This window comes from Mytilus edulis, chromosome 12, assembly GCF_963676685.1.
Source record: "Mytilus edulis chromosome 12, xbMytEdul2.2, whole genome shotgun sequence".
Lineage (NCBI taxonomy): Eukaryota > Metazoa > Mollusca > Bivalvia > Mytilida > Mytilidae > Mytilus > Mytilus edulis.
In genome coordinates this window covers 41,544,229-41,649,868 of record NC_092355.1, presented here as the reverse complement: position 1 = coordinate 41,649,868, position 105,640 = coordinate 41,544,229, and the positions used below count along the sequence as shown (strand labels likewise).

At 31.4% G+C, this 105,640-nt stretch overlaps 3 protein-coding genes across 9 annotated transcripts; 2 read left to right on the top strand and 1 right to left on the bottom strand.

Moving 5' to 3' along the window:
* Window positions 1-7,562: 7,562 nt before the first annotated feature.
* LOC139498489 (oxidation resistance protein 1-like) lies at window positions 7,563-64,343 on the bottom strand. 7 transcript variants are annotated; one of them, XM_071286888.1, is made up of 18 exons: window positions 64,230-64,343; window positions 60,821-60,928; window positions 49,887-49,942; window positions 49,141-49,254; window positions 47,170-47,342; window positions 45,865-45,972; window positions 27,488-27,589; window positions 26,033-26,236; window positions 24,862-25,040; window positions 22,162-23,261; window positions 17,337-17,499; window positions 16,510-16,687; window positions 15,731-15,748; window positions 12,492-12,605; window positions 11,167-11,319; window positions 10,444-10,539; window positions 9,847-9,920; window positions 7,563-7,704 (listed from the first exon to the last, which is right to left on the bottom strand). In XM_071286888.1, exons 2-18 carry the CDS (start codon window positions 60,877-60,879, stop codon window positions 7,566-7,568), a joined length of 3,030 nt encoding a protein of 1,009 aa, XP_071142989.1. In that variant the 5' UTR covers window positions 60,880-60,928; window positions 64,230-64,343; the 3' UTR covers window positions 7,563-7,565. The 7 variants fall into 7 exon arrangements, with proteins under 7 accessions (XP_071142989.1, XP_071142987.1, XP_071142990.1 ...); XM_071286886.1 differs by lacking the exon at window positions 15,731-15,748 and adding an exon at window positions 14,657-14,674; XM_071286889.1 differs by lacking the exon at window positions 15,731-15,748.
* Window positions 64,344-71,671: 7,328 nt separating this feature from the next.
* LOC139498499 (E3 ubiquitin-protein ligase TRIM71-like) lies at window positions 71,672-76,667 on the top strand. The gene is made up of 3 exons (XM_071286907.1): window positions 71,672-72,481; window positions 73,804-73,872; window positions 76,372-76,667. Exons 1-3 carry the CDS (start codon window positions 71,715-71,717, stop codon window positions 76,403-76,405), a joined length of 870 nt encoding a protein of 289 aa, XP_071143008.1. The 5' UTR covers window positions 71,672-71,714; the 3' UTR covers window positions 76,406-76,667.
* A 19,960-nt stretch (window positions 76,668-96,627) lies between these two features.
* LOC139498497 (E3 ubiquitin-protein ligase TRIM71-like) lies at window positions 96,628-105,165 on the top strand. The gene is made up of 4 exons (XM_071286906.1): window positions 96,628-97,426; window positions 98,504-98,572; window positions 101,074-102,650; window positions 103,079-105,165. Exons 1-3 carry the CDS (start codon window positions 96,660-96,662, stop codon window positions 101,114-101,116), a joined length of 879 nt encoding a protein of 292 aa, XP_071143007.1. The 5' UTR covers window positions 96,628-96,659; the 3' UTR covers window positions 101,117-102,650; window positions 103,079-105,165.
* The last annotated feature ends 475 nt before the right edge of the window (window positions 105,166-105,640 follow it).

Sequence of the window (105,640 nt, the reverse complement as noted above, 5' to 3'; positions counted from 1 at the left end):
CATGATGCAGGATCAGTATTTTAGACAGATGCTGTGTTATTAGCCTGCCCAGAAAGCTGCAAATAGCTATTTTGAAGTTGTTGGTTTGACCTTGCCTGGGTTTGAACCTATGACCTTGTGAACTCCAGGCAAACATGAGACTAATGAGGTCTTGGTTTACAGTTGCATTTGAGTACAAATACACTGGCAATATCATAGTATATTTTAAGGACGATTATGCATCATGTCAACTATATATAGTGTTTGGAATGATTGCAAGCTGTACATGACTGTCTGGCAGGTATCATCTGACCTTGACCTCATTTTCAGAGGTAATAATGATTAGATTTTCTGTTTAGGTCTGTTTCTCAAGTACTATAAGCAATAGGTAAACTATATATTATGTATGGAATGACTAATGGGTACATTTCAATATGGTAGGTTTCATCTGACCTTGACCTCATTTTCATGGTTCATTGTTCAATGTTAAGTTTTTGTGGTTTGGTCATTTTTTCAAGTACTATAAGCAATAGGTAACCTATATTTGTTGTATGGAATGATTGCATTCAAGTTGTATATGTCTGTCTGGCAGATGTCATCTGAATTAAACCTCATGTTCGTGGTTCATTGGTCAACGTTTATTTTTTGTGTTTCAGTCTGTTTTTCAAGTACTATAAGCAATAGCTAGCCTACAGCTGGTGTAAGGAATGATTGAAATGTGTAAGTCTGTCTGCAGGTATCATCTGAACTTAACCTCATTGTTATGGTTGATAGGTTAATGTCTTTTTATTTTTGGTCCGTTTTACAAATATAAGCAAAAAGACAAATATATTTTGTGTATAAAAAAATGTAAGATGTATATGTCTAAGCATTTATTTGACCTGAGTTTCTGTGAGGTTTCTAGTTAAACCATAACCTTTAACATAAAACCAATGGTCAATAAAGCAGGCAAGACATTTCAGCATGTGAACTCTGCTTTTATATTAAAGAGCTAAAACAATTTGTAAACCTGTGTATTAAAAGGGATGATTCAATTGAAAATTGAAGTTTTTGATAGTGATTTTTACTGTATACCTTCCTTGTCTACAACACACATTCTTAAAGTCTTGAAAAATTGTATCAAGTTAAATCACTGAACTCTCAAGAGTTTCACATTTAGAGAGCAGACATGATTTGCAATGCACTGATGCAAATGTTGATTGCATGATTACTCCATGAAGCCCTTGTGAACCAACACCTGAAGTGGTCATCTTTTAACAGGCTAAATATTGGTTGGATATTTTTAAGGTATTTAGTTGTCTTACACCTAGCTTATATAAAATAAGACTATTAATACATCAACAGCAGTCATTGCTGCAAAATAATTATCACCTCCATTTTTTATGTGGTTCTTGTTGCTCAGTCTTTGCTCTTTTATGTGATGTTTCATGTACTGTTGTTTGTGTTTTGGTCATTTTTGTCTTTTGCTATGGTGTTGTAAGTTTGTTTCCAACTTATCAGTTTGTCCTTTGGTATCTTTCACCTCTCTTTTACGTATGTATAAAAAAGATGTGGTATGATTGGCAATGAGACAACTGTCTAGCCAAGATTCACTAACAAAGCATGGCATCCTCAGATATATGGTGATAAGACAATAAATAAGAAAGAGTTTAAATATTAACATTTATTGACCTTTCATCACAGAATTAATTATAAGTAGCATTGTCAACTCTGTCTAGAATCATTCAACTGGAAATCAGTTTTAAAAGAAATTTGTTAGCATGTACATTTGCAATCTGCTTTAAGTTTGTAATCTCTTCATTTCATGCTTCTAAAATATAGCATGGAAAATGGACTCTTCTGCTTTTATTTCATGTAGTTTATTTGTAAACATTAGCAACAAGTGCAAATATATTTTAAATATAAATACATTTATTGAAATAAACGAATGTGTAAAAATCATGTTAATTGTTCAATGGTTTATAAATATTGAATTTGAAACAAAAAATGAAGCAAGGCCTTGCTAATAATAAAGTCTACCGTTACATACAAATAATATGCAATACAATTTTGTTTTCTGAGTCACAGTGACATAATTAACAGATATACCCAGAATGTGACCATTACTTTAATATACCTAATTTACCACAACAATCTCTAGCCACAACAATGTTTTAAAACTAAGTCGCAATGACCTTATTCATAAATTACCTCTCTCTAGCAACAACAATGTTATAAATCTAGGTCACAATGACCTTATTCATATTTTACCTCTCTAGGAACAACAATGTTTATAAGGACGTGCTTCAACACACATATATATCCCATTTACATGTACATGCATATTAATTGAAGGGTATCCATATAAAATACATTAAAAATACTTTAACTTGATATAACTGTACAAAACATCATCTTCTGTTATTAAATAACAAAAAAGAAACGCAAAAAAATTAACAATGAATACATAATTACAACATAATAGCTTTCTAGTTTACACTCAAACTCATTCGAGTGTTGCTTATTTACTTCTCAAACTGTCAATTCTGTGAATAAAAATCTATGTGTAAATATATGCCAATGAGTCATATCAAACAAATTAAAACCTAAAGACATTTGGAGGTCAACATACTGATTTCAATATTTGACAAATATAACAAACATGCTAAGCTGTTTAACAAATTGAGTTTAGAAAATTGGTGAATAAATTGAGATGATTTGAAGTTCTAAAAATTTATAAATAAATTGAGTCTGATTTTTATGCTCCAGCCCATTTTGTGAGTTTGGACCCCAAAAAGCTAATCGATTAGTCCACAGAAAATGCATTTTCAGTGTGCCATTTATCATTTATAGTCAGGATCTTTGAGATCAATTACAAAGGGAGACGAAGTCCATGCAATATTTCAATATTCAATATTTTCATGGTAAAATGTTCAATGTTTTTACAAAGACTGGCAGTACATGCTTTACTTTAGAATTAATCATAGCATACTTAGCTCACAAATAATGACATGGGTATACTTAATTTAATACTGCAATTATAGAACATTTCACAAAAATATAAAATTTCACTTGTAGCAAAAATAAGCTTTTAAAATACCAATCACAGTATAACTAACTTAAATACCAGGAAGCTTTATATAGGAATGCAGTTTCATTTTTGGAATGTGCAAAAGCATGATTGTAGGTATTTTTCAAAAAAATGAGTATTGAAAGAATAGAAAAAAATCCCTAAAATAAAGAGTGCAAATTCAAGAAATTACTTTATGAGTATTTGATAAACAAGATATTCACAACTAGGTCTCAAAATAAAACAAAACTTTAAGCATATCATTAAATATCTGTAGGCTAAACAAATCATTGCAATTGAAGTATTTTTTTTCTAAGGGTCTATCTATGTTCATCAGGCAACAAACCAGCTAAACAAAACAATGAGTCAAAATGGATTATTGCATGTTACTGTGACCATGCTTTTAACAGTACTAACAAAGAACTTGGATTATGTCAACTATTGTAAAGTGGTTTATTTTGCAGAGGTCAAATTTCATAATTTCAAGTCAAACCCTATTATTTTGCATGATTTATTTGTTTCTGAATCTAATCTTCTTTGAAGCAAAACTTTAGGATTTAAGTAGTGCATAAGTAAAGTGATTTCTTGATTTCAATTATATTTCAAAATTAACAATAACAAAAAATAAAACCCTCACAAAAATATCCAACTTTAATAAAATAAAGTTTGACACAAAATAACATTGAAAATGCAAATTTGGTTTCTATCAATAGACACAATTAAGCAACATAAGTAGCACTATTGCGTATCAAACCTATAAATTTGCACGAGCCAAGACTTTTTCCTATTACAGACTTTTGTTTATATTTTCGACAGGTAACCTATCAAAAATTATGAAATCAAGGGTTAAAAGTTGATAGTATGAAAATGGTCTATTGAGAGATCTTATAAATATTATAATATTAACACAGTGATGGTAGATACACATGACAGTAGAATATCACATCTAATAAAATAATGACTAGCATCTTCAACTACAATATTGCAAATAAAAATTTAAAGAATAACAAAAGTGTATTTGATACAATTCATAATTTTTTCTCCCTTAAATAATTGATAATAAATTTACATCTTGATTACATATTGTAATAACGATAATTAGACATTAAAAAGAAAACAAGAGGCTCTCAAGAGCCTGAATCGCTCACCTGAATTTTTTTGGTTTAATCTCTCATCAATGATTATTTGAGCTTTTCAATTTATTTAAATGTTCTTTGAATCGTCCTATTTTCTTCAAAAGCAAAAAAAAATCATTTTCTCCTATGTTCTATTTTAGCCATAGGAGCTATGTTTCTTGACATACAAGGAAATGAAATATAAAATTTATACTAGATACTCTGAAACTCTGAAACTCTGAAACTCATTTAGCCTAAGTTTGGCTGAAATTGATACAGCAGTTTCATAAGAGAAGATTTTTTAAAGTAAGTCAACATGATGAACAAATTGTGAAAAAAGTCTTTAAAGGGCAATAACTCCTAAAGAGGTCAATTGACAATTTTGGTCAAATTGACTTATTTGTAGATCTTACTTTGCTGATCATATTTGCTGTTTACAGTTTATCTTTATCTATAATAATATTCAAGATAATGACCAAAAACTGCAAAATTTCCTTAAAATTACCAATTAAGTGGCAGCAACCCAACAATTGGATGTTTGATTCATCTGAAAATTTCAGGGCTGATAGATATTGACCTAATGAACATTTTTACTCCATGTCAGATTTGCTCTTAATGCTTTCGTTTTTGAGATATAAGCCAAAAACTGCATTTGACCCCTATGTTCTATTTTAAGTAACTGCGGCCATGTTTTTTGACGGATCAAAAATCAAAGCACACACTTTGTGCAGGATAATCTAAGAAACAACCATGCTAAGTTTTAACCAAATCCATTCAGTAGTTTCAGAGGAGAAGATTTTTTAAAGTTAGCAAATATGATGAACAAATTGTGAAAAATTGTCATTAAAGGACAATAACCCCTTAAGGGGTCAATTGACAATTTTGGTCATATTAACTTATTTGTAGATCTTACTTTGCTGATCTTTTTTGCTGTTTACAGTTTATCTTTATCTATAATAATATTCAAGATAATGACCAAAAACTGCAAAATTTCCTTAAAATTACCAATTAAGTGGCAGCAACCCAACAATTGGATGTTTGATTCATCTGAAATTTTCAGGGCTGATAGATATTGATCTAATGAACATTTTTACTCCATGTCAGATTTGCTCTTAATGCTTTCGTTTTTGAGATATAAGCCAAAAACTGCATTTGACCCCTATGTTCTATTTTAAGTAACGGCGGCCATGTTTTTTGACGGATCAAAAATCAAAGCACACACTTTGTGCAGGATAATCTAAGAAACAACCATGCTAAGTTTTAACCAAATCCATTCAGTAGTTTCAGAGGAGAAGATTTTTTAAAGTTAGCAAATATGATGAACAAATTGTGAAAAATTGTCATTAAAGGACAATAACCCCTTAAGGGGTCAATTGACAATTTTGGTCATATTAACTTATTTGTAGATCTTACTTTGCTGATCTTTTTTGCTGTTTACAGTTTATCTTTATCTATAATAATATTCAAGATAATGACCAAAAACTGCAAAATTTCCTTAAAATTACCAATTAAGTGGCAGCAACCCAACAATGGTTTGTTTGATTCATCTGAAAATTTCAGGGCTGATAGATCTTGACCTAATGAACATTTTTACCTCATGTCAGATTTGCTCTAAATGCTTTCGTTTTTGAGATATAAGCCAAAAACTGCATTTGACCCCTATGTTCTATTTTAAGTAACGGCGGCCATGTTTTTTGACGGATCAAAAATCGAAGCGCACATTTTGTGCAGGATATACTAAGGAACAATCATGTTAAGTTTCATTCAAATCCATTCAGTAGTTTCAGAGGAGAAGATGTTTGAAAAATTGTTAACGACGACGACGACGTCGACGACGACGACGGACGCCAAGTGATGAGAAAAGCTCACATGGCCTTTTAGGCCAGGTGAGCTAAAAATTAATACTTTGAACAAAAATGAAACAAATTTTCAACATCATCAGATAAATACACTTTACTTGTGATATTATTGGGTAAACTTGTCAAGAACATATTTTCTAAATAAGAAAGAAATATTTTCAGATTTTTTCATAATGATTATTCGGAACTGCAAAACCAATTTCAAGGGAGGACTAGGACAGGATCCTTTATTGGTTTAAAAGATTTGTATAACTATTTCTGTACCATGTTTATTGCGTAGAAATATTTTATACACAAAATATGACTATCTGTTTAATATTTTTCTATAGAGCACTTTCACTTAAAACAAGGACGGAACATTTAACAAAAAAATTCTGTGAATTTTCATAATGCTGACCTATTTGTGACCAATCAAAAACAAGCAGAACTATAGCAAAACACTCAATAATTAATGTTTGTAAGACATGTATGAAGTCCATACATTATGACAGTAAATTTGGATTAACAGGAAAAGGAAACAGTGAACTTGTATAATTTAACTCTTTTCATTCTTTTCCCCCTTTTTTTCTGAAAATGCAAATTACTGGTAATACATTATTAAGGAAAAGGGGTCACACTATACCAAAATCACAAAATTTGATTGTGAACATAATACATAAATTATGAATTTCTACACTATATCAGATGACAGAAAGTGATGATCTATTGTGTAATGTACATAAATACACATATTTACCCACAATTCTTCTACAATGTACATGTGCACTTTTAAATACAAGTACAAATAATACTCTAATACACTGTTTTACTTGACTACATAAAATTATTTACAAAATCTTTATTTATAGTGCACGATGTATAATACAAGTGAAAGACTGGATTATTTAGCTAACTTACAACAAAAATCATTTGACCGTTAACATGTTATCATCAACTGTTCTATGACAGCAAAAAACTTATGTTGTAGCTTAACTGCAATTCATTTTTTCCAAAGCTGATGCCAAAATCAGGACGGTTGACAATTTTGGGTTGAAATTGAATCTTGTATCTATTTATTTCACAAGCCAGTGGGTGATTAAAGAGCATGACACTAATTTTTTGATAAATACTATGCTGACCGCGAAAGTATTTTACAGTTGGGTTGCTATCTAATTCCATTGGTACCACAGGGAAAGAGGCCCAGAAGATTGTTTCTATAAACATAAATTTCAGATATATCATGGCAGTTAATTCTTATTGGTTTGAGGAAGCCAGAGTGCCTGTAGAGACCACACTGACCTTCACCAGAAAAACTGACAATTCTAGTTCATGTCCATTAAGACTGGAATTGAATGCACCTGCAAGTTGTCGAGTTTCCAACTCACAACCTCAGTGATGGCAGGCTAGTGATACATTGTCACCTTGAGCATTTGACATGTTAACAGTTGAACCATTTTTGCTGTAAATATTTACAAAATAAAAAAGATCCTGACATATTGATATAATGCTAAATTTCTTCCTTGCTGTTTTGGCGAAATCTTCTCATGAATATTCATAACAATCAGATGTGTTTTTCTGACCTTTTCAATCTGTAAATCCCCATGCTTCAAAACAACTAACAACAAAGTCTTCTGAGATTGTTAAAATGTCATTATCATAGGTCTCACAACGATTGGTCCTACCATGGTAAATATCTCCATCAAACCAAAGTCCAAACTGACCTCTGAAAAAGAACAAATACAGTACAGATAAGTATATATTGAGGGGTTGAGAATGGGTGTGTAATATACATAACTGCATACTATACTCAGCTAAATACGGCATACAAATCTATCAACAAGACAAAATATTTGATCTTGTTAAAAGAGTATGTACATTTATTTTGGTTGTTTTAACCTGTTATATAGCTTTAAGAAGCTATATCAAGGTAACTAATACATAACAAGAATGTGTCCATAGTACACGGATGCCCCACTCGCACAATCATTTTCTATGTTCAGTGGACCGTGAAATTGGGGTCAAAACATAAATTTGGAATTAAAATTAGAAAGATCATATCATAGGGAACATGTGTACAAAGTTTCAAGTTGATGTAACTTTAACTTCATCAAAAGCTACCTTGACCAAAAACTTTAACCTGAACTTCGCACTATCATTTTCTTTGTTCAGTGGACCATGAAATTGGGGTCAAAACTATATTTTGGCATTAAAATTGGAAAGATCATATCATGGGGAACATGTGTACTAAGTTTCAAATTGATTGAACTTCAACTTCTTCAAAAACTACCTTGACCAAAAACTTTAACCTGAGGCGAACGGACACACAGACGGACGAAAGAACGAACGAACGGAGGCACAGACCAGAAAACATAATGCCCCTCTACTATCGTAGGTGGGGCATAAAAAGGATAAAGGCAATCCTCAAATTATTGTATTTGAATGAATAACCAAATTTTATTTTCAGTGATTTTATTGATGATAGATTATTGGTATTAAACACATCTTTCAGCACTCTTGATTACAGCAGTGGCGGATCCAGGGGGGGTTCCGGGGGTTGGAACCCCCCTTTTTTTGGCCGATCAATGCATTTGAATGGGAGCATATAGTTGGAACCCCCCTTTACTCTGGGTTGGGAACCCCCTCTTTTTAAAATGGCTGGATCCGCCACTGTATTATATCAGAGTGGCCATTTTTTATTGGTGAGAGTCCTCTGAGACTACTACTGACTTTTTGTTGTGAGAAAAAGAAAACAGAAATATTTTATTTATAGTAACTTATTAACTGTGGATACATTTATTTGTGTGCGTATCAATTTCTGTGAATTGAATAAATTGCATTTTTAGGCCAAATAAAAATGTATGTGTGGTTCCAGTTACATCTGAAAAAAAGTTAGGGTAGGTAGGTAGGTATTTTTTTTTTATTTTATGTTTTTTTTTTACATTGAGTCTATGGGAGAATCCTTCTGACTATAACAGTGCTTAATGAAAAATGACAATAAAATCTTAAGGGTAGGCTATTTTCAAGACGAAAAAGTAGGGAAGGTAGGGTCACTGGAACCACACATATATTTTTATTTGGCCTTAGGGATATTTCATTTCCTGGTTTATATCAAAGTTTGCATATAAGCCATTTTCAAAATTTGCATGTGTTGAAAATTCAAATTCACTGTTTGAACATACCGCTGAAAATATTAATGAATCAACCACAATATTTAATCAATGGTAAAAATTGCTTCAATTTATCAATGGGAACTAAAATTAAATATTGCATTGGTTGTATATGATTTAAGGTGGTACCTAACACTACAGGGAGATAACTCTGTAAAGTTAGCTAATTTTTACCATTGATTACGTTGTGTTGTATAAGGAATATTAAGCTTCTTAATGATCAAAATTGGTGTTTGTCAAACTGCTATATAACCAGTGTATTTTTTCTGACAAAACGGTTGGTTCAAAATTTTTGAAATTTTTATATTTTTGTTAAAGGGTCAAAGTAAATACTTTGTCAAAATTTAATTAAAATTAAACGAGTCAAATTAATTTTAGTGAAAGTGTTAGGTACCACCACAACAGCAATTTTAGCACAGGAAGAAAAACCCATTTTTTTTTTAAAGATGACTTTAACAATGACATTATTTATATTTTTAGCACAGATATTAGATTCCTACACCTTGCAAAAGTTATATAATTTTCATAACAAGTGTAACATTATTTTGTGCCTTGAATATCTGAGCATATATTACATTGTTACAATTCTGGAAATGTTCATAATCAAGGCACTATCTTTTGTGTATCTCAAAAGTGATTAATCTTGGGAGATTTAAATTTTATGCAATCTTTACCCAAAAACTAATTTACAAACTTACTGTCCAGCACCAATAGATAAACTCTCCTGGTTTCCTTTCATGAAAAAGTTATTTTCTCCTGTCCATCTGAACACCTACAGAAAAACAAAGGAAAGATGGAAATTTGGAGTTATTGTTGTAATCTGACAGCTTTATACTTTAATTTGGAAGAACAATTTCTATAAAGTTCACCTAGTACTTATTACAAAAAAACCCTCAATTTGTTAAACTGTTAAAGTGGGAAACTTAGCAAGGGGAATTATTTCTGAAAATTTGTAGAATAATATAAAATCAAGAAAATGTTCACATGTTTAAATTTTATCTTTAAGAGTAAGGAATAAGACAAACCTGAATGTAAAGCCTTACAAACATGTTTGGACCTTAAAATTGTGAAATTGTGAAAATAAACCAATTTTTCTGTAGTATTTTAAAATCTACTTTATTTGTCTCATCAACTTCTGTTAACGTAAAAATATATCCTGCTTAAGTGACCTAATCATTTTTGACACTGCCAATATAAGACAGAGGATACCTCAGTCTTATTCTTGTGATCTCCACACAGGCAAAAGAAAAAAAATCCCAATCAATTATAATCAAAAAGCAATGTTTCTTTCTCACCTTGAATTCAGGATAAAATGAATAAAGGAAAGATTCTCCTGTTCCATAGAAATGATCACTGACTTTCATCTCACATGATGTCATGGCACCAAACACCTAAAATATTACACAGAAATATTGTGGAATTTTAACTGAAAAGATTTTCTTTAACACCAAACAACTTTGGTTATAACAAATAAACATACCCATTGTTGCTAATGGTAATGGACAAATTGACAATTTTTGGAATTTTGGATCCTCAATGCTCTTCAACTTTGAACATGTTTGACTTTATAAATATTTTGATATGAGCGTCACTGATGAGTCTTATGTAGACGAAACGTGCGTCTGGCATACTAAATTATAATCCTGGTACCTTTGATAAATATTGGTTACAAATCGCATTTAGTGACAGAGGATTAACATCTAAAATTTTCCTTAAAGTTCTTGACAACCAATTACGAAGGACTTAATCTATATTGTTCATGTGTTTTTTTCATAGCCATGTTCTGACAGTTCCAAGTCAGGAATATAACAGTTGTTATACTTTTTTTATGTGTTTGAGCTTTTGATTTTGCCATTTGATTAGGGTCTTCCCATTTGGAATTTTCCTCAAGAGTTCAGTATTTTTGTGATTCTACTTTTTTCATGTTTTCAATTATTCTTGACAACCAGTAATATAGGACCAAATCCAATATGTCCATGTTTTTTAAAATGGTCATGAATCTATAAACAAGTACTTACATTTTCTGCAGTATCCTTGACGACCAGTAATATAGGAGTATCTATATCATGCATATGTCTGTACATGGTCTTCAGACTGAATCCATGTTTCTCTGTGCTGTATATCAGGGACCAAGGATATCCAACAGTTCGGGGAGGCATCACAGAGTTCAACTGTACAGATGTAGAAAATAAATACTTTTTTAACTCAGGGAATTCCAAAATAAAATTCTTAAGTATTCCAACCAACTTGCATGTAACACCCGACTTGTTTGTTTTAGTTTTCTAATTATGGAGATTTTTTCCGAAATGCTTTTTGTTTTTTGACCAAGTCAAAATCAATTTAACTCTTTTATTCATTATCATTTCATCATCATTTGTGCAGTATTAGTTTTCTTGAATTTCTGGATGTAGGTGAACCATAATTCAAATCCATATTGACTTTTCAAGAATTTTCAAAAAAGAAATCAAGTATTCACGACAAAACAATTTTTTCTGATTGCAAGAAAATAAACAAATCAACAGTACACATAATAGCAAACTGGAACCTTTTACAATATGCTCAGCGGAATTGGTTTTGCTCATTGTAGAAGGCTGCACAGTAACTTATAGTTACTACAATCAACATAATTTGAACTCTGGTGGATAGTTGTCTCATTTGCAATCATACCACATCTCCTTTTTTTATATTGAAGGTCATGAAGGTGAAATGGTACAAAATACTGAACATTTAGAACTAGATTCTTGCATTCAATATTGTTAATTTTTGACAGATATTAGATTTACAAAATCCAATACAGTACATAGTGTAATAAGTCTTACTCAAAGATTAAAATGTGACTTTCTATCATAGTGGTTATAATCTTGTCAATTTTTTTAACAAAAAAAGATCACATTAATTTCTGAACTAGCAATTTTATTCTTCCTAATTAAATATAGTTGTCAATGATAGAAAAATAACCATGAAGAGGGCTCAAGTAGGGTACCACCTTAAGGGACAAAGACAAGTTTAATCTAGAAAGGTAAAAGTAATGTCACCAAAATTCAAACTTGATCTGTGTTTTGTGGTAATATGTATTGTGTATAGGTAAAAGTGATGTCACCAAAATTTAAAACTTGATCTGTGTTTTGTGGTAATATGTATTGTGTATAAGTTTCATAACCTTTGGTTAAGGCAAGTTTATGTTAGAGAACAGAAACCAGTTTTGAGACATAATAGTATGCGTACAGACAGACAAGGAAAAACTTGATGCCTCCTTCACTATGGCGGTGGCATAAAAATTTCAAGGTTACTTTTAGGCTAATTTAACTGGCTTATTGGCAGTAGGCAGACATTTAAAACCTACCATTTCTAAGTGGAAGTCTTCTAAGATATTAGATTTAGCCAGTAATTCTGGCATCAAGATTATATCATCTGTATCTATAGATTTCCTCTTCATCATCTCTTCAGCACTGATTATCTGAAAAAAAAATATAAAACTATAATTTAATTTTGGATGTAACGCGTCTTCTGATTGGCTGACGTTATTTTGTTATCAGCCCATAGACATAATTTAGTCATGTGACTGTGACGTCATCAACGTTTTTCATGGTTTTCTACGGTTTAAAATGGAATTTAGAATTAAATTATAAGAAATGACTGTAATATTTTTTCGGTCTACTCGAAATAGCATAAAAAATATGGTGAACACTGTTAAATAACCCGCTACCCACGTTATTCAGTGTGCACCAAATTTTTTATGTTATTTCTTCATAGACAGAAAAAATATTACAGTCATTTCTTAAATAAATAAGGCATATTGAGATTGTATCAGAATGTTTGTTAACTGTAAAGTATTATGGAACAAATACAAGAATTTTATTAGCATTTTGGAGAAGCCCAACAATTTAGACAATATCCCAAAGATAAACCTTATTGGAAATTGGAATTAGCAAAGTGGTTCAATTTTCAAACTAAAATTTATCTATTCTGTAAGAAGTAGCACATGAGGGTAGCTTTATATTTTGATTACTAAAATAATCCTCATTTCTTATTCAAAAGTATTGTGGTAACATAAAGATTGAAAGTATGTAAATCATAAAAATATTTAAAAGAATACTTTGAAATTTTAAAGACATAATCTTCAGCTGATAATCTTGTTTCCTTAATGAAGGTGAAGGTAAAGGAAAGACAACCCAAATCACATTAATACCCAAGCTCACAATCTCTGACATTTTTAGTAGAATTCCTCTCAAGAGCATGCATTTATTTCTTTTCTCAGCAATGCATGCATAAAACACTTAAAAGACTATCATTCAAACAATGTTACTAATTTTTGTAATCTGTTAGTTTGTACATGTACATCAATTATAAAAGCATGTCTTTGTGACAAAGCTTGTGCAAATTCAATCCAATTAACAAAAGAAAAGACACATATACTTGTAAATATACGTCAAATTATTCAGCAAAAATTGGCAACAACAAAATTCAAACTTTTCTGTATTTGGTAATAATATTAATAAGCATTTTTTATAAGTTTCATAACTTTGGGTTAAGGAAAAGTAAAGTTACAGGACAGAAAACAATTTCTTAATTTTTAAAGGGACATAACTTGACAATTTTGAGTCAGAGTGTGGAAATGGCAAATTCAACACTTTTTTCAATTAATAAAGGGACATAAGAACTTTGAAAGTCACTCAACCAAAATTCGAACTTGATCTGGGTTTGGTGGTAATAAGCTATAGTCACACCACCCAAATTTGAACTTGATCTGTGTTTGGTGGTAATTAGCATTGTAAATAAGTTTCATAACATTTCAAGAATGAAAACCAATTTTAGGAATGTATGTACAAGGGTATGGGCATAAAAAAGAATTTAAAAAATTTAAACATCTAATTCTATTTTAATACTTTGATTTCAACTGTATGAAATTTTAATACCCAGAAATGTTTGCCAACATTTAATAATTGCTATTGATAATTGTAAACAATGGACAACATAGCTAGATTAATTTTGCAATTTCGGTAACTTATTAGCAGCAATCATTAAACTTAGCTTTAGTCTTTATAGTGTTAAACTGTCATCTATCAATCATTTCATTTTTAAAGCAAACTATTGTAGATTCATTATTATTTGTTGGATACCAATACACCTTATTGCTATTTGTCCGCCATTACTGGATATCACACAGGTTCCCGTAAATTTTTGACGCCACAAAACAAAATATCTGACGCCACAATGGAAAAGTGATTGTTGTATGCGTCAAAAGTTCAAGCGACAGGGTCAGCCGGGATTAGCAATGAGGTGTATTGTCCTGGCTTTCGTGGGTTCAGGTGAACCACGAAATTACATGTTCATCGAATAAATAATTTCTATATGCTTGTCTGCAGTCTTCTGCAAAACCACGAAATCAAATATCCACGAACATGCAAGTTTTCTTTTATCCACGAAAATAAATGAATTGACAGTATTTCCACCACCTTAAAGTTTATATTAATAAATATTTCAAGCCATAAACTGAGTTATTCAAACCTTTTTATCTGCAATAAACTGTAATTCAGAATAAGTTATTATATCTTCATATACTCTTAATCTATACTAAGTCTAATATCCAGCCAATTTATATAGTAATTTACATAGCTTTGTAGCTAAAGTTATAGGTTGTGTCAATTTCCTCACAACAAATACTGTTTGACTGGACAATACCGTATACCAGGCTATTTTCACGGGATGTAAATTTTCGCAGATAGAACAAAATTGCCATAATAAATTCAACCAATTCCAAAGTGCACAAGAAAAGGTATTGATAAAAGTTTTGAATTTGCCAAAATAATAACTGCCAAAATATTTCGTATACCTTATTCAACAAAACTTGTGACATTTTACACCTGTGAAAATAACCTGCTATATGGTATTAGATGATATGTCCAAAATGGATAATAAAATTTTATTTTATCCCATTTTGTGAAGATGTGGAAGGATATATAAAATTTTTATTGATAGCAGCTCATGATCAGTAAATCAAATGATGTAAACTGAGAGACTGATTTATATACAGAAGTTGATTCTAAATGTTCTTAATAGTTATCAAAGGTACCAGGATTATAATTTAGTACGCCAGACACACGTTTCGTCTACATAAGACTCATCAGTGACGCTAATATCAAAATATTTATAAAGCCAAACAAGTACAAAGTTGAAGAGCATTAGGATTCAAAATTCTAAAAAGTCTTAAATTGCCAAATTACAATGGCTACTATGAACCTGAATTTCTCACTTGGCAAATACATGTATATTTCTTAAGAAAAAATGAACTCGTAAAAAATTTAGCTAGGAATGACTTTGTTTACATCTTAATCCCCATAAGGTTCCAAAATGTTTCGTATTCAAGTTTGAAATCTAAAGATGCTAGCTTAAGTTAACCATAGAGCCTGATGAGCTATAAGAATTAACAAAAGGGGGTTCAAATATAGTTTATCAACCAAATAGGGACCAAAGTATTATAAGGTATTTCCATTAAAACATTCCATTACTATTTAATCTACCCAATGATATGCGTTATATATAGTTATATACATACAGATGTCTGGCAAACACAATACTTACTCTGCAAACTTTTTTCAACTGCAGAAACAAAACACATCTCAAAAACTTACCTTTAACTTAAAACTGTCATTTTGAGGCCTTTTATAGCTGACTCTGGGGTATGAGCTTTGCTCATTGTTGAAGGCTGTACAGTGACCTATAGTTGTTAATTTCTTTGTCATTTGGTCTCTCTTGGAGAGTTGTCTAATTGGCAATCATACCACATCTTCTTTTTTATAGAAGTCCCAAACTGGATTTGAGCAATAATTGATTGATCTTCCATTTTTACACTTGATAGGTATTTTTTTTCCTTTTGGAATTTTGTTAATGATGAAAAGATAATCTACCAAACCCATGATTTTAGTTAGCTCATAAAAGACAAATAGCATTGATTTAGTACCTAAAGTTAGAATAGATTTTAATAGAGACTACAATTGTGAAAATTAAGTGCAGTTTTAAAATGTTATTTTAAAAAGTTCAGTTATTTCAGGGCTATCCCATTAAAATGTATGTGGGAGAGTAGGAAAAGACTTCCAAAATATCCCTACAACCAAGAACCACTTTTTAGACAATTTTGCACAATGGTAATTGCTTATACTAAAAATAGACCCATGATCAACATTCAAAAACTAAACTTCCCCAGATACATTTTAATGTATAGCCCTCATCTAGCATTTGCTACCAGAAGTGCCATTTTAGTTACAATTAACCATAGAAAAAAATAGTTTTGAATTGTTAGACATGTCACACAAATAACATCTTCCATTTAACAACATCTCAAAATTTCGGTATATTTTTACCTCCCAATCTTTTTGTAAACTACCTCCGCCAAAATATTCATCTAAAATTTCAATGTCTCCTGACTCTTCGGCATCCTCAGACAAGACAACAAATCCTCGTTTTTCCGCCATCATGTCATCGTCATCTCCGTATATCTCAGGTTTCCACTGGACGAAAAAAGCATACAAAGGATCTACTCTGAAATACGAAATAATATATATATATATAAATGTTTCTCTGAACAAAGAAAACATTACGATCCAACAATTTTAATGTTCATCTTAATACAGACTGTTTTCATCTGTAGCTTGAATAATTATTTCACGGTAATATATGCACGGTCTATTTTCAGGGGGACATGTCAACAGTAAATCATAGAAAACAGTCCCAAAATGTTACTACTAAATGACCATTCATTGCTTTGTTTATTGTGTCCTATGGACTTTTTGTAATTGTGATATACATTAAGTATATTATAAATCATATATGAGAGTTCAATTTTTAAATTTGTTGCATGTATGTTGAACATTTAGAACCTCCAGCCTATGATGGTCTTTTTTTTAAATTTTGGTTTATACGTTTGTTTCAGAATTAAGTGTGCTAAACTAGTGTATATTCTTGTTTAGAGGCCAGTTGAAGACCCTTCGGCTGTTTTTTGCTCTTTGGTCGGGTAGTTGACTCTGACATATTCTCCATTTTTACTCTCAATTCTGTTTTAGTTTTGCTACACCTATCCTGTCACAATTTTGGAATGATAAAACCTTTGCAAATATTTCTTTTTTCACAGTTCTACAATTTTATCTTGGTACTGACAACCAGTTGTCTATAAACAACTGGTACCACTTACTTTTCTCTTGGTATTGAGAACCAGTATTCTGGTTTCTTTTTCTGTTTACTGTAAGCAGCAATAGGACAGGTCTGTGATATCTCTCCTCTGATTGGTTTACCTAGTCGTATGCAGAGGTACAATGGGGGATCTTCATAACTTACTGCTGGTTTTGGTATTAATTCTGGAAATAAAAGATACACAATTCTAGTATAAGTTCATAAAATTACATAAATACAGCAATTTCAAATCATCTTTTGAACACCTTTTTCTTCTCCAGTTTTAACATTAATTGTGTCTCAAGTACTATAACAACATGAACAAATTTCATCAAAATGGTATATTCTAATGCAACAACGTTTGTAACGTTCATTTTGATTGGATAACGTCACTTTCTTACATGAGGGGGGATAGGACCTTTATCGGGACTCCGGGATCGGGTGTTTTTAAGCTCGGGATTTCGGGATTTACCCCTTCGGGATCCGGGAATTCTTTTTTTCGAATTTTGGGATCCGGGATTTTTATTTATTTAAATTCGGGACCTCGGGATTTCGTGTTTTTAAGCCCGGGATTTCGGGATCATGACCCCTCCTATCCCCCCTCTTACATGGCATCAATTGACAATTGATGCTATGGGACGTACGCGCAAGCGCAGACGGCTTATGACAGATTTTAAATACATGTTTTAACGTTGTTTTCTGTCAGTTTCATTAGAATGGAGATAACATTATTGTATTTTAAGCTCCGACGGCTAACGCGTCACCAGTAAACTTAATTTGCGACCATCAAATCCCCAATTGATGCCGTCGGAGCTTAAAATACAATACAGTTATCTCCTAAGTATAATGTTACGTTTATTGTTTGATTGATTTTTGGTGTTTAATGCCATTTTCAGCATGAATGCCTATTTCAACATTTCAAGGGTGTCAGTTTTTACTGGTGGAAGAAGCCTTAGAGACCCACCAACCGGTAACAGGAAAACTGGCAATCCTAGTCAAATACAAAATGTAAGATTGCAGTCGAACGCAACTGCCACGTTGGAGATCCTATTTATGGCAAATTAAAAATTGGAATGAAAGCCTTCGTACAGGCTTTGGATGAAAATGCAGATAATCCAATCATTTTAGAGTTCTTTAAAAAATAAACCGCTCATCTATTACCCTTATCATTTTTTTCTCAATTTGCAACAGTAAAATAGATGACTTACCTCCTAAAGTTTTTGAATTATTATAAATTCTGTTTAAAACCCTACCTTCAAATACTAGACATTTGTTATGAAATTTCATTGAATTACTGTCAACAACATTTATTCATGATAAAATAAAAGCAAATCTGCCATAAAATCTAGGTTGTTCAATAAAAATATAGAAAAACTCAATTTCCCTGGCAACAGCTGATATTGATTGTAAACACTTTAATCTAAATATAGACGAATGTTTACATTTTTATGTTAAAACGTCAGATGATTTTTTTGTATTGTCTATTGCCTAATGTACAGTAAAAAAAAGATTTGTTGAGATTGATCATAATATAGTTTTAAAAGTTTAATCAGATAAATTGATTGGTTATTGTTTGCATGAGGCCCAGGAGGACTATCTATTGGTCAATTCCAACACTGAGAGAGAAAATTAGTGTGAAAATAAAATGAAACTGAAATATTTCTTCGAAAAAGTATGCAATTTCATGAATTATTTGATATTTTCTATATTTCCTGTATCTTTAAACCCCAAAATTTTAAAGTCATCTTTCAGGAATCATTCAATGATTAATTGACTTTGTGAGAATTAAAGAGGAAAATTGAAACCTAAAGAGTACATGTAGGACGTAATTGGAATAAGAATGGTGCAAAAGAAAATATGCTACTAAGTGCTAGAAATTTGCAGTAAAAATTGACAAAAGAGCACTACACAACAACTATAGATTTTATAGTAAAAAAATCTTGACATCAGAATCATGTCAATAGAAAAATCACAACATTTTTGACACACTACAAAAATTTACATGTCTAAACAAACATGGTTGAGCATTTAATTTTTTAACCCTGGCCTGGTCTATCAAAAGACTTGAAAATTGGTATTGATGCTTCACTCAGCTAAGCACACAGCATTTAATAAGGGTAAGAGCAAAGACTAGTCAGGTGTCCAGGTCGAGTGACACGTCTACCAGTGGACTGTTACCTAGCTATATATATAGTGAACTTAAGCACATTGTAATATTGCTGAGGGCTTTGGGTTAGCACAAATCAGGGTTTATTTTCATATCAAGGTCATAGAAGTTCATTGGAAATAAGAAGCAGAATCAGTCTGTAAATTACAATCATGACCACTATACATACTTTCAAACTCCCTCAGGAAAAGTTGATCTCAGGCTATTTTGGCTGTTCTATCTGACCCTTTTTGGATCACAGCTCATAAACATTAAATGTGTTTGTCTTTCCAATCATTTGGTTGATTTTAGAATTACTGTCATAGGTACACTATGTGCACCTTTCACAATTTAAATAATGGAAGCATTTTTGCAATATCATAATAAGGTTAGTTCTCATGCCATGTTATCAGTTTATTAGATAATTTTAATTATGAATGAAATCACATAGCCAATGAAATTTTTCAAAACTCAAAAATAGAAATGCGGGAAAGTATATGGTTAGTGTTTCAGCAAAATGGAAAAAAATGCATTGAATCAGTACTGTCAATACAATTTTAGTTCATCAGGAAGGAGTCTTTTTTTAAATATTAAATACTGGAGGTTTGCCACCTCTGTCACACTTTCATGCATACAACCATTAAAAGCAAATGTTCAAAAAGGATATTATATACAAAATCCACTACCTATCAAGGGCAAGGTATAGAGTTAAAAATTTCATATTACATAGAGGGGCATAAAGGGGGGTATCTGCACGGTAGAGCGTGAAATAAAATTGCCATTTCACTATGAACGAACATTTAAAAATGTCTTGCACGTTGTTCTTTTTACCAACATCACAAAACACAGTGAATAACGAACCTTTTTCACAGCTACACGTGAAATAAAAATATAAAAACACATTGCACGAAAATAACCCTTTACCACCCTCAACATACATATGAGGACAAGAACAAATGAGTGCTATAAGTATTTACAACAACTCATAATGAAAAATAATCCTTTCTAAATGATGTTTTAAGATCAATCGATCATATAATTAAAAGGAATAGGTTGAAGAAAGGCTATGCTTACTACAACAATAATAACAGACATGTATATAATATTGTGAGATTATCTCCCTTGTAAACATGGTATTATAAGGTTATCTCCCTTGGCGATATTTATAAGAAACTCTGTTTTCATTCTTGGCATGGTTGGTAACCACCTTATAACATGAATATAGAGATACATGTACATGTATTTGGATACTGTAAACCAACTTATTTTCGCGAGCGATTTATTTTCGCGACTTTCGCGAGGAGAAAAATAATGCGAATATAAATCGTCGCGAATAAGTAAATCGTTAATAATCTACATCAAGGAAATAAGAAAATCGTGAATTTTAAAAGGCGCGAAATGGACTAGAATTGGTAAAACGCGAAATAAAGTATCCGCGAAAATAAGTTGGTTTACAGTATATATAAATATGGCAGTAACCTAACAACATAAAAACAACCAGGAGACATCTCAAGATCTGATCTTATTCTTAGTTTAAATTAAAACAGGAAAATCATGGGTTTTAGTGCAAGACAGAAGAAGTAAAGATGATCCCCTTTCTCAATCATTTACAGGTCACAGGGTCATTTAAATGAGACATCTGGTTCAAAGGTCATCTGCAAAACCCCCAATCATTTACAGGTCACAGGGTCATTTAAATGAGACATCTGGTTCAAAGGTCATCTTTAAAACCCCCAAAGGTCACAAGTCAAATTTGCCAATGTTAGAACTTTCATTCACGTCATATAAGATCTTAAATGTCCCTTGGCCTTCCTGTATCAGCAGGATAGTCAGACTAACTCAACAAAATAATGCAATTCTTCATTACAAATCCAGGAAATTGTCTTTTGACCAGAGGAATCTTGATTCTTTTTAACTCCAAAAATATTTTGAAGCAAAGGTTGTGACTTAAAGACAACGTTTAACAACCAGACATGCAGATACTTACCCATAACTAAGCAGTCAAAGAAATAAATAGTATTTATGAATAAACCAGCTGTTAACTTACAATTTATTGTAAAAATCTTGCTTCTATAGCAGAATATTTTGGCTGTATCTTTAATTACAGCTAATGTGGATTTTTTTCTGCCTACTGTGGCGTGTGGACAGCTTGTTCCTTTCCACACAATAATACATGATATAAATTTAACTCAAAAATTTTTGTTAAAATATTGAATACAAAAGCTAAAGTCATATTTTGTCAACTGCGCAGTACTGCAGAATGCTTAATTTTCATGAAAACTTTAATTTGTTGTTTACTAGCTTCAAACCTTTTCTCAAATGTTTTTGATTCTGATCATAGTCAAAGATTTTTATTAGAGATTTTTATCATAATCATGAATTCAGCAAACAGACAATTAATGATTTTTCCTTTTTTTTTTTTATGAAATTGAGTAAACAAATTATATTTGTAATTTTTGTTGTTGATTTGTACACATTTTTTTTAACACTGCATCTATTAGACCGTTGATTTCTGGAAATGTTCATGGATATAATGTTTAGAATGTTTTGATCAATGCACTTTATTAAGTGTATCTTAAAAGAAGCGATACACCTTGTAAGTTTTAAAAATCAACTCAGTACCATAGAGTTTTGATAGCATTGTATGCAATCTTTACCCAAAAACATTCAGATATTGAGTTATATTTTCACCAATACTTACTATCAAATGACTGAAATAATTCTGGTTTATCAGCAAGTTTTACAGCACTTTCAACAGCCACAGCAAAATCTTGTTCGGTCATGTTAATACTTAAATTAGTACCAGATGAGGAAAAGTTCCGTGGAGTTTCCTTCCGGACTTCACTATTCCGTGGGTTTTCCTTTGGGATTTCACTTACATCTTTAATATCAGCCCTACTGTCTGGTTTGAATAATCCTGTTGCATAATTTACGAAAGTGTTAATGTGAGGCGAAATAGAGGTTAGTGATCCGCTGAATGATCCCAGAGATTTTGGTTGACTCGAAGATTCTTTTTCTTTTCTACTTGTCATACTAACGATCGGTACATCAACAGGAGCAGAGGATGTTCGATCCCTGCTTTCAAAATCTGTCATACTTAATCTAGACAAAGTAGATTTGACATCCTGTATATCTTTTTCTGAAACTTCACCTTTGCTGTTTTCAGAGACAGGCATGTAAACAATATTACCAATTCTCATCTCACCCGGAGATTGATTTCCATTTTTATCATCACTTCCAGAATTGTTTTCAGAAACAAGTTGATTTTCAATAATAACATCTTTATTATCATTCTTGTCTGAATTTTGATTGGTTAAATCATTTTCATTATCCTCTAGATAGAATTTTTCTGTCTTATTTTCTGGCACACTTAAATCTATTAAATCCACGATACCTTTATCATTAGTTTTTTCTTCGACCAAAGTATTTTCATTTTCCGATGCTTCATTGTCAAACAATGTTTTACGAACATCACTACTTTCATGTTCTTTTGTTGTCTCCCCGCCAAAAGACGACTGACTTATAATTTCAAAGTTTGAAGACACAGGTGAATAGCTCTGAGTAAGTACTCTATTGCTACTCGGACTTTTTTGCGGTGAAAGTTTTTGATCAGCTACACCACATGAACAAATACTTGTTGTTTCTGAATGTTCGCTGGTTCCTGATGGACTTGACTTTTCTTGTATGACCTTTGAACCTATTTTGAAGGTTGTGACACTATGACCTCTGACCCATGACTGATAATGAGCACAAGTTCTATCATGGTATACCTCTGGTTTTGGAGTATCTTCTGATTCATCCCTATCAATAACAAATGTAATAATAAAAACAAATGTAATAATAAAAACAAATGTAATAATAAAACAAATGTAATAATAAAAACAAATGTAATAATAAAACAAATGTAATAATAAAAACAAATGTAATAATAAAACAAATGTAATAATAAAAACAAATGTAATAATAAAACAAATGTAATAATAAAACAAATGTAATAATAAAAACAAATGTAATAATAAAACAAATGTAATAATAAAACAAATGTAATAATAAAAACAAATGTAATAATAAAACAAATGTAATAATAAAAACAAATGTAATAATAAAACAAATGTAATAATAAAAACAAATGTAATAATAAAACAAATGTAATAATAAAAACAAATGTAATAATAAAACAAATGTAATAATAAAACAAATGTAATAATAAAAACAAATGTAATAATAAAACAAATGTAATAATAAAAACAAATGTAATAATAAAACAAATGTAATAATAAAACAAATGTAATAATAAAAACAAATGTAATAATAAAACAAATGTAATAATAAAACAAATGTAATAATAAAAACAAATGTAATAATAAAACAAATGTAATAATAAAAACAAATGTAATAATAAAACAAATATAATAATCATCCAGATATAATTTAAATGATGCAGGGTAACAATTAAAGGCAGAGTTCCAGTTGAGGGAATTACACCTTTGTGAATTCTGCAGTCACAAGCATACAATCACTGTTATACTTGTAGTACTGGTAGTAGAGATTTATACTGCAACTAGTTGTGTATGTTTAAATTTGTTTTACAATTTAAATAGCTATCAATGTATTAATTCAAGTTGCAGCATATATTTTTTTTTTAGGTCAATGTCATAGAAATATAAACATTTTTGTATTTAGCATAAAGCTGTGGAAGGGCTCGGTAGAACCTCTCCCTTTTCCAGTTTCTCAGCCTCATACAAAAAAGTTTATTATTTTTCTGACATTGACCTAATATTATATATGTATTTGTCTTGGTTCTAAAAGTGTTTAGATTACATTTTTATGAGCACTCGAGGTCACCTTGTTCTTGTTATAGATTGACTTTTTGAATTTAGGGAACAAACTGCACGTTTACTGAAATTACTAAGCTCTGATTACTTGCACAAGTTTTTGCTATACATTTGGTTACATGTGCTCTTCAACTTTTGTAGATAGATAGATTCTTTATTCTCTAAGTACTAAATACAAGTTTTCATAGAAAGTACAATATCAATACAAATTATACAATAGTTGAGGGTAAACCAAAGCAGTACAATAATGTAAAATGAAGTAAAACTTTTTGATGACATACATGTATAATACACATTTTGGACTTCCATAAATCTTGGTATCAAGCATTGCTGAAGATACATGCTTTCAAGTGTTTAGTGTTGTGGGATTGTGATGAAGATAAATCCAGAAAAGCTTTTTGGAAGCACAAAATTTATAAAGTTTTATTTTCATTTAATATTATTATGCTATTTTTATGAAAGGAAATAAGTCTGTGGATTAATTTAAAACATATGAGTTGTCTCCACAAAGTAGTTTCCCCCCACCCCTTTTTCTGTCACTAATTACAATAAAAGGCAATACATACTTGTTTTTCTTTCTATTCATAGCAACTATATCGTGGTACATGGCACAGCTGATGATCATATCCATAGGGGCAATAACTCCGTATGTGTCTGCTCCATGCTCTATGACTAAAGGGTCTGACACATTTGGATCAAACATAACAGCGTTAGGGGTAACCAGTAAAACACCAGAGACCACACCCTGAAATTAAAACAGAAAAAGCATTTTAAGATGTGAATTAAGCATCTAGGTAAACAGTTTCTAGAATTACTGTGGATTAATTCATTTTCATAGTTACCAAATTTTCAAAACTGTTTCAAGTTTGTATATAAAGTTTAAAAAGGGGCAATTTCATCTTCTTAATTCTTTTTGTTTTCAAGATAGATAATAGCAAGGATAAAACAAATTTTGTTCATTTTACTTCTATCATTTCTCACACTATGTTCTTTTAATGTATTTAAATTGAATGCAGCACATAGGCAAAAAATTAGATCCTTACTTGAAAAGATTTTAAAATTCAATTATACATCTTGTTTTAAAATATAGCATTCAGTGTAATGTTATTGCTCAAACTTATATGTAATAATTAGAAGAGCACAGGATAATTCATGGCCCAACATAAAAATTTAAGGAAATTCTGGAGCATCATTAAACGGTAAAACCTGCTGCATTTTTGTGCACCTGTCCTGGGTCAGAAATCTGATTTTCAGTGGTTGTCTTTACTTTGACTATGGTTAATTTTTAAAAATTGAGACTTGGCGAGTTGTCTCATTGGCACTCATATACCACATCTTCTTACATCTATTAAACTTGTTTTAATATAAAACATTCATGGCTATCAAAGCTAAACAAAAGTGTATCAATTTAATTAGATGGGAAACAAAGGTACATAGGTAAAGATATGTAAAAAAAAGAATGTGTCCATAGTTCACAGATGCCCCATTCACTCTATTATTTTTTATGTTCAGTGGACCGTTGTATTGGGGCCAAAACTCTTATTTGGCAATAAAATTAGAAATATCATATCATAGGGAACACATGTACCAAGTTTAAAGTTGATTGCACATCAACTTCATCAAAAACTACCTTTACCAAAAATTTAACCTAAAGCAGGACAGACTGACAAACAGACGGACACACAGACCGAAAAACATAATGCCCCTAAGTGGGGCATAAAATATAAAATCACAAACCTGGCCATCAGTTATATGTTTACAGTTGACTTTAATAAATCTCTCATAACAATCCTGGTCCAGCTGTTGTATTTCATCCTCATCTAATACATGTGGTATGACAAACTCAGCATCATCTTTAGGGGAGGTAACTGGTGTCTGTCTTTGAGCATGACCTGGTACCCTTGATGGTGGCTTGTCGGCCATCTTGACAATTGGTATGTCCTAGAAAAGTTCACGTTAATATCAATTATTTAAGAAATCACTAAGAATATCATTATTTTCAGGTTAACATATTCTTTTTAATTTACTAAGTATTTATTCAATTGATATCTATACATTTGGTAGTTGATAAACATCTAATACCCCTACCTTATCACAGTATTGTTAACATTGGTAAATATAATATACATGTATGTGCAGATGTATGTATGTGCCTGTCCCAAGTCAGGAGCCCAAAAACTCAGTGGTTGTGGTTTGTTGATGTGAAACATATTTTGTTTTTTTTTATAATTTTTTTGTACATAAATTAGGCGGTTAGTTTTCTCATTTGAATTGTTTTACATTTGTCATTTTGGGGACCTTTTATAGCTATGCAGTATGGGCTTTGCTCATTGTTGAAGGCCATAGTCTTTCTGTGTCATTTGGTCTCTTGTGGAGAGTTGTCTCATTGGCAATCATACCACATCTTCTTTTTTTATAGACGTTATTATTTGTAAGTAATAATCACAAATCTAAATGTCATATGTATTCAACACAAGGGATGTTTATAGAAAATTGTGTTATCATTTTTGGTCAAAATACAAAATAGTTAATTATTGACAAACAGACTGCTTTCAAATTTATATGTTCAATAATCTGTTTGTCTGTTTGTCCAATGTCATCACATACCATCTTAAAAATGTCCCATCTGGTTTCAATGTCAAAATTTAAAGTAACTATGTACTTTCATGGCACAAGGATACAAATTTTTCTTAGTTGCAAATAAAGTATTTTCTCAATTGATTTTTTTTCTTTAATTTGAAGGGTCTGTAGTTGAAGCATTGCAAAATAAAAGCCTGTTCCTACTCAAAAAGCAGTTTTTTCCCAGCAGAACTTCAAATTTCACCTTTACCTTCACATATCATTGCCAATTCACTTTGCAGAATCTACCAAAATCCTTTTGTTTTTGTTATTTTTTTTTGTCCGAAATAAGCGTAAAATGTTTGTCAACGGAAGTTAAGCAAACAAGAATCACTCAAATCTTATTATTGAAGGATAATTTTGTTTTATTCATATTGCGTCCATTCATGAAACTTATATTTTATATTTGATCATATTCAACATTTGTTGAAGGCCATGTGCTGATCATGACATTTAACTATTTGTTTTATTTTTAATTTTTTTCTTGTATTTGATTGGTGTTCAAGCTAAAACAATGAGAATTAAGAGTTTCTTGAAATTTTGCATGTAACTTTTTTTCTTTCCCTGTCTTACCATCCTAGGTCTGTCATCCTTTGGTGGACTTCCAACTACCATCTCTACTTCTTTCTTCTTCTCTGCTTTCTTCTTTCTTTCTTCTGATGGAATGTATAAAACCTGGAAAACACAATGACAGACATTTGATTTAAGATGACAGTAGTTTACAGATGTACACACTTCCTCCCTTGCTTCAAGTATGATGTTACTTTTTCAGGTATTCGACTTCCCCTTAAAATGTTTTATTCCCTTTTGCTTTTTGTGTGCTATTAGCATTACAAATCAATAGCCAGTAACCAGGCTGTTACTTTCTTTCATTATCTTCAAACTTACATTTTCAAATAAAGTGTTTGGAAAAAATAATTGTGTAATTGCTATTACACTTCTTTATATAATACAGTCATTTCATAATAAAATTTTAGAGGAATCTCTTTTCATAGCTTTTTTCTTCATCAAATATTGCAAGGAAAGAAACGTCTTTTCTCTTCATTAATTAAAGATGTACACAGTTTTTATAATGATTGATTAAGATGTTCATTTTATTAATGTTATTCCATTTTATGGACAACCTGCAATAGTGCTTTACAGGCTCTTGTCCAAACAGCTGTTAAGTGCCGACACAAACAATAGTCAATAAGCATACAATAAATCATTATTTAACACTTATGGACCAAAAAAATCAGGAAAAATCGAAAAAAAAAGAAGTAAAGCTCCATCTCTCTCCAAAGTTACAATATATATGTATTAAACTGTGGCAAACAAAACTGGTATAGGCAGCTTTTTTTTATTACTTATTTTCATATATAAATTAAGATATTAGAAATATTTTCAAAAATCGTATTTAGAAATTGGAATCTATGAAAGATTTTTAATTACCAAACATAAAATGAATCAAACATTTTGGTTAATTGAATTTTTTGTAAGCATGTAAACCAACATTTGTCTTCCTTATAAAATTGCACATTAAGCTTTGTGTCATTATGATTTGAATATCTATGGTTATATTACCTCTTTAATTTTGTAGACTTTAGAAATACTCCAATGTTTTCTAATTTTGTGAATCTTTTTAAATTTTGATTTCAGCATTTTTTTAACATCTGCCATCCTTAAATTTTATTATAAAATTGACTAAAAACCAACTTTTTCTGGTTTTGAATTATTTGTACAATATCATAGATCACATGTCTTTAATCATGATTACAAATAATCACCCTCACACCTGAGATAACCAATGTTTACTTATAAAACTATGTGACCGTTTAATCATTGTCAAGAGGTCAACAATTCTGATGCAAATGACCTTTACATTGAATCAACCAAAAAATAACAAAATTTCAAAATCACTAAGAAAGTAAAAAACAACACCTTTGAAAAATTTATAAGTAAATAAATATTTATTTGTTTGTCAAAATCTGGACAACCTTGTCTTACATTTAAGAAAGCAGTTCAAGGTTTCCTTTTTTATCTTTTAAATTCCTAATTCGATATCAGACATAATATTCTTTCTCAGGTCATTATGTCCAATATCTACTGTAAGTTTTTAAATAACAAGATTTCTAGTTTTATTTTGAAAATCTGTATAAATCTATCAATAATTAAATTATGATTACTAAATCATTACATAATATTTTGAAACAATCAATACATTACTTATTTTGCAATAGCAGAAGCTGTCTTTGGTTTATCAAAAATGTAACAAGTCCCCCATACTCATTTTTAATAAGGGCCAGATCTTGGTTCAGAGGGGGAGGGGTGGTTCAACAATATGTCCTCATCCGAAAATCATATTTATTGTCAAAAAAAGGGAGAGTACATATTACTTTATGATTTCAATATGATTCTACCTCATTTTCAAAATGGGGGAGGGTTCAAACATAAGTCCCTAAAATCAAAAGCATTGATTGTAAAAAATGGAGGGTATATTAGTTCAATATGCTAAGAAAACAATTCTTCCCCTGCAGGTTCTGGTAACTCCAAAAATTTGGGGAAAACTCTAAATAGTTGTTGAAAATACATTCTTAAGACTGCCATACCCAGATACAATCGGAAGTTTCACTCAAATGTAGGCAAACTTTTTGGTAACATGCTTACTGGGGTCCACTCTATATAAACAGACTACAGTGAAATTCATCTATCTGCATCCCTGTGTCTTCCATATCAAGTAAAAGGGGATAAAATCGGCCAGTCCTTATTTGCACCAGATGACCAACTTCAAGGCAGCAAGCATCCTGCACACCCATTTAAGTATAAAAACAAGATAGCTGGCATGAAAAACAAACATTCTAAACAAGATTCTTAATTGCTGATTGTTTGACATCACATGCGGTCTAACTTTACAAAAATTTACGATTTTTTATTTGTAAATTGATGCTGGCTAAGAACTTTACAAACAGTCAGAAGTTTTTTGGGGTGTTACATAATAATTTCAAGTAGTTCCTTTTATGAACCAACTTATTTGAAGTCCATGTACTGTATTACCTTTATGCAATCCCTCTTCCCCCTTCCAATGTATCCAAGTATTTACATCCAAACTGTCATGTCAACCATTTTTGAGTCACTTGACAATACAACAAATGAGATCTCCAATTTTTTTATCTCGAAAAATGTACAAATATTGAACAAGCTGTCAAATATTATAAATATTTCTAACATACATCTACAATCTTTTTCAAATTTCTGTTTTGCATTTATAAGTACATTTATTGTTAACAACATGTAACAGATGGGAATCAGTGTCTCTCTTTGTGGTAAAATTCAAACAAATTGTACAAGGTTAAAAATAAGTGCGTTATACATTGAAAGCAATCAGTAAAAAAATAAATTCAAGGCATTCTTTCAATTACATTACAATGTACTTGTAACAAATTTATACACGAATTAAATAGTTAATAGTTTAGATTTAACATGGGTAAATTTATAGTCATGCAGCTGGTCAACAAAACTGCCATTTACAAACAATCTGAAACTTAAACACTATGAAGACTTTAACATGGTTCATAGTGACAAAGACACTGCTTTACATCTGCTGTGAAAGCTGAAGAATATATGACAGAATTTTTTCTTTGTCTACAATGTTTCTTATAAATGGTGGAAAAATAAGTCAATATAAATTTATGACAATTGCAGAAGTCATCATCACTTACTTTTTACAAATTATATATTACAGAGGCGAATTAAGGAAGGAGGGGAGGGAACTTGACCCCCTTTCTTGAAAAAAATGATTGATTATATAGGGAATCAATGAAGCATGACTGGAGCAGGTCTCTAGGCAGTCAGTATGCCCCCTCTCATAAAAATGTCTGATCATCTGCCACTTTATCAGATGAAAACTTTCATTATCTTAGTCTATGGACAATTAGGTCAAAAGTAGGTCAACTAATTCAAAACTCTAATACAATTTTTTAAAGAATTCAAGTGGTCCCTGACTGTAACTCCATCTCATAAAATCATCGCTGATTATGATGACCAGAATTAAAATTTGGTAAGCCAGACGTGTGTTCCGTCTTAACAAGACACGGAGCCTTGATATAGTTTGTTTATAACTACGGCCAGCAACAAATGAAATAAAATATTTTAGTCTAATCATACAATAACACATTTACTATTAGATGTGAATATCGGTTTGTTGATCATGACCAACTTTTAAAGCAAGGTCAGGATCAAATAAATTGGAAAATAACATACAAATATATGAGGACTATTAGTTTAACCTAGCAAGATATCATTATTTAGGATAACTTTCAATAATGCAACAACAAAAAAAGATATTGAGCAGGTTTATTACATCAAAATAAAATTATCAGGGGTGGGTGATCTACGAATCATTGCTCAGCCCATTTGGAGATAAGGCAAATTTTAAAGTTTTTATTCCTCTATGTAAATTGAAAAAAAATATTGAATTAAAGGTGCATGAAGTTTTGTGAAAGTTTCATTAAAAAGTAAAATCACAAAAATACTGAACTAAGAGGAAAATTCTAAACAGAATGTCCCTAATCATATGGCAAAATCAAATGATAAAACACATCAAACTAAAGGACAACAACTGTCAAGACACTAACTAGCTCAAGAGTTGTCTTGTAAAGTCCATGTTCTGCAAAGTGCAACCCCAAAATAAAACAGGATGTTTAGCAGAATGCCATTAGTTGTTTACTTGTCTTAGTTTTCATATAAACTAGAACACACCCGTGATATCGCGGGTCTGTGACTGAATTAAAGAATATAACTATGTGTAAGCCTTGTTTTAGTATTGGTATTGTCATCTGATAAAGTCATGCCGATTATAAGATGCACAGTTTTCTCTACTTTCAACATCTTTCTGTTTGAACCCGTCGACCTGGAACTTATTAATTATTGGTACTATTATTTATTTGGAAAACAAAATGGCCTGGAAAGGAGTATTTTTTAATCAACAGCGTTGTCCTTTATGAGTTATAAATAAAGTTGAATTCTTTGATTCGCTGTTTGACGCCATTCCGGCTAACAAATTGAAAACTGTACATGCTGTACCTATACGCCTTATTTTAAGTCCAGATTTTTATTATTCGTATTGTCATCTTAGAAAGTCATACTGATTAAAATACTACAATCAGGAACAATGTGACAATGATTGAATTTAGTTGTGTCAACCCTGTGATTACGACCCGTGTATGTAGCAAAATCTTAAATACAGCGTTTGGTGGTGCGCCTGTCAGATGCGGAACGTACAGATAAGTTAATAGGTAACAGGTGAATATACTATTGGTATCGGTATCGGATTCGACCCGGAACTTCTTAATTATTGGCAAAATTAATTATGTGGAAAACAAAAGGGTCTGGAGTGGTGTAATTTTTAATCAACAGCATTGTACTATATTAGTTATATATAAAGTTGAATTATTTGATTCATCATTTTTACGTGATGACGGCTGACAAATTGGACCTCATGATTTTAGTATTATAGATTGTGGATATACTAATAAAAGTATGATAAAAATTGAATTTGTCTGATTTAAAGTTTTGCAGGTTTAATGTGGTCACATATGCTATAACTATTGCCAACTGAAAAATAAGGAAGAATGTTTATATATTTTATTAAATGACGAACAATTTCATTATAAAATGAAGCTGAGGCAATAATATGATTGTTGTGTGCCTTAATATCTTTTTTTTCATTCTTTAATTAGCATGATTTAGTGTATCCAATTTATTTCATCTTGACCATGTGATCCTTAATCTTGCAGATTATACAGATGTCTAGTGACCACATAGCCTGTGGGTCAAGTGACCACATAGCCTCTGGATCAAGTGACCACATATAGACTCTGGATCAAGTGACCACATAGCCACTGGGTCAAGTGAGCAGCAAGGCACAATTTTACCACTGTTGTGTGCACTTACATTACAAGAAAAAAATTTGTATTGCGATTTTTTAGAAAGCTATAAATAGACCCACAACTCAGACAAAAGCAATACTGATAACATGCACCTGTATTAACTTTTTATACCTGACCTAAATAGAAACAATATACATCAGTGGTATGAAATGTCATTTAATAAAAAAAATGCACAACAAAACCGACAAGAATTGCTTTTAAAAAAAAATCATAATGAAATCAAGTCAAATGTCACAAACCTGTAATATTTCATATTTTCTTTCTCCAGTTATGAATTTTATCATGTTTAAGGCGATGCAACATGTGTTATTCTATATTTAGGCATTATTTCCTCTGTAATTTCCGGCAATCCTATCAAGGCTATCCATTGGTAAAATCTAAGTTATGTGTTGGGTGTTATGTAAAACATTTACATTTCAATGCATTCTTTATTATGGCTTTATTTTAAAATCTACAAATTTCCAGCAGTTATCCATGGAAATAAATCCTTTTTGAAAATATTTAACATACATCAGTTTTTAAAGCTGTACAAATACTTGGTGTACAGAATTTATAATACAAACCAATGGAGTAAATGCTTAAATTTTATAAATAATCATGATTTCCTTTTTTATCACACATTTGTACCATAATACCATAAAATGTACCCTTATATGCAGTAAGTAATTATTTAGAATTAGGTAAATCAAATGGTCCGAGAACACAATTATTTCGTAGTGCATTTCTTTTAGAACATAAATGAAAATAAAAAAAATCCCACCTGCGCTTTCTCAAAGAAATTTTTACAGTGTGTTGTACTACTTTTGGGACAAATTATATCAAAATTATAGAAAACTTCATCGTCTCTAACTCAAAATATGGACAATTCTATGTTAAGGGCGTCTTGAAATCTTTTGACAGCTTCCGAAGTGCTAATTTTTAACCTTTTTCAGCTGGACCAAATCACTACTTTCCTTTAAAATTCTGGACCCAAATTTTTTTACAGTGTAATTTCACCCCCCTACTTGCAATTTGAGGCATTAAACATGGAGAAATAAATTTGGAAGGGGTAAAAAAATTAATGGCAAGTAACCCACTGTCAACACTAGGGACTATATTCGTGAACAACGAAAATCAAGGCACTACAATTGTGGTCTCGGACCAAATGTGTACTGTAAATATAAAGGTTACTAAGTGACTTAACATATTTTATCAATGAGCATTTCCTTATACTGTGAAATCTGTCTTTAGTGAAACTTAAAATCAAATCATAAACAAATATCAAATTTTAACTAGGGTTTGTAAGTAAAAAGATTTGTTGTTTATTTCCACAATCTGTTTTCAAAGAGACACCTGTTCAAAATCAATACAACATGTTTAGATCAATATGATTTTTTTCTTAGTACAGGGAATTTTGCATTAACTATAAAGCCAGAATACAATAATTAACCAAATAAGTCTGAGCTGATTTACATTTGAGTCCAGTGACAAATATTTCATGCATATTAAGACTAGAACAAATGATCAATTTATACAATAGCTATAGTATAGGCTGGGAGAAGCATATCATTTCATTCTGTTTTACCTTCAGTACAAAAAGGTTTTAAAAAAATTTATGACAGGTTTTTTTTTTTATTAAAAATCTTTAAAATTAAAAATCCTGCATAAACACTTTCTATTTATAACCGGAATTGAATTTTCAACAGTTGTTTTTTCAAGGTTCAGTTAAAAAAAAATCACTGTAAAATAGTATAGTATTTTTTCTAATTCAACACCATCCAGGAAGTGACACATGAGTGACTACAAATGGTACATCCAATTACCCAATCTTCACCTGGTTTAATAACTTATCCTTGATCATTACCTGGATATGTTAAGGAATTATGTAGCCTTTAATCATTGACAAGAGGTCAACAATTCTGATGTAAACGACCTTTACATTGAATCAACCAAAAAATAACAAAATTTTAAAATCACTACGAAAGTAAAAAAAAATACCATAGAAAAATTGATAAGTAAATAAATAATATTTGTTTGTAAACATCTGGACTACACACAACCAGGGATGGGGTAATTGAAAATGTAATGGTAATTAAGTGTAATGCATTACAATTTTCCATGTAATTGAATGTAATGTGTAATTGAGCATTTTTTTAATTACTTGTACATGTAATGGTAATTTAATTAATTACAATGAAAAAAGCATGTAATGCTCAATTACTTTTGAATTACATTTCAATTACATGTACTTTTATGGTGTTAATGATAAGGATTAATGTTTAATAATATAAATTGTAAAATATATTTATTTTTCAAATATTGATATCAAATACTTTCTGTAATTTATTCTAAAAATTTTATATTACTTTTTAAAGTTATTTGACCAACATAATAATTTAAAACAATCAATACAATACTCATTTTGCAATAGCAGTTACTGTCTATGGTTTATTCAAAATGAAGCAAGCAGGGGCGATTCCAGTCATTTTTAAAAGGTGGCGTGTTCCAACCATATGTCCCCATTTAAAAGCATTGATTGTCAAAAAAATGAAGGTTATATTATTTCAATATGCTAACAACTTTTTCCTTGCAGGTTCAGATGACTCCAAAAATTAGGAAAATCCTGTAAATTTTAGTTGAAAACACATTCCCAGATACAAATAAGAGTTTCACTCATACATAGGCACATTTTTTGGTGACATGTTCACCGTAGCCTATATATGTATATAAACAGACAACAGTGAAATACATCTACCAGCAGTCCTGTGTTATCCTGATCAAGTAAAAGGTAATCAAATAAGCAAGACTCCTTTTGCACCAGATGACCAATTTAGAGGCAGCATAAAAACAAGATGGTCGGCATCAGATAAACAAACATTCTTAACAAGATTCTTAATTACTGCTGTTTTTTCTAAACTGCTCAATGTTTGACTTCGCATTCAGTCTAACTTTACAAAAAGTATGATCACTTTTAGTTGTAAATTTATGCTGGCTACAAACTTTACAAACAGTCAGAAGTTTTTTGGGGTGTTACATAATAACGTCAAGTAGTTCCTTATATGAACCAACATATTTGAAGTACATGCACTGTATTACCTTTAAGCCATCTCTCTTCCCCCTTCCAATGTATCCTAGTATTTACATCCAAACTTGCATGTCAACCGTGTTTAAGTCACATAACAATACCACAAATAAGATTTCCAATATTTTTTAATCTCGAAAAAAGTTCAAATATTGAACAAACTGTCAAATATCTCTAACACCAATCTATAATCTTTTTTCAAATTTCTGTTTTGCATGTATAAGTACATTTATTGTTAACAACATGTAACAGATTGGAATCAGTGTCTCTCTTTGTGGTAAAACTCAAACAATGTACAAGGTTAAAAATAAGTGAGTTATACATTGAAAGTAATCAGTAAAAAAAATTCAAGGCATTCTTTCAATTTTATTTCTTGTAACACATTGATATACTATTTTAAAAGTTAACAGTTTATATCTAACATGGGTTAATTTAAACATCCTCAGATTTTAAATGTTTGGCTTTGAGCGTTCCTGATGAAGGTAAATCCAGAAAAGTGCTTCGGACCCATGAAATTATTAAACGTGTTGTTTCAATTTTTTTATAGTCATGCAGCTGGTCAATAGCAGGTCAACTAAATGCTTTTTACAAAGAATCTGAAACTTAAACACTATGAAGACTTTAACATTGTTCATAGTGACAAAGACAGCTTTACATCTGCTGTGAAAGCTGAAGAATATACGGCAGAATTTTTGGGCGCACTACGTTTGCGCGCATTTGGGGATTAAAATGTTTTACGTTTGCGCGCAGCTTTTGATTACATTTGCGCGCATTCATTTTACAGGTAATCTCAGGTAAAAATATAAATAACAAGAATGTGTCCACAGTACACGGATGCCCCACTCACACTATCATTTTCTATGTTTAAAGGACTGTGAAATTGGAATAAATTCTCTAATTTGGCATTAAAATTAGAATGATCTTATCAAAGGGAACATGTATACTAAGTTTCAAGTTGATTGGACTTCTACTTTATCAAAAACTACCTTGACCAAAAACTTTAACCTGAAGCCAAAAACTTTAACCTGAAATTTGCACTATCATTTTCTATGTTCAGTGAACTGTAAAATTGGGGTCAAAACTCTAATTTGGCATTTAAATTAGAAAGATCATATCATAGGGCACATGTATACTAAGTTTCAAGTTGATTGGACTTCAACTTCATCAAAAACTACCTTGACCAAAAACTTTAACCTGAAGCCAAAAACTTTAACCTGAAATTTGCACTATCATTTTCTATGTTCAGTGAACCGTAAAATTGGGGTCAAAACTCTAATTTGGCATTTAAATTAGAAAGATCATATCATAGGGCACATGTATACTAAGTTTCAAGTTGATTGGACTTCAACTTCATCAAAAACTACCTTGACCAAAAACTTTAACCTGAAATTTGCACTATCATTTTCTATGTTCAGTGAACCGTAAAATTGGGGTCAAAACTCTAATTTGGCATTTAAATTAGAAAGATCATATCATAGGGCACATGTATACTAAGTTTCAAGTTGATTGGACTTCAACTTCATCAAAAACTACCTTGACCAAAAACTTTAACCTGAAGCCAAAAACTTTAACCTGAAATTTGCACTATCATTTTCTATCAGTGAACCGTAAAATTGGGGTCAAAACTCTAATTTGGCATTTAAATTAGAAAGATCATATCATAAGGAACATGTGTACTAAGTTTCAAGTTGATTGGACTTCAACTTCATCAAAAACTACCTTGACCAAAAACTTTAACCTGAAGCGGGACAGACGGACGAACTAACAGACGAACGAACGAACGAACGAACAGACGGACGAACGGACGCACAGACCAGAAAACATAATGCCCCTCTACTATCGTAGGTGGGGCATAAAAATATATTAAATTAAAAATGTCTATATTTTTTGGTATTTTCATAATAGATATTATTAACCCCGCCACAAACCTGCCACATATTGTTCATATTGAATCAAAAAATCAAAAAATATGCGGTTTTATCTCATTTTTCCCTACCTCAGGAGACTTAGACTAACGGAATGGATACTGATACTTGTAAACAATTGAATAAATATATGAATAAATAATTATTATTAATCGTGTTTTCCCTAAAATATTACTGATTGAATTCTTTCAAAATAGGTGCCTTAGCAGACTTACACAGACAGAAGCGGTACCGATACTTGCAAATAATTGCTCAAATTAATAAATGAATTAGTATTATTACCTGTATTTTACCTGTCAAAAATAATGCGCGCAAATGTAATCAAAAGCTGCGCGCAAACGTAATGATTTTTGCGCGCAAATGTACTGGTAATGCGCGCAAACGTAATGCACCGGAATTTTTTCTTTGTCTACAAAGTTTCTTATAAATGGTGAAAAAATAAGTCAATATAAATTTATGACAATTGCAGAAGTCATCATCACTTACTTTTTACAAATGATATATTACAGAGGTGGATTTAGGGGGGAGAGGGACCTGACCCCCCTTTCTTGAAAAAATTGGTTGATTATATAATTACATAGGGAATCAATAAAGCATGACTGGGACAGCTCTCATAAAAATATCTTGGATCTGCCACTTTATCAGATGAAAACTTTCATTATCTTAGTCTATTGACAATGCATTGATAATGAGGTCAAAAGTACCGGTAGGTAAAAACTGTAATATGACATTAGCAAGAATTTTAGAAGTCCCCAAATATAACTAGATCTAAAAAAAACTCATCATAGATACCAGGATTAAAGTTGGTACAGCAGACGTCAGTTTTGTCTACACAAAACTCACCAGTGACTTGGGAAAAAAAAGGCCTCAGGTGAGCAACCAGAACAATAATCATTTGTAATTTCAAACTTAGGCACCATTGTATAAGTTTAATTTCCAAAGGATGGCTAGACATTTGCAAAGAAACGTTCATTTTTATGAAATTGTCTTTACACCCAAGTTATAAATTGTGTACAACTCAGCAACAAATAAATAAAATAAGTTAGTCTTATTATACCATACCAATATACTATTGGATGTAAAATTCGGTTTGTTGATCATGACTATCTTTTTTAAGGCAAGATTAATAACCGAAAGGTCAGGATCAAATAAATTGGAAAATAACATTGATATATATGAAGACTAAGGTTAACTTAACAAGATAACATTGTTTAGGATAACTTTCAATAATGCCAAAAAATAAGATATTCCACCGGTTTATTACCTCAGAAGAGAATGAGGGGTGCATGATCTACAAATCATTGCTCAGCCCAACTGTAGATAAGGCAAATTTTAAAGTTTATATTCCTCTATGGGAAATAAAAAAATATTTGAATCAAAGGTGCATGAAGTTTTGTGAAAGTTTCATTAAAAGAAACTTAACCTGATTCTAAGCACAAGAGCTAGACTTATGATTATAAAATGTCTTGCAAAGTCCATGTTTTGCAATGGGAAACCCCAAAACAAAACAGAATGTTTAATCACAATGCCATTAGGTATTATTTTCTTAAATCATGGACATATACTCATGAAAGAATGAAAAAAATATTTGAAGATTCAAGATTTAATAGTGACTAATCCGAAGTTTTGCAGGCTTATATATGTGTAGAAAAATGTTTATATAGTTCGATTAACGGCACAGTGCATAATTTCACAACCAGTTTATATTTATTATAGTAATGAAGCAGGCATTAATGTGGTTGTTGTGTCCCTTTATATTATTTTTTTCATACTTTTGTTAGTATGTCCAATTTATTTGACCATGTGATCCATAATCTTGCAGATTAAACAGGTGTCAAGTGACCACATAGATTCTGGATCAAGTGACCACATAGCCTGTGGGTCAATTGACCACATAATCTCTGGGTCAAGTGACCACATAGCCTCTAATTCAAGCCACCACACTACCTCTTGGACAAGTGACCTTACAAGGCAAACTTTTACATCCGTTAGGGTGCACTTGCATTACAATAAAAACAAATTTGTAACTTAAAAAAAAAAGCACAGACGAGGAAATACTGACATCACGTATGCCATGTGTATAAACTTTTTATACCTGACTTTGTATAAAAGTGACAAAGAAGCAGTATACATCACTTGTTTTAAAGGTCATTTAATAAAAATAATATACAACAATTAAAACTGACAAGAATGCATTTTTTTTTACAAATCAAAATGAAATCAAGTCAAATGTACACAAACCTGTAAAATTTCATAATTTCTTTCTCTAGTTATGAATTTTATCATGTTTAAGGCAATGCAACATGTGTGATTCTATATTTAGGCATTATTTCCTTTGTAAATTCCGGCAATCCTATCAAGGCTATCCAAACGTAAAAGGTAAGTTATGTGTTGAGAATTATGTAAAACATGTTCATTTCAATGCATTCTTTATTATGGCTTTATTTAAAAATCTACAAATTTCCAGCAGTTATTCATGGAAATAGTTCCTTTTTGAAAATGTTTAACATACATCAGTTTTTTTTTAACAGTACAAAGACTTAATTGGTGTATAGAATTTATAATACAAACCAATGCAGAAAATAGCCTGCTTAAATTTTAAACAAATAATCATGATTACCTTTTTCATAATACATTTGTACCATAATACCATAAGATGTACCCTTATATGCAGTTAGTAATTATTTTAAAAACTCAGGTAAAACAATTGTGTACTGTAATATCAGCAGTCAAAAAAAATCCTTGATTTGCCTTAAATATAAAGGTTACTAAGTTACTTAACATATTTTATCACTGGGCATTTCCTTATACAGTAAAATCTGTTTTTAGTGAAACTTTAAAATCAAATCATAAACAAATATCAAATGATAACAAAGGTTTTGTAAGAATTTTCATTTTTGATTTTATTTACAAAATTCATTTTCAAGGAAACACATATTCAAAATCAATACAACAGGTTTAGATCAAGATACTTATTTTTTCTCAGTACAGTATTACTTCAAAGGGAATAATGCATTAAGGGCATACGATACAGTTACAGGGAAGGTAATGACGTTGCTAACGTTAAAATGTTATTTTCGCGACGTCAAACTATGACATATCGGGAAAAGATGCATTTTTCGACTGATTTTTATCATTCAAACTGATTTAATTTGAAAACGAGTGCATGGACCCCTATTTTTTAAAACAGCAATTTGTTTCATTTTGCAAGGAGATTATGTGACCCAAATTTTATAAAACTGTAAATAGCTCAATTTTTTTAATTTTGATAAACATGCAGCAAAAAATGACGTTTTTTCCTCTATTCATGAACATTTGATAAATATAGAGTTATTTCGGAATAAAAATTGCATAATTTTCAACGATACTTATAAAATACAGAAATTACCGATTATTTAACAAAAAACAATTTGTGTTTATCTTTTAAAGCAAAAAAGTTACGTCGTTCTTTCGAAAAAGAAAATACGGACACAAATCTGAATTTTGAGCAAATATACAAAATTTCGATCTCATTTTACTCAAAAAGTAGCACATGAAGGTATATTTTTTATGACATATTTGATTTTATCAGGTAAAATATAGCCTATATGCAAATTTTCATCAACTTGTAAATACAGTTTCAAAACTGTATCATATGCCCTTAATTAAAGCCAGAATACATTAATTAACCAAATTAGTATTAGTTGATTTGTATTTAAATTCAGTGGCAAATATTTCATGCATATTGAAGACTAGAAAAAAAATATCGATTTCTACAACAGGCTGAGAGAATGGAAATTAATGAATCATTTAAAAAATTCTGTCAAGCATTTCAGTTCATTTTGTTATAAGTTCAGTTCATAAAGGTTAAACAACATTCTTTTTATGTTTTATGACAGGTGATTTACTGAAATCAATATATTTAAAATAAAAATCTGGCATAAAAACTTTTAATAACAGGAATTAAATTTCAAAAGTTGTTTAAATGTTTTTTTCAAGGTTCAGTTAAAAATAATTCACTATAAAATATAGTAGTAATTATTTTTAACACCATCCAGGAAGTGACACATGAGTGACTACAAATGGTATATACAATTACCCAACCTTCACCTGGTTTAATAGCTTCCTTGATCATTACCTGGATATGTTAAGGAATTCATTGAAGTACATCTTTTATCATTAAAAGGGATTGTATATATACAGTACAGACCTGTGCTCATAACACACAAAAAATCTTATAACTTAAATTTATCATCAATTAATATACTGAAATGTTCATAATTTTTCTTAGTATTTTTCTCCAAAAGGTTTTAGGTGAAAAGCCAGAAAATGAAGATACTTAATAAAACATTACTAAACTTTAGTCTTGGTCTAATATTGAAGTATAAAAGGTCATTTGTGGAATATTTTTTTTGACATATAATCAACATTTTTCCCCTTTTATAAACTCAAACACATTTAAAAAAAACAACTGTTTTGCCAGAACTTTTAAAACTTTAAAATTTCATACCTGGCTGCAAACAAAGTATTTTTAACAACAGAAAATAAAACAAGTTGTTTTAATCAAGTAAGCTTATGGTCGAGAAATTTCTCAAGTCAATTATGGTTAACGGTTTAAATAATAATTTTGTATATTTCATGATCACTTAAAAATGGTCAAAATTTTCCCAACCCTAACAGTTCAGATAAATTTATATGAAAGACATACATTTAAACTCCTATGTGAAATGTCGTCACAAAAAGGTCCATGTTGAAAGTAGCACAAAACTTGTTATTGTTGATGCTTAAAAATGTTTTTCAAGGTTTGTGACTTCTGAATGTTACAGTGAGAAACACAACCCTCACTTCCCGACCTTGCTAGGGCTGTATAGCCAGTCAAGTTCATTAAAACTTCCATCATCATCACATGTTTTCAAAATTACCAATAAACAGCTGCGCCATGAGCGCATGATACGCCGGACGTCTTGTGTGGAAGTTTTATGCAATAATCATAAATAGTTTCTGATAAAGTTTTAGGCAATAACCATTGATTGTTTTTGAGACATGGCAGGACATGTGAAACCCCCCCCCCCCCCACCCTGTTTTTTTTACAAATATCACTAAAATAAAATTTTGAATCAAACCAAAAAGTATACAGATCTTTAGATTAATATAAAAAAGAAGTGTGTACAGTTTCAAGCAATAATCATAAATTGTTTTTGAGATACGACGCGACATGTAAAAAAACCCTCCCCTTTTTTACAAAATACTCAATAACTCAAAAATGAAATTTTGAATAATCACCAAAAAGTAAACAGATCTTTAGATTAATATAACAAAGAAGTGTGTAAAGTTTTAAGCAATAATCATACATCGTTTTTGAGATACGGCGCGACATGTAAAAAAAACCTCCCCCTTTTTTACAAAATACTCAATAACTTAAAAATGAAATTTTGAATCATCAACAAAAATTATACAGATATTAAGATTAATATAACTAAGAAGTGTGTAAAGTTTTAAGCAATAATCAAGAATCGTTTTTGAGATACGGTGCGACATGTGAAAAAAAACACCCCCCTGTTTTAGTTACAAAGTGCTGTAACTCAAAAAGTTTAAATCTTATTTTCACCAAAAAGTATACAGATCATTTGACCATCATAAAAAACAACTATATTAAGTTTCATGAAATTTAGATAAGTCGTTCTCAAGTTACAGTGCGACATGTTTACGCCGGACGGACGGACAGACAGACGGACGGACAGACACCGGACATTTGTATACCATAATACGTCCCGTCAAAATTTTGACGGGCGTATAAAAATGGTGAGAAACAACTCTGGCAGCTAAAAACAGGAAAAGACTTTGACTTTAACAGAATGGCTGAATAGATGTCATCCTTGACTATAAAGAGCAGCTAGACCTGATATTGGAATATTGTTACAAATGAAAACTAATGAAAATATTGATTATTCTTCAATGAAATATTAATATAATAAACAATATATCAGTCTATTGACTATTCCTTACAATCAAATGGAGGAATGAAAGATTTTTAATCATGAACAGCAGATATAATACTGCCCTTGTGATATTTCCTTTAAGGTTAAATTTTCATCCATGGATATCTCTTTAGGATATCTTTCAATCTTGAAGCCTCTTTTCTAAAAAAAATCTTTAAATAGCAAACAAGAATGTGTCCATAGTACACGGATACCCCACCACACTGTCATTTCTATGTTTAGTAGACCCTAAGATTGAGGTCAAAACTTTCAATTTGGCATTAAAATAAGAAAGATCATATCATAGGAACATGCGTGCTAAGTTTCAAGTTGATTGGACTTCAACTTCATCAAAAATTATCTAGACCAAAAACTCTAAGCTGAAGCGGAACAGAAGAACGGATGAACGAAAACACAGACCAAAAAACATAATGCCTGAGTTGTGCATAAAAATTTGGATTGAAAAAAATAACTGTTAATTTTAATATAAAGCTTGAAGGAACCACTTTACACATATCTACGGTATATATTACAATTGGTCATGAAAATGATCTGTATCTTATTCCCTACCTGTCCTAAAAGGTGTTGTTTTCTTAATCAGTTTTTCAGATAAGAACTATTAAACACCCAGATTATGATCATTCCTATGTTTTCAAGGTTAATAAAATCAGATAAACTATTATCCTAACCACTTTTCTGCATTCTGTAATATGTATATATAGGACCTCGTATATATTTGTTTTTTTTTATTTGCAAGCACTATTAGAGGAGGCCTATCAATGACATTAAAGGCTCAATAATTTTTTTAATCTGGTCATTTGGTCTAAACAAGGTATCATTTGTCTAGCACTGAAAATTGCTATAACAATAACAATTTGAGAAAAACAATCCAATATATAGAAATTAAGCTAATCAGAAAGACAAAAAGTTGTAAGATATTTCTCTATCTACATGCTGTGGAAATATGTATTGACTTGGGTGTTCTTACATTTATTTTTAATTTGCAAGCAATAAGAGGAGGCCTATAAGCCAAGGCTCTGTGTTGAAGGCCGTACCTTGACCTAAAATGGTTTACTTTTATAAATTGTGACTTGGATGGAGAGTTGTCTCTCATTGGCACTCATACCTCATCTTCTTATAATCTATATATAACCTTTTTAATAAGAAAGCATTTAGAGAAGGCATTTCCTTAAAAGGACTCAAATATTATTTTTTCTTTTATAAGGCCTTTACAATGTACCATTTGTCTAGCATTGAAAATTGCTGTTTGATGAAAATGCCCTAATACATAGGAATTAAACTTATCAGAAAGACAAAGAGCTGTTAGACAATTTTCTCCTACCTGTTGAGGAAAAATATATCAATTTTGATGTTCTTAAACTATTTTATGCCCCACCTACGATAGTAGAGGGGCATTATGTTTTCTGGTCTGTGCATCCGTTCGTTAGTCCGTTCGTTCGGTTGTCCGTCTGTCCCGCTTCAGGTTAAAGTTTTTGGTCAAGGTAGTTATTGATGAAGTTGAAGTCCAATCGACTTCAAACTTAGTATACATGTTCCCTATGATATGATCTTTTTAATTTTAATGCCAAATTAGAGGGTTTACCCCAATTTCACGGTCCACTGAACATAGAAAATGATAGTGCGAGTGGGGCATTCGTGTACTGGGGACACACTCTTGTTTAAATTTGAAAGCGATTCGAGGAGACATATAACCTGAAAGACTCAATACCTTTTTTTCACTTGGTCATTTGGTCTTTACATAGTATCATTTGTCTTTAACATGGAAAAATAGCAATTTAAGGAAAAAAACACTTCATTTACATAGGAATTAAGTTAATCATCATGACAAAGATCTGTTAGACAGTTTAGTACCTACCATTTTAGGGTATATATATATATATATATATATCAATTTCTGAAAGACTCAATAACTTTTTTTCTCACTTGGTCATTTAATTTGGTCTTTACATAATAACATTTGCCTACATGGAAAATTGCAATTTTACGGAAAAACACTTAATTTACATAGGAATTAAGCTAATATACATGACAAAGAGCTGTTAGACAATTTACTACCTACCTGCTGAGGGAATATATATTGACTTGTCAGTTTGTTAAGCTTCTTTAATTCCGATGGCGTTACATCGTAATGAGCTGCAATACTGGAAAGTGTGTCTGTGGCCTTCACCTACAAAATAATCGTGTAATGAATTTTTATAACAAAAAACTTTTATTCAGAAGACCATTTATGTGAATAAAATAGACTTTGGTCTAAATTCAATAACATACACAAATGTATATGTTTGAGCATATATATATAATTATTATATATATATAGCTAAATCATTAGAAGTAAACTTACCTGATAGCATTAAAATTCACATATTTTAGACAGGGACCTTTATAAATAATTCCAGTACACTGACAAGTTTTAGTTTAACAACATTCATGCATTTTTGTTTGATATTGTTCATGCAACTTATAAACTTGTACCTATGCCCTTTTTTGGCATAACTACATGTATTTCAAATACATTTATGCAAACAGATTACCATACTATTACATAATAAATAAATGTATCAGAATTTTTAATCTGGAACTGTAAATTTGTCAATAACAGTTCATATAATGAGGAGATTATAATACATTCAAACTGTCTGAGAATTATTATATCATAATACTTAACTTTCCCATATTTAAATCAACCACATATTTCATGCAGGGGCAGATCCATCCATTTTTAAAAGAGGGGGCTCCCAACCTATTAGAAAGGGGGCGGTTTCAAATATATGTTCCCTTTCAAATGCATTGATCATCCAAAAAGGAGTTCTAACCCTCGGAACCCTTCCACTGGATCTGCTACTGCTTTATGTGCCTGTCTCAAAGTGAGTTGAATATGTTAAGTATGAAATACTATCTTTTCAGCAATAAATTAGATTAATAACTCTTTGTTTAAATAACTGTTTGATAATGTGCCTCAGGTGGAAGGTAACCACAGCAATTAAACAGAAATGGGACAAACTTTCAGTTTTTGCTTATCCGACATCAATCTCTGATGCAAAAAAAGTTTGCATATGAAAAAAATTGTAGTCCATATACTGTATCCCAAGCCTATCAACACCAAGGGTGTGAGTTCAAATCCTGCATGTGACATTAATGTTTGACTCTAAGATTTTAGATTTTCTATCGAAGTTTGTGGTTCTCTACAGGCACTCTGGTTTCCTCCACCAATAAAAACTGACCACTGTGAATTAGCCAATTATGATGAAAGTGGTTTCAAACACCAATTTATCAATTAATCAATCCATCAAACATGTAATGATGAAAATATACAACCATAAGGATCAGTTTTTTCTTACATCGTACACATACAGTTTTTACTTACATCATACACAAACGTTCCATCTGGCTGGACTTTCTTCTTAGAGCCAACACTGCCAGCTCTTTCTAACTTAACAGGGGCATATGATTGGTCAGGGGGTGATTCCTTCTTACTGGTATCCGCCTGCAAATTGGATTCATCTTGAAGGAACCAGTTGCTAGAAATTTTTCCAGGAACTAGATAAAAAAAAATTAACATATTTATGATTGCCAAGTTGTGAAATTAAAAGCAAGAAGGGAACTGTTCATGTCTTATTATCTTTTCATTTTTGAGTTGTTTCCTGTATTTCCCCAAAGATATATTTGTCTATTTGGTTTAAAGTAAAATTTGACTGTGGATTCATTATTAAATGTATCTTACCTCCTATACATTTCTAGGAATGTGATTGGTTAAAAGCGCCCTCGTGGAGACCCTGTATATTGGATATTAGGTTAGTAGGGAGTCGGGGCTTATCTCATACACGGTAAGTAGTGGTGTTACGTCCCTTTATATTAAATATAAGGAAGTAGGGAGGCGGGGCTTATTTCATACACGGTTAGTAGGGGTGTTACGTCCCTTTATAAAAACAGAACAGTACTGAGAAAAAATCGTAAAGGTTTCAACAGTTGAAGAAATTGATGATTAAGATTGAAATCAATTCATAAAACCCATTTAAACCTAACAAGTTGTTATTGTTGGTATCTGTTTTTGTAGGATCAATGGTAGTAGTTTCTTAATGCTAACAGTATTGAAGACTTGCTAATTTTGATAGGTCTAAATTTCACACGTTAAGGTAGTCGGTAAGATAAATTCGTTACATAGTGTGCTAGTGACCTAATACGGTATTAGGTCACTAGCACACTATGTAACTAATATTATCAGTTGGGGTACCAATTTCATGTGTTACAAATGTACATGGATACAGTTGAATCACGAAATTCAAATGTTCAACAAATTACAAAGTTTTCTAAATAAATGTTCTTACTTCAATTCCTTATATTGTGACATCATTTTATAAAAGCAACTATGCACAGAGGCATCTAAGAATCTAAGAGGGTACAGTTAATTGAAATTAAAGTTATAGCCAATACAATTGCAGATCCAGAAATTTTCATAAGAGGGGCCCACAAACTGCTTAAGAGGGGGCCCACTCTGGTCAAGCTTATATATATAATCGACTGAATTTTTCCCAAAACAAGTCCCCCTGGCGCCCTGGGCCACCCTTTAAATCAGCCTCTGCAATATGATTCAAATAACTTACCTAAATGACATATATGAGTTTACTTAAGAAAATATCATGTACAGAAAGGACTGTTAAATCTTATCATATGAATATAATACTTTTTATGCAAACAAGTTCTTTACTATTGTACACATGTATGTCTATACATGTATCATATCTATTACAAATGCATTTATGTAATTTTTGTTGTTAAAAAAAAGGAAATGAGTGGAAGGAGGGTGTCCTAGGGAAATGGTAAAATGGTAAGAAAAAATCTGAGTCACTTAAACTGCATGCGTAATTTTCCCATATTAATATATATACAATTTTACATGTTCATATGTTGTACATATCTATTACAATAAAAAACTGATCATCTGACCTTGATAATAATTTAATTGAAATTGTATTACATATAATTCTGAAATTCTACTGGCACTATTTTTTTCCAGAACCAGCAGTTGTGATACCTATGGTACACACTGATGGAGTAGTGATATGTTGACCATCATCTTACATTTTTAAAATGATTTAACTTTAAACATTAAACACACACATACACACACATGTTGTGTCTTACTATAAATTCTCACTGCAAATTAAATTAAATGTTAAAGTAAAATCAAACTTTGATTCCCAAAATGATAAAGCAAGGATAAGTAAGGGTTAAATTTAACAGCACTATGTTGGGTTATTTTATCAACTTAAAAAAGCTTTACAGCTCAAATTCACAGTGTGCCAAAGGTTAAAGGTTAAGCCAAACTCAAATCTACCCGTCTTTGTTGTTTTCTTTATTTTATTAGATAATGATCCTTTCTCTGCTGTGTCTATCAGCGGTTCAATTTCTGATTCACCATCATGGACATACCATGTAGTTGAAGACTTTCCTGAGGTCAAACATAATAAATATCAATATGGTTATCTCCCCTTAATACCATGTGACCTGAAAGACTTTCCTGAGGTCAAACCTAATAAATATCAAATTGATTATCTCCCCTTATGTATCATGTGACCTGAAAGATTTTACTGAGGTCAAACATAATAAATATCAAATTTTTTATCTCCCCTTTTATACCATGTGACCTGAAAGATTTTCCTGAAGTCAAACTTTAAAAATATCAAATTAGTTATCTCCCCTTAATTCAAATTCAAATTTAAACTTTTTTCAACTCAATCATCTAAGATGAGTTTGCTTGACTAATATATTTCTTGTGTCTTAAAAAGTATTTGGTACACAAGCTTTTCGCAATAACAAGACTATGTATTTTCTCCTCTGCTCTTCGTAAGTCAGGAACCAGTTCAAACACTTTAATTTCAATTTTTTGTCAATTTTTATTTACACTTTCAAGGGATGAATTTGTCGTGAAACTTTATTAACAATTAAGTGATGTATTATGGTTTTATAAGATTTATTTACTATCGCAGAAAATTATATATCAACCCCTAAAAAAACTGAAATCAAAAGACATATTTATGTTTTATTAATTTCAAGATACTCATAGAACCCAGACAAACTAACCTGCATTGTTAGGGTTAACTGGTAAATTCTCATCACTGTGTGAACTCTTTGTAAACCTGAAACAAAAATGTGAACCTTTGATTACATGTTAAAACTTCCCTACAAACCACCATATTTACCACAAGAACCTGTTGATTATGTTTACTCTGTTTTGCATTAGAGGTTACAAGAGCGCAATTATTCGTAATGCATTTTCCATAGGGTACCACTAGTGTTCCATATTTTTTTTCTCAAAGACTATATATATACACAAACTAGGGAAAAATGGGTAGCAGTTCCTGTTACTAGAAATGCCAGTGTTGCATTATAACTAAAAAAATATATAGGGTCATGCGGCTCAAATTGACTTAAAATGCAGTCGAAAAAAATCGCCTACTTTTTTCGCTTAATGAAAAAGGCATATTTTTAAGTGGTCCGACATTCAGAATTGGAAGATATTTTCTATACTTCATAAAATGTGAATATGATTTTCGGCAATTTTTAAACCTTATTGGATAAGCTTTCGATTAAATATAATTCCAATCATGTACCAACCAATCAGAAGCCGTATAGGATTCTATTCTGAGTACCATCTTGGGGTAAAAAACTTGCCGGTAAAATGTAACCTAGAGAGCAGATCAGACAATATAAGTTAGATCCAAAATATTCACTTGCCAGTTCATTTAATAATTGCTCTTGTTGGTGTTGGTAAGTGGGGAAAAAAAACTAAGATAGTGCTATAACAGGGGTGTTAAAGGCCTTGCCTTACCCATGAAGGTATTCCATGGTTTCTTACTCTACCTGATTGTAGTTTAACACTTTTTAGAAGAGCTTATCTAGTTTTCTCAGATTAACAAAGATTTGAAATGGATTTGAACTTTTGCATTGAAAATAAATTGTTGCACAAAATACCTCAAATACAATTCTTTTAAGGAATGACTGTAATATTTTTTCTGTCTATGAAGAAATAACATAAAAAATGTGGTGCACATTGAGTAGCGGGTTATTTATAATGTGCACAACATTTTTTCTGTTATTTCGAATAGGCAGAAAAAATATTACAGTAATTTCTTATAATTCAATTCTTAATTACATTTTGAATTCCAGGCTAGTTTAAGAATCTTAAAAATGTTTTAAAAACTTAAACTAATGTTAACTGGAAGAAAAACTAAGTCCATTTATAAGAAAATAAGGGAAAAATGGAATTTTATTTAAAAAAAAATTTACTTGATTATAAACAAGCTTCTGGCCAAGTTTGGTAGACATCCAGGATATTTCAAGAAAGATATTAAAATTTCAAAAACTTTAACCACAGAGTAAATATTTGTGGACGCCACCGCCGCCGACGAAATGTAGGATCGCTATGTCTCGATTTTTCGACTAAAGTTGAAGGCTTGACAAAAAACATTGATGATGTCACAGTCACATGACAAAATTATGTCTATAAGCTAATAAACAAATGAAGTGGCCATTTAGAAGACGTGGAAGTAGCCAATCAGAAGACGTGTCACATCCAAAATCAAAATATTGTTTAATATAAAAATAAGGAGTATAATGATATTATTACCAATTAGACAAATATCCACCAAAGTTAAAATGAAGTGGATGTAAGCAATTATAAGCAACAAAAATAGGACATTGCAAAAAATAAATGATTAATCACGCAATAAGGTTTCTGGAAAAATAAATTGGTTAACAAATCACAATGGTACTACAAATTTTTAAAACTGAATGTCTGCCTGTTTTGCTTAAAGTCAGTTGTCTCCCTTTGTCAAATTTTTTAAAATAATAAGGTCAATATAACTGTTTAAAAAACACAACAGTATTAGAAGAATATATTGTACATGCAGTACCAACAAGGTTATAAAGGTCCTGCATTAATGATGTAGAAGTCTTATAGTTTTCATGTGTCTGTCCATTCCTTCGTCTGTAGATCTGTTTTACATTTTTTTTACATTCAAAATTTTCAAAAAGTATAGAAAACATGGTAGAAAAACATTCGTCTTCTCCATGTAAGTCTTCACTAGTACTCTAGTTAAACTTTTAATGATGCTTCTTTTGAAAAAGTCGAAAAATTTAACTTTTTTGACTGAGTTGCAACAATTGCATCATTAACTCTTTGATGCCCTAATTATATAAACAAAATATAACCTAATAAAATTTTAGGTTAAAACCTAAATAGGTTACTTAGGTCAATACAACTTGTGAATTCTGGTTTTCTGTTTTAAAAAAACAATATTTAAATAAGAACTGTACCTGCTACAGAAAATATTCATTGTGTCAAAGTTTCAGTCCTCATACAAATATGATAATAACATGCATATGTGACATTTTGTATAAGAAAATAAATATGATCATTTCTCAATGCAATCTTATGTAGCCAGATGTTACCACTGTTAACATCCAATTATGCAAGCTGTAGACATAGTTTAATTGTTTTACATATTTATAACACAAACACAAAAAATCTATTTTAGAGCTTTTTAATATTGAATTTCCTCTATTTTCCTGCATGAAGTTTAAAGGAGACTTTCACCTATAATATACCTTGCTGACACTTACCATTTGCTACTGGTACATACATGTACACATGTACCTTTGTATATTAATGCAGAACTGTAAACTCATTACTATATTTGTGGCATGCCAAATTTTGTGAATTTTGTTGGTACAGATGAAGCAAAAATAATATGTAAATATTCAAAAAGAACACTTTTTTGCATTTTTCAATATTAATATTTCAATAGTTGTACCTTCAATTCTTTTTCATGCATATTTCAATTATCTATCTTCAATATCTATTCATAAATACACCTAATCATGGAACCTAATTATTCTTTAGTAAATGTTAATTGTACAAAGTATACTTTTTTCCACATTGAAATTGTGATGCCTTGAAGTCAATGCAAAAGTATAACAAAACAAGTGCAAATGATTAACACAAGCACTTTTTCTTAAATGTAAGAGTTGTCTCCCAAAATAATAATTTTCTTGTTATTGTATTTCCATGGTCATCATAACTAATAAATATAAGGACAAAATTCTTCATGAAGCTATCAACAATGCCTCTGGGATGGATCATCCATCTCTCACCTCTTAAAATTTTTTCGTGGACAAGGACAAATCATTCATGTTATCTAAATTTCACAGCCTGTTATTATGTTACAGAAGACCAGCTCATTGAAGGTGGTAGACCTAGGTAAAGGGAAATAACTCTTAAAATCATCAGTACGTTTGTGTCAACCATTTTCAAAAACATATTCTAAGCTTCTAGGTTACATAGATTATTTTCAATCTGTTTCAGGTAAATGCTTAAAATACATTGGTGAACTTGACTTTTACAAACGCTTGACTGATTTAAAGATTTATCACCCTTAACCTAGGTCTACCTCCTTAATAAATAAAACAGGATCAATCAACATGCCATTCAACCACTTATACAAATTAATTTATTTAGAAGGATGGAGATCATTCTTCTCTATTTTACATTATTGAATCTGACCGCTGTGACAATATTGGGAATATCAGAGATTATGCGATGAAAAAATGCAATTATAGATGTACTCTTATCTATTCCCAGGAATATACTCAGCTTTCAATAATATAATACGGAACAGAATTTATCGTATTTATTTCTACAATACAATATAGACGGATAACATCAGATCATGCATTAGTCTTTTTCATACAGGAAATGTTTTCCAGGAAGAATGAAACACAGAGGAGTTCCCTGATTATTGTAATATAACAGACAGACCGATTGATTCATGGCTGTGTGTCTGGATAAGAAGATTTTTGGTTCCAAGTTTATTTCAATTTAATTTCATTGAAATGTACAAACTTTTGATACTTTGTTTGAGATGTTCAACAATTCATTTCCCTTAATTTAATTTGTTGATTGCATAAAAGGTTCATTTCTCAAATTCATCAACTAACAAATTATCGCAACAGAAAATTAATAAATTTCAAGTTTTTACAATCAGAAATATAATGTCATTGCAAGCTTTAGGTGGAATATAAAAAAAATTCTATAAAATATGTAGGACAAGAGAATTTTCTTCATGATGAAAAATTTCCATTTTCATAAACTGATCTAGAAGAATCTGACCGCTGTGACAATATTGAGAATATCAGAGATTATGGATGAAAAATGCAATTATAGATGTACTCTCATCAATTCCTAGCTTTCAATAATACAATATCAAAAGGAGTTTATTGTATTTATTTCTACAATACAATATACCAGCCTGATAATATCTGATCATGCATTAGTCTTTTTTATTCAGGCAATGTTTTCCAGGAAGATGACAAACAAATGAACTCATTGGACTTCCCTGATTATTGTAATATAACAGACAGATGGATTGATTCATGGATGTTTGTCTGGATAAGGAGACTTTTGGCTCCAAGTTTGTTATAATTTAATTTCATTCAAAAGTTTATTTCAATTCAATGACATTAAAATGTACAAACTTTCGATTATTGGTTAACTTTGAGATGTTCGTTTATAAATTTCTGTCAATTTTGTTAATTGTATGAGAGGTTTATCTATTTATCAAATTTCAAAATCATCAAAAATAATTCTCACAATAGAAAATTTATGAATTTCAAGTTTTTACAATGGGAAATATAATGTCATTGGCAGGTGGAATATTTAAACAAAAATTCTATAAAATATATATGTAATAAAAGAGAATTTTTCTTCATGATGAAAAATTACTATTTTCATAAACTGGTCTAGAAGAGTCTGACCGCTGTGACAATATTGGGAATATCAGAGATTATTTGATGATAAAATGCAATTATAGATGTACTCTTATCTATTCCCAGCTTTCAATAATACAATACAAAGGGAATTTATCGTATTTATTTCTACAATACAATATAGACGGATAACATCGGATCATGCATTAGTCTTTTTATTTAGGAAATGTTTTCCAGGAAGAATGAAACACAGATGAGTTCCCTGATTATTGTAATATAACAGACAGACAGATTGATTCATGTTTGTCTGGATAAGGAGACTTTTGGCTCCAAGTTTATTTCAATTCAATTTAAATAAAATGTAAAAACTTTTGATTATTGGTTTAAAATGTTTTATATAGTAAATTTCCGTCATTTCTGTTAATTGCATATTAAAAGGATCATTTATTTATCAACTTTAATTTCAAAACCATCAACTAACAAATTTTCCAGATTAAAAATTTAATAATTACAGCTAGTTCTTACATTTGGAAATATAGTTAGGTGCATTAAACAGAAATTCTTTAAAATATGTAAAGAAAGAGAATTTATCTTCATAAGGAAAAATTTCGATTTTTACAAACTGGTCAGGTTTTGACCCCTATCGATACTGACCCTCACAAATTAATGACATACAACTTTGTAATTATCAGTAAGATCTGTCAACAATTTTTGATTGATGGCAAATCAAATTGTACATTGTGGTGTTAACATCCTTAGAGCTATGGGCATTCAGAGTTTATATTGGATTTTCTCTTGTACAAAATATACATGCCTTGAACTTTTTTATTCAAAATAATTGTTTTCTCGTTTCAAAACTTCAAAAGGGAACACATATTAAATATTAGTGTAGTAATCAAACTATTTTTTTACTAAATGATGTAAATGTTTAACATCTTAATGATTGCCATTGATAATAAGAAATCATTTGATATGGGCATATTGTTGGTAAAAATTTTCATCTGAATCATTGCTCTCAATGTATATATATATCTCTTTTTTTTTTAAAGTGTTTTTTTTTCAAGCATTAACTCATGAAAACATAAATATACTGAGTAAAAGTTTTGAAAGATATTTTTCAATTAGGAAACTTTATCTTAAACATTTCCAAAATTGTTAAAATTGATTTTTATAAAAAGCTTTTGTAGAATAAAAATTGCAACTTTTTGTTTACTTTCTTTGCTACATTAATTTATCTATCATCATCATTTGTACTAAAGTGTATTTTTCAAAGATAAAATTTAAAACAATTGTAGCTACATGTAAACTTTTCTAACTCAGTACATATAAACCATTCAAATCTACTACATGTATATCGCATAGAAACATCTAATGTCTATTGAACAAAAAAGGAAGTAAAATTTCCACACCTTCATACAATGCAATATAAACAAAAGAAAGGCATTAACACTGTTGATCAATAACTAATTTTTAACAAAGTACCATGACCTTCTGTATCCCTATATTTATACTGATTTAGTTTGGTCAACATTAAATAATAATTTTCTCCGACCCATGGTTACTGTACATTTACACCACTAGCATAGCTACAATAAATGGCCTGTATCTTTCGCTACCATTTACATCCAAACAAAGGAATCAATATTAATATGATCACAGCTACATGATTGATAAACTGTTATCCTGATGTATAGATCTGACCGAGATATTGTTCAATATTATTCTTAATAAGACCGACTTTTAATTCATTAGGTATAGATAAACTCATCATAGATACCAGGATTAAAATTTTATATTAACGCCAGACGCGCGTTTCGTCTATAAAAGACTTATCAGTGACGCACGAATCAAAAAATGTTTAAAAGGCCAAATAAAATATGAAGTTGAAGAGCGTTGGATACCAAAACTTCCTGAAAGTTTTGCCAAATACAGCTACATTTGTAAGCTATAGGGCCAAAATTAAAAATATGTTTGTTTCCCCTCCCCCAACCCGGGTCAAAAATAAGCCCCTGGGTCAAAAAATTATTTTTCCACAAAAAAATCGAAATTATTTTTTTCCTGAAAATAATTTGTTTCCATTTTTGGAAAGTGCTTGAAAGCAGAAGGATTGATAATCTAAATAAATACACTCAAATTGAGCACAAACAACTGATAAGTGGCCTGGACTGGACAAGTCAAACCATTCATGTGACCATGCTACATTTGTATGACAATCACATCCACTTAAAAAAAAAAATTAAAAAAAAAAGAACCTGCCTTCCTGGTCTGTTTACAAAGGGTAGACCCGGGGGAGGGGAAACAGACATTCTTTTAAATGTGGCCTAGATGTTCTGATGGTTCAGTCGCATCCTAAACAAAATTACAATCTTTATAAAACTTTTATTTGATTCTGCAATGATGTAATACTTTAACAGTGAGTGTTCAATATAGGATCCTTGACGAAAAATTAACACTTTTATAAAACTTTTATTTATTTGGCAGATGTTGTACTACTCAATGACAGCATCTACATCTATATACAATGTATAATCTTGGAAAAATCCTTGATAAAGAAATTCATTTATAAGATGCACAACAGGGATATTCATTTTAAAAGTATCAAGAAACTAATTTTTGGCCTCTTTAAATTTTATCCTTATAAATATAATGAATCAGAATGTTCAGTTAAAAAAATGAACAACAAATTAGCTTGCAAACTGAATAAAGTCCAAAAGATTCATAATCATTTGTTGGACTAGAACACACCCATGATATCGCGGGTCCGTGACTGAATTAAATTATATAACCGAGCGTAACTCTTATTTAAGTATTGGTATTGTCATCTGATAAATTCATGCCGATTATAAGATGCTCAGTTTTCTCTGCTTTCAAAATCTTTCTGTTTGAACCCGTCGACCTGGAACTTATCAATTATTGGTAATATTAATTATTTGGAAAACAAAAGGTCCTGGATTGATTGATTGTTGGTTGCTTTACGCTGCATTAGCACAAAAAGGCTATATCGCGGCGAAAAGGTCCTGGAATGGAGTGTTTTTTAATCAACAGCATTGTCCTATATTAGTTATAAATAAAGTTGAATTCTTTTATTTGTTGTTTTACGTCATGCCCGCTAACAAATTGAAAACTGTACCTATATGCCTTATTTTAAGTCCAGATTTTTAGAATTCGTATTGTTATCTTATAAAGTCTTACAATAGGGAACAATTTGAACAATTTGACAATGCTTGAATTGATTATGACCCGTGTATATAGCATATTAATCCCGAATACACCGTTTAGTGGTGCGCCTGTCAGATGCGGAACGTACAGATAAGGTAAGAGGTAACAGGTGAATATACTATTGGTATCGGTTTCAGACTCGACCCGGAACTTCTTAATTATTGGCAATATTAATAACGTGGGAAACAAAAGGGCCTGGAGTGGTGTAATTTTTAATCTACACCTTTGTACTATATTAGTTATATAGTAAGTTAAATTCTTTGATTCGTCGTTTTTACGTGATGACGGCTGACAAATTGGACCTCGTAATTTTAGTATTATAGATACCATTTTTCATGAATTTTGTTATGCCCGCGTCACACTGTCCCGACTTTTATATACGATGGACACCCGAATGCGAAAATTGTAAGTTCGTACGAAGTTGGTCCCGATCTCGTTAAAATACAAAAAAGTAACCGAAGCAAGAACGATGTATAACGAAGTCTATACGATGGTGCCGAAATTATATACGATAGCAAAAGATGGACATACGAAGGTTAACCGAAGACGGGTATTCAAGCTTCATATCTCAGCCGAAGCCTACCCGATGGATCACGAAGGCTACATGATGGATTACGAAGGCTACACGATGGATTACGATGATGGCGCGATGGCCATACGATGTATAAAAGATGCGAACAGAATTTCGACAACATATTGTTTCTGCACAAGTCTGCCATGCATGGCGGGAAATCGATCTTTTTGTCTAATTCTTATAAAACTTAGTTTATTATCCCCTCGCCTACTACATGTGAGTTGCGTGTAGATAAAATTGTTATGGACACTCTAGAACCAAAATGCTCAAAACGTGGTATGGTGTTACTCGTTAAGAATATCTTAAGCGCTATTGACTTTAAAGTTCAAAGGTCAAGGTCACAGTGGCAGTTGTAATACAAAGCAATATTACCCTTGTGGACACTCTAAAACCAATATGCTTCAAAAGATTTTAACCACGCACATTTGGTATATTGTTCCTCCTTGTAATGATCTGACATTTCTTACCTTCAAGACCAAAGGTCAAGGTCATGCAGATGGACTTCTTTTTTCTCCTTGAAATAGCATAATACACAGGAAATTGGTTGCTCATTTTTTTACCTGCTGGTTCTAAAGACAATATTAAAGGTATTTCCAGTTACTGAATGTTTTGGTTGATTTCTAAAAAAATAGTTTATGTATCAAATATGCATATTCAATTTACCATTTTCTGCCATATTTGTCCTCAATATGTTACATACGAGGGGATGCCACGCTCGGCATTGCCTTGTTTGAACTGTAAAATGTGTGCACTAGTCTGAATAATTACCCATAATTATGCCCATGTTTACTGATCTATCTTAAAGGTAAGGTAATTGGTTCGTTGATCCCTTTTATTCAAAAAGAGCTCTTTCCAGGAGAATATCATAATAATATAGACAAAAGGAAGGATGTGGGGAAAGCAACAAATGCGGCAAAATATGACATATAGAAAACAAAATGGTTATGGAGTAAACATTCGTGTGACAACAACTCAGACGATACATAAAAATCAGAATAATGAAGAAAAAGTTGGTTTCCCTATATACGTGTATCTGCAGTGTTAGTGTACGAGGCACGTTTATGATTTTCATTATGTTACTTGATATGAAAAATTGAAAAAAAAATAATATTTTACTTGTAAAAGTAAATCCCGAGCCTGTAGTAGCTGCTCTTCTTGTTCCATTTGAATTTATAGAAACAACGCTGTCGCCTTTCTTGTTCTCATAGAATCATATGATATGAGCTCCATGTTTTGTGAACGTCTTTCTTAACTGTGGTATTAGACTGACCAGTGCATATCGCGCATGGCACTTTAAATGTATTTTAGCGCGAAAATTAACTTACATTTAGCTGGATTTATTGCCGTCGTAGTTCCATCTTGTCGCCTTCGTACTTTTATTCGATGGCAACACGACGGGATAACGAGGTCTTCACGAAGTCGTGTTGCCATCGTAAGACCTTCGGGTAGCTTCGTGATTCATTCGTGTAGACATCGTAATGTCAAAACTGCCCGATGGAAACGATGGAAACACGAATGCAATACGATGTGCAAAGATGCATTCCCGGTGACATTACGATGGTGAGGATGGTGATACGAACTCAATACGAACCCTCAACATCGGACGCACCTTCGGGGATTTTTTAACATGTTAAAAAATTTAGAACCATTCCCGAAGTTGTCCCCGAAGGCTAGAAAAAGTGGCCGATGGTTCTACGATGGTTAAAGATGGCACTACGAATAGCCCGATCTGGATACGATCAGTTCCGATTTTGAAAATTTCCATTATCGTGTTGCCATCGGCGTAAAAATCGGGACAGTGTGACGCGGGCATTAGAAAAAGTGAAACACAAATTCAAATGTCCTACAAAGGTCAAATTTTCTATAGCAAGTACATGTATATATGCACACTTTTACACAAGCAACAAGTCAAATATCCAAGTAACCTCCATCCATGAAAATTGCACCAATGCTTTATGCATTCTATATATTTGTAAATATTTTAATTTTCAACAAGTAAAATGAACAAAATATAAAAAGAATGGATGTATAACGCACACTCTTTAAGTAGAACAAAAAACTAAATATTTATATAACATTTTAATATCAATCAATATATAAAAATACTACATTTCCAATACTAAATCAACATCCCGATGCACATATATTACATTCAGTTCACATTCAGCATCCAATGGGTATTACCTTGAAAAAGAATACAGCGAAGTAGTTCAGAGCTTTTTAGAAAGCTAAAACTTATAATTTTCTTAATTTTCAAAGTGTATATCACTGATGCGTTTTGTTTTAATCTGTGTCAAAAAAGCGTTTACCAGAACGTAATAGGTGTTTGCACATAACGTAATTGGTGTTTGGTTGTTATGATAGAATGAAGAATTGCTGTTTATGCAAAAATAAATGGTTTGCTGTAAAAAGATGAGACTCATGAAATTCCAAAACTTGAATTACCAATGCAACTTACCTATTTCCTAATAACTTCTTAATCGTTCTGTCTTTAAAAGACTGTTTTTCCGTTGCCATGGTTACAAAAGTGAAAGGTCATCAACAGAGTTGTCAATCAGCATGGTGTCTATAAAAAGAATGTTTTTATTAAAAGATACAATTTTAACTTGATTTCACAATAATACGATTTTTATGAAGAATTCACACAATTTTGTTATCTGGTTATCATGGTTATTTATAAATTGATCTTTTGCTTATTTAAGTAAAAATAAAAAAATAAAGAGTCTAATTCATATCAAAACAAGTAACAATTACATTACAAACATTAACCAGAAACAAATATAGATAGGCTCTTGCTTAAAGTTGCTTTGGTACAGTCTGACATATCAGAAACGCAAGCGCTGAGAGGTTTGCATTGATTGTAATCAGACTTTGGGACAGATTCATAAAGAAATTGGTAGGGTTAATGTTTAAACTGTTTATGAGTGATCAACCCTATAACATAAATGTCAAAGGAGGATTTAAGAGGTGGCAGGGGACCAATGATCACCAATCCCCCCTCTTCTGGGAAAAATTTGGTTGATTATATAGGGAATCACTGAAGCATGCCTGAAGCTGCCCCCTCTTAGAGAATCAGTGGGCCCCACTTAAGAAAATTTCTGGATAAGCCACTGCATGTATAAGGCAACTTAAGCCACATTCACACATACATAATTTGACATACAATTTACAAATGTATTTTTATCAATATTAGTGTATGTTCCCTTCTCTAATGTTTACAGGGATGTAATTACAGTTGTACCAGCTAAGAGGAATCTACATGTAACTAACAATTAGAAAGCGGTCTATTATAATTTTTTTGTTTGTTGTATTTGTTTTGTTTTTTTACATGTACTTTTTGTCATGTTTGTAGTAAATATTATAGGTAAGTACTAAGTGGCATCTTTTTATAATTTTGCATGTTTAAACTTTTGTATTATCAAATAATTACATCATGTACATTGTAGACAGTTAAAATTATTGTCTGTGTTTAACCTGCACATGTATAAATTATGTGTCAATTGCTATAACCCCTATACTATTGTCACATGATTGTAAATTTAGTAGGAAAAGGTTGAACACATAATTTTCAAAGGTTGACTTACATGTACATTGTAGGTTGAAGAATCACTTTTTTTCTCACAATTGAATAGACAGAAGATAGTTTATTATTTTAAATTGCTACAATATTTTTTATTATTTTTTTATTGTTGTATTATAAGTAATTATACATAAACATCTGTCATTCAGATGAAAGGTTAAGTCTTTGAACATGTACATGTACATTTGTAATTGAGTCACCTGTATTTTTTATAACTGTTAAAATCATATATTTTCAAGTAATAAAAATGTGGAAATATTAAATACAGCCATTCTTAATACATCGAAAGTATATTGCACGATCATCAAAACCCCTAAAGACTAAATGTGTACAATGTTATCATTGGTTATTATCAACTGTTAGGTTGTGAATTTCATTGAAATATATACTTTTCACTAAAGGGACCTAACAAATGTCTGTTAATTATATCGTAGAATGCTTATTTTTCACTTTTGTGGTCACAATTCTTCTGTCAGCTGTGTCCTTCGTGAGTCTGTACTTATAATTGCAAGAATGCGCAATTCTTACATAGTTGATGCTTATCCGATCCCTGATTCGTCTATATTTCAATGGCAGACAAATAGGGAAAATTTACAAAAATAAACAATGTTTGACAAGCAATTTGGGAAGGAATATGACATTTTTAAGCAACAAATGGATATAACATTAATTAAACATGTTAAAGGCAATTTGCACTACGTTCTAAAGTAACTAAAAAAATATTTTGTCTAAATTCAGAATGATTTCATGTTCACTCTCGGTAACAAGTACCAGAATTGAAAGAAAGTATTTTGTAAAAAGTTATTTATATTAAATAGCATACAATCAGTTTGTATAGTATGTATATTACAGTGTTCTCCCCAGGCCGTTTTAGCACAGCGCTTTTCAGCGCTATTGCAATTCCCTGTTGTCCTATTGCACTGACCGCAGCGCTATCCCACACAAACGCGTCGCTATATTTTTTTTCGTATTTTTCAATTTTTTTCAAATTTCCCGCTTATTTTTCACTTCGGATCACGTGATCGACTGGTTTACGATTTTTGAAAGAATTATTTCTGTTGTATTAAGTAACTCTGCGGGACCAGTCTAATAAATTTTACAAAATGGCGTTTTTTGAAAGACTATAATAGTCAATGCTTTTATCATTTTTATAAAGAAAGAAATTGGCTATGTTTGTCTTTGATTATAGGATATTTGACATCAACTGATATTTTTCATTTCATTTGTTTGACTGCGCATGTAAAATGCAAACCAGAAACGGACCAGAAGTTGATATGCTGAAAGTCAGAAAACTATGTATCACGACAATTGATTGACCAAATTCCCAATCGATTATCGACATTGCCAGGCCCAACTAACTGATTCTGACTTATTTTGATCATCGGAACACCACTAGTAGTTTTGCAATAATTTTCAAGTGTGATAAGGGATTCTTGGGGCTTGCTATTCAGAAATTTACTTTCCACACTTTTTCGTAGGAAGTTGTGACAAAAAAGAAAAGAGAGTTAAGAGACTTGTTTCCAATTTGGCGTTCATTATCACTGAACTCGTATATATATATATTTATTTATGGGCCAACTGAAGGACGCCTCCGGGTGCGGGAGGTTCTTACTGCGTTGAAGACCTGTTGATGACCTTCTGCTGTTGTCTGTTCTATGGTAGGGTTTCTTTGACACATTCCCCATTTCAATTTTATTTCAGGACATCATGATGATTTGGACAAGCTCAACACCTAACCCTGTTTACCCAAGTAACTGGTGCAACAGCACAATATAAGAATTTTATATAACCGCTTTTCCTCCCAAGAATATACACCTTATCCCCATTACTTGTCATCAAAGTTTCCCTTAAAATTTTGATGTCATAATACAAAATATCTGAATGGAAATGTGATTGTCATGCGACATCAATAGTTCAAGCAGGACCGATTCTCGATTCAAGCGGGACAAATAGCGATAAGTTGTAAATTTTGGTCATATCATAATTTTGGACAAAATAATTTGTGCCAGAAAAGCCAGAATGAGTTATCATGGTTATAAAGATTCACGTCCAGAAAAAATTATTCATTAATGCACTGATATAACGCTGCTTCAACGTTTAAGAAAGCAATTGGCATATCGATATTTACTTTGTTTTTGTCTTTGAGCGACAGAGAAAAAAATATCTTGAGCAAGTTTGACGTTTGAAACAATCACTCTTTGTTTCGTTTGTTCATGACTGATTCGCTATATATCAGCAATGGTTGGATTGAGCAAAAGTTTAATTAACAAGTGCTTTGAATTGTTACCTTATTCTCTACTAAAAACAAATACAAACAGCTGATTTTCAATCAGAAAGACACCCACAATAATTTCGCCATGTTTATTTGTATGTATTCTTTCTACTTCCGGTAATAATCAAGAGAGGTAACCTATGGAAAAAAATAGTCAAAAACGCGGGAAATTCAAACTTTTTAGATCACATAAATTGACATTTTGGAATTTTGTGCAAACCTGGCAACAATATATATAATGAACTGTTGTAAAATAAACAAACTAGCACTACTGCCTTATATAAATTTTTGATAAAATTGTAGCGTTGTCGTTTTTGTATGGATTCGTGTTTGTCTATAGATGTGTTTATATTTTGGTAGCGTAAATTACGTAAAATCCATACTCAAATGGCACAAAGAAAACAAACCACAACACAAAGTTTCAAATCAAATCACTATGTAATCTGTTAAAGGTATATCAGTTTGACATAATAAAACAGTTGAACAATAATCCTAATTCACTAAAACAATATTACTCTCAACACTTCTAACTAACAATCTCAATTCTATCTCTTCCTCTTCTCTATTACACTCTGATCTCTCTCGCATCCCCTTATATACATATTTACAGGCGGTATCCCGACGGTTCCAAAGATAGGGTACCGGGCGGTTCTGTAGATACCGGGCGGTACCTCAACGGTTCTAAAGATTGGCTACCGGGCGGTACCTTGATAGTTTTAAAGACGGGGTTACCGGACGGTACCCCTGCGGTTCCAAAGATGGGGTACCGAGCGGTTCTTCAGATACCGGGCGGTGAATTTAAATGATATAGAAACCGTTCAAATAAATAAAAATAGTAGGCATTGCCCTGTAGAAATGTAATTTAACCCAAACGTATCTAAAAGAAAGACACCTTACATAATAATAATTTATACAGTCAAACTAAAATCGCTACAAAATGATTGAATTACTTTGTCAAAATTTATACTTCATTTATTGAGTATATTCACATTTTTTCTTAATTTGAAACAAAAGACATATAGAGCAATTGTAGTATACATTTGTGTATGTCTCTGTTGAAACTTATCAAGTTATATAGTATTCCTATTAATTTTTTTGTTATCTTTTTAGCTTTTAAACATTTTGTTCCAGTTATTTTGTCCTTCCTTGGAATATAATGTATTTATTTGTTGAAGCTCCGACAGAGCAATAGTCTTCTCTTCTTCTTCTTTAAGTTTTCCAGTTTTCCATCTGAATAAAGATGATTAATAACTGGTGCATACGTGGCCTATTTATTAAAATTAAGTTATATTTACAAACAGTGCAAAGAACAGATGTAGTGATTAAAACTATGTACATGAGATGAAGTTTTTTAAATAATAGTGGAGAGAACAGCATATGTTAGCTGATCTCTGAAAGAGTCGACTGTCTGTGTATTTACTACTGTGGTTGGTAAAAGATTCCATTGAGTTATTGTGTATGGGAAGAATGAAAATCTGTACGAGTCTTTTGATGTATAAATGTGTCTGAAGGTGTGAGAATGATGTTTTCTGGTTCTTGAGTCTGATGGAATGAGAATTGTGCTAGATGGTATGGCAACAAGTTGATGTGTGATCTTGTACATCATAACCAGTCGTGCACGCAGTCTGCGTTGTGTCAAAATTGGACCATCAACTTATATGTTACCGTCGAAATTTGTTCAACCTTTTCATTGTGTTAATAAAAAGCAAAATAACAAAATACAAAACTCCTTGGAAAATTCAAAACGGAAAATACATAATCAAATGGCAAAATCAAAAGCTATAACACAGCATACGAATGGATAACAACTGTCATCTTCCGGACTTGGTACATGCACTTTCTTTTGAAGACTTTGAACGGTGTTAAACCTGGATGGATAGCCAGCTAAATCTCTCACTTGAATGACAGTCGTATGATATTTCATTATATTGATAATAATGTGTGAAAAACCCCAAAAGGACATAATAGGTAAACATGTCAAAAATAGGGGTACAGCAGTCAATAAATAAACTCGTCATAGATATCAGGACAAAATTTTGTATATACGCCAGACGCGCGTTTCGTCTACAAAAGACTCATCAATGATGCTCGAATCCCAAAAAGTTAAAAAGGCCAGAAAAAGTACGAAGTTGAAGATCATTGAGGACCAAAATTCCTAAAAGTTTTGACAAATCCAGCTCAGGTAATCTATGCCTGAGGTAGAAAAACCTTAGTATTTCAAAAATTCTTAATTTTTGTAAACAGTTAATTTATAAATATAACCATATCAATGATAATTCATGTCAGCACAAAAAGTGCTGACTACTTGGCTGGTGATACCCTCGGGGAAATAAATCTCCGCCAGCAGTGGCATCCACCCAGTGGTTGTAAATAAACTCATCATAGATATCAGGACAAAATTTTGTATATACGCCAGACGTGCGTTGTAACATCTTAGTCACTATGGAAAAACATTGTAACATCTTAGTCACTATAAAAAAACCAAAGAAATACAAAAAGTCATAAAGACAAAGCATATTAGCTAAAATGAAAAAAAAAGAATATAATTTTTTTTTACCATGATAGTACAATAACGTAATGACGGGATGTATAAGGCTATGCCACTACTGGTGGAGGTTTCCTCGGCCTAGTTATCAGCACTGATGTGTTGACATGAACTATCATTGATATAGTCACAATTACAAATCAACTGTTTACAAAACTTTGAAATTTTAGAAATACAAAGGACTTTCTACCACAGCAATACATTACCTAAGCTTTGTTTAGTGAAACCTTTCGGAATTTAGGTCCTAAATGCTAATCAAAATTATACTCCAGCTAGTCACATGCTTTTCTTATCGTTAAAAGGATTAGGTATTGAATAAACAAGAAGATGTGGTATGATTGCCAATGAGACAACCCTCCACAAGAGACCAAAATGACACAGAAATTAACAATTCTAGGTAACCGTACTGCCTTGGGTTACTGTTTTAGGTCCATGCTAATGTGATTATGTAAATACTAATATGTTTTATGAAAGATAACATAGCATGCTGAATAATGTACAAACAAATGTATCTAAGAAGTATGTTTACGTCGTGATGAAAACATAAGGAAACACTTCAACCAAATTCAACCTCTCACTAGCAAATAATTTTACAGAAAGACTCTCTTAATGAAAGTGTCCTTTCTCATACGGCATTATGAGATTAATTCAGAAGACATACACGATTTGCAACTCTGTAATCAATTCAAGATATTTGCAGATTGAACACAAAGGCCAGGAAATAAATGTTCAGTTACTATATCAGTAAATCATATACAAAGCAGACAACATGAAAGTTAAAATTGCATGAATGGTAAACGATATAGTCATGTCCTGCTATTTATTCAGCATTTGTCACATAAATCCAAAGATACAATAAGGGTTAACAGTTGTCAATGTGGTCTAGGCCAAGAACATTACTAAACTGGTATTAACTCCCGGATGATGTTGTTGACTGAGTTCAATTGTGACAATTGAGTTAACAGGTTAAGAAATTGAGACACGGTTACGTTCAACCATTACATGATATCAACAGACAAATTAAAATTGTGAAACTTGTAAATAGTTATCAAAGGTACCAGGATTATAATTTAGTACGCCAGACACGCGTTTCGTCTACAAAAGACTAATAGTGACGCTCATATTAAAATATTTATAAAGCCAAACAAGTACAAAGTTGAAGAGCATTGAGGATCCAAGATCACTATTTCAGAGCAGGTGGGATGCATGTTGCTAATTTTTCATATTTATATGTAGTTTTTCTGGACTTGTTCTGTCGTTTTCATATTTCGCTAGTTTTCTTAGACTCAAGTTTTAATGTCCTCTTGGTAATTTCCACTCCATATTTAAGTTGTTCTTCCTTTTAAATTCGTCGTAGATTTGAGTAGAACGGTTCACCTTTGTCACTAAACAAAGCTTAGGTAATGTATTGCTGTGGTAGAAAGTCCTTTGTATTTCTAAAATTTCAAAGTTTTGTAAACAGTTGATTTGTAATTGTGACTATATCAATGATAGTTCATGTCAACACATCAGTGCTGATAACTAGGCCGAGGAAACCTCCACCAGTAGTGGCATAGCCTTATACATCCCGTCATTACGTTATTGTACTATCATGGTAAAAAAAAATTATATTCTTTTTTTTTCATTTTAGCTAATATGCTTTGTCTTTATGACTTTTTGTATTTCTTTGGTTTTTTTATAGTGACTAAGATGTTACAATGTTTTTCCATAGTGACTAAGATGTTACAACGCACGTCTGGCGTATATACAAAATTTTGTCCTGATATCTATGATGAGTTTATTTACAACCACTGGGTGGATGCCACTGCTGGCGGAGATTTATTTCCCCGAGGGTATCACCAGCCAAGTAGTCAGCACTTTTTGTGCTGACATGAATTATCATTGATATGGTTATATTTATAAATTAACTGTTTACAAAAATTAAGAATTTTTGAAATACTAAGGTTTTTCTACCTCAGGCATAGATTACCTGAGCTGGATTTGTCAAAACTTTTAGGAATTTTGGTCCTCAATGATCTTCAACTTCGTACTTTTTCTGGCCTTTTTAACTTTTTGGGATTCGAGCATCATTGATGAGTCTTTTGTAGACGAAACGCGCGTCTGGCGTATATACAAAATTTTGTCCTGATATCTATGACGAGTTTATTTATTGACTGCTGTACCCCTATTTTTGACATGTTTACCTATTATGTCCTTTTGGGGTTTTTCACACATTATTATCAATATAATGAAATATCATACGACTGTCATTCAAGTGAGAGATTTAGCTGGCTATCCATCCAGGTTTAACACCGTTCAAAGTCTTCAAAAGAAAGTGCATGTACCAAGTCCGGAAGATGACAGTTGTTATCCATTCGTATGCTGTGTTATAGCTTTTGATTTTGCCATTTGATTATGTATTTTCCGTTTTGAATTTTCCAAGGAGTTTTGTATTTTGTTATTTTGCTTTTTATTAACACAATGAAAAGGTTGAACAAATTTCGACGGTAACATATAAGTTGATGGTACCGGGCGAAGGTTGAGTAAAATATATAGATCAGAATGAATATTTTTTTCCTTCAACAAAGTATAATTCAGTTCCAAGTCTTTGAATTTGCTTTCTAAATCTTCCAAATTGTTCTGACATAAACTGCATGAAGCATTTACAGCATTGACTTTCAACTGCAAAGCCAAAATATCTTTTGTATGCTTTGAAATACCCTTCTGCGCAAGAGATTGTACTTTCTGTTGTAAGCTAGTCACAACCTGCTGTAACATATCACGTGATTGCCTTTCTTCCATTAGCAAATCGATGACCGCAATATAATGTTTGTCAGTTATAACGCTATGATAGTTGGTCGTCGTAGTGCTGTCAATCAAAAATCCATGTATGAGGTCAGAAAGTACGTATTGGAAGAGGACGAAAAGAATGTTGAGATTATGAAGCATTTCCGTTATTAAGACCACAGACTATTGAACACAACGATATGTGTAATGACTGTTATACGTGTACTATCTATAGTAGTGTTTGTCCTATCTATCTAAAAGTTGGTTTGTCCTAATTACAATGACTTAAATTACAGAACGTCATATAATTGTCCTTATCACAATCAGAATAATCTCTCTTTCTAAGTCATACTAAATTGTCTTAATTAAAAGTTTGTAAGATATTCTATTTATACATGTTATATTCCGTCGTTGCATTATCCCGGTTTTTCCTCTATATAAAATGGAACTTTGGTTGATATAGTATAACGTTTGATTTTGTCGGTTTTTTTACTTCCCCTGTTTTTTTTATTTACCTTGGAGTTCAGTTTTATTGTTTATACTTTCCCAATGTATTTGTCTAAGTTTAAAATATGTAATAGTATCTTTGTATTTCAAAATATGGTATTATATATTAGAATTAACTGGTGTGAGTAAAATTTTTCCAATTAAAACATTTTTTTTTTAATTTGATGGAATGATGGTGTGATTGCACGAGACAATGTTACTAAGTAGAAAAGTCGTAAAATTAAAAAATACATTTTTCAAAAAAATAATAGTTATATCTCATTTTTTTGTAGTTTTTCTTTATCTACTATCGTGTTTTATGATTCTAGCAAATAGTAATAAATAACAATTGAAATTATAAGACAATTTACAGTTTTCAATTGATGCGAATCGATTAGTATTTTTACACAAGTGCATTTCACATATGAAATATTCCAAATTCAGATCAATCGTACTTTGGTGTAATTCGCTTGACCATGTTGACCGCACACAATGTTTCGATTGTTTTTTTTGACTGCCGGTGTTCCGTTTTTTTTCTGTTTGTCTTTTCGTTTTGGAAATTATGGTGTCTAATTTTTCTTCGTATGTAGACACTAATAATATATTTGCCCCTTATTTATCACACAAAAGTATTGACATAGGTATAGACGATATTTTTTACATTTATTTCATTTTAATTCGCAATTAATTGCCCCCTCCAAAACAAAATGTATCGTATAAAGACAAATCTATTCTAATAAAGTAACTCTAAATAATATGAAAGAGATAACAGAATTGGAGTGATATGTTGATGGCAACTAAGTACACAATTTGAGAAGCTAGAGACATTGGATTGTCACGTATGTGTCTTTCCTTAGTTTCAGCTGATGCTTCTGAAGAGCATCTGGAGCTGTAATTTAAAAAAAGCATTTTTAAGAAGAAATATTTATGCAAGGCAAAATATGTAATACATTGAAAAAAATATATCGCTATCAATTTAAAATATGCAATCTGGTAAACAAAATTCTTAGTGAGTGTTTTTAAAGGTTAAAAGAAAGTAATTAGAAATAAATGGCACCACCTACATTTTCACCAAAGATAATAGGTAGATGTTAATTTATTTTCTGCTGCCCTGGTAATGATTAGAAAACAAAATTGAAATAATGAGAAATAAGTAATGTGTAAAGAAACAGCGAGAGATTGCAGGAAACTCTATGTGACGAGCACCTTTTTTTCTGTTCAAAATGAAGCAAGGAGTGGGCTTCATTCATACTATTTCTGAAAATTTCGGTACCGTTGAGTACATTTATAAAGTGTAATTTTTCCATAAAAAAAGCTGCAGAACCATATGTGTTTTCAATTTTATTCACACCCATATTTGTTGATAATTCAGAAACTGTTAATCTTTAATAGTGAAAACGCAGTGGCACAAAGCTTATATTGTCTCCTATACATGCTATAAAAAAAAATATTTTCTTTTAAAATAAGTGTTTTTTTTTTATCAATTTTGATATTCTAAATGGCGTATATACATTTTGATTACTTTTTGTCCGTTTTAATTTTGTCAAAATAACCGGATATCAATTTTAGCTCACGGCTCACTTCAAAATAAAACCCCATATTATAAAACCAGGTAAGTCATTCATAAACAATACTTATCGTTCTTGATTTAAATTTAGAATTTGCTGACCTCCGTCATACCTTTGATTTTATATCAGTACAAAATGGCTCAGGCGGCGTCTAAAACATGTGAAATTTGTATGAGTGCCCCTGGATCACAATACTGCTTAGACTGTGAGCAATATTATTGTGAAAATTGTAAATTGCTGCATAAAAGACAGAAGTCATCGACCTACCACCAGTTTCAACACGCCTCCGGACTCATCCCGGAAGGTAAATCTAGATGTGGCCAACACAAAGAAGAATTCACCTTAATGTGTAATACTTGCAATGTACCAGTATGTACTAGCTGTGTGGCAGGAAAGCACAATGGTCATAAATTTTCCAAAATGGTCGATGCAATTGCTCAATTACGAGGGGAAAACGAAACGCTTATTCATGACAAGACCAATGAAGCAAATCAAGATATAGCGAAAATTGAGGACAACTTGAAATCGTTTGAAAATGATGTAGAATCTGTCATAAAAGCTATCACCGATCAAGGCAACATGATTAAAAGTATGGTTGATAAATCAGTAGCTCAGATGATTGCCTTAGTAAAAGAACAAACCAAGAAGGAGAAAGCTAAACTTACGAAGAGTTTATCTGCTGCTAAATCCACACTTGTTGCTGGACAGAACTTAGATAAGAGAAGGCGGGATCTAGATAAAACCCGACCAGATGAAAATATGGTACAACAGATGAAGAAGATGAAAGACGATATCAACAAACTACGTATTGACTCTCTTCCTCAGTTTCCAAAGATATCCTTTCAAAGCAAAGCTGTTACTGAGGATGACATTATACATCTACTCGGTTCATATACTATAAGGTAAATATGAAAATTTATGTTAGCTGCATTTTCCAAAACCCCTAATAACCTAAAACAAATATCTTAATGTTTATTCATAATGTCAAACTATGTATAAATTAGAACAATTATTTCAAGCTTTAAGTAAAAGACCGGAATGTCAAGAGATCTCCAACAACAAGCCATTCTTTATATTGACAGTATAAACTATTTGTCTAAAGACAGACACTAATGATCATTACAATGAATATTTAACCAAAATATCTTTCTAAACAAATCAACAAAGGATTATTATTTCGCTTTCAATTTTTTTCTTTATGACCTTTGATTGCCTTCTTAAATCATCAGGTGTTTTTACTCCTAATCGAAACGGACTCCTGTGTTTTCAAGAGTAACACTATTTTTTATGTCATGGAAATTCTTCAATTTTTAGGTTTCGTCTCTTATTATCTTTAAATCTAGTCTTTTTTCTTTCGTCGAATTTTTTTTCAAGCTGTATGACAACATCTGTATATTAACCCTTCTTCAAAGCGTCATATAAAAGAAATATCAGGATAACTGCTTTAGTTCGTCAGTTGCGCATTTTGTATACACAAGTACCCTGGGTTTTAAAACTTTTGAAGATTTAAATCAATCAATCATACTTGTTATTAAAAAGTGAAGAACAAATCTGTCGAAAGACATCTGTGAACAGAGGTAGAAAATCAAGTGTGTTTCTAATATTTGTAGATCTAAGTATACATGGTATAGATAGGCTATTTTCACGAACTAAAATTGAAAAAAGTAAAGCATGTTCAATGAGGACAAGAGTCTACAATTAAAGACACATTTTGACTTCTCGCAAGTCGTTTCATCACCACAATAATTCATTATTAACTATAAAATGTGAAAAAATAAAATAATACACCTTATACTTATATATCCACCCATACGTCATAACAACTCATAGTTTTGTTAACGTTACAACAATATTCTACTTTCATTGATAATAAAAGTCATACACGAGTCCGTATCTCATTTTGTAATGTTTAAATAAGGAATTAGTTGTGTGAAAAAAACCTTAACATTTTACTTTCATATCCAGCATATATTATAATATCTCAGAGATTTCTTATCTTTTCTTCATTCTAATTTCATTGGTAAAAAAATTTATCATACATAAGTCTAGATCTGTATCTTTTTTAAAAAAAGCAGGTTTTCTATATATTGAAAAAAATATATAATTGTTAAAATAAATCTAATTAACATATTTCCTATACATTCAAACAGAAATTGACAAGAGGAAGTTTTTAAAGACATTTATTGTCATTTCGAAAATGGTGAAACAATCTTTTTCATTTTAGTGGATGTTCACCGGTCAAAGAAAAAGAATATCAACAACATGGATGGCTATATAGATGTTCACACTGTGGGTAAGTTCCGAAAGGAAATTAAATTGATCATTAATTGTGACTATGGTCCATACACTTTAGATACATAAAGGCTTAAAAAAATAATCAATACTTGAATGAGACTGGTATCAAACACAATAGACAGAAAAATATCTTGTTATATATATATATATGACTGTAGTCAATTACATCATAATGTCTTGCATTAAAGTACAGGAATCTGTTATTTGATATAATGCGTTAATTGAGTGACTGTTTTCAGATACATGTAGTGTAAATTTTTTTTTAAAAGCAGTTTCATTTGAAGTCGTGGCAAACTTGTAGACTTTGTAAAAATATTTAAGAGACGGTTCTGGACTGCATGTACTCGCCTTGTTTTTGTCCCAGAGAAAATCAATTGTTTTTAAAATGTGTTGATTTACAGTATTAGCTATAATCTCAATATAAGCGATTGATCAGACATTTGTGTAGCTTAAGGTGGATAGGGTGTCTTAATTTTAATCTATAGAATTTATTAATTTATCAAAATGTAGTTTTTATCATTCTTTTTTCAAAAATATATATATAAAAAAACTTTTTGGCATGCTACAGGTTGGGCAAAATTATTAGATTTTGTAAAGATTATACACGGAAACTCCAATTTTGTGTGATAAAAAGAAAAATTACATTATAGAATTTTAAGATAAAATGCGAGATCGGTCTTATAAAATGCTTTTAGATTAAGAAAAAAATTGGGTCACCGGACTTGTTTTCTTGCTTCAATTTTCAAAAGGTAAATTCATAACTGATTCTGATATAAAAATCACTTCATTTGAGTTATCTCCTTTCATGTAGCAAAAAAAGAATCAAGCAAAATGATTGCGTTTTTTTTTTAGAAAATACATCCGTAAAAATGATAAAGCACATAATTTTCTACATGAACAATAAGAAAAGTCTTACACATGAATTACATATTACTCTCAAATTTTGCAAATTTCATTCGATGCACATCTTTTTTATTAGTTGTTAGCGGGTTTGAGCTAGCTTTCATTACCTGCGAGTACCCTCAGACCTTTACTCAGTGTCTTTTTGTTGTTGGGATATACAAGTACCCGGCCACGTCACTCTGTGTTTTTGTTAGATGTATTTATATTTGTTTTCATCTGATGAGTGAAGCCTTTTTCAACTGATTTTTATAGTTTGTTCTTATGTTGTACTATAACACAACTGTCCCAGGTTATGGGGACTCCCGCTAACCTGTTTAACCCCGCCAAATTCTGTTTGTATGTGCCTGTCATTCAGTGGTTGTCGTTTGATGATGTAATACATAATTGTTTAAAATATTTTTCTGAACATACATTAGGCCGTTAGTTTTCTTGTTTGAATTGTTTTACATTTGTCATTTCTGGGTCTTTTATAGCTGACTATGCGGTTTGCTCATTGTTTAAGGCCATACGGTTACCCATAGTTGTTACTTTCTGTGTCATTTGGTCTCTTTTGGAGAGTTTTCTCGTTGGAAATCATACCACATCTTTTTTTTTTTATATATTTTTTCTGTATTTTCACAAGTTTTTATATTTGCATTAATGATGAGAGGGTTGGAATTTATTCGCTTGGTTCCCGACAACAAGACGGGACATAATACATGTATTAGCTAAACGCTGATAAAGTTTGTTTCACATCAAACAATTGATATATGTTACACCTTACATCCCTTAGATACAGTACGATACAATTTAATCTTAATTAGATCTGTTTTTAAATAATAAGCAGTGTCCTTTGAAAAATCAAAAGTATGTTTTATAGAATATCATATTTAAAACAAAGAAGACAGACGTTAAACTTGATATTTCATATTCAGGGTGAATTGTGATTGGTATTCAATTAATTAATAAGTAGTCTATTAACAGGTTTCGGAAAGCTTTGAAGTTTGAGTTAGTTCTATTTCAAGAACAGGAATATTGTAATTTCATGCGCTGTTTTGTTAAAACTTGAGTTTAATTGTTGGTCATCGAGGGCACCATAAAATGCATATGCTGCAGTTCAGTTCTTTGGTATTTACATATGTCAAAAATAGAGGTACAGCAGTAAACATCGTGTTATTAGCTTAATCGCTATAAAAGCAAACAAATATATAAACGAAAAATTACCATGACACAATAACACAATGAGATGATGCGTAAGTACAGAGCCACGTCATAAGCAACAAAGAAACACACAAAGTATTAGCTCGTCGGACATGCCCTTTATAAAATGTTATTTATGTTTTGCTATTGATTGTCACTGTAACGTACGATGACCTATAATTGTTAATTTCTGTGTCATTTTGGTCTCTTGTGGACAGTTGTCTCATTGGCAATCATACCACATCTTCTTTTTTATATTTGGTTCAAAATTAGTTTAAAGCAATGAAGTATCACATAGAACATTATGAATGAAGACAAGAGTAATTCAAATGCAACAAAAACCGAAGGATAAGAAATACAGATGGATGCACTATTTTACCTTATCACATGTGATATATATTTTTTATCTTTTAAGGAAAGAATGTATTCAACCTAAAGGATATCGGTAAGTATACTATTAATATTTCTACAAGCATATACGAATAGAAGAGTAAATGCTAATTTTACTCAAAAGTGTGAACCAACTGTCTTCTTTTTACGAGCCGCAATTACGCCTGTGCATTTTAATATCTATAGCGTTTATTGCCGCAGCAATATTTATGTTGTGATTTGTTTACGTTCTTATAAATCTTCATCCTGCTTTAGACCAGTAGAAAATGTACATTAGTATGACAAGCATAATGTATTATGTGTCAACTTTTTATAAGAAATAAGAAACACTTGTGGTGTTCCAGTGTTAAACTTTCCAAATACACTTAGAACATCCAGAACTTAAACTAAATTTAGTGATCCAAATAATGTAGGGACGTCAACAATACTCGAAAATTAGATTATTGATCAATTGTACAGAGTATCGAATGCCAAAAACCATACTCGACTAATCGGTTCCCTGTTAGAATATTGCTATCTTCTTCATATTGAATTGATCATTCTGATCATTCTTACAGATGTTCCATTGATTTAGATTAGCATCATTGATTAATCATACTAGTAAATAAAATACTTTTTTTCTAATACTTTATATTTTATTGTACGTAAATACGTAGACTATATATACCGGGGCGAACACTTTACACAAAACATGGCTTAGGCGGTGTCACAAGTTCACGACTGTTAGAGACGTCATTAACAGCACCATTTCCGATCAAGATCAAGGTCCTGTGAATCGGGGTTGAACATTCAAACTTTTATGATATTTTCTAAAACAATTATTTAAGCACGTTAACAGTGAGATATTTTTCACGATTCTACCTAATTCAGCCATTTCCAGCCGAAATTGTGCACTGACTCTTGGGGAAAATATCCGTAAGAAAACGGTCGCATTATGGTCATTGCAAATTGCTTTGTCTGGACTCAATCGTATCGTGTTCTGTAATTGTTAGGACTCTGACGTGGATATCATTGCCGAACATCGTATTTATAACTAGACTGTTCCGGAATGGTTTCGGCAAAGACGGTTCGCATTCGACCTCACTTGACCTTTCCTGATCCGTAGGAATCTGTTACGCATGTATACGACTTTGTTCAGGATTATAAGACATTCCAGATCCTTCAGAATAGAAATCCTACTGTTTAGCTTTTAGTGTTTAAGAGCTGTCTGATATTAAACGGGAGCCATAATCGACACTGTGTGAATGTCGTTTTAGCCATTTTGTCACTTCGGTATCATCAGACCAAATAGTTTCGTCTGCAAGTCTGTAATTTACAAAGTTGCAAAACCGACTGTCCCTAATAATGGGTGACGTCTAATCATTACGTCTTTGTTGATATGAAACATGTTAAATGTGTTTTCATAACGATTACCAAATGATATTTTTGTTATAAATTTCAAATAGGTTTTTTTTTATTCATATTGCTTTTATTATTGTTTTTTTTAGTGCTGAAAGGTTATGAGCATTTTGTTATTTTTGGTTTGATATTCCTTTTTTCAGATACTTATATAGGTGGTTTGTCGTCCGTTGAAAAAACAAACAACAAAATTTTAAGTACATAGTTTTGAAATCCCATTCGAGTACTCGAGTATCGCGTGAGAAGACCAACGAGTTATTAATAGTTATCCAAATTGAAATCTCTAACCTAAAAGCATAACAGATGTTTAAATTCATTTATCTGCTTGCACTGTGGTTTGACATGCATACAGACCTTTTAAGGTATTACAACGTCTTTTGTTTTGTGTGTTAACAATTTTGTATATAGATATAGACTGAAGTTTATTAAATACATTTTGGAATCCTACTTAAACACAAACATTAAAAATCTTGATTTAAAGATAGTAGATTAATTCTTAATAAACTGTTATATATAGCTTAAATTCTATACACAAGAGTTTGTTTATTAAACAAAATCAACAGCTTCTTTCAGCAACTTACAAATTGAAATTGCTCCTCAAAAATAAATTGTTGGTTGCTTCTGGCGAATACCTTTACAAACACATTAATGTTGACAGTTTCATAATCACCTGGATACTAGTATGTCATATCAATATAGTTAAAATTAAACTGAGTTGTTTTATTGCTTATGGAATTATTAGTCTCAAGATCGATTAATCTGTATTACTTTTAATGTAATGAGATACATCGATGTAAGGGTAGATCAACAAGATACTTCCCTTGCTAAATAAATCCTTTAATTCACTCATCGGTACGTTAACTTTGAGTGAGACGAACATAAATTTGGCACGTAATCAGGAAGTATAGAACCTGTGGTGTCACACCTTTCGAAAATACAAACCTATAATTTCTAAGGTCTAGGGTTATACTTCATCATAACTCTCTACACGATAAATACACTGCTTTTTCGTATTATTGCACATAGAAATAGACTGAAGACCATTAAAGACATTCCGGAATCTTACTTATGCACTTAATTGCTAATAAAAAAAATTGGTTCAATTTTACAAAACTGTTATACATAGCTCTAAAACCAAAAATGGGATATCTTTCTAACGACTCGATGACAAAGCAATATAGAAAATGTACAAATGCATCAATAGTTTAAAAAAAAAAACTAATCAGATTTCCTTTTTTCAGTAAGTAAGTACCAAGTTCAAGTATCAGTAAGAGAAGTATATATATTATTTTAACTGCAATGCAACACTAGTAGCTGTATTTTCGGTAAGGTATTTTTTTTGCCAGATTCGATATAATATTTAACCATCGGACGTAAGTCACGAACAAAGTAGACAAAAAAAGACAAAGAGTAACACTTGTCTTGTCAAGCATATATGAGAGCACAAACTATGATGGCTAAAGATTTTAAAAGAAAATGTTTTTTCTATACAAGATACATTGGGTACGCCATGGCTTAGTGTTTCAAGTATGCAAACCAGTTTATCAACAGCATGTCAATACTGGCGTTTTGAGTTCAAGTTTCAACTGTTAGTGACGATAAACACAAATCAATCAATCAATCAATACACGACACATATATTGCAGGCCAGGCCAAAAAGACATCAATACATCTGTCGTATCAACAAATATATTTTTCATTGCACAAAGAAAGAACTTTTATTTTTTTTTTAAATAAATCTTAGAAGCGCACATATAAATGTACAACTAAATTATGAATAAAACACTAATTCAGTTCTGGTGAACATTTCAATACAGCTGAAGTTTTGATAATTAGATATTGTTTCTGCAATTTAATATGTTAGCAAAATACAACATTATAAAATTCAACATCTGCAGTAAAATATGATGCTTTTGCTGTCCGTAAGTGCCCGTTCATGTTATCATAAGCACTTTTATTGCATAGCAATATAATATTTCCCACAGAAAGTAACCAACAGTTAGCGTGCAATAAATTCTAATATTGCACTAGTGCAATAAATCGTAAAAATTCATGACGTCATCAACGACAAAATCTTAGTTTAAACCAATTTTTACTTTCAAATATTATATTGCTATACAATAAAAGGGTTATTGCATGAGTATTGGGGAATATTGTCCCTCGTAGAACATATATTGCACTCGCAAGCTCGTGCAATAGAAAATTCTACTCGGGACAATATTCCCCATTATCCATTCAATAACCCTATAGTATTCTGATATCTGAAACTATATCTGTATGCAGGATCTCCTAGTGATATATTTTCCCACAAATTGCAATAATAAATACACCCCATAAGTTCTGAATTTACAGTATCTAACATTGTATGGTCAAGTTTGTTAATTTTGATATGTTCACAGCATCATATATAGTGATATTATAATTGACCTGTCTGCATTCCCATCCAGGTGACACTCTTTTTCTCTTTTTATGCCCCACCTACGATAGTAGAGGGGCATTATGTTTTCTGGTCTGTGCGTCCGTTCGTCCGTTCGTCCGTCCGTCCGTCTGTCCCGCTTCAGGTTAAAGATTTTGGTCAAGGTAGTTTTTGATGAAGTTGAAGTCCAATCGACTTCAAAATTAGTATACATGTTCCCTATGATATGATCTTTTTAATTTTAATGCCAAATAAGAGGGTTTACCCCAATTTCACGGTCCACTGAACATAGAAATTGATAGTGCGAGTGGGGCATTCGTGTACTGGGGACACATTCTTGTTTAAACATGTTTTGCACAAACAAGAGTTTAAATAAAATCAAAAACCTTCAGAAACATAGAAATTAAATTTGCGCCTCAAGTATAAATTATTAGTTGCTTCTGGCGAATAAATTTACAAACTCAAACATGTTGGGAGTTTCATAATAACATATATACGCCATATCAATCAATACAAAACATATCCCTCAAATTATACTCAGTTGTTTTATTGCTAATGAAATTATAATTTGCAACATCAATAAATAGTACTTACTTATAATACAAAAACATACACAAATGTACGGGTAGATACACAACGAAAATTCCCTTGCCATATAAATCCTTTAATTCACTCATAGAACGGTATCTTTGATCGAGACAAACAAAAACATGACACCTAATTAGGAAGTATACAATCTGTATTGTCACACATGTAGAAGACCAAACTATTATTTCTAAGGTCTGAAGTTGTAAATCATTACACATCTGTACACGATCATCACATATTGTTTCATTAGAATCAATTTTGATAAACTGTTATATATAGTATATACCTTTTTATTAGATACACGGTTTTTTGTTTTTGGCGATTTGATGACATAGCAATATATACAAATGAAGAAAAATTGCAAATGTATAAATGATTGTTAAAAAAAAAAATGCTATAATTCTGTCTTTTTCAGTCGGTAAGTAGCAAGTTCAAGTTTAAAATAGGGAAGTATATATATATATATATATATATAACTTTTACTTAACCGCAACACCTGTATTCTGGTTAAGAAAAACAGATATATTCCTTTCGATTTTATATAAACCTATCAGACGTTAACCAATACCAAAGTTAACTAATAAATGACACCATAATTGAAGCTTTGCATCCGTCAAGCATATTCAAGCAAAAACTAGGATGTTTAAAGTTTTGACATGAATATCAATGTTGTGGTCATTTTTAGAAATTTCCTGTTTACAAAACTTCGAATTTTTCGAAAAACTAAGGATTTTCTTATCCCAGACAAAGATTACCTTAGCCGTATTTGGCACAATTAGTTGGATTTTTTGGATCCTTAATGCTCTTCAACTTTGTACTTGGTTTTATAAATATTTCGATATGAGCGTCACTGATGAGTCTTATGTAGACGAAACGCGCGTCTGGCGTACTAAATTATAAACCTGGCACCTTTGATAACTTCAAAATAATATATATTTTTTTCTACACGACACATAGGGAACTCGGTATTCACTGGTCTATGAATTCGAAATGTTGTACCACTAGCATGTCAACACTGGTATTATGAGTTCAAATCCTGCATATGGCCAGTGTGCTCGATGTCAACCAAAACTGAAAATAATTGTCATATTCTTCTACCGACGATCGGTGGTTCTCTGTTCGCACGCCCGCGTCCTAAACCAATAAAAAATGACCGCCCGAATTAGAGAATTGCTGCTGAAAGAGTTTCAAACAACAAAACACCAATTTCTATAATATCAACAAATTATTTTAGTTTATTGCACAAAGAAAGAACTTAAAAAAATAGAAAGATAAATTCTAGAAGTGCCTTACAGTAATTTCTAATTTTTTCTATTTGGCGCTTTATTATTTTTCATTATTGACATTATAACATATAAAGGAAGACTAAACTTATTAATGACAAATTAGATAGAGCACTGGTAAACAAATCCATACAGCTGCAGTACGGATTATTCACATGTGAATCAAGATCTGCTTGTCCTTACAGAGCACCTGAGATTATTCCCTGGTTTTGGTGGGGTTCGTGTTATTCAGTCTTAAGTTGTCTATGGTACTACTTACCATGTAGGTGTATATCATGAATTAACTTTTTTCCCTTTGTCATTTTGTTATTAATAGAAAAAAAACGGGGTTTTTTTACTAGAAAAATTAAAAAAATCAGTGATTCCAATGTAAAAGATTTGGTTTTGAAGTTTGGTTGTAGCTGTAGAAAACTATTTTCAAACGGGATAGAACATCCTCACTTTTACGGAAATGTCATTCTCCGTGCCCGGGAATTTAGAAACTATACTTTGAATATGCTAATTCTGAAACGTTACTAATTCAACACTGTGACTAGATCATTGAACACTGTTTTTCTTGGTATTAATAATAATTTTGTTATCAGTAAATCTAAAGCAAACTAAATATAATTGTTATCTACATATACACATTCATTGATGTACATCTATCGATACCTGTATCAGCTGACTGTTTATGACGTCTTTAAATTAAATCCATGTTGAATGTGTACTGATTGATAATCTACTCTTAGATGTATGTATTTGTTTCATCAGTTGTTTGTGGTTTGAACTAGCTGTCAGCAGCTACGAGTATTCTCACATCAGTTCTTATTCTTTTTGTTTTGTTTTAGGATGTAAAAGTACCTGGCCACATTCACTTGTATTTGTAGTATTTGTATCTTTATCCCTCTGATTTTTATAGTTCGTTCTTATGTTGTACTTTTACAGTAGTTATCAAAGGTACCAGAGTTATAATTTAATACGCCAGACGCGCGTTTCGTCTACATAAGACTCATCAGTGACCCTCAGATCAAAATAGTTGTAAAGCCAAAGAAGTACAAAGTTGACGAGCATTGAGGACCAAAAATTCCAAAAAGTTGTGCCAAATACGGCCAAGGTAATCTATTCCTGGGATAGGAAAATTCTCAGTTATTCGAACAATTCAAAGTTTTGTAACAGAAAAGTTATAAAAATGACCACATAATTGATATTCATGTCAACACCGAAGTGCTGACTACTGGGCTGGTGATACCCTCGGGGACGAAACGTCCACCAGCAGTGGCATCGACCCAGTGGTGTAAACAGTTATCAAAGGTACCAGGATTATAATTTAATACGTCAGACGCGTGTTTCGTCTACATAAGACTCATCAGTGACGCTCAGATCAAAATAGTTGTAAAGCCAAAGAAGTACAAAGTTGAAGAGCATTGAGGACCCAAAATTCCAAAAGGTTGTGCCAAATACGGCTAAGGTAATCTATTCCTTGGATAAGAAAATCCTCAGTTTTTCGAATAATTCAAAGTTTTGTAATAGGAAATTTATAAAAATGACCACATAATTGATATTCATGTCAACAAAGAAGTGTTGACTACTGGGCTGGTGATACCCTCGGGGACGAAACGTCCACCAGCAGTGGCATCGACCCAGTGGTGTAAACAGTTATCAAAGGTACCAGGATTATAATTTAATACGTCAGACGCGTGTTTCGTCTACATAAGACTCATCAGTGACGCTCAGATCAAAATAGTTGTAAAGCCAAAGAAGTACAAAGTTGAAGAGCATTGAGGACCCAAAATTCCAAAAAGTTGTGCCAAATACGGCTAAGGTAATCTATTCCTGGGATAAGAAAATCCTCAGTTTTTCGAATAATTCAAAGTTTTGTAACAGGAAATTTTTAAAAATGACCACATAATTGATATTCATGTCAAAAACGAAGTGCTGACTACTGGGCTGGTGATACCCTCGGGGACGAAACGTCCACCAGCAGTAGCATCGACCCAGTGGTGTAAATAGTTATCAAAGGTATTAGGATTATAATTTAATACGCCAGACGCGCGTTCAGCACTGTCCAAGGTTAGGGGACGGTTGGATTTCCGCTTTTACATGTGTAACCCCGCAATATTATGTATGTATGTTGTCGTTTGTTGATGTGTGACACATTTGTTTTTTCGTTCATTTTTTGTACATGAATTCTGACGTTTGTTGTCTCGTTTGAATTTTTAACATTTGTCAGGTAGTAGGACCTTTTTCGGGACGTCGGGATCGGATATTTGTAAGCCCTTCGGGATCCGGGAATTCTTCTTTTGAATTTCGGGATGCCGGGATTTTTTTTTTTTTAAATTCGTGACCTCGGGATTTCATATTTCCAAGTCCAGGATTTCGGGATCAGGACCCCTCCGACCCCTCCTCATTTGTTATTTCTGGGCCATTTATAGCTGACTTTGAGGTATGGGCTTTTGTGATTGTTGAGGGCCGTACGGTGACTTATAGATCTTAATCTTAGTGTCATTTGGTCTTTTGTAAAGAGTTGTCTCATTGGCTACCATACCACAAATTTTGTTTTTACTATGAATAAGGCTGTTTGTTTCACTTTGGTAGAGTGTATGGTATAGGGGAGGACTGCAATTTCACCAAAATATTGGCCCCGCCGCTTTCATTCTAGTCTGATCCAAGTAAGAAACCGGTAGCCTTTTTTTAGTCTTGTGGTTTTTTTTTCTGATTGTGGTTCATTTGCATGTTTTGGAATTTATTGCGTCCATTTTCCTGAACTCAAATTGAGAAGGGAAATTGGAAATGTGTAAAATAAAACTAAAAGCACAAATATACTGAGTTCCGATAACAGACAACAACCCAACAAAAGGGCAGAAAACAGCCGAAGGGCAATAATGTGTGTTCTACACAGCAAGATATTTTTGCATCTGGAGGTGGTTTTTAGCTGACCCATTAAATATATGTACACTAGTGGAAATGGACATCATATAGTATATATTCTGTTAAAGGGTCAGCTAAAGCCCGCCAACTATTGGGGGTTTTCTTATATTGTCGAAGACGTATTGTGATCTTGGTCTTATGCTCTTTGGTCGAGTTATTGCCTCTCTGACACGTTTTCCGTTTGCATTGTCTATTCTATTTCATTTTGCGAATACAGAATATCAGTTTGATTTAGTTATGAAAATGATAGAGATGAAAAGCTGTAAGTAAACTCGAAGTTTCATCTACAGTAAAATTAATAACTACAGTCCGTATATCATTGTTCATTTTTGATTTGATATCGTAAATAATGCAAGTACTAATTGAGACTATCATATCAGAAACACAATTTTGAATTACTTCGATAATATGTATGCACTTTAATATGATGCATTGATGTCGGTCAGATTAAAGCAAGCGTCGTATGTATTATTGCATATTATCTTCATTGGGAACGTATGTGACTAAAAAGCCTGCACGTTTCTACTGTGTTACTCATTAAAACAACATTGCACATAATGATCAATGTAGAACTATACAACGAATTAAACAGTTTATAACATTTGAATTACTTTAATACCAAAATTTATGACAAACGCGTTAATTTTATTTTCCTATAGTCAACTTTCCATTTCTGTATAGCAACATCCCAGCGGCACCAGCATATGGAGTATAATTATGTGTCTCAATTGATACCTTACTCTAAAGCTAGCTCAAAGAAGTACGTTGATTTTGTTAAACGAGGAATACTGCTTTCTCAAAAGTTGCTAAGACAGGGCTATGAATCAATCAAATTAAGGTCATCACTCAAGAAATTTTACCGTCGCCATCATGAGCTGATTGGCCATTATGACAAAAGTGTGACAGAAATCATATCTAATATTCTTCCTCAGTCATAATAACCTTTCATCAATGCCGAACTGAACAAAGAAATAACACGACGGGTGCCGTATACGGTGCAGGAAATGCTTACCCTTCCGGAGTACCAGATTTCACTCCCGGTTTTTAGTGGAGTTCGTGTTGTTTCTTAATTATTATTTATAACTGTTGATGTAAATGTCCTAAGGTTTTGTGAGTCTTTGTTTACTCCTGGGTTTTGATTGTTATTGTCTTAATATATATACATTTAAAGCATTAAAGGATACACTAAGAAACACTTTTGTCGATTAATATATTCAACGTGCTGGATAAGCCGGTATATACATGTTTGTATAAAAACCACAAATATTTTACCATGTTTACATTACTTTGTTTTATTGACATATTGTGTTTTAATCATTGCAAATGTCATAACACTAACCTTGAAATGAATGAAATGTGTTTGTATACAGTTATTTTGCAATAAAATAAAATAATGTTTATTGTGCCTTTTCATTTGTAGTTGGTGTAGATGCAACGGACAACCTGTGTAAGTGCTCTTAATATAAATAGGAAATACTCGTTCGAACGAAAAGCAAACAAAACAAAGTAATATATTGTCTTTGACAATTCATTGTAACGACGTTAAGTGAATCTCCAAAGAACAAAATTAAGTTTAAAACTTGATAAAGCTGGACTAATATTTGTTTAAATCAAGACGTACAAAAATATGCATGTCGAATTTAGTGAAAGCTCAGTATAGCTCTATTCTTAGAATTAAAGATATAACAAAAATACAATGGATTAATATATATAGCAGAGCTGTTACAAAGAAAGAAGTATACATGAAAGCATATATAAATCATTATATGTTGTCATGTTTAACAATTGCAAGTAACGAAGGTTAAACATTGTTTATGTTTCTATTTAGTCTTTATTCAAAACATCCTGTCAAAACTATATAACGGCATTGCATACGTTTTCTCAGATCTTTTTTTACGTCTTTATACTCAAATTTTACTACATATGCACTGATTCATTCTAGAAATGACAAATTTTGTTTTGAAGAGTTCTAATACCTAGCTTTCTTAAAGGGCTGACCAAATTAAATATGGTATTGGTTTTGATTGATTAAAATACTTTATCTGTGCTGTTGCATTAGATAACCAACATGGTTGATACTCAGTAGTTTATTTGTTTTAATATAAAAACGTCAGTAAGGACCAGAATCTTAAATGCATATACGGCATTTGTGAGAAAACAAATGGTTTGAACGCGTTGAATTATTTTATGATAATCTCAATCTTTGAAAGGGTTATAAATAATTAATTTGATAGTTCTGACACGCCTTTGTGCATGACTTTTGAAATATAAATGCTGTTCTGTTTCGACTACTGATCTGGTTAATACATAAAGCCGGCTTTCAACTTTCATATTTGATGTTTAAAATAGTATGTGGAACGTCAATTCATATTTCAACGAGCCTCTTGCCTTTGTTCGTCTTGTATTATTTCTAATTTTAGTTTCTTGTGTACAATTTGGAGTTTAGTATGGCGTTCATATCACTGAACTAGTATATATATTTGTTTAGGGGCCAGCTGAAGGACACCTCCGGGTGCGGGAATTTCTCGCTGCATTAAATACCTGTTGGTGACCTTCTGCCGTTGTCTGCTTTATGGTCGGGTTGTTGTTTCTTTGACACATTCTCTATTTCCATTCTCAATTTTATTAAACATAAATTTTTGCAAAAAGTTTGCAAACAGGACGTACTGCAACCAGCATGCTTAAAACCTTGTATAGTTTTGTTGTATCAATTTTGCATACAAAAAAACAAAAACATTTTCAGAAAAAAGTTTTATTTAGACTAATATCTTTTTTTCTTGCAGATGGATGAAGTTTATCAAAGAAGTTTAAAAGAGGCAAATCAACAAAACCTGCATATGTTTCCAATATGTTATCAACAGTTGTACAATATTGTTTTGTCTTAATGTATTAACTAGAAAATTTGAAATTTCAATGATTAGAAACTTTCAGTTGATGTAGTTTTTTAATGTATGATCAATATGAGAGTTGTTTTCCGCTAGTTCTGTTTGTTGAGAACGTTTACTTTGTCAGATTTTACGGTCTTTGCCTGTTTTAATTTACGGTATTTTTGTTATACTATGTTGTTCACGTCTTAAGATAAAATACTATCTGAATGTTTTCATGTTAACTAGTTTGAACAAAATGTAAATGTATCATTAAAATATGAAGTATGATGTTAAACACCGTTACGTTCTTTTTTCAATATTAAATAAAACCCCGCCGCGAAATCGCGGGTAATAAGATCGTGGTTGAAAAATCTTTGTAAACTGATGTAACGATGATTTTTTGTAAAAGATTTTGACTGGCGAATTTCAAGAAAAGTATCAAAAGTCACAGGTACTTGGGACAGTAAAAAATTTTTTAGTCCTCCGTCCTTCTTCAAAAACATGATTTTTTTTTTATTAATTTTGATTTTTTGTCGTTTTTCTGTAGACTGTAAACTACGAACATACATACACTATAAGGGTAGAATAGATATGATAGTAAAGCTTGCCTTTTTTAGTATCTATTTTTATGTTTTCTATTTATTTGTTATGTTACAATCAGTGAATGCATGTAAGAAAAACGTTTTTAAAATGACGAACCGAGTATAATGTTAATGGTCATAAAAATATTGAACGTAAATTTCCAAAACATTTTTACAGCACTGGGTCGATACCTATATTCCACACTATGTCGTTAACGCAGGGTTTAAAAATGCAAAAGAATTTGTCATTCAGACATTCATGTGTAATATGTGATACAATTTCCATCAAGATTGTGGAACCGTACTATTTGTTTGTGGTATGCAAGTCCGATAATGCATATCTAACGGGTTTTCTTTTCTTATAACACTATTTAGGGAACCAAAAACTGCACAAAGAAAGAGTTCCCTACTACCGGTCAATCTTTTGACCAATCTTGACAGCTTTCGGTTCAATTTCACATATGTCACATATTTCAGTTATTTCTTGTTGTAAAACACACACTATGATTTTTAAATGCAGTATTAGGTAACTGTGAACGAGGACAAATTCCATATTTTTTCTATAATATATTTTGATAATTCAATATGCAAATTTGCAGGACATTGTATGTTCCTTCATGATCTAAAACATGTAAAGAATGGACAATTCTGATGCGAAAATATCAAGGGAATATTCAAACTCATAAGTCGTACAAAAACTGACAAGTTCACGGCAAACCATGAAAAACATCCAAAGAAAAACATCCAAAGAAAAACATCCAAAGAAAAACCGTAACATATCAATCTTAAGACCGAGTAACACGAGTTGAAAAAGATACGACATGGTAAAAAAAAAGTTGGTTGAGTGAGATATTAAACAAACAAGGCAGCCTCCCACTTCACCGTAACAGTTCACAGGACAGGAAATCTGAGTGAAAAGATTTTGGAATCAGTAGTATATAAATGTGTTTGTTGATTTTCTAATCAACGATTGTTAAAGATAGAATCATGACCAAACAGGTCTAGGTAAAACAGCATTCTATGTGAACTTTTCTTGATTGTGTTGAAAGCACAGGATTAAATACTAAGGATCTGTACAGATAAAATCAATAAGGTAAACCATGACAACCCGTTATTAAATGAATGAAAATGTAAGCAGGAAATCATTTCCCCAACAATTAGATGAATGTGAGTGGAAGAACTGCGTGAACCAAAAAAATACATTACAATTCTGCACGCTGTCTCCTTTCATTTGAATGTCTTACGAATCTAGATTTGTTCGCTTTTATTGTTGTCTTGTTATGACATAAGTTATAACATCTAACCGAAAAGATTTATTTATTTTAATTTAATTGTTTTCCAATCTTAATTTTCAAAAATGAAGATCCCATAAATTCTGTCGACCCTTTTCTTCATGTTAACTTGACATATTGCTCTCAAACCCTTCCTAACAGGTGTTAGACTCTCGAAAAGTAAAGTTCGACAGCAAACCAACAAACAAGTCAAGGTACAGGTATAAAAGCAAACGATAGCTGAACTGGTACAAACGTTTCTATATTAATTGATCAATTTACAATCTGGACTGTCTGAAAAAGACAGTCCTTTATACTTCTAAAAACGTAACTTAAATTTACAAGAATGTTGTTTGTTTCTACTTTCGACAGGAACTAACTTTTAGAAGGCCGAAAGCGATATATTAAAAAATTAGTAAAAGTGGACACTACTTTCTCCTCGATAGCTTTAGCCTTTTAATACTTCTACAAACGTGACTTAACTGACCACTAAACGATGACGAAAGTTATAAACGGTGGACATTACTTTTGCTTCAAATGCTTACGTCTTTAAATTTTCTATTGATATGACTCAACTGACCAACCATAGCTAAGCATTGAAGTTCATTTAATACAAAGCAATAAATGTGAATTAACTGACCACCTGCCAAAAGAATAGGTTTTCTTAAAGCCAAAACATGTATGTACTAAGTCACGTTGTAACAATTATAAATCTGCAAGTTTAACTTTAATGCACATAATACCTTACTGTCCATTTGTATATATGTCCTTTTGTATATAAAATTATATTTAATATTAAAGTTATTATATAAGCACTGCGTACTGTTACATTCCTCCAAATATACAGGAAATATAGTTCTATGTTTCACTAAATGTAGCTAAATATAACTTAAATAGTCAATACTGCTTCTCAATTAAAAGTCACATTTAATCGTTCATCCTTCTACTTAGTTTCACACGGTATTGTTATGCGGAATTTAACTGAAGTGAACAGTTATTAAAATGTTCCAATTGTTCTATGTTGTCCAATAATTACAACAACTGTCGTCTACTATATAAAACTGACTCGACACAAGTCTTATCCTAAGATCAATGTCACGAAGAGTCCATGGTCATTTCATTGTACCATTAAAGAGTGGTAAAAATTGTCTACACACATTTGTAAATACACAGTTCATGATATAGATGATTAAACGTTCAATATGTATATATGGATTATATATCAAGGTCTCCTAAATCCCTTCTGGTCAGTACTATTCTGTAGTCTGCTTTCTTCCTTCAACGTTAGCATGGTTAGGCAGGCAGTGAAAGCAACTGAATAAACCCAGATTACTTTCATTAGTCGAAATTTGAATTTAACATAAACCAATGCAATGGGTAAGAATGATGTATGACAGGTTACTTTGTCGACTTTTACATTTCAACAGCAACATGTACAAATCTGATTTCAATAATTATACATGCTAGTGTTAGCAAAAAGTATCTATGTCCGTTTGAACCTATTTATGGGTCATTTATGATATGACTGTGTCATTAATATGTCTTAATTAATATACTCGACGTATATTGTAAAATAAAGGAAATATTATTGTATAAAAGCAAAACAAGAATACAAGAAAGCTGGTTGCATTATTATCTATTATATAACCTGGTTGATTGTTATGTGTAAATGATGCTACCTGAGTATTCAGAAAAGTCATATTAGTTTCCAAACTTGCTATTCTCAAATCGAGGTCATCGGTTAACCGTTTAATAGCATGAATAGCTGTATCTGAAATATTAAAATTGTTATTATTCGGAAACACGTGTAATGTGAACAAGAATTCCAATCGAAAGTATCTATAAGAATATATATAACTTATTTCTTGATAATGAAATGAATAACAAAAGGTATAATCATAAAGCCGTTTAAAAATTTCACATTTGCACTAGTATTCATATAAATTATACATACATGTAAGGTTATAATACTTAAAAAAAAATTGGACCTACAATGAAAGAAAAGTTGTTTTCAGCATTAAATTTTAAAAGACTGTTCATGCAAATATGTCATACTTGTGAATATCTACATGGATGCTAACCATTTTGTGATTTCTTTCGGTATTCTTGTTCAACCGATGTGATTTGCTGAGTAAGATTTTGGCCAAGAGTTATGATATCCAATTTATTTTGGTTAGTTATTTTCGAGAGGGCAGTAATATCCTGATGCGTCACCGTATTGTTATATTCGAGTTGGTTTACTCTGTTTGTTGTTGCCTGTACTTGCTGTTTTAAATTTCCTATGTTACCAACTGATTGGTTTTGACTCAGGATTGCAACGTCTTGTGATAGTTTCTGCTTTCATCCTTCAACAAAGTAGAATTCATTTCTAAATCTTTGAATTTGCTTTCTAAATCTCCCAAATTGTTTTGACATATACTGCATGAATCATTTACAATATTGACTTTTAACTGCAAAGCCAAAATATATGTTGTATGCTTTGAAATGTCCTTCTGTGCAAGAGATTGTACTTTCTGTTGTAAAGTACTCACTACCTGCTCTAACATATGAAGTGATTGCCTTTCCTCCATTAGCAAACCGATGACGGCACTATAATGTTGTCAGTTATAACGCTCAGATAGTTGTCGTCGTAGTGCTGTCAATCAATAATCCATTTATGAGATCAGAAAGTACGCATTGGGAGAGGACAAACAGAGTTTTTAGATTATGATTCATCTTCGTTATTAAAACCACAAAAAATTGAACACAAAGATATGTGTACCGACGTGTATACGTGTACTATCTACTTGTCCTATCTGTCTTCAGGTTGGTTCTCTCTTTCTATGTCAAATTAAACTGTACAAGTTTTAGTGTAGAGGATTTTTTAGATATATTCTGTCAGTGCATTTTCACGGTTTTATTATATATACAATGGGACTTTGGTTGATAAAGTATAACGTTTGTTTCCATAATTTCTTCATGAACTTTCCTCTTTTTCATATACCTTCGAGTTCGGCATTACTGTTTATACTTTTTCACTTTATCTTTCAAAGTTAAATATATGTATGTTTCTCTTTGAATTGCAAAATATTGCATTATTCATTGGCACTAACAGCAGCTGTGAGTTCATTTTTTTATTTATGTTTTTTTGTTGTAATGATGGTGTGAATGAAAGTAAAAGCATAAAAGTCGTGAAATGAGAATATTTTTCAAATATATATATATATATATATATATATATATTTAATAGTATAAAAAATATTGACACCTCATTTTTGTGGCATAACATCGTGGCCACAAGTTAATTGTTTTCTGTTTAGTGTTAAATTTATATTAAGATCCATTTTGTTACATCTTGTGATCATTTTTTTTGGGCAATCGCCAATGGCAGTCAGCAGGGTTAAAGAACATCAGTTGTTCGACTTGTGAGTCAAATGCGTTTTGTTTAAATATACTTTTTCACTTTTTTGGTCTTTTGGAAAATGTTGTTTGTGCTGTTTTTAGACCCTTCTAGAACGAAATTTGTTTTACATGCACACGTATAAAAATTGCGGTTTTTATCCAACGCAATCATAGGTTTGAACGTAGTTTTCAATTTAGACTTGTTTGTATATTTAAAAGTTATACATCTGGGTTGTTTTTAGGTTTTTTTTATCAAGTTTCGTGTTTTATGATCCTAGCAAAGTAAGTATGAATACCAATTGAAAATGTAAGATAATTTAATGTTTTCAATTTGATGCGTATTGATTTTTAATTTAACATAGCATGTGAATTTTACACACGAAATACTCCAGACACAGGTCACTTAATCATGTGATTCGCATGTCGACATCAATGTTTCGATTGTGTCATAATCGAATACAACCTATGACAAGATATTACTTTCATGATAATAGTATGCACATGGTTTGGCTTCTGTACCTCAAATCTTAATGTTTTATATAGTGGTTTTTGGACTGCTGTTTTGCAGTTTTGCCTGTTTGTCTTTTCTTTTAAGCGTTATATTGTCTAACTTTCCTTCGTATGGTGACACCTAGGGTATATTCATCTTTTTGCAACACTCAAAAGGACTGACATAGGAAGGAACACAGGCGGAGACGATTTTTTACTTATATTTTATTTTATTTCGAAACTTGTTGTCACTTCCAATCCGAAATGTATCGTACAAGGACGACTCTATTTTGATAAAGTAAATTTAAAGGTTATTTAAAAAAATACAAGATTGGAGCGATATGGTTTTATGGAAACTAAGCAAACAAGTTTAAAAAGCTAGATACATTGAATTTTATGTCTGTCATATCTATGTCTTGATTAAGTTTCATCTGATGCATCTGGTGAACTTTTGGAGCTGTGATATAAAAACACACCTTTTCAAGAATAGGTAATTAATCTTACATTTTATTGCAGTGAAACAGTTCTAGGTCATAAACATATGTGTTGGGTATTTCAAAGCACCATTATTTTTTTATTTGGGTTTTCTATAGAAAATTTTGGAAACTAAATCTTATACACAGGTTAAATAAGGGGGAAATTTGATTGGTTCACTTCCAGTGATGGTTATTGTCTTATAAGCAATGTAATGTTATTTGAATTGGGTTTCTTTAGTACTGGACAGGATAAAACTTTACTCATGCCAAGTACTTTTTTATTTGAAGCAAGGATACATTCTGCACAATTGTTTTAAAAGTGCAATTATATCAAAGACTAATAGAAGAAATTCAATGGTGTTATTACACCTAAGTTAAGCTAATGTGATCGCTTCATAGTGACACATAAAAAAGGCATTGAGAGGTCAACAATATTCAGCAATAGTTAAGTATAAATATAATGTGTCATAACTCTAAATCACTTAGAGTCCAGAAAAATTAGAAATTATTTGAATATAAGGTATGAAAGATTTGTACGTGTTTTAAATTTAATTTTAATTTTTATTTACATGATTTACAGGCAGAAATTAGAATTTGCCGCTGGGAATTGCGGCTTTGGTGTTTAATTTTGAATACACCGGTGATGTAAATCTTTTGTTCAAACTCTCCCTTATTTTTCAGTAATTCAGATTTTCTTGGCACAGTGGGAACGTGAATTACTTGTCTTTTCACGTATAAGTTCGAAGGCGTATGAATCTTTTGGGTAGGAAATTTATTGTGTTAAATGATGGGTGTATAATTATCATTTTAAGACTTGCTTTACTTTATTGAACGTCAATATTTTTCTTAGTGCAATGATGGATCCGGACATTGATAATGGCGTTGAGCGAACTGCGGAGATGAAATTAGAAAATCACAGAATGATTCATTGTCACAAATGATAGGAAGCTTTTCAAATAAACTACATACATTTTATCATCACAAAGAAGATCAGACTTACAATTGAACAGATAACAGAATCAGCTTAAGGTGAATTGTGACTAGAAGTTTGAAAGAAAGTCTTGAGTGGACCAATACAAATTCAACCGTAAACTTATCGTAGCTTTCAAAGAAGCTGACACTTGTTTGGAGCCTAGAGATTCACCTGCCGCTTTTGTCAAGCAGAAAATATCAGAAGGTTACATAACTTATGCACGTTGATAAGGATTTTAAATTATTTACTTTCTTTAAAAAAATAATAGGATTTGGAATATATAAATTCATTTGACGTATGCATAAGTTAAACGTAAAAGATGGGTGTCTTGATTATCATCGATCGTAAGTGGCTTTGAAGTTATTTCATGTTATATGGAGGAACAGTAGTTGTTTGCAACATAAGACCTAGACCTTTCAATATAAATAATAGTTGTTATGATATTATATGTATATTGGTATGTAAAAATTGACATTCCTTATTATAATACGAAGGAAGTTGTGTTTTGCACTGCTTTGTGCAACTTGTAGCCAATGTTGAGAACAACCCTTTGTTAAACAATGGTAAAATAACCAAAATACCGAATCTGTAGAAAATTCAAAACGTAGCGACTTTAACCAAAATGGCATAATCAAAAGCCCAAACTCATCAAACGAACTGTCATTTTCCTAACTTGTTGTAGGCATTGTTTATTTTGAAAATGGTGGACTTTTTGTATTTTCTGTCAATATTTATTTGTAACAATATTCAATGAGTTCTAAGAGTACTGTCGTTGAAGAGTTGCCACCGTCAATTTTGATTTGACGATCGTAAATCTCCGTTTTACTGTCTTCTCTAAACTGCATTTGCGACCGTCAAATCTACAATTGACGGTAGCAACTCTTCAACTACAGTACTGTTATCCTTAAATAGAACTCATTGAATATTGTTACAAATATATATATATATATATATATATATATATACTATTATTCCGATTCTAATGCATTATAAAACTACGGAGCCCTTCCCCAGTTTTGCGCTGAGTAAAAAAAAAATATTCTGACATTTACATTATATTGTTTTTATACTGCAATTTGAATTAATAAACTGATAACGTTTTAAATCGTAATACAAATGTCAAACTTATTTGTATTCCTTAATGGACCTCTGATTGTGGAGAAATGTGTTCCATGATGGAATTGACTTTATACAAAATATAGCTTTGTTATTATTTTTAGGAAATACACGTTACTTCAATATAGATGCAGTATAAAAACATTTTTTAATGATTTTAAATTGATTAACGCCCAGTGATAACTATTGCATGCCTATGCAAGACGATGATCTTAACAATCAGTTTGACATGTAGATTGGACGACAAGGATTAAGGATGTGATCTTTGGATTGCAACAAGACACAACGATATGACTCGAGATATTTCATTGCATACGGTTTACTTTTTTTTAATTAATCGTCACTAAAATGTCGTAGGAAGACGACACGCGAGCTTGGTATCCCATATTTTATTCCTACTCAATTTGATGGGTGTATTTACTTCGGGGTATACAAGTGTAAATTGTAAGTAACTCGTGTTACCTGTTGTGATAATGTATGTATTTGAACAAGTATTTGATAAGATAAAATTGTATGTCATGTGATAAATCACCTATCAGTCTTGTGATTTTATTTCAGTACAACATGGCTCAGGCTGCGTCTAAAACATGTGAAATTTGTGTGAGTGCCCCTGGATCACAATACTGCTTAGATTGTGAACAATGTTATTGTGAAAACTGTAAGTCGCTACATAAAAGGCAGAAGTTATCGACAAATCACCAGTTTCAACACGCCTCCGAACTTATCCCGGAAGGTAAATCTAGATGTAGCCAACACAAAGAAGAACTCAACCTAATGTGTAATACATGCAATGTACCGGTATGTACCAGTTGTGTGACAGGAAATCACAATGGTCATAAATTTTCTAAATTGGTCGATGTTATTGATCAATTACGAGGGGAAAACAAAAATCAAATTCGGGTCAAGACCAATGAAGCAAATCAAAATATAACGAAAATTGAGGATAGCTTGAAATCGTTTGATAATGATGTACAATCTGTCATGAAAGCTATCACCGATCAAAGCAACAATATTAAACGCATGGTTGATAAATCTGTTTCTAAGATGATTGCTTTAGTAAAAGAACAATCAACGAAAGAGAAAGATAAACTTATGAAGATTTTATCTGCTGCTAAATCAACACTTGTTGCTGGACAGAACTTAGATAGAAGAAGACTGGATCTAGATAAAGCCAGACCGGATGAAACTATGGTACAACAGATTAATAAGATGAAAGAAGAGATCAGCAAACTAGATATTGACTCTCTTCCCCAGTTTCCAAAGATATCCTTTGAGAGCAAAGCAGTTACTGAGGATGACATCAGGCAACTAATCGGTTCATATACTTTAAGGTAAATATCCAAATTTATGTTTTCTGCTTTTTCGAAAACCGCGAATGACCGTAAAAAATATCTTAATGTTTATTCATAGTGTCAAACTATTTAAAAATGAAAACAATTATTTCAAGCCTTGAATATTGACAGCATAAACTATTTATCTAAAGGTAGTAACTAATGATCATTACTATGAATACTTAACCGAAATATCTTTCTAAAACAAATCAACAAAGGATTATTATTCCGCTTTCAATTGTTTTCTTTATGACCCTTGATTGCCTTATAAAATTATCGAGTGTTTTTACTTCAAATCGAAACGGACTCATGCGTTTTCAAGAGTAACACTATTTTTTATGTCATGACAATTCTTCAATTGTTAGGTTTCGTCTCTTATTTTCTATAATGTAGTTTTTTTTCTTTCGTCGATTTTTTTAAGCTTGTATGACAACATCTGTATATTAACCCTTCTCCAAAGCGTCATCTCAAAGAAATATCAGGATAACTGCTTTAGTTCGTCAGTTGCGCATTTCGTATACACAAGTATTATGGGTTTCAAAACTGTTGGAGATTTAAATCAATCAATTATACTTGTTATTAAAAAATGAAAAACAAATCTGTCTAAAGACATCTGTGAACCGAAGTAGAAAATCATGTGTGTTTCTAATATTTGTAGATCTCAGTATACATGGTATAGAAATGCTACTTTCACAAACTAAAATTGAAGAAAGTGAAGCATGTTAAATGTGGACAAGAGTCTACAATAAAATTAAAGACACAGTTTGATTTCTCGCAAGTCAATTCATTACCACAAAAAAAAACCTTAACATGTTACTGTCATATCCAGCATATATCATAATATCTCAGAATTTTCTTATCTTTTCTTCATTCTACTTTCATTGGTAAAAAAAATCATACATAAATCTGTATCTTTTTAAAAATAAGCATTTTCTATATATTGAAAAAAATATATAATTGTTAAAAGAAATATAGTTAACATGTTTCTTATACATTCAAACAGAAATTGACAAGAAGAAGTTTTTAAAGACATTTATTGTCATTTCGAAAATGATGAAACAATCTTTTTCATTTTAGTGTATGTTCACCAGTCAAAGAAAAAGAATATCCACAACATGGATTTCTATATAGATGTGCAGACTGTGGGTAAGTTCCGAAAGGAAATTAAATTGATCTTTAATTTTGACTATGGTCCATAACCTTTAGATACATAAAGGCTTAAAAAATTGATCAATACTTGAATGAGACTGGTATCAAACAAAAAAGACAGAGTAATATCTTGTAATATATATATAACTGTAGTCAATTAAATCATAATGTCTTGCATTAATATACAGGAATCTGTTTTTTGATATAATGCGTTAATTGAGTGACTGTTTTCAAATTCATGTAGTGTAAACAAATTAATTTCGGCACATTTTTTTTAAGCCGTTTCATTTCATGTCGTGGCAAACTTGTAGACTTTGTAAAGTTATTCAAGAGACGATTCTGAACTGCATGTACTCGCCTTGTTTTTGTCCCAGAGAAAATCAATTGCATTTTAAAATATGTTGATTTACAGTATTTAGCTATATTCTCAATATAAGCGATCTATCAGACATTTGTGTAGCTTAAGGTGGATAGCGTGTCTTAATTTTAATCTATAGAATTTATTAATTTGTCAAAATGTTGTTTCTATCATTCTTTTTTCAAAAATATATATATATAAAAAAACTTTTTGGCATGCTACAGGTTGAGCAAAATTATCAGATTTTGTAAAGATTATACACGGAAACTCTAATTTTGTGTGATAAAAAGAAAAATTACATTATAGAATTTTAAGATAAAATGCGAGATCAGTCTTATAAAATGCTTTTAGATAAAGAAAAAAATTGGGTCACCGGACTTGTTTTCTTGATTCAATTTTCAAAAGGTAAATTCATAACTGATTCTGATATAAAAATCACTTCATTTGAGTTATCTCCCTTCATGTAGCAAAAAAAGAATCAAGCAAAATGATTGCGTTTTTTTTTTTAAAAATACATCCGTAAAAATGATAAAGCACATAATTTTCTACATGAACAATAAGAAAAGTCTTACACATGAATTACATACTACTCTCAAACTTTGCAAATTTCTTTCGATGCATATCTTTTTTATTAGTTGTTAGCTGGTTTCAGTTAGCTTTCATTAACTGCGACTACCCTCAGACCTTTACTCAGTGTCTTTTTGTTGTTGGGATATCCAAGTACCCGGCCACGTCACTCTGTTTTTATTAGATGTATTTATATTTGTTTTCATCTGATGAGTTAAGCCTTTTTCAACTGATTTTTATAGTTTGTTCTTATGTTGTACTATGACACAACTGTCCCAGGGTATGGGGGATCACGCTAACCTGTTTAACCCCGCCACATTCTGTTTGTATGTGCCTGTCATTCAGTGGTTGTCGTTTGTTTAAAATATTTTTTTGAACATACATTAGGCCGTTAGTTTTCTTGTTTGAATTGTTTTACATTTGTCATTTCTTGGTCTTTTATAGCTGACTATGCGGTTTGCTCATTGTCGAAGGCCATACGGTTACCCATAGTTGTTACTTTCTGTGTCATTTGGTCTCTTGTGGAGAGTTTTCTCGTTGGAAATCATACCACATCTTTTTTTTATACATTTTCTCTATATTTTCACAATTTCGTTTTTGTTCCGCGAGTTTTTATATTTGCATTAATGATGAGAGGGTTGGAACTTATTCGCTTGGTTCCCGACAACAAGACGGGACATAAGACATGTATTAGCTAAACGCTGATAAAGTTTGTTTCACATCAAACAATTGATATATGTTACACCTTACATCCCTTAGAAACAGTACGATACAATTTAATCTCAATTAGATCTGTTTTTAAATAATAAGCAGTGTCCATTGAAAAATCAATAGTATGTTTTATAGAATATCATATTTTAAACAAAGAAGACGTTAAACTTGATATTTCATATACAGGGTGAATTGTGATTGGTATTCAATTAATTAACAGGTTTCGGAAAGCTTTGAAGTTTGAGATTTTTCTATTTCAAGAACAGGAATATTGTAATTTCATGCGCTGTTTTGTTAAAACTTGAGTTTAATTTGTGGTCATCGAGGGCACCAGTAAATGCATATGCTGTTCTTTGGGTATTTACATATGTCAAAAATAGAGAAACAGCAGTAAACATCGTGTTATTAGCTTATTCACTAAAAAAGCAAACAAATATATAAACGAAAAATTACCATGACACAGAACACAATGAGAGGATGCGTAAGTACAGAGCCACGTCATAAGTAACAATGAAACACACAAAGTATTAGCTCGCCGGGCATGCCCTTTATAAAATGTTATTTACGTTTTGCTTTGAAACACTATTTCTCTTTTGATTGTAACAGTAACGTACGATGACCTATAATTGTTAATTTCTGTGTCATGTTGGTCTCTTGTGGACAGTTGTCTCATTGACAATCATACCACATCTTCTTTTTTATATTTGGTTCAAAATTAGTTTAAAGCAATGAAGTATCACATAGAACATTATGAATGAAGACAAGAGTAAATTCGAATGCAACACAAACCCAAGGATAAGAAATACAGATGGATGCACTATTTTACCTTATCACATGTCATATATATTTATTATCTTTTAAGGAAAGAATGTATTCAACCTAAACATTCTAAAGAATATCGGTAAGTATACTATTAATATTTCTACAAGCATATACGAATAGAAGAGTAAATGCTAATTTTACTCAAAAGTGTGAACCAACTGTGTCTTTTTTTTACGAGCCGCAATTACGCCTGTGCATTTTAATATCTATAGCGTTTATTGCCGCAGCAATATTTATGTTGTGATATGTTTACGTTATTATTAATCTACATCCTGCTTTTGACAAGTAGAAAATGTACATTAGTATGACAAGCATACTGTATTATGTGTCAATTTTTTATAAAAAATAAGAAACACTTGTGGTTTTCCAGTGTTAAACTTTCCAAATACACTTAGAACATCCAGAACTTAAACTAAATTTAATGATCCAAATAATGTAGGGACGTCAACAATACTCGAAAATTAGATTATTGATCAATTGTTCAGAGTATCGAATACCAAAAACCATACTCGACTAATCGGTTCCCTGTTAGAATAGTGCTGTCTTCTTCATATTAAATTGATCATTCTGATCATTCTTACAGATGTTCCATTGATTTAAATTAACATCATTGATTATTCATACTAGTAAATAAAATACTTTTTTTCCTAATACTTTATATTTTATTGTGCGTAAATACGTAGACCGGGGCGAACACTTTACACAAAACATGGCTTAGGCGGGATCACAAGTTCACGATTGTTAGAGACGTCCGTAACAGCACCATTTCAGATCAAGATCAAGGTCCTGTGAATCGGGGTTGAACATTCAAACTTTTATGATATTTTCTAAAACAATTATTTAAGCACGTTAACAGTGAGATATTTTTCACGATTCTACCTAATTCAGCCATTTCCAGCCGAAATTGTGCACTGACTCTTAGGGAAAATATCCGTAAGAAAACGGTCGCATTATGGTCATTGTAAATTGCTTTGTCTGGACTCAATCATATCGTGTTATGTTATTGGTAGGACTCTGACGTGGATATCATTGTCGAATATTTTATTTATAACTAGACTGTTCCGGAATGGTTTCGGCAAAGACGGTTCGCATTCGATCTCACTTGACCTTTCCTGATCCGTAGGAATCTGTTACGCAAGTATACGACTTTGTTCAGGATAATAAGACATTCCAGATCCTTCAGAATAGAAATCTTACTGTTTAGCTTTTAGTGTTTTTGAGCTGTCTGATATTAAACGGGAACCATAATCGACACTGTGTGAATGTCGTTTTCGCCATTCTGTCACTTCGGTACCATCAGACCAAATAGTTTCGTCTGCAAGTCTGTAATTTACAAAGTTGCAAAACCGACTGTCCCTAATAATGGGTGACGTCTAATCAATACGCCTTTGTTGATATGAAACATGTTAAATGTGTTTTCATAACGATTACCAAATGATATTTTTGTTATAAATTTCAAATTGTTTTTTTTTTAATTCATATTGCTTTTATTATTGTTTTTTTTAATGAGTGCTGAAAGGTTATGAGCATTTTGTTATTTTTGGTTTGATATTCCTTTTTTCAGATACTTATATAGGTGGTTTGTCGTCCGTTGAAAAACAAACCACAAAATTTTAAGTACATAGTTTTGAAATCCCAATCGAGTACTCGAGTATCGCGTAATAATACCAACGAGTTATTAATAGTTATCCGAATTGACATCCCTAACCAAAAAGCATATACGGATATTTAAATTCATGTATCTGCTTGCACTGTAGTTTGACATGCATACAGACCTTTTAAGGTATTACAACGTCTTTTGTTTTGTGTGTTACAATTTGTAGACTGATGTTTATTAAAGACATTTTAGAATCCTACATAAACAACAACATAACTGATCTTAATTTAAAGATAGTAGATTAATTTTTAATAAACTGTTATATATAGCTTAAATTCTTAAAATTGGATACCTGTTTCGCGATTTGATGACAAAGCAATACAGAAAAATTACAATTTCACCAATGATTGTAAACAATACATTTATGCTATAATTCCTTCTTTTTCAGTATGTAAGTAGCAAGTTCAAGTTTAATCAGAGAAGTATATATACTTTTACTGCAATGCAAAAAGAACCTGTTTTTCCGCTTAATTAAAAAATAGTTCCCTATTCGATTTAATAATAAACCATCAGATGTTAACCACGACCAAAATAAACAAAATAATACACCATATTTAAAGCATAACAACCGTCTTGCCAAGCGTACAGAGGAGCAAAAACTACGCATTCCTCCGCCAATAAAAACTTACCACCCCGAATTAGTACATTACTGCTCTAAGTATTGTTAAATACAAATCAAGCAATCAATGCATGCCATATGTGTTACTGGCTTAGCTGACAAGACTTCACCACTTCTTTCAACAATTATTTTGTTACCATTCCACATCGAAAAAACTTTTTTTTTAATTTTTTTGTTCGAATAAACATTGTAAGCGAACATATAAATGTACACATGAAAATTATGAATGGATCAATAAGTGCAATGCTAGTGAACAATTACTGAAGCTGAAGTTTTGATAATCAATACATGTTCTGTAATTTCATATGTTAGCAAAATATAGTATTATAAAATTCAACATAGACAGTAAACACGATGTTTTTGCAGTCAGTTAGTCTACTTTTATGCTATCATAAGATCTTGCATTCTGATATCTGGTACATATATATTTATGCAGCTTCTCTTAAAATCCCAATAATAAAACACCTAAATGTGTTAATTTTCCCGCAAATTGCAATAATAAATACAACAAATAATTTTTTAAAGCAAAAATAACTATACATTGTAAGGTGACTAAAGTCTGACAATTTCGATATGTTCATGGTACCATACATAGTGTCCTGTCTGCACTCGAGTTTCTACTGTGTTTTTAAAAACATGTTTTCCATACACAAGAGTTTGTTTATTAAGAAAATTCAACAACTTCTTTCAGCAGCTTACAAATTGAATTTGCGCCTCAAAAAATAAATTGTTGGTTGATTCTGGTGAATAACTTTACAAACACATAAATATTGACAGTTTCATAATCACCTGAATACTAGTACGTCATATCAATAAAGTTAAAATGAGTTGTTTTATTGCTTATGGAATTATAAGTCTCAAGATCGATTAATCTGTATTACTTATAATGTAATAATATACATCGATATAAGGGTAGATCAACAAGATACTTCCCTTGCTAAATAAATCCTTTAATTCACTCATCGGTACGTTAACTTTGAGTGAGACGAATATAAATTTGGCACGTAATCAGGGAGTATAGAACCTGTTGTGTTACACCTTTAGAAAATACAAACCTATAATTTCTAAGGTCTGGAACTATACTTCATCATAACTCTCTACATGATATATACACTGCCTTTTCGTATTATTGCACATAGAAATAGACTGAAGACCATTAAAGACACTCCGGAATCTTACTTATGCACTAAATTGCTAATAGAAAAAATGATTCAATTTTACAAAACTGTTATACATAGCTCTAAATCTAAAAATGGGATATCTTTCTAACAACTCGATGACAAAGCAATATAGAAAATGTACAAATGCATCAATAGTTTAAAAAAAAACTAATCACATTTCCTTTTTTCAGTACGTAAGTACCAAGTTCAAGTATCAGTAAGAGAAGTATATATATCATTTTAACTGCACTGCAACACTAGTAGCTGTATTTCCGGTAAGGTAAAAATTTTTGCCAGATTTGATATTATATTTAACCATCGGACGTAAGTCACGAACAAAGTAGACAAAAAAAGACAAAGAGTAACACTTGTCTTGTCAAGCATATATAAGAGCACAAACTATGATGGCTATAGATTTTAAAAGAAAATGTTTTTCTATACAAGATACATTGGGAACGCCGTGGCTTAGTGTTCTAAGTATGCAAACCAGTTTATCACCAGCATGTCAATACTGGTGTTTTGAGTTCAAATTTCAAATGTTGTTAGTGTCGATAAACACAAATCAATCAATCAATACACGACACATATATTGCAGGCTAGGCCAAAAAGACATCAATACATCTGTCGTATCAACAAATATATTTTTCATTGCACAAAGAAAGAACTTTTTTAAAATAAATCTTAGAAGCACACATATAAATGTACAACTAAATTTTGAATAAAACAATAATTCAGTTCTGGTGAACTTTTCAATACAGCTGAAGTTTTGATAATTAGATATCGTTTCTGGAATTTAATATGTGAGCAAAATACAGTATTATAAAATTCAACATCTGCAGTAAAATATGATGCTTTTGCAGTCCGTAAGTGCCCGTTCATGTTATCATAACCACTTGTATTCTGATATCTGAAACTATATCTGTATGCAGGATCTCCTAGTGATATATTTTCCCACAAATTGCAATAATAAATACACCCCACAATTTCTGAATTTACAGTATCTAACATTGTATGGTCAAGTTTGTTAATTTTGACATGCTCACAGCATCATACATAGTGATATTATAATTGACCTGTCTGCACTCCCATCCAGGTTACACTCTTTTTCTCATTTTTTAAACATGTATTGCACAAACAAGAGTTTGTTTATCGTAAATAAAATCAAAAACCT

What these genes read in the sequence shown, in the direction of transcription:
- LOC139498497 (XM_071286906.1), top strand. Translation starts at nt 96,660, where the DNA reads ATGGCTCAGGCTGCGTCTAAAACATGTGAAATTTGTGTGAGTGCCCCT. An exon ending in ATCGGTTCATATACTTTAAG is followed by an intron (nt 97,427 to 98,503) that starts GTAAATATCCAA and finishes TTTTCATTTTAG; the next exon opens with TGTATGTTCACCAGTCAAAG. An exon ending in TATAGATGTGCAGACTGTGG is followed by an intron (nt 98,573 to 101,073) that starts GTAAGTTCCGAA and finishes TTATCTTTTAAG; the next exon opens with GAAAGAATGTATTCAACCTA.
- LOC139498489 (XM_071286888.1), bottom strand. Translation starts at nt 60,879, where the DNA reads ATGGCAACGGAAAAACAGTCTTTTAAAGACAGAACGATTAAGAAGTTA. An exon ending in ATGGAACGTTTGTGTATGAT is followed by an intron (nt 45,973 to 47,169) that starts GTAAGTAAAAAC and finishes ATTATTTTGTAG; the next exon opens with GTGAAGGCCACAGACACACT. An exon ending in AACATATAACTGATGGCCAG is followed by an intron (nt 25,041 to 26,032) that starts GTTTGTGATTTT and finishes TTTTAATTTCAG; the next exon opens with GGTGTGGTCTCTGGTGTTTT.
- LOC139498499 (XM_071286907.1), top strand. Translation starts at nt 71,715, where the DNA reads ATGGCTCAGGCGGCGTCTAAAACATGTGAAATTTGTATGAGTGCCCCT. An exon ending in CTCGGTTCATATACTATAAG is followed by an intron (nt 72,482 to 73,803) that starts GTAAATATGAAA and finishes TTTTCATTTTAG; the next exon opens with TGGATGTTCACCGGTCAAAG. An exon ending in TATAGATGTTCACACTGTGG is followed by an intron (nt 73,873 to 76,371) that starts GTAAGTTCCGAA and finishes TTATCTTTTAAG; the next exon opens with GAAAGAATGTATTCAACCTA.